The sequence below is a fragment of the Thunnus albacares genome, chromosome 5 (assembly GCF_914725855.1).
Source record: "Thunnus albacares chromosome 5, fThuAlb1.1, whole genome shotgun sequence".
Classification (NCBI taxonomy): domain Eukaryota; kingdom Metazoa; phylum Chordata; class Actinopteri; order Scombriformes; family Scombridae; genus Thunnus; species Thunnus albacares.
In genome coordinates, this window is record NC_058110.1 from 6,651,499 (window position 1) to 6,763,633 (window position 112,135).

Sequence of the window (112,135 nt, forward strand, 5' to 3'; positions counted from 1 at the left end):
TTTTTATTAGATTTTTATGAATGACTCTTCTTTTGTTTACTTTGGATTTAATTCATTTAAGTGGTCGGGGGACAGACACAGTCTCTGTGTGGTTTTGGGTGGGTAACTGCTCTAGCGCAGAGAAGCATGTAGGACTGCAGCTCTGCCTCCTGGTCTCAACTCTGGGTTGTCATGGTTTTGATCTACTAATAAACTCAGCCATATTTCTAGATATGAGAGCAGCTCCATCAAGAGTGGGATGTATGCCATCTCTCCTAATGTTGATGAAAATGATGAATGATGATGATAAAACATTAAAGGATTCCCTTAATATTTATATTATTACAATTCATCCTAAGGGGAACATGAATGTCTGAACCAAATGTCAATGGCAAACCATTCAATAGTTGTCAAGACATTTCACTAAAAAACTAAAATGTCAGCCTCATAGTGGCTCTACAGGAAAAGACTGATCATCTTGCAGCTAGCATGGCTAAAAACAATTGAATTTTTGTACAGGATATCTTTGTTTCAATTTAATTTTAACTGTCAATCACTTGATCAAGTGGGCAGCAGAGTGTTTGTTCTAAGCAAGGGAGATAGGCCTATTTTAGCACAGCTATGAGTGGGATGCCGGTAATTCTGCATTTTCCTGGACAGAAGGTAATAAAGGTAAGCTGACATCAGCTGTTGGCTTATTTCAACAATGTTCTCTGGAATTCAGAGAGGAAAGCCAACACTGATACCACAATAGGAAATTGGGAGTTGTGGTCTCAGTAGAGGATGTAAATGGCAAAGGTATACAATGAGAGCCAGGGGGGCACATGTTCCAGCCACTGACAGCGGTGCTTTTACTTCCAGCTATTCTTGTAAATAGGATGTGGTGGAAGTCAAAAGAACGAAGCATCGAGTGCTATGTGGCTAAAAACAACTGCCTAGCATGCTGCGTGTTTTCTTTGTGTCTCCCCATACAGAGACAGAGGATGAGTACACAAACACACATACACAGATATCCAAATCTTGCTGACGTCGTTGCTCCCTGCCTTCCTTTTTACAGAGCTGGAGCAGAAGAGGGCAGGGTGACTCTGACCCACTTCCATCCTGCCATGACCCACATCCTTACTCTTTTCCGTTGTCCTCTGCCCGTGCAACACACACTGTAATCCACACGCTCTCTACTCACACTGAAGAGAGAGAGGTCATTGGCTAGCTGGACCAGCGCTTGTGTAACTGGCTTATTACACCGCAAATGTTTTGTCTGGAGCTGGATTGTAAACGGTTCAAGCTGTAGCTGCTGTGTAGAAGTGTTCCCCTAACATGACCATGTGAAATTAATCAAATGTAAAAAGGAAAAAAAAATCAGCATAATTTAATCTATCAGCGGGCTGTTAGATTCTAATGCCATTGTTCTCATTTGATACTGACAGTTGATTTAAACGTACAGGGAATAACATGCAGAGGTATTTTTGTTTAGCGGCTCCGGCAGTAAAACAGCTGGAGTGTTTCCTGTGGGAGATGTTGTGGTGCTGATAGCCCTCGCTGGCAATGACCCTTGTTTCTGTTTGATGACTCCTGGACACATAATGGAATTTATCACACTCGCAAGTCAGCACAAAAGATTTCTAATCTCGAAGAATGAATAAAAACAGGAGGTGGACAAAATAACAGGAAGACTTTATTTTGAATCAATGGTAACGTTTTAGTCTGTGTTGTATTGCTTTCAACTTTATGTCATTTATACATAGTATTATTGTGGGTTTTTTATGGTTTGACATTTAAATAGAAATAAAATCATTCAATTCATATTGATACAGAATGAGTTGCTGCATATACAGTAGGTCATAGAAAATGTATGACTAATGACATTATTACAGGGTTTTGTTTGCCTTCACAGTTTACACAGTTCACATTTGAAATAAGAGTTGTATACTGTCTGTGGAAAATCTTATGATAATGTTAAAATCGAAGACACATTTAAAATCAGGTTCAAAATGTGTTTGCATTAATATGTAAATGGTGTATGTGTCCTTCTTGCCGTGTTGAATCTCAAAGTATTGGCATGTCGCATATCTCACATGAACCCTGTTACCTCCTTTGCCTGGCGTGAACTCTGTAGATCTGCTGATGGGTGTTTACTTCATGTGGAAGATGCCTTTGGCTTTACTGCCACCTAGTGTTAAGTCTGGCAAACTGCAAACTGCTACATTTTTATAAACATATTTTCTGTACATGAATGAAAAAAACACTAAACTAGTTCAAGCAACAAATAAGCATGTTATCAGTTAACAGTATGGGGGAAGACAGTGACAGAATGAAGATAACATAAAACTCATTTCTGTTCATTTGTTTCACTTTGTGTTCCTGCCTTTAGGTTGATGGTGCTCCACAGCTCGTGTTGTATCTGAAGCCTGGCAGATCACATGAGACAGGGAGTGTTCAGATGATGAGTGCATTGTCAAACACAGTCACTCCACCAATTACCCCCGCATCGTTGTATTCACTGTTCTTTGTCCTCAAAGTGTGACCGCAAACCTCGTTGAGAACCATTTCTCCTCCATGCCTGTATAGAGTTACAGATGCATCATGATTACATGCAAACAAGACACATTTGTTATGATTATCAAGCAGTCTGTATCTTTATATGATTCTTTTTTCATTTATGCCACAATCATGCTATATGTCTCTGTGTGTACTATACCTCACATAGGCTCCGAAAACTCCTATTTCATAACAAATAGAAGCAAGTGTGATTGGAAGGTCTTTCCTTAGCAGGATGTTTTGTTCTGTTCTGGGTCGGATCCTATCCATTAGAATATAGGCAGCTCTCCTTTTATCATTTTTAACCTCCTGTAGTAGTCTCACCATGTCCTCTTCAAAATAATTGTTCCCTGAAGTTAACAGAGATACAGTTTGTGAGGTCACGTGTAGTGTTTTTGCAACAATAACTAATACAGTGTTACATTGAGTGACTTGTAAAGATGAACTATAGAAAACTGTACCCCTGTTGCATACAGTATAAGTCATTTTGTGGGAATACCATCAAATGGACATCTTAAAGAACACCTACGAGAATACCAACACACATCACGTGAGGGCATGCTGATGTCACCTTACCTCCTCCTTCTCTCTGAGGCTTCAGTACAAACTTATCCGGGTTGGCCAAAGCCATGGCCACTGTTCGGTCACCTTCTGGACCCTGGAGCCCAAAGAAGGGAAAACTTATTCATTCTAATTTTGTGACAAACCAGAAACAGGAACAGCACCAGCATTTCTCTCTCTCATTTCTCTGCTGCATAATTATTTGAGTGCAAATTAGAATTTTAAGATTTGAGCAAAGACAACATTTCAGAGAGCATTTTTGATTGAGATTCTATTTTTAAGAGTCTATATAAATACCCCAAACTTAACATTGTAGCATTGTATCTCTTACACAAGGACACAGGGGACACAGTACACATTCCTGCTGAAACATTCATCCTATTCCACAAATTGACAGTTGGTGGCAGTAACATGCCATCAAATGTAGCAATGCCCTATCAAAGGCAGCAAAGAAGAAGACTACTAGCTGACGTACTCTGGACTACAACCATGGATGTATCATAAGAGGTGGATATGGTGCCACCGCTCAGCTTTGAAGCCAGTTTTTCACAGTGGTTACTTGCAGTATTGCAGTGAAAAATCCCCATGCGCCCCAAAAAGCATTTTGTGCGCCACACACCCCTGCCCTTATAATATATCCATGACTACAACCAGCAACCAGCACCATCAGTCCAAATCAGTAAAAGGAAAGACATACTGTTCCTGCAGCATTTCACAACTGAAATATAGATTTTATTTAGAGTACTTATATCTTATTTTATTGCCCGCTTACATCCATTTTGTTCTTTTAGTAATAAACACATTTTACTTTCCTATTGGTGTTATTTCTATTAGAGATATTCCATGATGACCAGATGTAGCAATAGATCTACAATCGGAGCAGCAGTTATCAGATGTTTTTTCATTATAACTGTTATTTCCACAAATTACAGGACAGTTGGGATGCTGGGCATCATTAGTAATTGCCGTCACCTAATATATGATGCTGGATTGAGTGGGGATGTCTCATTCGGTATGTACAATTCCTCCATTCTCACATCTCTTTGCAGTTTTTTTTTATGATGAAGAAAGTGTTTCAATCACATTTGTCAGTCCTCAAGGATACATACAGTGCATTTTGGTGAGAAACAACTATGACCTGTCCATCTCTGCAAGATAACAGGATTGAAAGAACTGTGTAGTATGTGTCATTCTCTCACCATGTCTAGAGTGTAAAGGCCAGCGAATGTTGCTCTGATCTGCTCCACTACTTGGGGCTTGTCAGGGAAGAACTTCTCCAGAACTCCAGGTCTGGTGAGCACCTGCTGGACCTTCTTGGTTCCAGCCAGCTGAGTGCCGACATCTGGACATTTCACAGCCATAGAGCGCTCCATCAGAAGACGAGCCTCCCAATTCTACACATACATGAATTCTGTTAGAAATTACTCACATCTGGAAATTAAACTTCTCCAGCCCCACTTCTGGATGAGCCTCTGTTCCACTAGTGCTCATTGCTCAGTATATTTTCTGATAGATAGTTTCTTGTATCATTCCTTCTAAAAAGATGAAATATGATCCTGGAGATCCATACTGGACAGAACATCTAATCATTTGAAAACTAAAACAATAATTTTGTTAGCATTCAAACTGTGCTTTTATAAGCACAGTTTGGAGACCTTCTGACCCCATTTTGTTCAATTCAGCTTTAAAGCTGCTCTAATCGACATATATATTTGTATTAATTATGAATTAAAATAAGCAACTGTTTGCCCTATCAGCTGTATAAGGTGATAATATGTGAATGTATATGGCTTGTTTCGGCTTCCCCCGAGATGCCAAAAAATTTGTTAGTGCAGCTTTAAAGTAATACAAATATTAGAGAATATCATATTTTACCTGTTCAGTGTAGTTGTCTGGTATGTAGCCATAGCGGTAGTACACAACAGCTACCTCAAGCCCATCTCTGCAGAGTTACAGTTCGACAGTGTTAAGACCTGCCAGAAATGTCTTCAATACAATTAAAGGAACATACATATCATGGCTTGATCAGAATAACAGACTAAAACATGTCAAAACATGTGACCATTGATAATAAAATGTTTGTAACAAGTGAAAGTTAAAGAAACTGTTGCACATTTTGGAAATGCACTAAATGAGAAGAGCTCAATTTCAGTCTCATATCAGTGCATTAACTAGCGAGCCAGAGCCAAGAGGTGGTTAGCAGTAAAAAAAAAAAAAAAAACTGTGATTATTTTTACATTTTGGTTGAGCTAAGTCAACCGCCTGCTACTTTTAATTTCATATTCAGCAAGTTTGGAATATAATCAAATGCACAACATACAACAATTCAACTATACAGCATGTAGTTGAATTGTTTACATGTTTCACAACTATAAAACATAAATGCATACCCACATAAACAATTTTTTGTCACCATCAAGAGATCCTCCTCTATACACCTCCTCAAATCTTCTGCGGATAACAGGAATATTTCTGCACAGACAGAGACAAAATTGTCTGCTTAGTGTTAAAAATGTTAATTATACAGTTTCTGCTTAAAGATCCCCTCCAGACATGTATTAAGATGTATTTAAAATGCACGACTTTGAAAAATATATAGTAATATATTTGTGTCTGATATTTGTGTCTGATATTGTTTTTCAAAAAAAGTTCAATTAATTTGTTAAAATCCTTAAAATTACATCCCCCCCTTCTCCCTCATTAAAAAATCCAGAATCAATATATAAATATTTTTCACTTCACAAGTTTAACTGTTGGACACAAGATGCCTCCTACTTCACTGTAAAGTCCATTGTCGGTGTTTGTACAATGGAGGCTTCAAGTTTCCATATCACACTTATATACTTTGGATATTGGACCAGGATTGGCTTCCAAACTATTTGTGATGTCATGAATCATGCTCGTAGGCCCACCCCTTAAAATCGGATTTTCAGTGAGCACAGAGAAACTTTCCACTTTCAACAGATGACTGTGAAAACAGCCTTCTAGTGTCACATACATCGTTCTGCACAGTGAAGCTCAAACATTCAACTGTAGGAACTGTTAGAGGAGAACAGGGGTCAAGAGTGCATTCTGCACTCCCTGCAGAGAAAGAGAGACGAACCGAGAAGGAGCTTGCTCTGCTTCACAGACTGAAAAACCACTTGAGATCTGAAACTGTGATATAAGCATATGTGTGACGCGCTGTGGTTAAGGTTGTTGAGAACTTATGCTTAGGCGCTGCTGTGTGAATATTTTTTACTTTGTCTGTTAGAGCTGTTGCTTAACAAGGACGCACCTGCATAAATTCTCAGAAAACAGGATTTTTGCTCATGTAGGTCACATGCTTTGTGCATGCATGCTTCATGCATTTTTAGAATAGCCTTTTTTGGTGCTATCCTTTGTTATTATTCATGTATTTTATTTATATCCTTTTTGGTATTATCCACTTACATATAACCAATGAAATGTTTGAATTTAATATATATATCGTGTAGATTTCAGATAGGACAAAATAGTGAAGACATCTCTCAGCTGCAACTGTATTGAAGGAGATGTAACCCTGAGGAGAGTTTCAGTTTTTTGTGAGATTTTTTACTTTTCTGGATTTTTACTCTTTTGCTTTTTTGTGCTGAATAAAACTAAGTAGATCACTCTGATTTATTTAAAAACAAACTTCCCATCTTTTTTGGTCCCGTTTCTTCACTCATCCAAGGCTCCTCAACTACATTTTCGGTAAAGCCCCTTGCTGTCTAATAATTCTCTAATATGTTAGAGATGCTAATCTGTGCTTCTCAAGAGAGGGACCAGCGGTAAAATTGTTAGGACAGGAGCCATTGTATCGGGGGAAAGCCAAGAGCAAGGGGCATACCTCGCTTGGTGCTGGGGCTCTCTGTCAGATACTAACAAATTTCTAGGAAGAGAAGAGACCTCTTTAACACATACTGATTCCACCAATAGTAATAAGTTACTGTATTACTATTATTATTATTATTATTATTATTATTATTATTATTATTATTATTATTATTATTATTATATTATTGTGATTAGAGACACTGGAATAAGGTATTCAGTCTTGCTCACCCCGTTGTGTTACTACATGGTGTAAATCCTTGACAAACTTGACAACCTAGCTGATAGGCAGGAGGTAACGTTGTAGTCCCAGTAACTTGAGCCACATGGCACTACTTGCAAACAGTTAAATAGCACCAAACCAATAGGAATGGGACTTCATTGGATCATGGCCTAGGCTCCTAAGCAGTGCCCTGATTGACACTTTAAGAAATATAAAACCCTTGATGCTTTCATTATGTCGTCATGTCCTTTCTCCTTACCTGTTCCAAAGCTCTTTCTCAATGCAACGATGACTGAGTTTGCTAATCTGGACTTCCTCAACCAGAAACATAATTACTGCCCTGCAGAAAGAGAATCAAGTTTACTAGTGATTTGTTATTATACAGTGAGTGACAAAGGTAAAAACGTTAAACAAAAGATCTCTTGACAATGTTCTTCTTGGGCAAAATAATATAATGACAGCCCTAAAGGATATAAGTTTACAATTTTTCAAGTCTGTCTAAAAACAATAGTAAGGTGCCCATATGAACATTGAAAAAATATTTTGCTTGCTTTAATCATTCCTCCTGTTCATATGAGTAACAAAATCCACAGTCCTCGTTCTGTGCAAAAATGTATGTAATAGCTTATCTGAAGATAAAATGAGGTTTCAGTAGTCTAGGTTAGCCAAATCAATTGGATATCTCCCAAAGTTCCTGTGCTTTTAGTACAAAGTCCCTCTTTGTGTTACTATCCCTCCCCTGCAGCTCAGCAGAAAAGCACTGGTCAAGCTTCCATTCAAATGTAGCACAAATTTTAAAAGAAAATTCCAGAAAATCAGCAGAAAAAAATGCAAATTAATGTTTCCATCCATTACTGTCAAGTGAATATTAGGATTTGGGCTCATTGAGATAAACATTTGGTGATGCTAATTCTTCGGTCAGTGCCATTAAACTGTTGCAGAAGAAGAGGGCACTATGAGATGCTGTAATTAAGAAGGGCCAGTCAAACCTCAAACAATAGAAATATGGAAAATATGATGAAAATAGGGCATTTATGTTTGTTTCATGTATTATCTTGAGAAACGTCTCAATCTCCTCATCTGTCCACTGATGTTTTCATATGCTGCCATTTTTTGTCTCTTCAGTAGTAGCTGGAGTGACATTTAAGTCACACATTTCATGTACATCATAATTTATTCACTAAGTTTGTTTCCATTGCACTTTGTTACATTGCACAAAGAGTTTCTATGTTCATATGGGTACCTGTTTTAAGATAAATGAAAAATTGTGAACCTATCCTTTATATATCTTTAGTTTCAATATAGAATAAACACTGCACCAAATGAAATCAATATGTATTGAAAAAACATGGGATTAAATGAAAGAAATGCTAATTTGCATATTTTTATAAACTTGTTTATTATTAATTACAAGAAATTGTGCAAAATTGTAGTATTATGTGTTTCTAATAATGTATGTAATCAACCAAAACCTGCAAGTCTTAATGGCTATAAGATCTTCTTCCCTGAATTTTTTTTTGACACACACACTTTTTTTTGTCACATACAGCGCGTTGATCTCCACCATCACCACACTTACTTCTGTTGGCCGTAGAGCTCCCAGGCCTTGGCAAGAGCAGCACTCATTGCAGAAGTCCTGTTGGTGTCCTGGATACACTTGCTCTCTTCAAAAAGCCCGACAGACTGCATTACATGTCTGACAAATCAGGGGGAACAACAGAACTCTTATTAACATACCACCTCCTTGGTTAAACTGATAACCAGTTAATTCACTGGTTCACTTCTACATATGCAAATGTCCTCAGATACCTGTGCACCATAGACAGACGGTCAGTTACGCCAAAACCACCTGCAGCAATAGTGTTGACCTCTATTTGCTTCAGAGAAGGTGTTCCATCTTCCCTCTGGTCCACCATGTAGTCAGACCGGTTCAAACCCAACACAATGGACTAGGAAGAAGATGGTAGAAGTTAATTTCCCGCCTGCTCATATTCCATTGCGATGATCCTCTCACCACTTACCAAGCCCCATTCATTTCATGTTAACATTTTGGTTTTGTTTTTAAGCTGACAACACGGACCTCACATCACTGATGCTGAATTTCACACCGCATTGCATTTATTGTTGTTGCTTACTTTAATAAATTTCAGTTTATTATTATTAAGTTTGGTGTGCGTCTCTCTCCACTTCAAATTCCTCACATTTTATGATTCTATGGCACAGATAGTTTTTAATTGAATTGAATTGGATTTTGTTAAACGTTAAACATGAATTTTGTTAAATGTTATATTGATTTCAGCTATCTGTCTCAAGTTTCACCAGAAAGTTAATGTGAAACTCTGGCTTGCTTTCATCTTAAGGAATAGTGTAACATTTTGGAAAATGTGCTTATTCGTGTTCTTGTCTAGAGTTAGATTAGAAGATCGATGAAGTCCGCCACACATCAGAGAAACTCTCCTAGATATTAAGGACCAGTGCATCCCTAACTGTACTGTCATCTAGTATGAAGTTCATCTAGCGCAAGAAAGAGTGTTTGGGAATACTGTGTGCCTTCTATACTTGCTGGGTAACAGCTTGTGTGTGTTAGATAGTCTAATTGGGCTCATGTTCATGTTCTGCTCACGGTGTGGCCACATATTAGCAGCTAACTTTGTTAGTGTTTCTAGTTTGTAAAACCGTAATATGATTTCTATGTAACTTCATAATATCATAGTTCATTCTGCTGTTAGTTAGCAGTGTTACTGATATACCTACTGAACAGCCACATGGTAGGTGCACTGGTCAATTAACGACGTGTGCACAACACATGTAGCCACTAGTAGAAATGTCATAACATAATTTATCGGCCAGTAGATGGCAGTGCTGCATGGCTAACAGACATTAATCTACTGTTAATCAGTCTCTCCAGGATTTTGCAGTTTTTATGTTATTTTATTGTGGCCAAAAATGCTTGATTTTGTAGCAGCTTTTCTCAAAAATTGTAATAAAATTTGCAATGTATTATGTGTAAAATTGCGGTAATTGGGAAAAATTGCAAGCACAGGAGAATATTGCGATTTTTTAAAAACTACTACCAATGAAGACTCATATGTAATCACTTCCTTTGATAAAAAGCATACTGCATATCACAGAAACAACTATATTTCATTGCTAATTTTAAAACGTATTTTCTTGGCAAGTGCATGCATTTGTTTTGGGGGCGAGCGAAAGAAAGATACTACTTAATTTTAATACTGTTTTTCTTTTTTAACACAGCTGTTTGCAGGATGCATTGTGATGAGGTAATGTATTTGTTTGTGGCTGTGTAAGATTAATAATTGTAATGGAGGATGTTGAAGCAAAGTTAAGTTTGTTTTAGCACCGTTCATACAGCGAGGTTAAGACTGCATTCACACCAAATCTGGCAATGCAGCACCTTCCCACAGGGTTGTGTGGGGGTGTGGGCGTATTTATTTGTTCAATAGAACGTAACCACAGTGAAACAATTAGAAAAATAACGTTTTATTGATCTGATTCAATCTTTTGTTCTTGCTACACCGTCACTCGCTCTCTTCATTCACTCTCAAGCTCGCTCAACCACTGCTGCTGTCTCTCTCTCTCGCTCTCTCGCTCATGCTCTCAGCTCGCTGCGCTCTCTCTCTTTTTCTTGTCTTTTTTAAAATGAGCCAGGAAGCCAACAACAAGTCTAACTTGAGAAGAGAAATGTTCTCCCCTCGTCCTAGCAACGTCTTTGTACTCCCTCATGCTACAATGCGACATGTAATGTAAACATGGGCTCTTCCAGTCTGCGTGTCATAAATTATGTTTCATAATTATGATTCTGATCTGCAGGGAATCTGACCCGGTGGCTGGCATTTAGAATAACTATATAGAAATAGCCATTCTTCTCACTGATGGTCTTGTTTACTTATGTAAGTCATATAGAAGCATCAGAGGCATCATAAGACTGTTTCATAACAAATAAAATCAGTAAATAATGCCATCTCTCTTTATAATGCAAGGAATCTCTGTCTGTCTCTCTGTCTGTATGTTTGTCCTTCACATATCTTTTGAACCATTCATCCGATCTACTTCACACTTGGTGGGTGCATTGCTGAGGACCCAAGGAAGAGCAGTGTCGAATTTGGTGCAATTCTGATATGCGACATGTTTAATATGAATAAACAAGAGATCAGAGAGCCACTCCACTCTGCAGCAGCAGGGCAGGGCTTCTGGGCTCTGTGACTGCATGTCATGATCACAGCTGTAAAAACCTGCCATGAGAGAGAGGATAGGACCACATCTCTTCATTTGATTACAGAAGTTAGACTTTGTTGTGGGTTTCCCAACTTATTTTAAAATAGACAAGAGAAAAAGAGAGGGAGAGCTAAGAGCATGAGCGAGCAACAGAGAGACAGGCTAGAATGCTTTCTCTGAGAGAGAGACAGCTCGTGAATGAATACTTTTTTCATTTTCACAACACATTTTCTGATTGTTTCGCAGCCGTTATGTTCTAAAGCATCAACAACCATCAAACACTCGACAAATGATTTACTGTGGAGACAGATGTTTTTTAGGTGCAATTTGGGCATGTGACATGTTTAATATTAATAAACTGACTCGCTGAGTGGGACAAAGGCACACTCCCCGCTCGGTTAAACTGCCCAAGAGAGAAGAACGAGGGCACACTTGAGAAAAAAAAGAGGCAGAGTAAAACTAGCCAATAGGAACGCAGACACATTTGATTGGCAGCAGAATCAACCAATGGAAGGCCGTAAACTTCTATCGTTCATGGATTAAAACCATTTAATTTATGAAATCCTTATCATCTTTAGTGCGTTTGTCAATTGATGCATATATATGGGGTTCTCGAGAAATAACAAGCAATCGGCCCGCTCCCAACAGGCACATTGTAACCGGCACAGCACAAGTTAAAATAAATCCATTAACATAAAAATATTGTTTCATTTCCACAGCCCCCATTTTTATGTTTGAGATAGATTATGTCCATCCCTGCTGTCTGAATAAAGCATCAACTTGTATTCTTCTGACTAAATGAATGCAAACTTCATTTGGGAACATTTGGAAATGGTTTTGCATGGTCTATGTCAGTATTTTTTGTTGGCAGGTGAGATTTGTCCACCTTCCACCTGGATGTGGGCCTGAATCCTTGCTGAATGTGCGCTGCGATGACTTACATTACCTCGACATGAAATACGGCAATTGGCCCAAATCACAAGCGACCTGTTGATTTGGCCATTTCATGCAGAAAGGTTGCAGTAATTTAGCAAAATTGCAAGCTCTCACAAATATTGCTGAGATTTCTTGAATTTGAGTCAATTATTGCAATTGTAAAATTTTGCAATTTCCTGAAGGGACTAGCTAAAGAGGGAATAGGCTGTTTCAGCTTCAGAGATGACTGTTCATACACTGTCATGTTATTTCTCTGCTGTTGGCCAGTTTTGTATTACATTGCAGTGTGATTTCTACATTTGAAAGAAGCAGTGGAGTTTCTATATATGTCTGTTGTATTTTTTTTCTTATAAATTCACCTGTTTATCATACATGTTCATTCTTATTTTATTATGTTTATTTGCACAGAACCACTGAGTCATTGAGACAGTTGTGTGAAAGGCTTGTGGTTGTGATGGTGAAAATAAACACATTGGAATAGAAGATATCTGTGTGACTGACTGATCACCTGCAGCAGATTACCATCTATAGAAATAGCATGGAAGCTACACTTTCCTCACACTGTTGCACTGGGTGACATGTTCCTTGACATGTATGATGAAGACAGGCACTGTGTTTATTTTGAGTCAATCTCACACACACCGTCCTGCTGCTGAAAAGTCATTAGAGCACCAAGAATGTATTAATAAGGGCTGAAAATAGTCCTAAACAAATGCACTATTCACTACTGTCCAATACAGTGTCCGGATGTTTAAATAAACTGCTCAGCCTTTCTTAAAAATGAAACTATATTTTTGTGACCTGTTGTTCAAGATTTACATCTCCAGTAGGAACCAATGGGCTTGGGGCTGAGAACCACATACAGGGTAGGGAGGTCAGTAAGAACTGAGACATGGACTACCAGTTTTGGTCTTTTTATGGGATTTGTTGACAGTAAGAAAAATGTCACTAGCCTTATCCTGAGAGTGCAAATACAGTTTCAAAGCCAGGTTATCTACATTGTTAACACTGTAAATCAAGTTTCTTACCTGTGTCCGCCCTTCCTGCTGCACTTGTCTGTATATGTCATACAGCTTAGCTGCAAAGTCATCTGCCTGGATTGTACTGCAATGTGGAAGGAGACAAATCATTGAACAATATATATGAAGCGCTGCACTTTTGAATGTCACTCTCTGTTATACACCTAAGCCTGTAAAAAACAAACTAAAAAAGGGTTTTAATAGTGAATTCCATTTTTTCATCTCCATGCAAATCATGGCTGCTAAAAGTATAACAGCACAATTAGGGGAGAATGGGGTAAGTTTTGCCAGTGGGTAAAATGAGCAACCCCCTGTATCTAGGTAACCATAAACAAAAGTAATCATGTGACCAAAGCTCAACGAAGTATAGTTCCCCCCATCTTAATACATCTTGTACTGTAGCACATGGAGAGAGTGGTAAGTAAAACAGAGCAAAAATATATATATATTTTTGTCATGCCAAGTGAATTCATCATGTTACTAAAGTTATCAGTCTTGTATCCTAATTAAAATAGATACATTTTGGACATTATTACATGTTAATTTAAGTCAGTGTAAGCTACAAAACAAGGTCATAAACTTAGCATAATTATGGATCTGAGCCACTATGTGAAACTGTTTTGTCAAAATGGAGGTTGTGGGGTAACATGTGCCGGTGATGTTGGGGCAAGTTGAGTCAATGGTTCAATTTACCCCCAAAAGTTTAAATAGGCTACCTATGCACAGATTAACCTGTGTATTTAAGTATTATTTTCTGATAGTTTAGAGAAGAGAACAGAGACACTGTTCATGTTAATGTTTGATGTTACAAGTGTTAGAATGTTGATGAATAAATACCTAATTTTTGACTAATGTTAAGTTTAAGCCATACACAAACATGCTGTACATACAAAAGAGTGACAAATTAAAGGAAAAACCAACATGAAGTGTCTTAGTAAGGTGTTGGGCTACCATATGCCTCCAGAACAGTCATTGATTCTACAAGTATCTTAACTCTACTGGAGGGATGAACACCATTCTTCAATAAGATATTCCCTCATTTGGTGTTTTGATGATGGTGGAGATCGTGGAGAGCGCTGTCTAACACGTCAGTCCTAAATCTCCCATAGGTGTTCATTTGGGTTAAGATCTGGTGACTGTGAAGGTCATCGCATATAATTCATATGATTTTCATACTCATCAAATCATTCAGTGACCCCTCGTGCCCTGTGAATTGGGGCATTGTCATCATGGAGGAAACCACTCCCATCCGGATAGAAATGTTTCATCATGGGATAAAGGTGATGACTCAGAACAACTTTGATTTGCAGTGATCCTTCCCTCTAAGGGGACAAGTGGACCCAAACCATGCCAGTGAAATGCCCCCCAAAGCATAAGAGCCACCAGACCCCCTCACTGTAGGGATCAAGCATTCAGACCTGTACTGGTTTTTCCTTTAATTTGTCACCCATCTGTGTACACAAAAGTACATTTACACACACATTCTTTCTGTAGTTAACACACAAAGATCACAGTTTAATATTACTGAAAATGTTTAGGTTGTTTTACATGTTGTTCAACAGGACACAAACATATAGTTTTTTTATTTAAAAGTATGAATTTTGTATGAGTTTCATTAATGGCATTACTGAAGTTCAAAATTATCTCAAAATTGTTTGATTTTGGGTCATTTCTGTATCAGCATTCAACGGTGGCACTATTTACAGTGCTTACTTTACCCCTATCTTGGGGCAAGTTGTGTCATAGGACTCACTTTATTTGATGGATCATTGTTCTAAAACCATAATAATTAGATAACTTGTTTAAATTTCCATGGGCACACAACAACCCGAGGTATTTATAGTAACTATGATTTGAAACAAATACACTTTCATTTTGCAGTAAAATCATCAAATGTAAAAAGTGGCTCATGTTACCCCGTTCTCCACTGCTGTCACAACCACCCTCTACATCATCCAGAGACACAGAGTCATTTTATCTGTGCTTTCTTGCTTTGTGGCTGTAGGATTCAAAGGCCAGAATTTACATAGAATTTTATAGAAAAAAAACGTCGCCATTAACAACATATTCTAATCCATATCAACCTTGCAAGAGCCTCCTCCAGAAAGTCTGGGTCTTGGCCGATCTTGTCCATCAGGGTATTGAAGTGAATTTGCACTTCCAGAGCCTGGACGAGGGCAGCTTTGGGCACAGGAGTGGGGAAGAGTGTGAATGGAATGAAGGTCACAACCTGAAAAAAGATGACACAAATGTATTGGCTCATTGCTTTTAGAACGAACAAGGAAAAAAGAGCTTTCATTAGTACATTCTTCATTGTTCAAAATATGTCTTTCATGTGAACATGAAAGTTACAAATCAGTATATTGTTTGTTTTTTTTATCTGGGACCTATTGTTTTAAGTTGATTTAACAGATGTTTGGCTGGACTGGCCACTGACCAGCCCTATAACCACAGTTGTGAGTGAGTGAGTGAGTGAGTGAGTGAGTGATGAAGTTTCACCATTGGTCGGCCGGTCGAGTGTTGGAGTTTTGGCCATTGGCCGTTGCTCTTTCAAAATGAATTGGTGCGAGATGATGGAAGTGGCGGACAGCAGCGCGATGCAGAGTGACTGTGTTTCTGCTCTGAGCTCTGACGCTGTTAAATGCAGAGAAGTCAGCTAAACTCCTATTTAAACAGATGCGTACCAGCATCTCTACCATCTCCTCCTCTACCATCCAGTGTGATCGACTCTCTGGCTAGAAGCGCTGTCAGTAGCCGACAGGAGAGATGCTCTGTGTTGCATTTGGATTTTATAACTGAACTAATACCAGGATGCAAGTTTTTTATTACTCTGTCGTTTTCACATCACAAACAATGAACAACAGCATTAAAACATGAGTCTTGCTGGTAAAACGTGCGAGTCATGTAGCTGTCCTGTCAGTTTAGTGTGGGGAGGCTGCTCTGCAGGTGCACTAGATTTGACTGTAACTGCAGTAACTGGGCAGAGATAACCTGAATTTGCACCCAAAATGCTGTCAAAAATGTTATTCACAATTTCCACGCAGCACAGTACGTAGGCGTACTGTTGAATGACTTCATTCTGAATTGTGTCCGAGAGCCTGTTATCTCTCCAAAAAATCCATTTGCTCTCTTTTGGGAGGTGACAGGACGTTAAACCGGGGCAAGCGTGGAGTAGTGCGAGCTAGGCTAACTGCTAACCCAAACAAACCAGCAGTTCCAACAATCAAGCTGGCTAAGTTTGTTCTCTGGACAGCAAAATGGATACTATCAGACTTTTGAGAGCTTCCCAGTGCAGTGTGAGGGACTAATGTGTCTGTGTTTACAGAGATATGGCTAAATGAAAACATCATGGACACCGTGGATGGGCTAACACTCCACAGAGCAGACAGAATAGCCTCACAATCTGGTAAGCTCCAGGGAGGCCGCCTGGCTGTTTACATCAACAAATGGTGGTGCCATGATGCCGAGGTGGTCTCTACACTCTGTTCACCGTGCATAGAGTTCATGACAGTGAAGTGCTGACCCTTTTACTTGCCGCAGGAGCTGATGGCGATTGTCATTACAGCAGTCTATGCACCACTGAGTGCTAATGTGAAGCAGGCTATGAGTGCACTCTACAACACCATCAGCGAGCAACAGACGGCTCACCCAGATGCATTCAACCAGGCAAGTCACATGTCTGTTTTACCAAAGTTCTACCAGCACATGAACTTTGCAACAAGGGGCAATAACACATTAGACCATTAGTTTACACAAACATCAAGAACTCCTATGAAGCAGCTCCCCTCCCCCACATTGGTAACTCTGACTACCTAACTGTTATGCTAACACCTGCATACAGAACTTGGGTGAAACGAGAGAAACCAGTTTTCAGAAGACAAGGTGGCCACAGAAGGCAATTCCATCACTGGAGGACTGCTTTGAAAACAAACAATGGGACATCATTAAAGTGGCAGCAACATATGATAACTAGGGTAGACCAGGGACAGTTGTAACATGAGATGGTTGTAACACCTTGAATTCCTCCAATCAGAAACAAGCTACAGTGATTACACTCATTCTACACATGCTCAGTTAGATTGTCTTCTTGCTTACAAAAACGGAGCCATGTTTGAAACTCCCAGAGAAAGTTACCGGCAAGTACCGTGTTAGTGTTTTTCTGAGGTAAAAATGTAACTTTTCTATCAGATGTCTTTTTTTGGATACTGTCCTGAGATCAAATGTCTAGGAATCCAAACAAGTATTATTAGAATCACTGTTTTGTAAGCTAAAAATAGAAACGGCTAACATGTGTCAAACTAGCAGTCAAGCTAGTTAACATGAGGTGAAAGAATGGCTGGTGATACTGGGAGTGTTGTAACGCCTTGTTACAACCATCCCTGAACCAAGTTTCATTTATATAAGGCCTACATAAACTGGATGGATGGATGAATGGATGGATAGATGGATAGATAGATAGCAAATTAAATGTAAAATGTCATAAAATTACATGCTAAGTTAATAATAATCAGTTGCATGCTAATAGTCAGTGGAAACATGTGTTTGCTTACAGCATGCTAAATGTCAGACAGAGGAAGACAGACAGAGGAGTCCCACTTCCTTTGCTGAAGAAGGCTTCATATGGCATAAAACAGGGTAAATCAGTCAGGAAAGTGGCCAAATCATATGGCATTTGCCATGTGACCCTGTACTGAATGTTGTCCTCAAATTAATCCATTTTGATTTCATATTTAAACCTTTTTGAGGATGTGCGTACTACCCATTAAATAATTTTCTTGCATTATAATTTGATGGCTTCTCCTCTTTTTTTGTCATGTAGTGTGAAAAAAGTTATTCATTATTTTTTTTCAAAAAAGAAGAGAATAGTCACAATAACATGAATGTTAAATAATCTTTTTCATTCTGAGTATTTGATTGATTAATTATGTATATTTTTAACATGTTACAACCGTCCCTGGCATGTGTTACAACTGTCCCTGTACACTGGGACAGTTGTAACAGTGGAATGACTGTATTTAAATCAATTTTGCAACCTGTACATATTTCATAAAACCACTTAAATACATTGTTTCACTAGTTGACACACTGACGTTTATAATATAGCAAAAATTGCCACAACTGTCCCTGGTCTCCCTTACGGAAGAGGATTACGGCCAGATGTGAAAAATTTATTTAAGTTCTGAGTTTAAAGTCAGAATTCTGAGATTAATGTCAGAATTCTAATAAAGGGGAGGGCAGGGATACTACCACCACCACCCAGCAATTAGGTACTCCAGCTGTCCACAGCTGGAGCTGGAGCCCACCTAAGGCATGGGCCTTTGCCAGCAATGACCCACGCAAAGCCACAGGGCCAGACAACATACCTGGGGATGTTCTTAAGGACTGTGCAGAACAGCTGAAAGATTTGACATCTTCAACATCTCACTCAGTCAAGCAGTAATGCATACCTGATTTTATTTTCTTTCTTTTTTTTTTTTACTATATAAAATGGATAAAATCTTATTTCATAATAGAGCGCATAGCCCCTCCTCTCTGTGCGCACATTTTAGTTTAGAAAACATAATAAAATACTTTCTTGTTTGTTTTTTTCTCTTTGGGATTTACATGTTTTCATTGTTTTTAAGGGAACTTTTAGATATATATCTTTATCCTTTCTGTTGTACTGCTGTGGGCTAAGAAGAACAGCATTTCATTTTTTTGTGTATGCATGTACACCAGAAAATGACAATAAACTCAATCTTGAATCTTGAAGAGCACTGACCTGAACATTGGTTGGTTGGTTCCAGAACATGCCTTGCTGTACTCTGAGCTTGCCAGGCCATGTCAGATAAAAGGGCATTAATTGGGGTGTTTTTTAGAACAGACATTTTTTGAATGGCATCACTGTGAAGCTTAAACTTCTCATGCTTGTTAAATTTTTCTGTGGCCTTCCACCAGTTTGTGAAGCCTCCCTCAACAAAACGGCCTTCACAAAAACTGAAGCTGGTTGGTTGATGCAGTGCCTCTGAAACATTAGCATTTTGACTTGCAATGTTAGCTTGAATTGCGGGGGCACATCTCCTGTCAATGCGTCCATGCTCATCAAACTCTGGGGAGGGTGCGTTGGTCATTTCAGAGTTGCTCGGACTGGATTACGAGTCTGCCTCGACCAACTCACTGAATCTTTTTTTGTTTTGTTGAGGCTTCCCAAAAAATTAAAAATGTGTTTTTGTGTGTTTCGACAGGTGGTCAGTTAGCTACGTCAGTGACGATAAGGTCAATAGCTACGTGACTAGTCACTTGACATCACTATTAGGACTGGTAGGAGTGCATTTGGTTATTAGCAATAATTCATAATTATCATAAATAATTGTGAATTATGAAATCAAGAAATTATCAATATTAATGAATAATATGGACACCAACTGTTTAACAGCCTCACGGGGGGACACAACTGTCAGATCTGTGAGGAGCACGGTTGATTATTAGCAATAATTAATGTTTATCAGAGATTATTATTAATTACAAAAATTAACAAAATTATTCATATGAATTTATAATTATGGGGCACCACCCAGAAACCGGGACCAATAACCAAACAAGGTAGTCTCATAAAAAAGTTCACCTAGAATGTTAATATCTGAGGGATAGGCTATGAATATTCACAGGTAATGACAAAAGACTTCTCTTTGAAGATATAACAGTATTTACTAAACTTAGCAGAATTAACAAAGTTAACAAATGCTTCATTCAATAAACCACTGTCCTAAAATCTAATTCTACTTAAGCAAACATACAGCTATGTACAGTGAGAACACATACAAGTGGGAGCATGTATGTATGTGTGTGTGTGTGTGTGTGTGTGTGTGTGTGTGTGTGTGTGTGTGTGTGTGTGTGTGTGTGTGTGTGGGGGCGGCAAGATGGCGACGTAATCTGACATGATGATGTTGAGGGTTTAGATGCGGACGTGACTATGGGAGGAAGTCACATCATGCGAGAACCAAATAGTGGAAGTGACGGCAATGTCTTGGTTAGACAATAGCAAGATGGCACCACCTGGTGGTCGGCGTCTTGCACTCACCCAATTCCGTGTAAAACACACGTGTCTGATGGCAGATACGGACGGATAGAGCAGTGCTTTGTCCATTATCTGACCGTCAGATGTGTAAGAAGATGTGTGTGTGCATGTGCATTAGTAGCGAGAGGAAAGAGAGAGGAAGGAAAGCGACCATGGGGGGAGAGAAGTGGTTGCCTTGTCCACAGAGAGCATGCGTACAGACGGCAGTCTGTAACGCACGTTGTCTGGTTTTTGATCAACAAAGCAACTTACTTTCCCACTCACGGTGGCACAAACACAGCAGTAGTCCCGAGTGGGACAAACACAAAACAGTCTAGCGTGGTGAACACAACTAAACAGGCAGCAAACTTCAAATACTCCTCGGAGTACAGCAGCACAAAGGGACTCGGCGGTCTGGCTATTCGCACAACAAACAACAGCAATAAATATAACAGCAGCACTGAAGCTGAGAATAACTCACAATATACTAACTCTAACATTAACTCTGCCCAGACTTGAACCTCTTACTTGGTCGCTTCAGAAAGCAAGCAGAGTGTGTGTTTCAATCCGTCTTTCAGTCCAGCTCGGTTTCTCGGCTTGAAATGTTCCTGTCTATTTATGTTTCAAAAGATAGTTGCCAGTTCTTGAATTTCAAAGGATCTCCAGTGAATCATGCAGGCTCTGGTAATGGAAGATGATTGGCACTTACACCTTCTGTTAGCACGTTGACCAAATCAGAGCTGTTCTGCTCTTGAGGCATGGGCATTGCAGTTGATGGAGCTTGAGGTACCAGACTTTGGGGACTAGGAGCTTGACTTATAACTGTTAGGGAATGAGAAAGTAATAGGGGGCTTGAGGCATGGAGGAGTTGGGCTGTGACTGGCAGAGATTGAGGAATGAATTGAGAAATTGTGAGGTTAAGAGCCTGAAGTTCTCCTGCTGGTTCAAAGTCATGCAGCAAATCTGTTTATTCAAAATTTTCTTTGACTTCATCGTAGACTTTTACTCGAATCCTTGCGGTGTTCAATTTCTTCACTTCCTCTAGACATTTGTTTATTTTTAGCTTCTAGCCTGTGAAGTTCTGTCGCTTCCTTTTCTAGTTCATCCAACACTGCTGAAACTTCCTGTGATTCATCAGCTTCAGCCACAGCCTCATTTATTTTGACTGAGTCGATGCTAGACCTCCACTTCTCATAGATGATTCTGTACCGATGTTGTACACTCTTCAGCCTTTCTTCTTGAATTTCTCCTTCCTTTTCTGTTAGGGTTCGGGTTCTTTCACTTTTTCATAGTCTCTCCACTACTTCTGCAAACTTGGTGTCTGAAGCTTCAGGTTGAGCAGTTGATTTGGCATTTTTATGGCAGGTCTCAGTGTTTGCATCAGACATTTGAGATACTTGAATGGTTATGGAATGTGTGTAACTACTGAGTTTAAATTGGATTTCTGTTAGGCTATGTGTAAAAGTAAGCTACAGTAGGCCTACATATGAGAACCCAGGAAGGTTGTTGATTACTGTTTTCTAAATATAGACTTTAAAATGGCATCAAGACAACTTTATGAGCATTGAAACTTATCTAGTTTTCAAGTTGATTTCAATTTCAAAACAAAATAAGAAGACTGGAAATTACCTTGGCACAAATTAAAGTATAAACCATAATTACAGAAGGAATAGGCTAAGAAATGCATTAAATCAGTTATCCTTTACAAAAAAAAAGGTTTTCACATTAGTGGAGTTACCCTTTAAACTTTGCTCGCACTGCCCTATAAGCTCGGTTACTCTTCATAAAACACAAAATTTTATGAATCTTAGTTTCAACTTGTGATAGGACTTGTGTCCTTTTCTTTAACCTTTACTAAAACCTTGTTCACTTGCTTATGGGTTTAACTTCTACTTTAAACCTTGTGACATGTAACAACCACAAACATTGACAAAAGACAATGTTCTAACCTATTTACTCTTCATTTTATGTGATGTAAATTAATAGGCTAATAAATGTGAATCAAATTCCAAAAATCACCAACAGCATAAATCTTTGAGTTGACTGATTTTCATAAATAAATAAAAATAAACTTAGCTTCAGTTCCCTTTCTACTACTTTCTTTCTACTTTCTCATGTTTGTTGACTATTTGCATAAAACAGGAGCAAACAGGTGATGCCACTTCGTTCTCTCCTTGTTCCTCATGTCGAGTCTTAACAGTTTTCATTCTCCTCTCACCTTAAAACACACAGTTTTCTCCCGCAGTGATGGTGACGTACCACATGATCAGAGCTGATGGCTTATACTCGGGTCCATTCAGATACACTCAGATATTGGATATAGACATACAGAACCAAGGCCTGCAGCAGTAAAATGAGATCTGACATGACACAATTAGAGTGGAATTTGGACCCCACCCGACTCGGGTTCTGGGTCTGGTCTTGGTTCCTCAGAACCCACTGGACCTGCTAAGACCTCTGGGTGCACAGACAGTATGGGCATCTCCAAGTGCACCTGCTATTTTGGTTCATGTATGTACTGAAGCGCAAAGTGCCAAAGGACTAGGTGAAGGTGAATATAGATCAGCAGGTGTTGCTGGCTTTGCGCTGCTCAATCTGAATAAACCTCCCACCTGTTTGCGCCTCTCCCACCTGTGCACCGTGTGCTCTTAATTGGTCACCAAAATACCAAACTGACGAACAAAGCCAGTTTCAAGGTCAGAAAAATACCAAACAGTTGGAGCGCTGCTTGCACTCAAAAATAGGGCCCTTTATGTCAGTCTCTGATGGAAACCAGTTAGTGAGAATGAATTCAAAACATACACAGGTATAAACAACAAAGCAAAATCATTGTGGTTGCCCCTACCTCAGATGAATTGGGGGTCTCATGTGTCCTCATTAAGAGCCCATGTTGAAAAGCCATCTCTTTTGCATCATCCACTAAATTGTTTAATCTATCAGGGTTTGAGATCAGCTGCTGGAGAAACTCTTTTGTTGCCATCGCTGTGAGTCTGAGAGGCAAAACACAGCAACCTTTAAGAAAAAAAGATAATATATTTCACAAAGGAAATTAACAGAAGAACCAGTAATCCAGTTTACAAACCTAATGCAGTGAGGTCTCCCGTTGCCACTGATGTCTCCCACAACCAGCTACTTGTAGGTAGACCCACAGTATTGTCAGTCAAAATGTAGTCAAAAGGCCAGATTAACCTGTTAGTCTGCCCTGTAGTAAAAATTCTGGTGCATCTGTCCTAGGAATTTGTAAAACAGCAAAACAACTGATACTGGGGCAAAAAGTGCCAGCCTCCTAAAGCTTTCCAAATAATCTTACATCTCAAATGCTTATCCAAATGGTCCAAATGGAATTTGACACAGAAAGAGCCCCTTGGTTTAGCTATGTATCATTTTTGTTGTTTATTTTTGTTTTTTTCTTGGACACAGTTTTTTTGTTTTTTGTGTTATTTATCTATTATCTGTTATTTTTGTCTGTTTTTGTTAACCAAGCAGAATAAAATAATAAAAAAAAAAACATCTGGTAATAACCTCACAATGACCAGACTCTGCATCATTTATATCATTGATACATATAAATAAAGTAACATGACTCATACGAACACAGAGTAGCTCCCTTAAAGGGCTGGTATAGTGGAAAATAAGAAAAATTATCTTTGGGATGGATTAGGGTGATGGTGGGACCTCCTGTGCTGCAAAATTACTCAATTCTATCTCCTTTTTAAGTTATTTGAAATTTTGAAATTTGCAGCTTAAAAGTTAATTGTTACTATGTCACACCAGAAAGTCAAATCAAATATGCTAGGAAGCTTTGGCATGAGCCCACCGCTGCCAGGTACATAACTTCTGTAGTAGGAGTTTGCATCTCAGCTGGGTGATGAGCAAAGCAGGACGCTAGAAGTGTTGCTGTTGCTGGTTGTTCAGCAACTAAAAAGTCTTTACAGCCTTCCAGAGGATGAAAATTTACATTTGGAATGGCTGAAATTCAATTTTTGGAGACAGTCTTCCCTCCATTATTGGTAAGTGGTTATGTGTGTGTTCTGCAAATTTCACAGCTGACCGTCTACTTAACGAGACCCAGTATTCTGCAGGATTTTCAGCTTTTTCACCTTTAATCTTTTGATGACGTTTTAAGACAAGTGCACTCGTAAACATTGTTTCTTTCTGTTACTCAGCTAACGGCGTATGTATGTGTCATGAAGCTAAGCTAGCAACATACGGCTACATTCTCAGAGGCTGCAGATTTAAACATATCAGTCCTGCTGCCTTCAGATTCTGCTGGGATTTAATGAATTTGAGGAGAAGCTTTTCATACAGTATAAACAGCTGTGGACAGCAGATGGAATCTCTCACATTCATTTATCAATGCAGACTGATTTACTGATTTTCCTTAACAACATTAAACATTATTTTCTGTGCCAATTTTGGTTGGAGAGTGTTTAATTGACATACAGTATTTATATTTATATTTTAAGCATTAATCTGTTGTTGCAGCACGTCTGAAGCAAGTATGTAGTTTGGTCTGTTACAAAGTGAGTTGAGCAGGTGGACCCAAACGCAGAAGGCGGCAGACAGGCAGGATCAGATGCAGAAATATTTATTGAAACTCAAAAGACACAGGAGACACCAAGACTCAGCCACAAGGAACACTGACCAGAGGGGTGTTCCATCAAGCTGGCTAACGGGATATCCTGGCTTATTTTGATAAGCCTCGCTAATTTAAGTGAGAGTTCTGTTCCATCTCTGCGGCTTATATGAGTCCCAGCTCAGTAACCATGGTAACTTCGTCAGCAGAACTAGTCTGCACCGTGGCAGGCTAACAGTCAAGCTTAACTCAGCTGCATGTCAAAGAATGTCCGACAGACAGAAACAGACTCTCAAAAGACGCTTCCATCAAGTGTTTATTCGCACTCGCAACCCTTTTACTTAAAAGCTTAGCATTCATAATTTAAGAAATAAAAGTGTGCCAGCGTTATTTTCAAGTTATTTATTTATTCATTCACTCATTTTGTTCAAACTGTGAGGACAAAAAGAAAATTAAATAAAGTCCAAACCACCTGCTGTGTATTTTAGAAATCAAGTAGCCCGACTACAGTATTCATTTTGGGTCTTTTCATACATGACAACATATGGCAAAACATTTTAAACCATGTAAATCTTTTTTTGTACTTTACTCCTATGATAAGCGGCTGCTGCTGCGTGCACACTGAAATCATGACAGAGAAAGAAAGTCATCTTCTCTCAATGAAAAACAAAGTCTCCCTGAAACTTATGACAATGGGGGGAGGGGTTAAGTAAATTTCACCGCTATCTATCGCCTATAATAAAGGAACTTGTAATTGGCAAAAGTCAGAACCTGCTGCTTCAAAAATGTGCGCACAATGCGTTTGAAGCAGCTATATTGTATTATGAAACAGTCATTAAAATTCAGTAACTTTATATTCATGTAGGCTAATAAATATACAAATGTCAATTAGATGGTATTCTGCATGACAAATAAAGAAAAAGAAAAGGTTATAATAATCATCCGCTTATAGTGATATTTGACCCGGACAGACGTGATCACCTTAAGCTGTTTCCACTGTACTTATATCCTAATTTTAGATATACATCTGATATTATCTAGCCTAGTGATAATATAACCACAGTCACTGATCTGAATACTCATTTATTAACAAATAAAGATAAAACCATGAACGGGAACAAGCACTGCTCTTCACTTTCAGCATGCAGACTCATCAAGCTAGATGCGAGGATTGAACCGTCAACCTTCTAATAATAAGTAAATAACCTTTAGGCTATCACTACCCACCTAAAAGGTATACATTTAATCTGTCATCAATTTTGTGCCAAGTCATCTCCTTCACCTTGTTAATTGCAGCAGTATTGCCCTTTTTGGTGAACACTCCTTTATATTCTTCATATAGTTTCATCAGCAGGTTTGTTCTGCTGCTGAAAAGAACACTGCTCTAGTTTTCTCTTCTTTTTGCGACATAGTGTTGTCTTTTCGACAATGGACCGTTCTGGGTTGCTTATGTACTCCATGCACATGCACACTTCAAGCTTATTCCAGTCTGGCTAGATTTAGCATTGACTAGACACAGTTAAGCTGCGTTAGTGGAATGACTTGAGCCTAAAGTGAAAGTTGAAGTTAATTATAGCCAGGCTTTTTCAAGTAAATGCAGCTTTCTTTAGCTGTGTTGAAGGAACACCCCTCAGATACGTAAACGACTCGACAAAAACTGAACTGAGAACAGGACTTAACTACACAGGGTCTGATTACAAACTGAACACAGGTGAGGGAAACAAGACACAGGTGAAACACGAGGCAATCAACAAAGGTGGGAAAACACAGGAATTAAAGGTAACAAAACAGGAGAAAACATTTCAAAATAAAACAGGAACTAAAGTAATCAGACAAGGAACCGGTGACACAACACAAGGCTGATAGACTGATAGACTGGGGAAGACATTAGGATCAGGGCAGGGCTAACACCTGGGACATAAAGCCTGCATGAACATCAGCAGTGCATGTGCATCGCTGAAGTGCTGCATCTTGCATGCTTGCAGCGTCCACACAGACAGCGTTGCTGCTGTGGCACTTCTGCTGCCAGCTCTATCTTTCTACATAGAGTTTGGCTTTGATAACGGCCATCAATAATAGCATGTTTTATATCATTTAATTATAAATTTCATTTATATTTAGTTTAGTCAGAAAAAGATAAAGGAGCGGTGCTCAATTGTTAAAAATAAATAAATATGTGAGGTGAAAGCGGCTTTCTTTCTGATGAGCGTGGTGGGGTCTGGTTGTCAGCCACATGCACTCCTCACAAAGGACATTTTTTTTTATCCATTATATTAATCATTTCGCCAGTTGAACCCCGCTGCTGTCACCACTCCAAGTGAGGCTGACCCACAGTGGTGACACTTCATGTCTGTGACATATTCCACAGATATAGACATTGAAACTATAGTGAAAGGTGTGATGTTGCTGGTGTGATGTCAATATGATTGTCAACAGATCATTTCCTCTGTCTATTTTTGCTGAGAACCGCGCGTGTCATGCCAAAGAAATAGGCGAGACCCTGAATCTCTGAGTAATGCAGGGCAGGTGAGCACATGAACACAGGAGGAGTGAAGGAACACACAAGGGAAACACAGAGAAAACCAAATCCCAGAATACACAACACAGTCCAACCGAAAATGCAATAACGTCCCCCAAAGTAATATATAATATAACATAAACAAGCTCAACCAAATGACCAGAGGGGTGTACTACAAAGCGAGATTAGTGGGTTAGCGAGGTATGTTTAGCCTAAAGCCAGGGTTTTCAATGTCACGAAGGTGGCTCTCTTTTAACCTGGCTAGATCACCATGGTAACATATGCTGCAAACTTAACCTGGTCCAGAGCAGGTTATGTTCCGAGTTTCGACTTAAATCGGCAATAAAAAGCGCTGCCCTTTCACTAACCAGCTGATTTGCTTCCAAGTCCGTTTAACACTGCCCATACTGCAGCTATTAGAACACCAATTAGAATATTGGTATTTATCACAGATAATATTCAATCTATAATATTAATTTTACTTTGATTTGGCCAAAAGCTAAAGTGATTTCCACTTATCCTTCATTATGGGACAGAGTCGGACTTAAATGCACTTCTTGAGTATAATGTTTAAATCTGCAGCATCAAGTTTAAGAGCTTTGGGTGTGGGGGGCACGGAGAGTGCATTGAGTGGTAAAACAAGTATATGAACTAATTACAAAATTAATAAATTAATGAATTAGTGTTTTAATTAAAGCTGCAAGCAGCGTTGAACGGGCCCTCGTGCCTACGTGCACGTCAGGCTGCGGCGCTGTCGCAAGGCCTCTGTGACAGGCATGTAGATGTCTTTAGACCCAGGCTGTTTTCAGACAGTGCAAGAAGGAGATAAACATCATTTCCTTTGTCCACTATTTTGCCTGCTGCTGGTGCTGCTTCACTGTAATTTCGTAGGGGGCGCTATTCAGCCAGTTTGCATCACTGATGGAATATTGTCATGTAGACGTGTTCAGGCCGGGACTCTAATCAAACATGTAAAGTTTGGGACAGACTGGAGCATTTACAATAAAGTTATAGCAACTTCCTCTGTCATGGCGAAACATCAAATCTCAATGGTGTGAGGATGAGAATTTTCTGCAGGGTGAGACATGTCTGTCTTGCTCACACCTGTGTCATCAAAATCATGCAAGTTTTGGGCCCTTTCACTTGAATTTCAATTAGTAAATTGAAAACTCTTGATGAGTTTGTGTGTAAAACAAATTAATTTCCTAATTTTCCAATTAGAAATTAAAGTCTATTTTTAGAAAAGTATAGACTTTTAACCCACATGATCTGGTCAAAGTTTGATTGAAATGTGTACTGTCAGGTGTGTAGAGACAATAAGTAACTGCAGCTGGACACAGAAAAATACTCATATATTTGAATGGAGAGTGTGGGCGAACTGCTAGGTGCTCGGGCCCTAATGAAGGAAAAACTGCAGTACAGAGCTACAAATTTTAGTTTTGATGGTATTTTTCTACCAGTGGCGGCTAGTGACTCAAAAAATTGGGGAGGACAGGAGGAAAACCAGCATAGAATCTTACAACAAACTGCATCATACTATATCATTGTCCCCCAGCTGATGAAATCGGAGGGGTGGGGGCAATTTTATATGTCAATAAAACAATTTGCTTTTAAAAACAAAGACCCCTGAGCAGTGTAAAGGCTGCTTCTTTAAAGACATTTAACATATAGCCTACATATTGTTTCTAAACAAAGAAGAGCTCATTTTAGCCGTGGAGTGGTTCAGGATGTGTCATTTTACCAACAAAGTGAAGTTCAAATTTATAATACTGTTCTATTGTGACAACAGATTTCTGTTTTCATCAAAAACAGACAACATATCATATGATTTACACGTGTTTCCTATGTATTTTCTTAGTATACAGAAATATATAAAGTACCACAAAGCTTATAATGTGATACAGACACAGATCAGTGCTGAATACTAGAAAGACTGAACACTAAAAACATTCACAGATCTAAAAGTGTAGGTTCACATCAGAAAGTATTAATGCATGTATCAAATACATGACTTACACACTCTGATCTATGTGCACGACATACAAAATATAGTCTACAAAGCTGACATGTTAACACTAGGAGTGCAACGGATCACAAACTCACTGATCATATCACGGATTTGAGTCATAAAACATTATTTTCCATTTATTCTATAACACACTCACAGCAAGAAACAGCAATGAACTTTTGCCCATGGTCTTAAATGAAAACAACATTTAATATGTCCAATGTTTAAATAAAATAAAATAAAATATATGAAATATTCAATGCTCAATTATTGCAATATGAGGCACGATACCTTCCTCTTTTAAACACGGCAGTGAATGAATCAGCCTCTGTCCACATCATCAAAACTTGATGATAACTTGGAAACATGAACACACGTCCTGTCCTGCAGCTTGTTGAATGGGCCACCAAACAAACATTCATCGCTAACATCAGTTAGCAGCTAGATGCTAATTAGCTGCTCAGCTGCAGCACATCAAACAGCATGTAAACATACCTACAGATGTCACTTCGGACCCGTTAGATGCTGGTTTGATCGTTACCCTTCAAAATCCCTATTAGCAACACGATGTCTGCCCATGACTTGTACTTACAGCAGTTTGTTTACTTTGTCTTAAATGAGACATTACATTTTTGCAATTAATCCGCAGTTCATATGCCTGCCGAACCGTGGGGGGCGATCCATACGGATCAACTACACCACTAGTTAACACTTGTTATTCTAGTTACTTTAAGCTTATTACTCAATATACGGCTCAGCTTAAAAACAAACTAAAGAAACTGCCAGAAGCAAGCAGCCAGACCTCCTGCACACTGGTAATACAACATCAACAGGTGACTGAACAACCACTCAATTAAAAACGGGATCAATTCCACATGAATGAGTGAGTCCAGATATCTCACTGTAACTTCAACAAGCAAACTACCCACAGCACATTATATATATATATATCTGCTGCACTCATGTTAAGGAGATAAATTCACACAACAGCTACACAGAGACATTTAACCATCAGAGATGAAACTAGCGACCAAAGAGACAGAGAGAGAGAAGCTGTATCTGACTCACATTATCTGATGTCTTCTTCTTTCTATCATGGAGATGAAGTATTCATGTCATAACATCCATTCGTGGCTATAGGTCATCTTGTTTGTTAGTTAACAGAACTTTATGGCTGCTGCTTAACCAGTCTGATATCATTAACAACAATGACAAACAAGCTAACTCTCCTGGTTGTTTCTCCGGTTGCTTCTCTCTCAAGCCTCTCTGACAGTGTCCTGTTGATAAAATCACAAAATCAGCACCGATTGATGTTGCGCCACAACTAGATGTGGTTCTGAGACATCTGTTTTAGCATTACATCTATGACCAAATTTCAACCAAAATACAACTGGCTTTGCGCTGCTCCATTTGAATGAACCTCCCACCTGTCTCTGCCTCTCCTCCCACCTGTGCACTGTGGGCTCTGCACTGGTCACCAAAGTACCACAAAGACACGCAAAGCGAGTTTCAAGATCAGGAAAATACTAAGCAGTCTACCACCAGTAACTGTGGCTAGACAAAACCATAAGAAAAGTGTTTTGACAATTTAATTTTTAAGTTTTAATTTAATACAACTAATAATCCAAATATACACAAATGGGGGAATTGCTCAAGTGTGTTCCTAACAAGATACAATCTCTTTTCACACATTTTGGCTTTTTCACAAAAAAAATAACAGATGCATTAGTCCCCACCTCTTTACCACATCTCCAGCATGTATCATTGCCCTTTAGTTTTACTTTTACCAATTTACAGGGAGTCCAGTAACTTCTATTGATTATTTTATAAAGTATTAGCTGAGACTGAGACTCATGTGAATAAGTATGGCAAGAAGCTATAAGGTTCTTCCAAGAGCCATCTGGGATTCCTTGGCCAGTATCTTTTTCCCAACTCATTTTTAACCCTGCCAATCATAGCAACTGAGTGCCTCTAATATATTCATAAAATTTTGATGCCCCTAACTGTATATGTTTTCTTTTTATGAAGAGCTCCTACATTTCAATGATACCACCAAGTTTAATTTTTTTATACAAAAGCATACAATGTCTAATTTGTAAGAATCTCTAGAAGTCTGAGGTAGGAGGGTTTATGCTTATTTTTAAGATCCATTAAGAATCTGTATGCCTGAGTTGACCTATCTTTCCCAAAATAGAGATTTTCCATATATTATCACTTCCTTGTTGTACCATACAGAGGCACTTGTGGTGGAGACAGATGTCCCCAACAATCAGTTATGCTAGTAACTGTGCAACATGTTAGTAACTGTGCAAAGACAACATTTACATCAGTAAGAGACAGTTCCCAAGGGAATTTGGAAGGGGATGATCAGTAATGTCACATTTTGATTTTCTGTGTGCAATGAGTGAAGGCCGCTAGGCCATGTCTATTATGAGAAATGTGAAAACTGCCAGGTACAATTGATACATGCTAGAGAGGTTTGAGACACCATTTTTTCTGAGATGAATCATGTCTAGATTATGACCAAAGTGTCAAGGTCAAGCAAGGTGGAGTTTAGAAAATAAGCTCCACATTAGGAGGGGTTATGAGAGGTATATAATTTAATGTTTTATGATTTTGCATTGGGTTATTTGTCCCGGGTCAAAGCCTCAGTTTGCTCTGTATTTCACTTTAATGCACAGTAAACCTATTCACATTGAACTCTTTCAGCTTCCAGTGTATTCTTCTTCTGTATTTTTCAACAAATGGTAAATTAATTCCTAAGTTGTGGGTGACCTGAAGATCTCTGGCCCATCTGAAGATTTCCCATGACAGCTGGCAAGCCGAGCCAGGAGGGTAGTGATGTGGGGATCCTGGGGTCCGGATAGGGCATCTGTTGACCAGAACCAACGGTGGCCACCATTAAGAGGTAAGCAGAACCTTTTACCAAATCCGCTAAAATTGTTGTTTCTGGCATCGGATTGTGTCTGCCCGGACTGCAGGTAACTAACACTCCTCCTCTAGAGAATCTAGTTTCCAATAAGGTGATTAAAAAAAAAGAAAATTATACCAATAAGTGAATAAATTAATAAAGACAGTTGAATCAGAATCGCACAGTATCTCCATCCTGAACCATTCATTAAGTTGAATCTGGTAGATTGGAATACTGTGGGATTTAACTGATTTAACAGTGTAACTGATAATTGCACAGTGTCTTCATCCTGGACCATTCATTAAGTTGAATCTGTAAGACTGAAACATTGCGTGATTTTTCACATAATAGTTGGAAAGAGTTCAATGTGATGTATGTATGTGTGAATGGAGCTATACTAACATTTTGGTACATGCAGAGTGAGGCAATTTTATGATTTGGTAATAATAGTGAGTTATACAGTTTTTTCTTGAGGTTGTTATAAGAGGAGATGTGTTGTCTGTGTCGAATTGTGTTGTGTTACAATGTAAGCAAAGTACACTATGAGTATTTAACTGCAGCACCATTTGGCTTAAGTCGAAGACCAGTTGGACACAGCTACATTAAAGTGGAGAAATTGCCAGGGAGCCCAAGGGGACAGCAATTTTAGTGTACATATAGACAATAGAGGAGTGGAGTGTCACTAAGGTGATTTATTTGAAATAAAATACATTTAAAATTGTAATAAATTAAGTGGACTAATTTGAGACAGGTTAGGGCTTATTTTCCTAACATTTTGTGGAACAATTTTTGCAAAGATTGTGAACAGCTTAGACATTAGAGCTGATATTGAGGAAATTCTGCCATGATCCAGAAGGAATAGCAACTGTACCATTTAATCTATTTTTCAGGGTGCCTGATGATCATGCAATATAGGGGGAACACAGATCACTAGTTAACCCTAGATTGGATATTACTATAGCTCCTAGAAAGGTTAGATGGGAATTAGGTAAGTAGGGAGATAGTATTGGATATCCCGATTTTAAAGGAGGCTCGGTGTGATTGTAGTTGAAGTTTGATTCTCCAAGGAAGTATAAGCGATGGCCAGTCAAGGGTACATTTGACATTGCCTGCTGTGATGAGGTAGAGGCTAATATTAAACACCATAAAGCTTCTGACACTAGTAATACAAGAGTGGGGAAGAGGCAAAAAGAGAGAGAGGTTTTGGGATGGTTTGTTCAAGAAGGAAAAACATACCAGACAGTCAATTAAAAAATTAAGGGAGATAGTGAAAACTGAGATGGCTGAGAAAGCTACAAATGGTGAAATGATGGGAGTAATGCAAGCAGAGGGAAGTGGCCCACCAATAATTGATCCACCCCCATACCAAAATGATATCTACCCTCACAAGCTAGATCAAGCAGGGCCGTATGTAATGGGTGAAGTAGCAGACAGTGTAGAGGGATTATTAGATATCCAAGGGGAACTATCAGGAAAGATAAAGATAAGAGTGACTAACAGTGAAGAGTCTCCCACAAGCAGCCAACAGGCACCACAAACAACGCATGCAACTACAAGCAAGAAGATGGTGTGATTCAGGGGAACGGGAAGAAAGAGAAAAAGAAAAAGAGAGAGCAGTCAATACAGGGCCAACACACACATCTACACCCAAGGTAAAAGAGATGAAAGGAAAAAAGAAGGATAAGAAAGGGAAACTGATAGGTAAAAATTACCAAATAGACTGAGGTTGGTTGAAGTCAAGCGTCTCTTTAATCCAAACCAAACATATATTGTAGACACGGAGAGTCCGCAGAGTCTCCGTGGAGAATTCTGACAAGACAAAGGAAAGTCATTAGTATATATTGACGGCCTTGATGCCCTGGGGAGGCACCTCTAGTTGTTTACAGATTCCTTCTAACAGACCTAGACAAAGCTTTACAGAGCTCTCACTTTCACATGATGACCATGATGTCCATATGTCTATTATAGTGTTCCCCTCAAGGCCCTGCCGCCAAATATATACATACATATGACCATACCTACTTAACTAATACATGGATTTTTCTATCAGAAACATCTCATAGAGTTGGAGGATAGTAATAGTGAAGACAGTGAAACAAGCAGTGCATTAGTCCAGCAGTGCATTAGTCCCCACCTCTTTACCACATCTCCAGCATGTATCATTGCCCTTTAGTTTTACTTTTACCAATTTACAGGGAGTCCAGTAACTTCTATTGATTATTTTATAAAGTATTAGCTGAGACTGAGACTCATGTGAATAAGTATGGCAAGAAGCTATAAGGTTCTTCCAAGAGCCATCTGGGATTCCTTGGCCAGTATCTTTTTCCCAACTCATTTTTAACCCTGCCAATCATAGCAACTGAGTGCCTCTAATATATTCATAAAATTTTGATGCCCCTAACTGTATATGTTTTCTTTTTATGAAGAGCTCCTACATTTCAATGATACCACCAAGTTTAATTTTTTTATACAAAAGCATACAATGTCTAATTTGTAAGAATCTCTAGAAGTCTGAGGTAGGAGGTTTATGCTTATTTTTAAGATCCATTAAGAATCTGTATGCCTGAGTTGACCTATCTTTCCCAAAATAGAGATTTTCCATATATTATCACTTCCTTGTTGTACCATACAGAGGCACTTGTGGTGGAGACAGATGTCCCCAACAATCAGTTATGCTAGTAACTGTGCAACATGTTAGTAACTGTGCAAAGACAACATTTACATCAGTAAGAGACAGTTCCCAAGGGAATTTGGAAGGGGATGATCAGTAATGTCACATTTTGATTTTCTGTGTGCAATGAGTGAAGGCCGCTAGGCCATGTCTATTATGAGAAATGTGAAAACTGCCAGGTACAATTGATACATGCTAGAGAGGTTTGAGACACCATTTTTTCTGAGATGAATCATGTCTAGATTATGACCAAAGTGTCAAGGTCAAGCAAGGTGGAGTTTAGAAAATAAGCTCCGCATTAGGAGGGGTTATGAGAGGTATATAATTTAATGTTTTATGATTTTGCATTGGGTTATTTGTCCCGGGTCAAAGCCTCAGTTTGCTCTGTATTTCACTTTAATGCACAGTAAACCTATTCACATTGAACTCTTTCAGCTTCCAGTGTATTCTTCTTCTGTATTTTTCAACAAATGGTAAATTAATTCCTAAGTTGTGGGTGACCTGAAGATCTCTGGCCCATCTGAAGATTTCCCATGACAGCTGGCAAGCCGAGCCAGGAGGGTAGTGATGTGGGGATCCTGGGGTCCGGATAGGGCATCTGTTGACCAGAACCAACGGTGGCCACCATTAAGAGGTAAGCAGAACCTTTTACCAAATCCGCTAAAATTGTTGTTTCTGGCATCGGATTGTGTCTGCCCGGACTGCAGGTAACTAACACTCCTCCTCTAGAGAATCTAGTTTCCAATAAGGTGATTAAAAAACAAGAAAATTATACCAATAAGTGAATAAATTAATAAAGACAGTTGAATCAGAATCGCACAGTATCTCCATCCTGAACCATTCATTAAGTTGAATCTGGTAGATTGGAATACTGTGGGATTTAACTGATTTAACAGTCTAAGTGATAATTGCACAGTGTCTTCATCCTGGACCATTCATTAAGTTGAATCTGTAAGACTGAAACATTGCGTGATTTTTCACATAATAGTTGGAAAGAGTTCAATGTGGTGTATGTATGTGTGAATGGAGCTATACTAACATTTTGGTACATGCAGAGTGAGGCAATTTTATGATTTGGTAATAATAGTGAGTTATACAGTTTTTTCTTGAGGTTGTTATAAGAGGAGATGTGTTGTCTGTGTCGAATTGTGTTGTGTTACAATGTAAGCAAAGTACACTATGAGTATTTAACTGCAACACCATTTGGCTTAAGTCGAAGACCAGTTGGACACAGCTACATTAAAGTGGAGAAATTGCCAGGGAGCCCAAGGGGACAGCAATTTTAGTGTACATATAGACAATAGAGGAGTGGAGTGTCACTAAGGTGATTTATTTGAAATAAAATACATTTAAAATTGTAATAAATTAAGTGGACTAATTTGAGACAGGTTAGGGCTTATTTTCCTAACATTTTGTGGAACAATTTTTGCAAAGATTGTGAACAGCTTAGACATTAGAGCTGATATTGAGGAAATTCTGCCATGATCCAGAAGGAATAGCAACTGTACCATTTAATCTATTTTTCAGGGTGCCTGATGATCATGCAATACAGGGGGAACACAGATCACTAGTTAACCCTAGATTGGATATTACTATAGCTCCCAGAAAGGTTAGATGGGAATTAGGTAAGTAGGGAGATAGTATTGGATATCCCGATTTTAAAGGAGGCTCGGTGTGATTGTAGTTGAAGTTTGATTCTCCAAGAAAGTATAAGCGATGGCCAGTCAAGGGTACATTTGACATTGCCTGCTGTGATGAGGTAGAGGCTAATATTAAACACCATAAAGCTTCTGACACTAGTAATACAAGAGTGGGGAAGAGGCAAAAAGAGAGAGAGGTTTTGGGATGGTTTGTTCAAGAAGGAAAAACATACCAGACAGTCAATTAAAAAATTAAGGGAGATAGTGAAAACTGAGATGGCTGAGAAAGCTAAAAATGGTGAAATGATGGGAGTAATGCAAGCAGAGGGAAGTGGCCCACCAATAATTGATCCACACCCATACCAAAATGATATCTACCCTCACAAGCTAGATCAAGCAGGACCGTATGTAATGGGTGAAGTAGCAGACAGTGTAGAGGGAGTATTAGATATCCAAGGGGAACTATCAGGAAAGATAAAGATAAGAGTGACTAACAGTGAAGAGTCTCCCACAAGCAGCCAACAGGCACCACAAACAACGCATGCAACTACAAGCAAGAAGATGGTGTGATTCAAGGGAACGGGAAGAAAGAGAAAAAGAAAAAGAGAGAGCAGTCAATACAGGGCCAACACACACATCTACACCCAAGGTAAAAGAGATGAAAGGAAAAAAGAAGGATAAGAAAGAGAAACGGATAGGTAAAAATTACCAAATAGACTGAGGTTGGTTGAAGTCAAGCGTCTCTTTAATCCAAACCAAACATATATTGTAGACACGGAGAGTCCGCAGAGTCTCCGTGGAGAATTCTGACAAGACAAAGGAAAGTCACTAGTATATATTGACGGCCTTGATGATGCCCTGGGGAGGCACCTCTAGTTGTTTACAGATTCCTTCTAACAGACCTAGACAAAGCTTTACAGAGCTCTCACTTTCACATGATGACCATGATGTCCATATGTCTATTATAGTGTTCCCCTCAAGGCCCTGCCGCCAAATATATACATACATATGACCATACCTACTTAACTAATACATGGATTTTTCTATCAGAAACATCTCATAGAGTTGGAGGATAGTAATAGTGAAGACAGTGAAACAAGCAGTGGTAATGATACTGAAAACATTGATGATACAGAAGATCAAATGCTGACTTTGATAAGAGATTGGTGACAGTCATGAAAATAGAAACCAAGAAAAGAGACAAGGAAAGAGAGAAATAAATAAAAAGGAATTGGCTGAAGCTCAGAGAATGTTAAATGAAACAGAGGAACGACTGAGAGAGTCTGAAAGAAAAACTGAAAGAGTGTTGCAGGACTGAAGAATGTTTGAAGAATTGGACAAATCAATAAGGGAAGCCGCTGGAACAAAACAAACAACACTACATGCACAACAACAAAGAGCAGTATTGCAAAAGGAGGTTGACAAAATGGAAAAAGGAAGGCAGGAAGCACACAAGCGACTGCAAGAGTTGCAGAGGTGTGAAGACTTGATGCCAGAGGGTTGTAGTGTGTGGGAGAACAAGAAGTCAAACCACAAGTGAACAGAGATTGAGTGAATTAGAAGCGGACCAAGACATGGAAGAATTAACCAGACATCAGTGTGGGGAACAGTGTAGATCAATACATGCCACAGACTTTTATGGATATGGTGGGACTAGTAGACAGACTGTCAGAACTTACTGATGGTGCTAATAAGTGGATCTTGGCACTGGAAAGCACAGCAGGGTATAAGCTAGCCCTTGGGGATATTAAGGTTCTGTTAATGCAGGTGGTGGGAAAGCATGTTACAGAGGACATTTTCAGAGCAGCAAAAATGCAGGCAGTGGCCAACGGTAGTACAGGAGATAGCTTGCCTTTTGGACACTGGAGGAATGATGTGTGGAAAGAAGTTAGGAAGCAGTTCCCAGAAAAGATGGATGCCTCAAAACTGGAAGGAGAAAAGCTGGAGGACAAAGAATGCCCAGCTAAGTTCCTGTGCAATTTCCAGTGTAAATGGAGAGAAGAAACAGGAAGTGCTTGGGATGCAAACACTACAACCAAAAACTTCTTTAAAATAATGGTAAAAAAAGGCCATGCCTCTAGAGGTGCAAAAGCGTTTAGACTCTGTAGTGGGTTTGATGAAAATGGATTGAGAGTTGTTTTCAGAGTACACAGTACACTATGTAGAGCAGTACAGAAAAGAGAATAAACAGCATGAAGAACAGAGCAAACAAGTGTTACAGAAGTTAGCACAGCTGCAATTGGGAGAGCTGACTGACAAGAAAAAGAATAAAAGCAAAATCCAAGCTCCTGTAATTGCGGCAACACTCCCACAAGAGGAAGAACCAACTTACAACTAAACAATGCCTTTGCAGGCAGCTGCACCACAAGTAACAGCACCTAACTATGGTGGTCAGCTGCAACTTACAGTCCACAGCCTGCTAGCCCAGCAACACAAATACCACCTATAAATATGTATCTCAATCATCCAGGTGCAGCTAATCCGATGCCCCAGGGGGATTATTACAGACAACAACAGCAACCACAAGGGCGTGGAGGACAAGCACTGAGAGGAGGTCAAGGCTCCATGAGGTGAGGAAGAGGTAGAGCACGAAATGCCCCATACAATGGACCACCTTGGGCACCACCAGAACAACAGAGATGCTATTCCTGTATAGGAAAAGAAGGCTCTAATCTCCCCCTTTCACAGTCTTCAATTAAGACTGTTGGCTTCTCTGGGAAAAGACAAGTAATACCCCTAATAGAGCCTGTACCTATGCTAATTGGTGGTAAAAGAGTAATTGCATCATTATTGTTTTCAGCAGACACACTTTGTTCATTGGGAGCTAGTATCATGTGTACCGCTGACAGTGTTCATCTTGCATTCCTGGTCAATCAGGTGACCAACCTGAACTGACATCCTCAAACCAAAGACTGATGATGTCATTGTTTGATGAATGTCATCACTGTGGATATGCAGACATGTCTGGCTATCTACAACCAGTAGTTTACTGGATAACTTTGAACCCTCAACACTTGATGCTACAGCAGCAGTGGGAGCAATGGAAACCATGGATTCAAGCACAGTTCAAACAACCATCACAATCACCATTGCCATTACACTGCATGATGAAGTTTGACACCCATGGATTGGATTAAGACTATGAGGAATGTTGGAATGAGCGGTTTAGCAGAAGACAAGTGTTGCTCACCGCAGGGGACGTTTATGTCAGACCAGAAGGAGCTGCAGCCGCAGTAACACTTCCACAATATCTCACTGAATGGTTTCAGGTGAAAAACTCAACTCCACATGTGACATTGATGATAGAAGAAGGATATGAGTCACAGGACTTAGGTCCCATGGTCAAAAGAGCACTACAAGTGCAGCAATGGTTTCCACTTGGCAACCCAAACATTCACATATCAGCAGATAAACAGTTCTTCAGAACACCCCTCTGCTCTATGTGAAAAGTGCCCTGAGATGACTTTTTGTTGTGATTTGGTGCTATATAAATAAAAATTGATTGGTTGATTGATTGATTGATTGATTGATTGATTGATTGATTGATTGATGAGCTGTCTTTAAATAGTGACACCGCAACCACCATTTTGTTTTTCCTCGTGTAATAACGAGGAAGGATTCTTACATTAAGTGAGGAGCTGGTTTTACTGTGGCTAGTTTTCACAGAGGATAAACAGTTGAATGTAAGATGTAAGTGTATTTAAGTTCATATTGGACTGTAAGAGCTGTTTTTTTTCTGTGTGCTGTTTAAATACAGTTGATTAACTAATTGAGTTAAGCCATTTATACAGAGAAAGAGTAAGAGAAATATGGTTATTTAAAGTAATGAAATTATTCAACAATAGTGATGAGAGATATTTTCCCTGCCGTGTGCAGGTTGTTTTTTTTTTGAGTCTGAGGTTGTTTCCGAGGAGGTGGTCTTTTTTTGCAAGTCAGGATCCATACCAGGGGCGCAGAGAGAATATTCGGCCTGCCTTTCTCAAAATACCTGGAATGACAACAACCTTACTCCTGGACTGATAAGCATATGAAATCTCAACATACACATTACCTGGGTAGCAACAACAATATTCGCACAGACACCGGAACTGAGGAGAACTGAAAAGAACTGTGAATTGTGGATGACTGAACTCTTTCTACAGACTGATAAACAAAAAAGACTAAAACAACAGCATTTTGCTGTAAGAGACAATTTGAGTTAAAAGTTTATTTTCTTGCTTTTTTGGTTGTGTTGTAATAAAGTTAGTTATTTTCTTTAACCTCTCTTAGTTGTGTCACTCACTCCTGAGTCGAAATATAAATGGCCTAAGTGTCATAAAGGATCATAGTTGACTATAAATTCATGAGTAGTTGAGTACACCATGTTACACATGCATTTATCTTCAGTCGACTCGACTATTGTAACGATGTCTTTATAGGTCTCTCTAAAAGTCAATTAGACAGCTGCAGTTGATTCAGAACACTGCTGCTTGACTCCTCACTAAGACCAAGAAAGTAGATCATATCACTCTAGCTCTCAGATCTTCACACTGGCTTTCTTTCTGTCAAATAATTGATTTTAAAATACTATTGTTGTTTACAAAGCACTGAATGATCTAGGGCCAAAATACATGTCTGATCTACTGCTATGTTATGAACCATCCAGACCTTTTTGTTTGCCGCGGCCTTTGTTTAAATCAAATTTGAGGCTTTTGATTCATATCTTGCACTGCATTGTAACTGCACTGTAACTTTTATTCTCCTATTTCATCTGTCTTATTTTAGCTTTTCCTATTTTCCATTTAACCCTTTTTAATTGTATTTAAATGTGCCTTTTTATAATGTATTGGTCTATAGCAGAATGGATGACGTACTATGTTGATTAGGTCTTGATGTTTTATCCATACATAAATCCCTAACTTGATTGAAGTGTCATCTGATAATTACATTATTACTTCCAACATTACATTACATCACAGACTTCATGGAAAAATTCTGGAGACGCACAGTTTGGTGCATGAATATTTGCAATAGTATAGACATCTACCCTCCACAGTGGCATCTAATATGACCCATCTACCTTCCATGTGTGAGAGGCAGGTATGTACAAAAAACATTTTGTTAAACCAGAGTTATAACCCCTCATTTCCTTGAAGTAAACACACTGTAGTAAACATGAGCTACCCAGTCCCTCTACAGTTTGGCTGATTCTTCATTATTTAAATGTCTTTCCTGCATAAGAACAATATCAGTTTTTTTTCTGTTGGAGATATGTCAGAATCTTTTTCCTTTTCACCACATTATGGCAACGATTTTAAGCACCTCCATAGCTTTTTTTTTTGCAGTGTTAATTGCCACGTCCTAAAAAATGCAGGCATCTGACAAAGATGACTAGGTCTTCTCAGCAATTAATACATTGGAACAACAAAAATGTGACAGTAATGTTAGGCTTTTTCCTATTAACTTCTGAGCTTTTAGGACGCAGCATCTACATTAGCCATTAGAACTGTAACTTAAAAGACACTTCTACATTCAACCACGGTATGTATATTGCTGGTTGAGCATTAAACCATTTAGAAATCTAAATGATATAATACATAAAGTAGTCACATCACACAAATTTCCAGAGAGCTGCACTGAAGGCTGTTAGTTATAATAAAAGTGCGCACCTACTGTATAATTAGGCTCAGGCCCTAATTATACAGTAGGTGCGCACTTTTATTATTAATTAGAACAACGGTTGGCTGGTTAGCAACTGACTAAATGCATCCATGTGATAAATATCTTACATTACCTTTTCTGAGTCCTTGATTATTTTACTGTATGCTGTCAACTTTATAGTCAGTGGTGAATGTATTCCTGTAAAGTCAAAAACTACATGTATACATACAGTATATACCCACTTCCTTTCCATGAAAGGTTACTTTAATCTTCTTGATTATCAATCTTTGGCATTCTATTTTTATCACTTGTATTTTTCCATTTCTTTATATCGTGCTTCCCTCTAATTTTGAAATCATTTGAAATCACTTCTGTGTCTTTTATGTGACGCACTTTCACATTGTCTCTTGTCTCAATTCAGCTTTCACTTTGTAATTGGTTGTAAAGTTATATGTGTTAAAACTCTCTCAGTATATGAATTGCATCATATAAATAGACTTACCTTGTATTGTGAGGAAGGTCTTCCAGGGTAATTGAACTTCTGAGAAAATAGTGCTGCAGAGGCACAGTATCACACAGAACCACAACAATGTGCAAAGAACTTGCACATTTAAACTACGCCTTCCTGTAATGGTAGTGTCTGCCAAAACTCATTTCTACAGTACTTAGTGAAGGCTGTGGTGTAGTCTCAGTCTACATTTTCTAAGCCACTCCCCATGAGCTTCAGTGGAAAGGGAACATTACAGCCAGCTCCTTCTTATACAAATTAGCTATATGCATCTATATTACAAATGCTATGTACTGTATTTTCACCATAAGTTTACTACATACTTAATAAAATACAACATTGGCAACAAAACAGTGCACTATTACATTCATTCAAGCTGTTTCATTATATTGTAGAAATTTATTATAATTTATTATTTGGGTTAAAACTCCGGAGGGGTAGAATCCTACTGGGTTTATGCTGGTTTATTATTTTTAGGGCCCAAGCAACAGGTGGTGCGAAAGTCCTATTGTATTTGAAGGAATTATTATTATGATTTTTATTTTACGGATTCAAAATGCATTTTTGAGGTGCTAGGGGTGCTCGTAAACTCACGAAACTTTGCACATGCATCAGAAGTGGCGAAAATTGATATCTTATATGGGTCTTGGGCTTGGGTATGGCAAGTTGGCTCCCCTAACAATTCTCAGTCATTGCTCCTACCTTTGAATTTGATGTAGATGAATGAAATTTGGTAGGCAGATGTTACATCTCCAGACTTATAAAAAAGCCTCTTGGAGCCATACCTTTAGTCCAACATGAAGTCGGCCATTTTGAATTTACTGGGCAATTTTTTTTGCAGTTTTTGCCATTTACAGGTGTTGTATTTTTAACAAACTCCTCCAAGAGAATTAACCTGAGCAACTTCAAATTCAGTCAGTGTCATCTAAAAACTTTTGCATTGCTAAATTGTGAAGCTTTTGAGTTTTCATGGAACGCTTTTCCGTGGCAACAGCGAATTTCAGTGTTTCACCATGAAACAGGAAATTGTTGTAACTCAAATGTACATTGTCCAGTCTGCCCCAAATTTTTCATGCTTGATAAGAGTCCTGGCCTGAACACATCTACATGTCAATATTGAGTCATAGTCATAGCGCCACCTACTGAGAACAGGAAGTCAGACTTATGTGACGAACATCATCCGATTTACATGAAATTTATGTGGTGGGATCTACACATGATGTACAGCAACATGACGTATAATTAGTGGGTTTTCTCTAGCACCACAAAGTGGACACAGGAAATGAGAGTTAACTCCTTTGTGCAATATCCAATGAAAGTCCAGGCCTGAAGACATCTACATGCCTGTGAAGAAGAATACCTTTTGGGAGCAGACTTAATCATCAATAGAGAACACACATTTGGTTTGGAGACTTGATAATCAAGTGACGTCTGAGACAACTCTTTGATCAAACATATGCCAATTGTCCTTTCCACCTCATGACCCCTGCTGATTTGACCCCTCCTGTCTTGCCCCTGGATTTGCCTTGATCTTGTATGTAAATACCCTCCCCTCCTATCTTTTGTTTACCATTTGTTGGTCACTACTTTGATCCTTACTGTATAAAGTCTTTCCATTTCTTCTGTTCTGGGTCAGTCTGCTGTATCAGACCAGCTCTGTGTCAGTATGCTCACCGCATTTCCGGAATGCTATTAAACCACTTTCACCACAGCAAACTTTGAACAAGGACTTGAGTGAATTTTCTTCAACACCTGCAATAAAAGCCCTTCAACTGCAGCACGCCCCAACGTGCACAAAGGTGCGAGGGCCTGATCATCATTGCTTGCAGCTCTAATTCTTTTTATTTCTTCTTCCTCTTCTTCTTCTTCTTGTACTAGGTTGTGAAATGCTCTGTGTTCCTTCCTTTTCCTGTTGATGGGATGTGCCCATATGTGGTGTCTCCTTTGCTGCTCCTGCACCGAGCATGCTGGTATCTTGCTTCTGCTAAAGGACATGAGCATAGTGAAAGGAAGGAAGTGGCAATTTGTCAATTGCGATTAAGAATTTGAGAGATATCCAGGAAAGCATTGTTGCAGTTAATAGGAATGCACGAATGGAAATGGGTTACAGAGGAAACAAGATATGGGAAAACATCGCAAGATATTTTGGGGGAAATTCTGTTTTAGCTTGGCTGGTAGGATTATGTGCCCCCATCATAGGCATTGTGTTGATAGTAGCCATAATAATGGGTTGTTGTTTCCCAATTTTCCGTGCCTTAATCATGAAATCCGTTTCTTCTGTTTCCAAGACTATACTGGTCCAGAATCCAATCAGAAACACCTACATCTACGCTCCACCTGAGATGAATGAAGACGACGACTCAACGTCTGTTTCATCCGAATCGTCTGAAGATCCAATGAACAACGTGGACTAAGGACTAAGAGACATTTTGTAATAGTCAGAAATGTGGAGAAGATGGGGATAATGAGATACATGGAAACTCTGTGTATGAAGAGACGCACATGGGAGCATTCTCACTTGCTTGCTAGTGATTTGGTGAAGTCTGGTTAAAGGGGGGTCGGAGAACCAATAGGGGCCTCGTCCCTGATGCCAGTGAAGAGTTGTAGCGAGGACACAATGGTAGCCAGGTCACTATTAGAAGTGAGGGAGAGTGAAGCAGGTGTAGTCTAACATAACAGAGGATAATAAAGACTGATGTATTCTGCAAACAGCATGGTAACGTGAAGAGTTGAGGACAAGATGGAAGGGAAGATTTTACATGTACTATGTGTATTTTTAACATGTGTATGTAAGATGCTACATTTATGGTCATATATGTTGATTTTATAATATCCTTATGCAAAAAAAAAAGGGAAAAGAAAAAAGGAAAAGAAAAAAAAGGGGGAATTGTTAGTATGATTTTATCTGACCCTATGTATTTTACTGATTTTGGATGTTGGACGTGTGACAGAAACATTCCCTAGTCTGCATGACACCTTGGGTAATATGGCATAGCCCTTCTGGGGGGCCTTTTAGATACAAACAATGGATCCATGGTCAAGTTTGGAACTGTTCCAGATGTGGGTATGTTGTGACACATAATATGTTGTGAGATAGCTGTCAATCACTTGATGGACGGCTCCCAACTGAGGTAGTGCCCCTGGAAAACATGTTATTCATATGATAAGATACAGATGTGTAACCCTATATAAGCTGTGCATTGACAGTGGTACATTGCCCAGACCATCTTTGTATATGGAATGGACCCGATGGCCATCGTCTAATAAACGTCTACAAAACAAGAACTTCGCCAGCTCTTCCTTTGAACGATATCATCACACATCCTTCCTTTCACACAGAGAAAGTAAAGACAATTAATATATGTCCAAGTGCCCACACTGTATCCAATCCATATTGTATCAAAATTGCTTAGATACATGCCTCCACTACCAAAGGGCATTTTGTGCCTAGCAAGAGAAAGGTAAGTGAATTGGAGTGTTTCACAAAGCAGGATTGGGTTCATTGAATATGTGAATTTAAACCTGATTAGTAGCTAGTTGCTAGCTAGATTGTAAGACTACTCACTTATTCTGACAGTAACTGACAGTTATTCAATATCACTCTTTATTACAAATCACAGTATATATAGATACTATCACAGGGTACAAATCACTAAAATTTGTCATTCTTGCTAAGGAAATGATTAAACTTAAAAAAAATTATGTTAGTTATGAATAAATAACTTAGACACTTACTCATTTGCAGAGGGAGAACAAGCAGTGCCAGAAAAAAAAAATCTCATCCCCTCCTTGTGCTGTGACATCAGCCAAAGTTCACAGTATGTTAGGAACAGGTGATACACAACTGCTGTCGCAGTCCTCATACATGAATCTCAGACAGTTTTTACCAAATGATTACATTTTCATTCGGTTTACATTTTCATTCACTTCACCTTCACTAAATGAATAGCCATAAACTTGTATCAGAAGATTTTCAGCATCAGGGTTACTAATGAGCAGGTCAGGATAGCCCTTAGATGCATAAGTGGGTCAAAAATGACCCGCATGCATTTTCTATGGAATCCAATGGGAACCTTTGATTCTTATCAACTGTGGCTGTCAGGAATAAATTAACTGTGGACCACACAGACTATATCAGAAGTGTCACCCCTCAGGAAGATTATTTTACACAGCAAGAGCTGATACGTGTAAGTATTATCTTCATATAATATTGTGTGTGTGTCTTTCATGACTGTTGTTATTATTATTTATCAACAAATTAGCCTACTTTATAACTAGCTAATACTAGCTAGCTAACTAAGTTAGCTAACATTACTATATGTAGTGTGTGTGTGTCCTAAATATAATACTAAATATTGTACAAGTGATTATTCTTAACCAAAATGACAAAAATGGTATAAAAACAAATTGATTCCAATATGGGTCATTTTTGACCCAGTTATGGAAGAGTGTAGGGTCCAGTCACTCATGCATCTAAGGGATAGAGTAGTTCTCTTGACTAATAGAGGAGCAGGAGTGATTGCTCTAATCTGTACAAATCAACCGATGCAACCGCTTGTCAGCTAGACAGGTTGTGTGTGAGGACTGAGAAGGAAACAATGTATTCATTTATTTAGGGAAATATTTTTGGAACATACTCAGCAAAGACATGTGGATCCTAGGAGGAACACTGAGTTTAACATTTTTAAAACCTGATTTTTCTGATGACAATAAAATGCAGACTTGTAGTTTTGGGAAGCACGAAAATAGTAAAATGGACCATTTTTTTGGTTTCTGGCAATGTGTATGGAGGTAATTAAACAAATTTTTTATTTTTGGTAATAACACTGAGCCCCGGCACTAAGCGGGTGGTGTTCTGGATTCACAAGGTAACCTAGATGAAGGAGGAGCAATATATTTCCTTCTACCTGTGTGTAACCTGCCCATTGACACATACAGTAAGTTAAGCTATCCTTTGATAATTTTTTTCATCTTTCTACAGCTCTGAATAAGAGACACAAAGAGCTCCGGAAACACATCAGATGTCTATGTATCTATCTAGTATATGGACGGCTGGAGAAAAATCAAGGAGGACATTCACATCTAACGTCAGACCATCTTTGAACAGAGATGGGGTATTTATTCAGAAAAATGCCATAATCTCTTTTTCCAAGGAGTCTCATTTGATCACATTTAAGCTTTACCACTGAGTTATTTAGAGTTTATTTTTGTGTATATGGTATAGGGATAGTAGTATTGCAAGTTATGCACAGCAAGTTGCATACATATAACCAAAACTCAAACAATGCATTGAAAACATTTGAAAAGTAAATCACTGATTCAGTCAGTATTGTAATGGTGATCCAACTGCAAACTAGGTTATAATATAATTGAATGCACAATGTACACAGTGTAGAATTGTAATTCAAAGTTGTAATTTCAATGCTGATTTGCTTTTGTTGGGACGGGTAGGAGTGCATTTGGTTAATAGTAATAATTCATAATTACCATAGATAATTATGAATTATGAAATCAAGAGATTATTAATATCAATCAATAATTCGGGCACCAACTGTTGGATCTGGTCCGTCGGGATCAGATCACTTTGCTTTTTAAAAATGAGGGATATTTCTTATTCCTGTAAGTACATGGTAACAACAGGGAGCGGGCTGTATTATTAAGTTCACACTGTTCCCCAGTCCTTACTCTGTAGGTACGGACTAGTTACCCTGTAAGTACATGGTAACAACAGGGAGCGGGCTGTATTATTAAGTTCACACTATTCCCCAGTCCTTACTCTGTAGGTACGGACTAGTTACCCTGTAAGTACATGGTAACAACAGGGAACAGGCTGTATTATTAAGTTCACACTATTCCCCAGTCCTTACTCTGTAGGTACAGGCTAGTTACCCTATAAGTACATGGTAACAACAGGGAGTGGGCTGGATTATGTTTTCCCATCCTTACTTAGCTGTTTGGTTCTGTTACCTTTCATGTCACAATCTAACAACATGCAACGTGTCATTAACAACACACCAGACCAACATTTTGAACAGACCAAACATTATTGAACATGATTAAATAGAATATATTTCATTTATAACTTCTTAACTATATAAACTACTATTTTACAATATAAATATTCTATATAAATTGTACTATATAAAACTTAACAAAAACTATATATAAAACTATATATAAAACTTAAACAACAAAATAACTCTTAACTAATCTATCAAAATGTAGTTATAAAATGATTAATTTTAGTAAAAAAAAAACAACAAAACAAGAACAAAACAGGAAACTATGTTTAAATTGTAAATGTAACAGACCAACAACAACAACAAAATTTTCAGGTACTTTGTTCCTATGTTCTACATCGCCACTTTAGTGGGAGGAGTTCATCATTTCTTTGCAGTCTTTTTTATTTTGTTCTTCAGCTCAGGGCAGGAATCCTTTAAACTGCAATGTGAAATCTTTTAGGGTTGTCCCTTCAGTGTGGGTGGAGACACTTAAGTTTTCCCCTCCTGAAGCTATATCCACCTGTAATCACAATTACTGAAGTGTATTACAGTATAGTGAAGTCTAAAACACACATGCACACAATTGTTACATAACAGCATTCATTATATTAACCCTCCCCCATCCACAATTAAAAATGATATTTACAAGTTATTCTGATATTATGTAATTTGTAGTAGTGAATAACAGTTTAAAAAACAAGCACGATGGCACCACAAATACAGGTATGACATTTTCACATGCAGTGCACATACTGTACCTAAGCAATGATGCTTGTCAGAGCCATCGTTGTTCTGTCCACATGATCCATGGTTTCAAGGCCTGGGAAACACAGAGATTGATTTTGTTTTTAGATTTTATTCTGTATGTTTTTCAGGACATACTCATACCTGTGTATGGCCTGCTCAGGTGTAGTCAAGTGTTATATTTCTTTCCCGTACTTGTTAGGTGTTAGGTAATCAACAGTACTGTGCTCTAGGTTTAATATACAGTACAAACTATAACTCACTATATATTAAATAAAAACAGATATTACTCCCTAAAGTAGAGTAAAATATGCTATCTAAGGTAACATAGTCCTTCAGCATTTAATTTAAAACAGCATGGACCATGTGAGTTTACATTCTGGACACAGAAGTAACTTGTACAACCTTCTTGCCAAAGTCCGCCTAGCATGGTGGCTAATTAGCGATTAGCATAACTCGCGATTAGCATGCTAATACACATGACTTTGGTTGTTAAGACTTTACCATAACGCAGGCAACATATTACGATAAGACACACAATGTTGCACATCATTAATATGACTGCTGACCTAACAGGAGAATATGACAGAAGAAAAAAAACGCAAAAAAGAAAAAAACGCAATCCACGATGTTGATTCACACGTGAATAAACTCTGAAATGCCGACTGGTATTCTGTCTGTTTGGGGCGAATGAACACACATGATCCTGCGGTCAACCTTGCGCAAGTAGCGAGGCGAAATTTCGCTTCGTGTTTGGTATGAAATTGACAGGTACCAAGCTAAACGCTGCAGTGTGATGCAGAGATATGTCTCAGAAACATTTACAGGTACATAAATGTCTGAATCAACTCATTGATAGAAATACTATAAATTCATCTTACTTTTTTGTAAACTGTAACCGCTGAACTGGACTGAATCACCTTCTCAAGGCACTACAAATGAATGGGCGATGTCTTTTGAGGAGGATATGTCTGAGGATGTGAATGATGTTGAGTATGATGTTGTGGGAAATCTTCAGATGGGCCAATAAATCTTCAGGTCACCCACAACTTTGTATTAAACTCAAAACTTATACGAGAAAGACTCAAAGAAATGCACTGGAAGCTGGTAGAGTTCAATGTGAATAGGTTTACTCTGCATAAAGAGAAATACAAAGCAAACCAAGGCCTTGATCCCGGGATAAAGAACGTAATGAAAAATCATAAAACATGAAATTATATACCTCTCATAACCCCTCCTAATGTGGTGCTTATTTGCTAAACCCCACCTTGCTTGATCTTAACACTTTGGTAATAATCCAGACATGACTCAGCTACAGAAAACAATGGTGCGTCAGACTTCTCTAACGTGTATCAGTTGTACTTGGCATCTTCCTCATTTCTCACAATACACAGGGCCTACTAGATATGCAGTGTCACATGTCTGAGACATCAAGACAGCATTTGAGCTGTTCATACCACAGTCTATTGAGATGATCCTACTTGAGATGACGAACATGGAAGGGAGAAGGGTGTTCGGCAACAGTCCGTTGGAGATAGACAAAACACACCTGGATGCTTACATGGGGCTGTTGCTTCTTGCTGGGGTGTACAGCTCGCTGTGTGAATGACAAACTTGCTCCCATTAAGGATGTTTGGGACAAATGGGTGGAGAACTTGCCATACATCTACAATCTAGGTCACCGTGGATGAACGGCTAGTCCCTTCAGGCAGTGTATCCCAAGCAAACCTGGGGAATACAGCATCAAAATCTGGGCGACGTGTGACACATGAAACAGTTATGCATGGAACATGCATGAACACACAGGGAAACCTGCCAGTGGAGTGCCAGAGAAGATCAAGGCATGCAGGTGGTGCTTGATATGACAAAGGGTCTTCAGGGACACAACATACCATGTGACAACTTTTTAACGTCTTATGCCCTCGGCCAAGAACTGCTTCGGAAAAAGCTAACCATGGTGGAAATGTTCAAGAGGAAAAAAACCTGAGCTTCCTCCTGCACTGCTCGGAACAAAGGACAGGGCCCCTCTCTCCTCAAAGTTTGCGTTTACTGAGATCACCACAACTGTGTCATACTGTCCCAAGAAAAACAAAAATGTCATTGTGATATCCACTCTCCACAAGAACGCTGCTGTGAGCAGTGGGGAGGATCCTGGATTATAACAAACACAAAGGAGGAGTCCACAATCTAGACATGGTCACTGGCACATACACATGCAAACGGATGACCAAAAGGTGGACAATGGCTTTCTTTTATAATATATTGGATGTCTCTCCATACAATGCATTTGTAGTGAAATAAATCCCAGATGGAACACTGGAAAACCCAGCAAGAGGAGGCTTTATCTGGACGAGCTGGGGAGGTCTCTGATGAATCCCCACATTGAACGACAACAGCGGCTTCCCCGGACTCCTGCCTCTGCGAGTTTGGTGAGAGAGCTTCTGGCTACACCAGGGGTGTCAAACTCAAATTCCTGGGGGCCGCTGGAGGCAGAGTCTGGGTGAGACTGGGCCGCATCAGGTAATCCATAAAAAAAAGCTTAGCAGGCGCAGGCTAGGATACCCGCCGTGCTTTTGTTGTTGTAAACGTCGTCATAGAAACAAGTGAAACAAATGGCATCATAAAGAAATATCTTTATAATGTTTATTGTGCAAGGCATTTACTATGGAGTAAAATGTTTTGAGGAATAAATCTCTTCACCCAAAAGATTTTTTCGAATAATTTGTCCGTGAATGTCACATATTTGCAGAGCAAACGTGGAGAACATGAAGCTGCGACAGTGGGACACCATTATTTCATTGTTTGCACCTCCATGGCTGCAAACCATGGGATGCAGCCATGGAGGCGTTATTTATTGGCTTTTATTTTCTATAATAACTCCGTGGATGCAGCGGGCGCAGCGAAGCTAGCGGCGTTGTCAAATCAAATATGACGTGTGGCACAGCAGCATCAGCTGTATGGTGTTTTGTTACACTCTGTATTTATGATCTCTGTCGGATTAACATAAGTGTGTTCATGAAAACGTATATATTAACTTTTAATTCACTTCACAACGTGGCATTATGTGACAGAAATATGCACATACATTATTATCTGCCAGACTTATAAAGACACAGATACAACTGGTTCTGTTTTTTTAATGTCACACATTGTGGAATCACATGCACGAGCCTCATTTGCTGTCACAGTGAGCCAAAAATGGATGTAAAGGTCTTTAAACCTCCGTTTGTACGTCAACAGTTGTGTCCGTTCCGCTCATCAGACCTCAGTGAGAATTACGCACAGGCTCTCCAACAGCTGATCATTACGCACGGCTGCTGTGGATATTTGAAACGACTTTACCCCCAATTCATCACATTTTCTGCAAACCGTCACCACTGTAAAGTGTCAGTCATCATTATTAAACATCAGAAGAATGATAAATGATTTATTGACAGAGCTCGTGTTGAAACGGACTTTACAAAGTGACTTTACGGACTTTACACATTGATGCTCCACATTGCTATGGCCCTGAACCCCTATGCTGCCATTATAATTCCCTTTTTTAAATGTCAGTATTAAAGTTCTTCTCTCTGTCCCCACAATTGCCCATTGTTCAAAAATCAAAAAAAAAAAAAAAAAAAAACTTGATCTATGCAGATGATGATGCAGAGATGTGTCTCAGAAACATTTACAGGTACATAAATGTCTGAATCAACTCATTGATGACAGAAATACTGTAAATTCATCTTACCTTTTTGTAAATACACTGTAACTGCTGGACTGGACTGGACTACCTAAGTTACTACAAATGAATGGGTAAAGTCTTTTGGAGTCAAACCAAAAAGTCTTCCTTATCACTTGTTTATCAGATACACAATGTGACTTCAGTTTAATTGTTACATTTTTTAATGACTCATTAAAGGGCGTTTCCCCACAAAGACACTGAATAGAAGCGGGAAAAACTATTTTTAGACTGCAGTAATACATTTTAAAACTTTAGACATGTTGTTGTCTGTTGTATAGTATTTATTGGGACAATTTACAGTTTTAAACATAAATGTTAACATTTGATGTACTGCACCAGAGTTAGCTTACAGCTAATTTTCATCTGCAGTCCCTTTCAATTAAAACATATAACAGCACAATAACAAACAGTGCAAAGCAAAAAACACACAGGACACACTATAAAAAATACAAAGCTACACACAACAGCACATCACGTACCCCCACAATATCAACTAGAAATTAATAATGCAGCTTGTCAAATTAAAAGCAAGATTATTTGCGTTCATGAGAGGATCATGAGATGAAATTTAGGTTCAGTAGTTGCAGAGCTGAGTAGTTTTTAGAAGATTTTTGAATTTTGAACATATTGATGGAACTTCAGCTCTTCATATCATCAGGTAGGATATTCCACTGAGTTATGGCTTTCACAGAGAAAGCTGACTGCCCAAATGCAGTGCAACGAAATAGTATGGTACAATCTTGTATAGAGGATATTCTGGAGGATCTAATAAAACTTATCGAGTGAGTGTACACAAAGTCACATACTGGAGGAGGGGCCAAACCATTTAAAATGTTATAAACTAGGCACAAATTCTCAAAGCTCAGTAAATTATATTTCTCCAGTACCCTGCATGATGGAAATGCATTGGCTTTTTGTCAAGAGTTTTTAGAGTTTGTTTGAATGAGGACTCAAGAGGTTTTATGGCTGTTTCTCCAGCCTGCCACCAACATGTGATGGAATAAGATATATGGGAAAAAATCATAGCATGCATAAATATCTTGGCTGCATCCAAAGAGAAACTCATTGAGAAGACACACAAACAGAACTTCCATATCAACTGTTTTTAATATTCGTTTACAGCGAGTTCCACTTCATCAATGCTCAATCATATATATACGTTTACATTAGCAAGGAAATACAGACAATGTCTCAATCATAACATACTGTAGTGAACAGCATTATGGTCAACTGTGACGTCGAGCAACAACGGTTGGAAATGATGATCGTGGTTAAAGGCAACATGAGCCGATGAATGAAGATTTCAGACAGTAATTGATCAGTTATACAAAATACAAATCTTCAGAAACCACACTTTTGTATGATAATTACAGATTACAGTGGTTCATCTGCACTATATACCAGTCACAGACACTACCAACTGCTATGAAGCCAGACAGAAGCTGTTGATTCTGCATATATCAACATGCGCTGTCCCACATGACCAACTTAAATAGTCTTGTCTGTTCGTTTAGGCTCAGTGTTGATGCTGATGTGAGAAAGTGACAGACAGGTGGATAGTTTCTGACTGAAGGTGGCTGCAAGCACAGAGCGATCCCTTTTTCTGTGTCCTATGAATGAGGGAAGGAACAGCTGAGATGATCAACACCATCCATTCAGATAGACACAGATGGGATAGAGCCAGCCTTGATTTTAAGGTAAGTGCCTACTTCAGAGATTTGTTTCCCCAGGTTCTAACTTTATCCATTTTACTTTGTGAAATTACCAAACTGACCCCAGTTTGACCTCCACAAGAGGCTCTATTCCATCAGTTTCTATCTGTGAGATTGGTGAAGCGACACTGTTGTATGCTGGAGTCTATGAGTCGTTGACGGACATGCTCTCCATGCAGTTGGGCAGGTTCTGATCTCCTCCTCCCTGCTTCTTCTTCTTCCCTCCGTCCTGCTGTTTCTTTGATTTCTTAGACATCTCCTGATCAATTGGAGCGGGCTTGACAAACTTAATGATCTCTGACAAATCTGGAGGATACACAGCAAGGACAAATGTATGAATTTAAATCAATAAATACAAAACACAAAGCTCCAAGATATGAATTGAAGAACAATTAATTTCTATATTGCAAACTTCCTGGAAAACCTACACCTAAATTTGTGGTTATAACAGTGAGCAGATGAAAACAATTCTACTGTGACGCCACTTTAAGAAATAGTTTGACATTTTTGGAAATATGCTTTTTGGCTTTCCAAGAGTTAGATGAGAAACTCAATACCTCTCATGTCTGTACACTAAATATGAAGCTAGAGCAGCTGGTTTGCTTTACTTAGCATGAAGACTGGAAACTAAGGAGTACAGCTGGCTCGGCTGTGTCAACAGTGCTATCAATCTCCTCATCTAACTCTTGGCAAGAAAGCATATTTTCCAAAATGTCTGAATGTTGCACAAACAACTGGCATAAGCACAGAGGTAACATATGGGCAATCATGAATGAACTATATAAAGGCCATGAAAAAAAATATTAATTTAGTATTATTCTACTTCTGATAATTATGAATTTATCATTTGTCAAAAATACCTCTCTCATAATGAAATGATGTCCGACTTGATTGCATCAGTTTTCACTACTACGCCAAGACGTTTGTTAGTCTGAAATCAAGTCTTTGCTGAATATGAAAATCAACATTATTCACGCTCTCATTAAGAGCATTCTGAGCATCTTTTGACATTCATGGCTGAATATTTTGCCCCTGTCATCAAACAAGTGTTTTTCCATTTTATCTTAGATTCACACTGTTCTGTCTTGTTAATGTGTGAGTTTGATAGATTGGTTTTCAGTATATCATGCAACATTCAAAACATTTAAATTTAGGCACTTTTTGAGCACCCATGACAACAACTCCTCTTTGTCCAAAACTGAAACATTAGCAGTAAAAAATTAAGCTAGCATTGCTTACCAGGAGGCATGAACTGCCTGAGCACCTCTGGAACAACAATGCCTTCTTCAGTCTGGTAATTCTCCAGGATGGCACACATCACACGTGTAGTGGCACACATGGTTGCGTTCAACATGTGCACAAACTCTGCCTACATAGCAAACAGAGAGAGAGGAAGTATATTTAGCAATAATTCCAAGCAATACTATTAAAAGGGTTCCGAATAATCTTATATTGTAAGCTGTTTGTAGACTGTTCAAATGATCTCATTGTGGCTGTAGTGGTGTGTTCCAGCTGCACTCACCTTGTCCATCATCTTTTTGGTCTGTCCGTAGCGGATGCGAAGGCGTCTGGCCTGGTAGTCGGTGCAGTTTGAGCAGGAGACCAGCTCTCTGAAAGCACTGGAGCCAGGGAACCAGGCCTCCAGGTCCAGCTTCTTACTGGCTGCGTGATTGAGGGCGCCTACGATGAATGACAGCAGTAACTGGTTAGCTGATATCACAGTCTGATATTCACACAAGCACTTACTGCTCTGACAACAGTGGGTGAAGCCGCAGGTGCCTGTTAAGAGGAGGGGCTGTTTCAGCCAGTAGCTAAGTTTACAGGAATTTCATAAATTTTAATACACGTTACAAATTAAGCTAAACACAAACACCTACAAGACAGACCTGTCAACCCTGGATGAATTTTTTGAGTACCACTTCGGCGACCCAGATGTGTCAGATGTGAATCACTGCTGTTCGCACAATGAATTATTGTACATAATTTGCATAGAGACGCATTACAGTACATTATTTGCATACATGCAGCAGTCAAACAGAAGAAATAGTGAGGGAAGCACTATGAAAATTACTGATTCCAATAGCAGATTGTTTACAAAAATATCTGCAGGTGCCAATACTGTTAGTCATTTGTGCCTGTTGGTACATTTGTCTTTCACCTGCCTAAACACAGCTTACCAAGGAACACAGTTTCACTCAGGCTACACACTAACCTACCACTACTATTGCATTTATATAGTTTCTATTGTTTACACCTCTACAATAATCAAACTTTAAGCCAATTAGATTTTTGAAAATATGATTTTCAGCTAATTTGAAAAGATGATGACAATGTAGCTGTAAAATCCAAACCAGCGTAGACAGACTATTTTGTGGCTATGGTGAAATAAATACTTTAGAGCTGGTTAATAAAACTGTTCTTATCATAGGACGGCTATTACTTAATGGTATGATGACTTAATAACAATACAGGCTGAACATATCTGTTGAAACCGTAGAAGTCATCACATTCCTCCTTACATATTGTACTTAATTTGCAATGGGGCTTTTTTTCCTTTCCTTGAAATTTTCCTAGAGTAGGCAAAGTTATAGACTACAGTGCCAACACAAGCTAACGTCACAAGCCAACGTCATGGTGGCTACGTCCATTATTTTTTACAGTCTGTAGTTGTATTCTACTGTAAATCACTATTGTACCATCACTGTTTTTCTAAAGCACCAGGAGACATCTAAACTTTCAAACAGTCCATAACCCAAACTCCTTAACTCAATTCACTATTATATAAGACAGGAAAGCAGCAAATCCTCACAATTGAAAAGCTGGAATTTTTAGCATTTTTGCTTGAAAGGGCTCAATAATTAATTAGTGTAACTAATTATTATTGTGTTTGTATTTTGACTGCAGGGACTTCTTCAGAAACATTTTCCTGCAATCAGTTACTTCTTCACAATTTCTGCCCCCTAAAATGTCCTGCTCCTCAGATAGTACTTTTGAATGACGAAGGAACATCTGAGGTTAATTTTGCAGTAATAAAAACTGCTTACATATCAAACACAAGCCTCTCTACTGCCACAGCTTGTGTATACCATTCATTCACCCTGCAAACAAGTACTAGTTACTAGTATTAGTATTAGTACTCTGGATGGGAATTTGGTTTTGTTATAGAGACTTTCTGATTTCTGAAAAAAAAAAAAAAAAAAAAAAAGCTCAAATTTTCTGGAATTATTCAGTTGAAAGACTCAAAGTGTGAATTAAAGTTTCTATTTATCTATTTATTATTTTCCAACAGCTTCAGATGTGACTCAGTATGAATGTGTGTCAGACCTACCGGAGACAATGTTGACGATGCGATAAGGAATTCCAAGAGACTGGTAGAACTCCTCTGCTGTGCCGATCATCTCATCAAACATCTCCCATGATTTGCCATCATGTGGAGAGGCATAGACAAACTGTTCAATCTGAAAGAAGAGGAGAAAGAGAAATTATTTATTTTATGGATGAAATGCAGCTTGTTCTGTCATGGTACACATCAAAAAATGACAAGTATACATTTAGTTATGTATTAATTATTCTCAGTCAAACTACTTTACTGTGTGGCTAGCATCTGGTTTTGAATAATTTAATCTAATAATTTCAAAAGTGATAACGAAAAGCATTTATTTATTTGAATCTGTATTTCACGGACGATGAAAAGTTATTTAAAACACCACTTTTGCTCCACAACTGACCTTCTCAAACTGGTGTACCCTGAAGATCCCGCGGGTGTCTCGGCCATGGGAGCCCACTTCCTGTCTGAAGCAGGTGGAAAAGCCGGCGTAGCGGATGGGCAGGTCCTCGGGTTTCAGCCACTCATCTCTCAGGAAGGCTGCGATCGGCTGTTCGGAGGTGGCGATGAGGTACTTCTCGTCCACGGAGTTGTCGTCTGACTTCTCGCTGCCCTTGCCAATGACCTGAGATAAAAACGCATACAGGAGTTGAGAGAGAGGAACCATGGACAGACAGCCAGTTACAGGGTTTGTATGCTCATGATTTTCCAGACCTAATCTGTATTAATCACGGAGTGGATAAGTAGCTCAAAAGTGTAGCATAGTAATGCTAATGCTAACCGTTTCATGTAAGTGAATGAAAGATGCTAAAACACTTAGCTTCGTAGTCTGGGAGGTATAGTTCAATAAAAACACAGTTTCAGTTGGTCATACCTAGTTTGTTAGTTAGTGGAGGATGCTAAAACGATTAGCGTCATACTCTGGGAGGTATAATTAAATAAAAACAAAGATTTGGCTAGTTTAACCTGTTTTGCTAGTTAATCGATTAGTCAAGCTTTCTAACCAAGTAGGGTCCATTTGATAGATTTGGTAGTTTATTCCATATCAGCGAAATGTTTTAGTGAATGAATAGAAAATAAAACGATACTTGAGCTGAAAATGAGCTGTCAATCAAACGTGATCTGGACATGCCCACACAGTCCTGAGAAATGGTTTGAGCAGCCAAATGAGCTGTTTTTGAGCTAAGTTTTCTAATAGTTATGAATGTTTATTTTCATTCAGATTTTTGTGGATGCTTAATGAGACACTCAACTTTGATATCATATATGCATTTTTATGATTTCAAGCCATGTTTCCAGAGGCTTTAAGATCCAGACGTCCAATGACTAAAATCCTTCATCCAGTTAAAAGATACAATTAAAAACGACTAAGATCTAAAAAGTTTATTGTAGAAATGTGGCTTAAAACTGAATAAAAGTCAATTTCTGGTGGACAACCACTACGCCAACGTATTATCTTGTGCATGTATGCTCTTTGGTAGAGGGGTATGATTCCATTGATGGGATCAAATGAAACAGACTGTTACTTTGATTAAAATTACTGATTTCTCTGGGTTTGAAAATTTATGGAAACATTTGGGATAATGTAAGTACACAACTCAACAAAATATATAACGTAGGTCTAACCATTTTTAGACATTTTAATGCAGAATAGTTACATATTATAACTTTAATTACAAAAGATAACATCAAATTATTTCAGTCCCACTATGTACTAATGTTCTTTGAAATGTTTGTGGTTAATTTTGACATCACATATTATGCTTTTCAAGTTTACACAGAATTCACTGAATGTTCAGTCATGACCATTGGTCTAAAAGTCATGGAAAAGTATGTGGACACCAGAATATCTCATTAACTCGGGTTTTGTTTAATTTTCAAACAACGTCAGACTTATTTCATTCATATACAGCTCAACTTTGAAACAATACGCGTTGGGACTCCTTGAATTTAATGAAGTGTCCTTCCTGAACAGATTATTCACAGTTGTAGTTTAACTGCAGTCAGATCCATGACTGCACCATGTTTAGGTTAAACACATCTTAAACACAAAAGTTGAGGAGTTGATTACCTTGTACAGCTCTTCGTCAAATTGGCTGAGCTGGGCGACTTCCTGCATGACCTCTTTCCTCATGAAGAAAGGTGTGTAGAGCATGGTGTAATTTTTGCTATGTAGGATCCTTAAGGCGTAATTTATCAAAGCCTGCTCCAGGAACACCAGCGGCCCCTGAAGACAACAGAAGAGAGGAAAACAACTTAACAGCTGGTTTCTTCTATTTGCAGGTCAGGTTCCTTTTTGGGTTGGTCTGTGCAAAATTATTACAAGGAGAAAGAATTTTGGCCTGTTTGTGCCTCTATGTACTCTGTGTCCCTATGTGTGTTGCAAATTATGTTTACACTCACCTTCAAAAAGTAACCTCTGCTCCCGGCCACAACAGCTCCCTTCTCCCCTTCAAACCCATCAATCATGACCACCAGGTCAACATGGGAGTACTTCTTCTGGACAGTGCAGTCGCCCCAGGTACGCTCCACCTTGTTGTCTACATCCTATTTCATATGATGATATAAATCATATAGTTATTTAGCAAGAAAAAAATGCCAGACATTATCTGCTTCCAGTTTCTAAAATGTGAGGTTTGCTTATCTTTCTCCGAATTGTATCATTGTAATTTTGTTGGACAAAACCATTTCAAGTTCATTTTTGTCACCAAGCTATAAAAATACAGTTAAAATGAGGCATGATCATCTAAATCTAAATCTATTTCTCCAACATTTTAATCTGAAAAAATAACTCATAATGAAAATAATCATTAGTTGCATTCCTTCAACAAAGTAACCACAGACATAAGTACAGTTATTGCTTTATGTAAGATTTAATTTTCTGCATTAAAATAAGGTCCCCAGCCATGTAGATGGGTAATGGAACGGTATTTCATTGAATTAATGCAAAATTAGGGGGCACACAGGAAACGCACAATTGAATTTCAGTTGGACTTCCAACATTAGCTTCACACACAGGGCAAGATGCTTCACAGCTCTGAATCCTCGAGGTCCAGATTCACAACTTCACAGTGAGAAGCTCAAAATGATGATATGTAGCTTTCAGGTTCAACTCTGTTCACCAGCTGTCTGACATTTACACTGCACAACTGCCAAACTACCCACTAGCTACCGGTCTGAAAAGGATGTGAGGCAATCACCTTGTTTGTTTATATAGAAAAAGGCTTTTGTTGTTGGTCTTTAATGAACTGCAAACAGACAACCCACTTTTTTGATTTTTTTTGAAAAAAGAAATCTAAATGGTACTGAGTGATGTTTCTTCTCTGACAAAATCTTTGGCCAAGCATAATGAGCGACAGCTTCTTTTTTTTTTTAACAAATAAAAAATGTTTTGGATTAATGTTTCTTAGATCATATCGGCTAAGTCAATCACTGCTCAAAAGGTGTTGTCCTGTACTTGTATTTTTACAACTTTAAGACAGCTACACAGTTTAGACAGCTGCCCACAGAAACCACCTTCAACCATTAACTATCTGGACACAGCACTTTCAGCTGCTGGATGCTGGAGTATTTCTGTTTTGAAACCCAGAAAACTGAATGAAATACATTAGAAACAGCAGCAGCCTGGATAATTATACAAAGGCAGAAAATCACAGGTTTAACTCCTCCAACTGGCCTGAATTCATGTGTGAAAAACCAGTAAATACACTGCAGATTCACAGCAGCTGACAGAAAGAGGAGGTCATATTACACAAAGAAATATTAGCTTTTTCTGGGTGAAAAAATCTTAATGTGACTTATAAAAAGGGAAACTAAAGGGCAAAGAGAATGCTGAGCATTCAAGTATCATCAAGAGTCATTAATAAAAACCGTCAAGCACATAGGTTAATCTTTGTGCAGTGTGAAGGACATCAGTAATTTTAAGGGTCAGGCACTAACATTTTAGCATGACATGTCCTGATAATAGCTGGTTGTAATCTGATCCATATCACTATATGGATGAAGATCATGTCAGTCGATAAGACAATATGTAGAACAACAACAGCTACTTCAAATGTCTTTTTAAATCATATTAATGTAATTAATTTTTACTGTTAAAAAAAAAAACACCCACCTCATCATTGCTGATGGGTACAGATGGGTGCAGAAGGTTGCCAATCTCCCTCAGGTACTCGAAGCGCTCTGCCTCCAGCTTTATCCTCTCACTGTCAGTTTTCTCCATCGCCTCATCCACCAACAAACGCACCTTCTTGATCTGGGTAACTGTCAGGGCCTGATACAGTGGAGGAGACATAGAAAAAGGTGAAATCAAACAAAGCAAAGCAAGAAATTAAGACATTTTTTTGGCTTTAAGTTCTGCCTGTCTTTTTACTGATTTGTTTAATGACATGAAAAAATGCTGCCATACAGGTGGGATAGCACTTGGAGCAGACACACGCAGTCATACCGATAGTGTTTCAGCTGTTAGGGACTCCAGGCTCTGTGCTTTTTCAGGTACAGATTCATCCTCCCCAACTGGTTCCTTCCTCTGTATTCACAACATAAGGGGTTTAAAGAAAGAAAATACGGTTTAAAAATTTTACACTCCCTCTCAGGTATCTCCATTTTTAACAGTGTCTAATGGAAACATACTGACACCTCCTTCTTTTCATTGTACAAGGCTCAACAGCATCTTCAGTCATTTTGTGTGCTTCATACCTTCATTTTTTCCCCAATGCTCTTGCTGCAGAGGTTCTTTGCTTTGTTGAGGTTGTCTGCAGTGAAGCGGCCTGTTGGGAAGTAAATGACAGAAGGTCAGTGCATCATGGGACTGTGTGTATGAGCTACAGTAGCAGGACTGGTAACCTGATGACAGGTGTTGCTGTCAGGAGCAATTCAGCCTCGCACAGTCAAAAACCGTTATCAAGATATAAACAAACTATTTTTTTTCACTTAAACAACAATGAACTGACAAAAGCACTGACGTTATCATGCTAGATCAGAATGATACAGTCAGTAGCTATACTGCAGGGCGAGGCTGATTTGACATGGTGCTGGCTGGGATTGCATCAGATTGCACGCTATTAACCGGCAACGCTAAGCTAACCCAGCATTAGCCGGCATTTCGTATTATACGTGTCAACAAAATGACAGGAATGTGTAGCAAACAAGAGCATGGTATGCTCTAGTAGAAATTTAGTGTTAATTAACTACGGTTAACTATATGGAGGATAACCATATGGCTCATTTTTGGTATCGTTGAATGGTGCTGATTTTGCTAACATTAGCCCCATTGCGTGCTGCGTGCTATACTGCTTCTCTTGTGAGAACGTCAAACCAAATTCCATCCAAATCTGGCGATACAATTTTTTTCAAACTTAATGACAATCATTCACAACTGTTTTACGCCCTGTTAAAATAGGGTCCACTTGTATATTCGGAATGGATGAATCGCTAACTTTCTGAAATGAATTATAGTCCACTGCAGTGTGGCGGAAATTAACATCACTGTGGGGGCAGAGCGCGGTGAGTAAGAAGTTAATTCATGATAAATGTGCATTTTTACGTGCTGTTTATTGCATTTGAAGAAGCCGAATAGAAGACCAAGTGCTAAAAATGTGTCTGGTATTTCAATCTCGTAGTAAGGTCTTAACAGTTGGTTGTATTTGCAAACTAACATTGCAAATGGCCAAATTGGTAACGGACTTTGGCATTAGCTGATCTCCAGCGGTGAATACATGCTGACGTGACGCTACGATTAGCTAGTGACTGAAACAACATGAATCAAAGGGTGCTTACATTTTCTCCACTCTGAATCTGCGGCGACCAGTTTATCAACGAGTGTGACATCTTTAAACCTCTTCTTTTGAGTCTCACGGACGATTTCTGGATCTCCGCCTTTGTCGGTCCGAAACAGGTCCAAGTCGAGCACCATCTTTCCACGCTGTCTATCGGAGAAAACCTGACTGAGCTCACAGCGATGACTCCTCTCACCGGGATGCCAGATCGTGTTAAAGCAACTAAAACGCACAACTACTTGATTAGAAAGTTAATCTTTTTTTAAGTTTATGATTAACAAACCCATCCCGGTCTTAACAACAATTTAAAACTCCATCTATTATATTTTATTCATATAAGGCTGATATTACACTAAAATATTTTAAACACAAAAAGATCGGGGGTTGTCTTCCAGCCTGGCAACCCCCAGCGTCAGCAATACGTCTTTTTCGGCAATGTCATGACGTAATATATTTGACAGTGGTGGAAGAAGTCTCCAGATCCTTTACTCAAGTAAAAGTCATCAATGCATCAAAGTAAAAATACTCCATTATAAGTTAAACTCCTGCATGAAAAATACTATTTCAGTAAAAGTACATAAGTATTCTCAGCTTGATGTAGTTAAAGTATTGCAGTAAAAGTAGTGGTTTGATCCCTCTGACTGATATATTATTATATATGACGTCATTAGAAAATTAATACTGAAACATCAGTATGTGAGCAGCGTGTTACTGTTGTAGCTACTGGAGGAGTTAGCTAGTTTAGTCCAGTGGTTCCCCTATGGATCGGGCCCCTCCACAGGGTAACCAGATAAATCTGAGGGGTTATGAGATGATTAATGGAAGAGGAAAGAAGAAAAAACAAAGTTCTGATGTTCTCTAATCTTTGATTTTCTTCAACCAGCATTTGTTGGTTTGTGGGGTTTATCAGAGACTACCTCCAGAATTTGGGAGTGGAGAGGATGGAATGGCCAGCCAGCAGTCCTGACCTCAACCTCATTGAACACTTGTGGGATCAGCTTGGGCGTGCTGTTTGTGCCAGAGTGACCAACACAACCACGGCTGACTTGCGACAAATGCTGGTTGAAGAATGATCCCACAGCAGTGTATGACCAGGCTGGTGACCAGCATGAAGAGGAGGTGCCAGGCTGTTGTGGCTGTGTATGGTTCTTCCACACGCTACTGAGGCTCCTGTTTGTTAAATTAATAAATTGTTAAATTGCCAATATGTCTTGTTTCTTCAAACTTCAACCATCCAATCCACCAAACACCAAACAAGAGTCAATAGCAGAATAAGCTGTTGGACAGAGAAGATTTGGCATATTTTTCATGGCCGCAACCCAGATACTCAGCTCTGCTGCTCATCCCACAAATGCATGTTCCTTACAAATGTGGTACAATTTAAAAGGGAAATAAACAGGCTTTCCAACTTTCCAACTTTCCAACAGTATAAGTTTTATTGCCAAGAAGCATTGTTACAACAAAGAAATAATCTACCAAACACAAATTTCCTTACTTTTTATGCTAAGTTTATTTCATTTCTTTTAGCACATACACACACACACCAACTCTCAACTTTCACTTCCTTCTACAATTCCTAAAAATCAAAAACCTTACAGTATGCAGAGAAGTTTTAATTAATTTATGCCTTTTTAGCATTTAGATAAGTTTGAACTGTTTTATACATGTTTAGTATGTGAATAAGTTTCAACTCTTCATTCCTTTTCAGCATGTACATAAGTTTTGTAACTCTGTTTAACTCTTTGACTGATACAGTCTAACACAGTAAGTGATGTTAGATTTACACACAGACATATTCAACCTCTTCAAACATTCACTTACTTCTAAAGTTTAAAAAAAACAACAGCTCCAGTACACGTTCATTCATACTTAGTATGTAGAGAGTAAATTTGTTTACATACATTTCTTTTTAGTATATAGATGATTTTTTATGATTTCATTTGTTTTTAATATACATATATATACATTTCATTTATTTTTAGCATGTAGATAAGTATTAAATCTTTTAAGTCTTTGATAGCTTCTACACAGTCTTTGAAAAACAAAAGAAGTAATGGTACAGACATGCTCCAACTCTTTCCTTCCAACTCACTTCCTTCACTTTGGTGCTTCTTTTTCTAAGTTTTGTCCATATTTTTTCTGTCTTGTCTTGTGGTGAAAAGAAGGAAAGCATTTTCATTGTCTGTAGACAATGTTCCATTCAAGTCTTTTGTTGCTGTTGTGCACAGGTCAGTATTTAATGACTTTAGAAGTAAAAAACATTATATGATAATGTTGCTGACTACTATCAGAGTTATTTGGTTATGTTTAAAGTTACTGAATTATCAACAGTTGAAAAAATGCCTGAAAACAGGTCAGAGTTTAACAGTTTGTTAATCTGGTGTCTTGTTCTATCATGACATCACTATATGAAGAAGAGGAAACATATATTTGGATGGAATATCGTCAAAGGGTTAGGGAGGGTTAGACCCTCCTAAAGATCTTTACTTATGTTTCTGTCAAACATAGTAATATTAGCAGTAATTAGTATGACAGATATTTCAGCTGTAGCACTTAAAGTGTGCATTAACTATTATAGTTTTATTGTTTAAATTTCATTCAAAATTCTTTCTGGACAGTAAAAAGTATCTTAAGGTTAAGATGTGATCAATTAAGTTGATCTTATCTTATAATGACTTTCTAAAAAAAAAAGGAAAGGGTTTGAAGAGGGTCTGAAGGCAATGTTTCAATTCACATCCTTTTTACTGTTGTACATATGTCAGTATTTAATGAGGAAGACAAACTTTCATCATTAATATTTCTTATTTTAATCAATTTAACTAAGTCTACATATAAGTTTTGAAGTATACGTTTTGGATGGTACATCGCGTTCGGGTTAGGGAGGGTTAGATAATTTTACCACGAATTAAAGTTGAAAAAGGAAATAGAAATTTACACATCAAGTATCTTTACAGGTATTGGGGAGTACTACTGCATATGTTTAAAAAAGTTGAATAAAGCCTTTTGTGGCTGCAGAGGGAGCTGTGCAAAGTCTGACGAATTCCCAAAATCTGATCATTCCCAATTGAATTTAAGTTGATGCAGCTTAAAAATAAAAACATTTCACTGAGTAGCATTTCTACAATTTTAAAAAGTGATTTCAAAAAGTCATGAAAAGTATGAGAGTGGTGATGTTATCAGTAGCAGCAATTGTATCAGTAGTATTAGAGACATTTCAGCTGTTTTCTCTGTAGTAGTAAGAGACTGTAAACAGTATTAGTAGCTGTGATGGACGTCTTGTTGGCTCCTCAGAATCAGAAGTGATAACATTACTGACAACTAATAGATGGACTAGTGCAGTAGTAACACTTAAAGTGTTTGTAATAACTAAGTTTTGTCCATATTGTTTTCTCTGTTGTGGTGAACTGGTCATAATAACTTTGTAAAAGAAGGAAAGATCTTTAAGAGGGTCTGTAGACGGTGTTCCATTCAAATCTTTTTACTGTGCACAGCTCAGCATTTAATGGCAAAAGAAGTGAAAAATGTTCCTCCATACTAATTCTAAATAATAACTACTTCATTTGTTTATGACTCATATATTGAATGATGTGCAATTTAACATTTTGTCAGAAAATAGGCCAGTGTTTGATAGCTTATTTAACAAGTGTCTTGTTAGGTCATGACATTGCAATATAAGAGGAAACATATATTTGGATGGAACATTGTCAGAGGGTTAGGGTTAGGGAGGGTTAGACCCTCTTAAAGATCTTTCCTTCTGTAACAAAGGGTTCAACACAGGTGAAATCGTTATAACGCAACAAGTTTAGATGGAACATTTAATTCATTAATGAACAGCAGTAGTTGTAATATTTGTAGCAGCTCTAATAATAAAGTAATAGCATCAGCAACAGCAGTACTGATACAGCTTTTAAAAGAAAACCTTTAAAATGTGTAAACGTCCAACGTCCACAGAATCTGGCTGCGTCGCATTCTGGTTGAGTTCTGACTCAGTCACGGCTCCGTCATGGTTTTCAGTGTGTAAATTATTTTGGTGATATTTTTGGTGTTAAAAAACATAAATATACATTTTCAGCTGATGTAGATGTGTTAACAGATGCTTTGTGGCTGTACTTTACTCGGTTTAATTGCTTAATTACTGGACCACACCACACCATCTTATGTCCTGTATTGAATATAAAGTAGCCTATATCCAGATCATGCAAGTCAAATATATAATCACATAGTTTTCTCTTTGTCCTCACCAGGCCGGAGATTTTCTCCCCCCAAAACTGAGCTTTTTAAACCCTGATAGACTTAACAGATAATGTTGTGATCATTAAGTCATTAATTATCTGGCTGAGCCTGTCTCCCTCACTCCCTTCATCACTTCTTTCTAATAAACATGAAGTTCAGTTATCAACAGTGGTACCACTGGAAGAAACAATCGCAGTAATGATAATTTCAGCTCTACAACAAGTTTAATCACTTCATAACCATGAGAAAGAGCTTTAGGAGGGTGTACTGGCAATATTTCAGTCTGTTTCTTCTTACAGTTCATATGTCAGTATGAGTGAAAATTATCAGAAATATTTTCTACTCTGATTCATTCATAAAGTATGACCCTATCGTTTTAATGTATTGACGCAGACAAGTGAAAATTCTCTCAGACTTTAGCCACTAGAGGTCAGGAGTGCACAGTTTGAAAGTGGTGTGATGACGTTCATTTATGAATCTGACAGTCTGAACTCATGTTGTCAAAGTCCAGCCAAGCTTTCATATCCAGCTGTTTCTAGTAGTGAAGGATGTGAATGTTATCAGGATACAAAGGCTGAACTATGGGCATAAATATGTGTCACTAGAAACTCAAAAAATGTTTTGAAAAAAGTTTGGAACTGAATTCCAGTAAACTTGAAACTGAATGTAATATTATGAAATTGAATTCATTTGCTCTGAAACTGCTCTGAAACTGTATTTGATCCTCATTCAAAATTCACCTCTATACTTCCACATGCAATTCTCCTACCAGTCCCAAACCTTGTTAACCCCACTCAGCACAGTCAGTCATGCGAATGGTCATTTTGATACTATGTTGCCCATGTTGATGTATTTTAGATATAATTTAACTAACAAGCATTAAGTTATTAAGACATTGTAATGAGCTTAATGGAGCTTGTGTAATATTTGTGTGTTTCATTCTTTCTTTACAGTTTCAGGGTTTCTATATCATTCGGATATATATTTTTTTTTTTTTAAAAAACCTAATTCATCTCGTCCTTTGTACCATTTGGACCTAGCAAAGGTATTAGAAGTAGTAGTAGCAGAAGCAGCAGCAGTAACAGTAGAACACACAGGTAAAGGCAAACAGGCATTTTGTATCCATCATAAAGTTGTAGTGTAAGTCCAATAACTGTTATTTAAATTGTATGCTTCTGCATTTTTGTGTTTTGTTACACTAACATACAGTGGTATGGTACTTTGGGGAATTTGCTGTTGTCCTCAATTCATAGAGGAAAGTGTGTAAACTCACACATTTTCAATAGAAAACAGGATCAAAATATATTCAAGAACAAACATTAAAATCATCTATGAGCTGTATCATCTTATGTTGCTGTGTGGTTCACTTGTCTCAGTTCACTCTGCAGATGGATATTTAGTGTAACCTGGAACACCTGAGGGCCCCGCAGGTTGTTTAGGCCTGGCTGCAGTGCATCTCTCTCTCTCTCTCTGTCTGCCTCGCTGCTGCTGTAGCAGCTGCCCTCTCTCCCTCTCTCTTCCTTTCCCCTTCAGACAGCTGTTCATTTGGTTTATTATGTTGCTTTAAGTTTATTCTTATGCCTGGTTTTGCACCTTACAACAATCACACACACACACACACACACACACACACACACACACACACACACACACACACATCCATCACTTAGGCATACTAACACCACTGACACCCACAATTTATTAATCCTTAATGGGCATTTTAATTCACTCAATTTGGTTTAATTTGGATTAATAAAATATTTTTATTTTTAAAACTTAGCACTGATGTGACTCCCTTTTGTTGTGGCCACTTAAACCAGGTCATAACAGAGCTGAACTGAATTGAACAGAATGCAGTCAAAGTGGGTATAACTAAATTAAAATAAATAAATCAGTTCCTCTTATGAAATATTGAAATGGAAATTGTCTGAACTTATAAATACTTGGGAATTTGGCTTGATAGCAGTCTGACTTTTAAACAGCATGTGGAGCAACTGACACAGAAGATAAATATAAAAACAAGGCTCCTGTATGGAAATAAAGCATGTTAATAAAGCATGTTACTGTCTGGAGGACAAGAAAATGATCAGTCAACTATCATACCTGTGTTTGAGGAGTTATGTTTTATTCTCATGCTGCTCGCTCTGCCTTAAAGCAACTTGATACAGTTTATCATTGTGCCTCTCGTTTCATTACAGGAGCTAAATATCGTACACATCACTGTGTAATATATGAAAACATAGGCTGATCCCCATTAGCAACAAGAAGAGCTACATTGTATTATTTTTATTTATAAATGTCTTCTACAAAAGCTGCCTCAGTATATCACTGCACTTCGCAAATCCAAAACCACAGCTGACTAGAGAGGATCTAAGGTCTGTTTAACTCTAGTTACCCCTCGGGTAAACACTGAACTTGGAAAGACGCCTTCGATCACTGTGCACCATATAAATGGAATAAATTACAGAGGATTTAAAAATGTAAATGTCTTATCCCACTGGACCATTTAAAACTTTTAACCTGTTGTCTATTGTGTGCTGTATGTCTTTGTCCTTTTTGTTATGCCTGGCTAAGCTTGTTTTCTTTCCCTCTGTACTCAGGTGTCTTTATAAGACAAAAAAACAAAACATACACATAAATGAACAAAAAAGGTAAATTACTTAAATCACCTAATCATATAACTGTAGTCAGTAATCAGTGTAATCAGTCAGGGTAGAATGTCAAGCAAAGACGATAAAACAACAGACACCATCCCAGATGGATAGATGGACTGGCTCCTCCAGAAATATTGATTTTATAAAGTAAGTTTTATACCAAAGCCTGTGTACACGACTGTAGACTCTATATAAAACATTGTTGTACATTTCTAGCCTCCTGCGACCCTGCGTCCTCATACAGGGACATTACATTTTGGGCTTGCTGTACCTTATACTTCATTCAGCTTCACTAAGACCTGTTGTCCTTGTTAGTAGACACTTTTTGTGCCATCTAGTGGTATCAAAACCACAGTACACTAATCCATGTAAAAACAAGATGGCGGCCGTCATGGCCAAGTCACTCAACTGCCGATCCTAAGACAAAAGTGGTCCAGGTACAAAACCTCATCAAATTTCATGGTTGAAACTTGTTTGATTATGCTTAATAACGTTTGTAGTTTGATATTACATACAAGTTTGACAATTTTTAGCAATAGCAACAAGCTACGATGTTGCTGATTAGTCGTTTGAGGACATTGGGACTTTATTATCATTCATTCAAAGTGAAGTTGTAAAAGTAAGGAAACATAGCTTGGCAAGATTTGAGAAGAAACCAACAGTTTACAAGTGTATAAATAGGTCTTGCATATGGTACAAATTAATCTACACTGATTATTATTATTCTATTTTTTTATTAATTATTTTTTTTAATTAACAATATAATTTATTATCATTATCATTCTGATGTGATACATTTCCAGGGCATATTTCTCTGTCAAAAACAGAAAGACTGCTGAATGCAATAGTAGGAGACAACTCTGAGGTGTAAGACTTGTCTTATCGTGATGCTGAAGATCCTGGTTTGAAACGAATAAGTGATGAAGTGATTATATTCCACCTGATTCACCAGAATCTGATCAGCAGAGCAGTGATAATAGTGACAATGAGCCACAACTCCATCCATGTGCATCTAAACATGTGCAGAGATCCAGAGGACATTTGCTTAAACATCAGTGTGGTAAAAGTGTTGACACTGATGATGAGCCAGGACCTAGGAAGATGGACGTCCAGAGCTCTGGAAGTTTGCTGCATTTACTCCAGACTTAGTTCAGTTTGAGACTGAAGGCTGCTTGCTTCAGGTTCAACCAGAATGTGTGTCAATTGATGAGCAGATGATCCCATTTATAGGAGCCTGTCTGTTTTGACAGTATGTGCCACTAATGAAGAACTTTGTGCTAGCTTCAGCAGATGGCATTGTGCTGGACTTTGAAGTGTATCAAGGTGCAAATGCAATGAGTTCACGTGTTCAGGAAGTGGAGGGACTGTGTTTGGGAGCCTTGGTCATCAAACATTTGGCTAAAACTCTGTCAACAACTCTATCTGACAATGAACAGTTTTATACTTTGTTACACACTGGTGACTTTGACATGTAATGTGTTACTATGCTTGCAAACTGAACGCAACTGTTTTTCAGCATTTCACACAGGCCAATAGGTGTGACAGACTGTTCCTATAGATAAAAAGGACATTCCTAGTTTGGAGTATGGAGCAAAGAAAATTCATACAGAGTTACAAAATGAACAAATGTTGCATTGTTTGCAACTCAAATCATGAAAGGTTATAGCCTAATTAACGTCCTCTCATTATGTTGAGAGAAACGTAATTCAGCCAGCATTACTTTTCTGGCTAAACGCTTTTGCTGTGGCAATTTAGTTGAATATAAACGTAATTTCTAGGAGACACAAGGTTGCACAGACACAGACAATTAATTAAGAAGTGTAGAAATGCAGAAAAAAAAGTATGTTGATATGAATTGACGTTTATTTATTTAGTCCTCCATGTGTAACGATAAATCGGGCAAAATGTGTTGTTGTTGTGCTCACAAGTTGTAATATAATGAGCATCAATAGAAAAAACATCTTTCAGGACATCAGGGGCTACTACAATCATTCAGTAAGGTAACTGTCAGTTGTTCATTGTTTAACTCTAAACATTCAATTGTCAGTTTAGCCATTTAACAGTTTTGCTCAAGTAGGCTACATCAATGATAGATGCATGTGCAGGTAAATTGCGACGTTTCTTCCAGCCACTGAATGGTGAAATATCCAAATTTCAGAAAAAACAAACTGATATCTAAATCCTAAATTTATTGGGATTTAAGTTTACGGCTTAAATGAATAAATGTGAATAAATAAATGTGTGTGTATTGCAAATACTATATGTGGTTAAGTTTTCATACTTTTTGCATTTTTAATTTAATTTCCTATTTCGATTTTTTCCAGATTTTGAAGTTCACTGACATTTTAATATTTTGTCACTAAGAGTTGCTCGACTTTTTCATGTTTTCTCCCCTTGTAGCCTATGTCCTTACACTTTTTAAGGTTTTTCTGCTTTTATTTTTGACACAACAGTTGGAGTTTTGGATGTTAATTGCAGGCTATTGATTGTTAATCTTCCATTGTCACATTTATGGTTTTATTTTCACAACGGTTGACGTTTTGGATGTTATTTTATTTTTATTTTTGTTATTTTATTTATTTATTTTTATTTATTTATTTATTTATTTTATTAGTTTATTTGTCATGGACATTGTAACAGGTTAAAATAACATGAAACAGATGTATTGCATATAGGATTTATAGCTGAGGCTAATTTGTGACCCCTTTCCCTGGTTAGGCTTTTCTACTTAAAATAGTCATAACATATCACTACTAGCAATACATTAATTAAATAAAGCTCATAATAAATAGTGACATTCTCAATAACAACAGTATTTACATCACATAACAGTCAATTTACATGTGTTGCATATGTGTGCACATGTGTATGTTCCCTAATTCATGGCAATGATGTATTTATGTGCATAATATTTATCGGTGTATGTGTCCGTGTACATACATGCAAAGTCCGTATCAGTGCATGTATGTTTATCTGTATGTATCTGTTCATGTACATGTACATGCACATGGACACAGATCACAGATCAGTGATCGCAGGTTTGGTTTTGTTTCAGCCAATGTTTCACCTTTTCATGAAATGTTTTCAGATCAGTTTGTATTTTTATTTCAGTTGGTAGGGCATTCAAAAGATGTATCCCTTTTGCTGAAAAAGATGACTGACCAAAAGTCATTTTGCGCTGGAATTTGTGATTTTTAGCTATAATATCATAAAATTGACTTGATTGACTTTAAAGTTATAATTAAATCTTGTGGACATACAGTGCTTGCTGGTAATAAGTGTAGTGTATTTTATTTTATTTGTGATCAATAAATTTCATCCTAATGTAATTCCTCAGACTGTTTTTTTACCTTCTGTTTTACTTCCTTTCCATATGACAAAATACACATGGTACACACAAAAACATCTAGTTGATGTAACTATTTGATTTTTTTTTAAATTAACTTAAAAAACACAAAAACTACAACAACTGTATTGACATTTGATGAAGTCAAATTGTTCAGAAACGCAAGAAAATATGAAATGTTCAAATGCAAGTTTAAAAATACAACAAAAATGTATACAATGCATTGTAAAGCAGTATAATACATTGGAATCTAAAAAATTATGTTTTGTAGATATAAAGTGCTCACCGGTAATAAGTGAAAGTGTATTTTTCTTTAATTTAATGTATGATCAAGCCAATAAATTTCATCTTAATGTAATCATTCAGTCTGCTATTTTACCTCATCTTTTACTTTCTTTGACAAAACACACCTTTATATCCCATGGTGCACACAAAAACATACACACAATGCTCAATCTCATCCCAATTAAGTGGAGTCTTAAAGCAAGAGATCAGATCCTATCTGGACATTATTTTGTGTGTTTTCCAGTTCCCCTTGTAATGCGTTGAATAAGCACTGCACAGTCAGACCTTCCAGTGTCATGAAACAAGGTGGCTACTACTTCACACCTATCATGGGATGGCAAAGATGCTGGGCTGTGAGGGCATACAATATTTGAGACAAGACTTTGTACCTCATATATGCACACAACATTCAGAGCTTGACTTTATAATACATCTTCTTGGCTGTTTTTCTTAAGAGAATCCAGTTTATAAATGCTGTGCAATGTATCAAAGTACCAAACAGAACCAAACAGAAGATGAGACCAAAGTTGGTCTCATCTTAAAGAAAATAATGAAAATGTCCTTTAATTATCTAATCATTAACACTGTTGATGATATACTGTACACTATACTAACATGAAACCCCTAATGGCTGTAATGTTGAACCTCATTACAGCCAAAAACATATTTCAGATAGATATTATACATTTAGGACATACAAATTATTACCAGCATTTGGCTTTTGTTTCGCCGTGCTTTTATTATTGATAAATGTGGGTATTTCCAGCATCTAGAATTAAGTCTGGTAACTTCTGCATAAGCCTATTTGTGGACTTGAAGGATTGTAGGATTGGGCAGCCCTCACCACTCCAGACTCAGATGGACCTAATTAGGGCCCGAGCCCAAAGGGCGAAGGCCCAATTGTATTTTGTGTGTTTGTTTCTTTCTTCTTCTTTCTTTATCAGGGCCCGAGCCCATGGATGTGTAAAGAGAACTGGATACAGGAACAGCACCAGGCTTTGAAGCAAATTTGACTTGGCTCCAAGTCTAGGATCACCAGGTACAGTCTGACACTTCTCCCCTCATTTGTTTTGCTGCTAATAATGTCTTTTTTTTACTAAATACCAAGATTCCTACATAAAGAATACACAGCCGGCCTAGCACTTGCACCAATAGCTCCGCTTTCCTCTTCTGTGGTTGCTGTGTGACATGTTGAGCCCCAGTCTGCCTCTTCATTTCCCCCTTCAGTAGGGGCCAAAGGTCACATCATCACAGAGCTGAGAATGTGAACACTTTTTCTCTTCTGCACTTTTTTTGTTGTTGTTGTCTCGCCTGGATCACACACATGCATGCACATCCCACACATGCAGATATCTTACACACAATGGCACAAACACCCACCTTCACATTCCTTTCTCTTTTCTAATTTAGTCATAGCATGGGAGTCACCTCAGCCTTTTGAATAGACTTGACCTCCACGGCCCCGGTTCAAAGTCTCAACCCAGTGTAATCAAACTTATTCTGACTCATACACAAGCAAAGTGATCTTTCTGTTCATACAAAAGTTACTGACACAAACAAACAAATATAGTTGTGTGTTATTCCTTGTATTAAAAGATCTGTCTGATTTTGTGTTCTGAATCCAGATTAAGTATTCTCCTTAAAAAATATGAGTTAGGAACATAACAATCGTGCCTTTTTAGTATTTGTACATGTGTCTCAATCACCTCACTCCTGGGCTGATCTCACCTTTATTTTTTTTTTCTTTCAATCTTCTTTCTTTCAATCAGTTTTATTTTCTTTTATTTTCTCTGTTTCTGCTTGTACATCCTGCATTTTTCCTCACTTATGTTTACTTACTCCTCAGAACTTCCTTCACTCTCTAGAAATAAGAAGCTTCAATTTTAAAAATCTGGCAGTTCATTCAGCAGCACTTAACAACTTAATATAATGACAAAAACTTATAAACTAATAAAACAAAAACAAATCAGAAGCAAAAGGAATTCCATGTTGTTGGTTGGGGTTCATGTCTATTCAGACAGTTGTAAGTGCATATGGTATTTGCCTCTAATACATGTAAAGCTATTGAGCTGAATGTTGAGATGTTGTGGGGTCCCTCTGTGCTTCTGCCTTTGACAGTGTGAGTGTGGGGCCATGTGGGCCTCTTATTACCAAGCTGAGTGTGAAAAATGCTTTCCAACAGAGAACTGCCTTAGATCACAAACTTGGATTAGGGAGTAATGTTACGTTTTCCTGTTTTTTCTTCAAGGAATTCTTTAAAATGGAAGAAATTCACTTTGTCATTTGTCAGACAACAAAGCAGTTCTCCCTCTGACCTAGAGGACTTTTTTAGGCTGCCAAAGCAATCGTTGCTGTGAAATGCTTTCTAAAGTCTAGAGTCAGTCTTTTCATTTATTCTGTTCCTTTGCCTTCCTGTAACCACTTTTATTTGTCTCAGAGATTGGTTTAGTGTATGACATGAACGATGCATGTTCTCGCCCCTCAGTGTGTGCGCCCACACACACATACACACACGTACACACGAGTCCTGTCCTATTCAGTGAGCAGTTCTCTATGTTTGCAGAGAAGTATACAAGAGGCCTTTTTGCTCCTGTGTCACAACACAATCAAGACCCTTCTACTGTACTGTACCTCTGAGAAAACCAACTACACTGTGGCAGCAATGGTAGTTTTTATCAGTTAAAGGTGTTGTTTTTTAAAGGTGTGTTTTAATACCAGCCATTACCACTTGGGAGGCATAATCATTTTAATATTTACTGTAAACAAAGAAGACAACTGAGGCTTTAACTATCTGCTTTGACTATCTGATAATGGCAGATGGAAAGGTTAATCGAAATAATCACTTCCAACAAGTAAAAAGTGTAAATTTGAAGAAAAAAATCATCATCTTAATTAGCAATGGAGATTGTAGGGAAATTGCTCTTTATTTTGAGAAATGCTCAAACAAACATTACCTCTGATGTGAACTGCCAGATGCCAGGTGTTTTGCTAATGTTTTATTGATTGATTGACTGATTGATATTCTCTCTACTTTGCAGTGACCATTGCTCAGCAACCGTTGCTAGCACCTTTTGGCAGGTTGTGTTGTAGCCTTTAGTGTATTTCTAAAGTCTGAAATGATTGTCAAAGTTGAAATCAGTTTGGTTTGACTGTTTTACTCCTTTACTTTACAGTTGCAGACATTTTGGGAAGTAAATATTTTTCCTCTTTAATCTTCATATTGCAGCATAAATGTGACTGGTAATGATCCACAAATAAATGAGGGTTTTTTGTTTAATCACACAGTGGTGGAGGAAGTATTCAGATCTCTTACTTAAGTAAAAGTACCAATACAACTCCATCACAAGTAAAAGCCCTGTGTGAAAATCCTAAGTACTCAGTATTTTATTCATTAGGAAGTATTATCGGCTTGATGTAGTTAAAGTATAGAGGTGGAGCTAGTTTGAACTACTTTATATACAGTTAGCTAGTTAAGTCCAGTGGTTCCCAACCTAGGGGTTGGGCCCCTCGGAAGGGTCTTGAAATGATTAATGGGAGAGGAAAGAAGAAAAAACACTTCTGATACACATCTGTTTTCAGTTTTTGGACTTTTTCTCTAATCTTTGATTTTTGGTGAAATATTGGATCATTTATTGAAATGAAACAATGTGAGAAGTTTAGATTTAAAAATCACTATTTGTTGGAGCTGTTAACAACTCATAGACATCTGAAATGTGACCCCAACTACACACTGCTTTTTGTAAGATGTTAAAAGCCAAAAAGCAACGTGTTGTATTTTAAAAGCTTGTTATATTATCCAGTGTGTCAAATCTTCATGTGAAAAGTTGTCAAATAAATATAGTGAATTAAAGGTCGTTTTAATTTTGCTTTATTAGATGATTAGATATGAAGAAAAATCCATATTTTCACACAAATGGGTAACATCAGATCAGCATAAAATAAAAAATGATAGGACCTGTCACTCCAGTCTTATGGATATGAGATACATACATGTATAAATAGACTATAAACATATCTGTAAATATGCATGGATACACTGTTCAATGTGTACTGTAAGGCAAACATTCTCACAGAATAACTTCAATTACTAATTTATGAGATTAATGGTTTATTTATGTACAGTGCATATATGACAAATGTTTAATTTCATAATAGCTTTTTACATAAAATGACCAGAAAATGTCATGCTACATTTAATACTTGAAAATTTGTAAGATTAAATTGCTTTATTGACCATGACATACATTACTGGACGTTATTTGAACAAATCCTTCCTGTAGACACACTCGGCATGTTAAAACATTTTAGAGGTCAAAGTGCTCAGTTGCTGCCACAGCAGCATAACTGAAGCAGAGGTGGTTAGTTGGTCGATTACATAAGGGCACATCAGCAGTGATTGTATGGATTGTGTATGTACTGTCACCCTCCAGTTGTGAGCTCCCAAACATCTTCCTGTATGACCAGATATGGAACCAGCTGGTTTGTGGCCATCATGAACTTCTATCTTCAAGGCAGTCTCACCTTTACTGAGCTGAGGACCACCAGTATGTGGATTCCTTTTTTAGTGTTTAGTCTCCTCCCTCCACAGGGTGATGACTTTTTTTCATGGCCATCCCAGCCTTGTAGATAGCCAACTGCAGAGCAGCTCCAGCTGGTAACTTAATAAAACCATCCTCTGAGATGTGATTTATTCTCAGGTAACCCCCTGGCTGGTGGAGAGCCACTCCATGGAGGTGGGAGAAGAGCAGCGGTAAGTCGCTGGTTAGTGTGTAATGAGATACCAGCCTCAGCTCAGTGGGGATGTCCATCTCCTCAGAGTACTCAAAAATGGCTACCATGTATTTGGAAAGGTCCTGCCCTCTGCCTTTGGCTCGGCCCACCTCCTCTCCAATAAGGTGGATGGCTGCATCAGAGCTGAAGTTGTTGGACCCAAAGCACAACCTTCTATTTTCCTCCTCATCTTCATCATGACCCTCTGACTGTGAAAGCTCAGGTCTGTGGTTGAGGCCCCGAGAACAGATCACCAAGACAAAGTCGCTCTCCTGGATCTGCCGGCAGTGCCAGGCCATGCTGCCCTCCTCAGCCACACTCAGAGAATCCCACAGGTCCAGGCACACCTTGGAAGAAAAAATACAATTTGACAACAAACTGATCTAATGACACATTTAACCTCCACCCTTATCTCATATCAAAGAACTGAAAAGAATATAATCATTAGCATCTTGGAAAGATGTCACAAAAGTAATATCTAGGTATGTCTGAATGTTTCTGTCTGTCTGATTCAATCACCAAAATATGATCCTTTTAAGACTAAAAGTTTGATATAAACATTTGCAAACCTTTTGCAAATTAGAGCTATGAAATGTCATGTCCTAGCATCTCTCGCCTGTCACCATCTAATAAAAGCATAAAATGTCCCAAAAACATACTTTCAAAAAGTCCACTACCTGAGTGGCCATGTGCTGCTGTATGAAGGCCCCCAACTGCATGACTGCTTTGACATGGGCAGGGCCGTCATAGCCACTGTAGCAAATCAGGAGACGAGGAGGGGTCAGCCTGTCTCTGGGCAATGATACCACCTCCTCCGGAGTCCCGCTCTCTTGATGCTCCTTGATAATATCTGAACAGATGACGATGGCAAAGACAAACGGGAGGTATAGGATGATTTATTAACTTTGCTTTCATGATATGCAAAAAGTGATTTTACACGAGGTGGTTTAATCTGTCTGTGCACCTGGTTTTATGTGGAGTTTATTCATCCACAGCTTTGGCTTCCTCGTGGTAAGAACACACAATAAGACTGCAAATATGGCTGCCACAGCCAGGCCCAGTGGAAGCAACAGGGCCAAGGAGGGAGTGACAGAGAGTGGCGTGACCACGTCTGAGGAGAGAGGAGTTACAGGACAATTAAGTAAAAACCTTAGCTTTTCTGCAAAAAGTTAGATGAGGACATTGATATGCTAATTATGGAGATTATTTTAGTTTAGCATTAAGACTGGAAGGGAAAACAGCCAGCCTGGCTCTCTTTGAAGTTCAGAAATACACCTAGCCCGCACCTCTAAAACCAACCAACCAGGGAGACTGCAGGAAGTCACTAATCCCAACTCCCCTTAAAACCACAAGCTGTGATTTTTTAAATGTACATATTAAACAAATTAATTAGCTGTGTGCCAGGCTAGCTGTTACCCGTACTTTCAGTCTTTATGCTAAGCTAAGCTATCACCTCCTAGCTCTAGCTCCATAATTAGCATACAGATATGAGAATGGTGTCGATTGTCTCATTTAACTCTCGGCAGAAAAGCAAATAATTGTATTTCCCAAAATATCAAACTATTACTTAAATGATGAGCTGAGAGGATTAATCGCATCTTAATATGTAGCATGTATTAAATATTGTCTTTGTCCAACAGACACTTTAAGTCTCCACATCTCCATCATCAAGTAAGATTTTCTGAATATAAAGGTTTTGCATAACACTTATACTATGATAAATTGTTTGTGTGAATTAGCAGTAACAAACCTCCCCGACCTTTTTGATTGTGCATGACCTGAACATTGAATATTTTCCTCACTGCATCCATTTCGTTAGCTGCAATCTGTGACACAAGAAATGTTGGGTGTGAAGTTCATTCTTGACCTTGGAAATAGTAGTTTGACAAAATAATCTTGAACCTGCATGAATCCATTTTTTTGTCACTCGGTGCAACACAACACTGACATAGGCTATTGTCACCATCTAATTTGATATGGTAAACGTGTTACCAAACAGCAGATACAGAGTAACATTGGCATTAATTTGGAGTTTTTTGGCCATCTGACAAATGTAAGTCCAATATTCACAATGAGCTCAAAGACACTTAAGTGCTCCATAAGGCTGAATGGAAGTGCAGAGTTGGGTGAAAATTCTCTGTGGGGTTGTCACTACGAGCGTCCTGCTTTCACATCACACATAGTCATTTGATCCATTGTTAATCTAAAAATATTGATGAGTGCAGCTAACTCAAGGTCCACTTACTTGCTTTTTCCTGAATTTTCAACTACATCTCGCTAAGTTCCATATAACTGAGCCATCTCTGTGACTGTGACTCTGTGACAATCTTCATCTGCTGATTAAGTCCATGAGATGTTGTGGAAAGCTTATAAGTGGACCTTGAGATTATCTTTTGAAACTACAAGAAATGTTTAAAAACAAATAACTTAGCATAGCACATATAACCCTTTTTAAAAACTGTTATTTCAGTATTATTTATCATTGAATACAAAGCCAACTGAGGTTTTTATTCACAAAACAATGTTGTATGCACTTCCAAAATCCACTTTTATTTTACCTCGCAAGTGTAATTGGTTCCTTCGTGGAGGTCATTCAGCTGATAACTGTAGTGAGATTTGTTTCTGTTGGAATTCTAAGGAAATTAAATTAGTGGTTAATAGTACAATTATTAAGTTCAGATAAAGTCAGATATACATACCGTAATATAAATCACAGAGACAAGGTATTAATCCACTGAATAAAAACAAAACAGCAAAACAGCTGCAGAAGATGAAGCCACTCACTGGAGTTATCTCTGTGTATTTCTTTATGCCATTTGCGTAGCACATTGAGAAGTAGCTTCTGATGCCCAGGTTTGGAGGAGCCAGGTTGAAGGTCACAGTGATGACAGTTCCTTTCTGCTGGACCTCAATATGTTTGGGGTACCAGTCTGCAACCAGAGCAGAACATATTGACAAATGTAGAGCTGATCACAGCTGACTGAAGCAGACCAATGCCTGATTCTTGTGCTTGTGTGGATTACCGAGGATCATACGGAAATGAGAACATTTCAGAAGGCACTGGAGGTGAGAGAGTCAAAGTGTCAAATGTTTTCGCTCACCTTTTTTGCATTGCTCAAGACTGTTCTTCTCTGCACACGCTGAAAAACCATAATGTGCATATTAAAATGACTTCATCACAGATTTGACAATAGTGTTACTGGAAGATAAATGAAGAAAAGTGAAATGGTTATAGAGTAGACAAGCATGAGATGTTATTATTACTACATGCACTGTAAATAAGCCAACAGTAGTGGATTTTAAAGGTTACACTGAGGAAACCACAAACTGTGCATGCTTGTCTGTGTATCTTATGTCTTATGAGATCATATCTAGCCTGGAGCTCAGGAGTCTTACAGCGTGTGGTGAAGATCTTGCTGTGGTAGAACTTCTCCCACTCCTCAGGCACTGGCAGAGCCATGACTGTAACAGCATACTGAGATCCCAGGGGAAGGTGGGGAAAAGGGTCTGATTTGTACACCTGCAGAACACAGCAGCAGTCATGACCTTATTTTTCTTTAAACATACTCCGCACACATAGGTTCTGGTGATAAAAAATTTTAACATATGCTTTGTTAATTTCTGAGAAAGAACTTATTACTTACATATTATCTTATGTTGGTTTAAACTGCTTTATAGCCTGTCTTGTTTTTTTTCTTATTCCTGTTTTTTTATCTTATTACTTTTTTCTCACTATTGGTTTTCATACTGTAAAAGAAAAAGTTGAAACAACATATGTCAAGATCTATCCAATACAAAAGAATGCATATAGAAAAAAATATCCAAAAACAGCTTTGTTCAATCAACTTGGTTGTTATGTTTCTCTTTTTATAAGGTTCTCTATGAATAGTTTTCATTGTCATTGAATGTTTACTTATTTGATATTGTGTTGATAATCGATATTTCATTATAACATGATGTGATATGTGATGTGATATAATTGTGTAACATTAGACTATTTATGTGAAAATTGTTACTTGAAATATTTTGATATTCAGATATTTTGTGTAATATTAGACTGTTTGCATCATATTTCCTCAATAATAAATTATTCTATTTTTCTTTTAAATATTATTTTAAAATAAAAAAAATCATAAAAAATAGAAATTTAAAATTCTGTAAAATATTAGTAATATTAAGGTCATAAAGATATTTCCAGTTTCAGCTCTGGAATGTAACCTTTCTTTTTGCACAATTTCATTTTCTGACACAACTGTCTACCAGATGTCAAGTCCTTTGTAATTTTTGATCAGAAAAATGCTGTATACGTACAGTAAAGTCATGTAAAAACATAACTTTAATTACGTAGATATTTAAAAAATATTTTCAAAAATAAATCAATCTTAGACAACCTTTAATTGTGATTGCCAGTCCTGAAGATACACATCTTTTAGTCTTAGGTTAACCTGAAATGTAAATGTATTCTGGATGGATATCAGGAGATCCAGTGATATTTAACAATTATAACCTTTCTTGAACAGTAGTCTAAAAGCTTCTAAGGAACTAAAGTTGGATACATGATGTTGAGAGCTTTGGGTTTTATGTTTTGATGTCACCAAATATGTGATTATGTGTTGTTCTACCTTACAAGCTGCACAGGACTGTCTGTGACATCATTTGCCTAATTGATGCAATCAGCTGGCACGATCTATTTCATTTGGGGTCGTTTCCTGACCCCATCCTGCTCCTGATGATGGTTTTAAAGTAAAACCGAACGCTTCAGACCGGAACAATGCCTCTGCTCTTTGTTCGTATCTGCACAATCTTACAATAAATATAAAAACCCATATTCATCAAGTATATTTCTAAACATATAAATCCATTTTGACTGATAATTAGCATGTTCTTACAGTTTCTGTAGCAAGTAAACACACCACACTGTATCCACTACAGTGATGTTCTCATTGGATATTTTGTTAATGTGGCTCTAATCTCCTCCCTCACCATCAGTTCATATAGAGTTTACATGTCTACTTATGCAGTGTAGTGTGGTGTATGATGTCATACATGGTGTGCAAAGTCCTTCAGTACACTCTCGTAATAAAAGGCTTCATGGAAAATGGGCTTCTCTTTAAAGGCTGACCTGCGAGTCTACACATAACCCTGTTTCAGGTAAAAACAGATCAATTCCGGCTGTAGACCTTTGTTACAGGTCACACCCCTCTCTCTCTACCCATGTTTCCTGTCTCTGTAGACTTTCAATTGTGAACCAAAGGCAAAAAAATTAAATAGGGATGCACCGATCTGACTTTCTCAGTCCTGATACTGATACCTGGGCTGTGGGTATTGGCTGATACCAGTGGAGGATGGTCCATAGAGGCAGAGGAGGTTGATCCTCCTCTATTTTTTGAGAGGCAAAAGGGAGATCAAAATATAAACATTTTTTTACAGTCTATGAGGAGGACGGGTGCCTGCTGTCCTCCGCAGGGCAGGATCTCTTACATTGGACTTAATGTCAGTTAATATTCAGTTTTTTTCATGCTAATCTGTGATTGGCCATGACACGTAAAATGACGCTCCAAGGGAGGCTGTCCTCCCTTACCAATCAACAACCAGAATGCAATATTGACATCGAGTTGGTCCAATGATAGTTTCCAGAACTCATCTTCAATTCTCTCCACTGTAAAGCAGAGTACCAGCAGTAGATAGCTCCTTGCTTAGCCATTGCAACAGCTGGCTTGTTGTAGCAACCTGAAGGACTCTTTATACATCCATGGAAGGACTGTTAAGGACTGTTGTTAAGCTAACGGGATAAATTATCTGGACTGGGCAGCGCAGCAGCAGCAGGACGCTGCCGGAGAGGCTGGAGAGAGAAGCAACCGGAGAAACAACCAGGAGAGTTAGCTTGTTTGTCATTGTTGCTAATGCTATCAGACTGGTTAAGCAGCAGCCATAAAGTAACTAACATACAAGATGACCAACAGCTACAGATGGACGTTATGACATGAATACTTCATCTCCATGAAAGAAAGAAGAAGATGTCAGATAACATGAGTCAGATACAGCTTCTCTCTGTCTCTTTGGTTGCTAATTTAATCTCTGATGGTTAAATGTCTCTGTGTGGCTTTTTTGTGTTTTTTTATCTCCTTAACAAGAATGCAGCAGAGATTATATAATTTGTTGTGGGTAAGATTAGTTTGATTGTTGAAGTTACAGTGAGCTGTCTGGACTCATTCATTCGTTTTTAATTGAGTGGTTGTTCAGTCACCTGATGTGTGATTAGTGAATGAGTGCAGGAGGTCTGGCTGCTTGCTTCTGACAGTTTCTTTAGTTCGTTTTGAGCTGAGACGTATATTGAGTAATAAGCTTAAAGTAACTAGAATAACAAGTGTTAACTAGTGGTGTAACTGATTGTAGTTGATCCGTGTTCCATAATGATCACCCCCCCACGGTTCGGCAGGCATATGAACTGCGTATTAATTGCAAAATTCAATGTCTCATTTAGGACAAAGTAAACAAACTGCTCTAAGTACAAGTCACGGGCAGACAGCGTGTTGCTAACAGGGATTTTGAAGAGCAACAATCAAACCAGCATCTAACGGGTCTGATGTGACATTTGAGTTATGTTTACCTGCTTTTTAATGTGCTGCAGCTGAGCAGCTAATTAGCTATCTAGCTGCTAACTGGCGTTAGCGGTGAATGTTTGTTATCATCAAGTTTTGATGATGTGGACAGAGGCTGTTTCGTTCACTGTTTAAAAGAGGAAGGTTTCATGCCTCATATTGCAATAAGTGAGCATTGAATATTTTATATATTTTATTTTATTTTATTTAAACATTGGACATCTTCAATGTTGTTTTCATTTAAGACCATGGGCAAAAGTCCCTTGCTGTTTCTGGCTGTAAGTGTGTTACAGAATAAATGGAAAACAATGTTTTATTTTTCTCCCCCTTTTTTTCGCTGATCCTAATAATGATCTGATTTGTGACTCAAATCCGTGATACGATCCGTACCGTGAGTTTTGTGTTCATGTTAACACCCCTAGTGTTAACATATCAGCTTTGTAGATTATATTTTGTATGTTGTGCACATATTTCAGAGTGTGTAAGTCACGTATTTGATACATGCATTAATATTTTCTGATGTGAACCTACACTTTTAGATCTGTGAATGTTTTTAGTGTTCAATCTTTCTTGTATTCAGCACTGATCTGAACCTGTATCACATTGCCACAAGCTTTGTGCTACTTTATATATTTCTGTATACCAAGAAAATATATAGGAAACACGTGTAAATCATGTGATATGTTGTCTGATATGTTGTTTTTGGTGAGAACATAAATTTGTTGTCACAATAGAACAGTACTATAAATTTGAATTTCACTTTGTTGATAAAATGACACACTTGAACCACTCCATGGCTAAAATGAGCACTTCTTGTCTCTTTAGAGACAGTATGTATATGCTAAATGTATTTAAAGAAGCAGCCTTTTCACCACTCAAGCAAATTGTTTCATTGGCATATAAAATTGCCCCCCACCCCTCCGATTTCATCAGGTGGGACAATGATATAGTTTGATGCGGTTTGTTGTAAGATTCCATGTTGGTTTTCCTCCTGTCCTCGCCAATTTTTTGAGTCACCAGCCGCCACTGGCTGACACCAAGTACTGATTTGATACAGTCTTTAATTAATAAGCTGTATGTCTCACTGTGTGGAAGACACTGGGATCATTCTTTTATGTGTAAGACAACATCAGGCTTGACTTAAACATTGCTTTTCTAATTTTGTAAAACAAATAAATACATAGATATAAATGTACTGAGTTGTTATTTATTAAAATAACGGTATCCAATACCAGATCGGCCCATTGTCACCAATACCTGATCAAGCTATTTGAGTCAGTATCAGACTGATATCAGTATTGGTATTGGTGCATCTCTAGAAAAAAAATGCAGAAAAACAATCTTTAAAAAAATTTTTGTTGAAGAACATTCAACATATGAACATTCCTTTGAGTAAAAACTGTGAGAACTACTGATGTCAAAAACAGCATACCATAACAGAGAAAGAAGCCAGAGGGGTCCTTCCTACCTTTTGAGCATGTGAAGCCGGGAGGGAGAGGTTACGGTGAAAGAGGAAGAGCTGACAGGCAACACTGGGCCCTCCCAAAGCCTGAAGGGACACCTGAAAGCCTCGCAGGAAGGTGATCCCTGCAGCAAACATAAAAGAGACAATGTGAAATCACTGTCACAGCATAACCCGTCATCTATGCTGCACATACTCTGATGTCGAATACATGTTTGTGCTGTATGTGCTACACCACTACCGTGCATGGTCAATTAAGCTTTTAACACAAAAGTCTGTTACTCCATTGTTACCTGTCAAAGCTTCAATTATACATTGAAAAAATCTGAAGAGCTGTCTCTCACACTATAAAGAATTCTTGTCGTGCAAGCCATAGTTTCCATAGTTTTCACCTTTCAATAATTCACTGAACGTCACCTGAAATAAATCTTATTACTGTCAGACCCTGATGTGAGAAATTAGTTTGGGAAGGTTACTCATGTCTGACATGAGTCATAGTCTTAAAAACCAACCACTGTATGAGCCCCACCCAATTTAAAGCCATGCTTTTGTTTTATGTCCTTAAAGCAACTGCAAAATATGCACATTCTCACTTTAATTGGCTTTAAAATATAGAAGAGAGTGTATTAACTTCTGCATCCATGTCAAATCACAGTCCTCTAATGCTTGATTGTATTGTAAGTTGCTTTAGATAAAAGCAAAGCCAAATGACAAAATGTAGTGTAAATGTAATATACCATAGTAACTGGGCTTCCAGGAGACAACAATAGTGTCAGATTCAGGGGCTGGATCATACACAAGCTCAACCTTCACATCATTTGGTGCATGAACGTAGTGCTGACAGATTTTAGGGTCATTTTCTCCCAGCAGCTCAAAACATGGCCATGGAATACAACCTGAGAACAGTTGACATAAACATAAAATCACAATGGTGTCCTTGGAAAGATATTCTCAGTACATTATTAATGATTTCTATACAATGCAAAGTTAACATTCAATACATTTCAGTGCATCTACAAATGTGAAAGAAAACTTGATATTTAAACAAGATTATGCTAACAGCTCTCTGAGGGTGTACTTAGGCAACATGTTGCTTTGAGCAATGTCAGCATGCTAACATATCCATAATGACAATGCTAACATGCTGATGTTTAGCAGGTAATATTTACCCAGTCCAACATCTTAGTTTACTATGAGCATGCTAGCTTTCCAAATGAACACAAAGCACAAAGTATAGCAGAGGCTGCGAAGATTGTGAAAATTCTGCAGTATTATACAGTAATAGATATAGTATATACCAAAGTATTGGACAAATTCAAATTTTGACTTGATAGTGGCACTAGAGAAAAAGTCAGGGGCTCATCGAAGTGATTACCGTGAATCATTCTGGACTCAAGTCACAGTTAATAACATCGTTAAAAGAAATGCACTGTAGCTGTCTTACAGACATGTTGATTCAACTTTATGGTCATGGAGGTTTCAGTTTGTGATGCTATTGAAGTGTATTGCTTTACGAGGTGTTTCTAACATTTGATGTTGTGGTGGTGAGTGGTGAGTCAACCAACAGATGAGCATTGCTATTCTCAGAGCCACATTGCTAGCTTGGCTAAAAATAAACGAGGATATGTTAACTGTCAAAACCAAATAGGCCAAGTGTTGTTGATCTTGTTGCCAGCAGTAACACTAAACATTCATGTTAGACAGCAAATATTTGGCTTGGGATTGTTTTGTTTTTTTTCATGTGTCATTAGATGTAATAAGGCATAGGTGTAATACATTTGGCATTTATTTTGTTTGACCTCAGCAATGACAACAGGTCATGTATAGGTCTTGTATTTGCTCTTTAGGTTTGCCTGTGTTCTAATCCTAATATGAAGTGCAAACAATGTGACATCTGCTCATTATGATGCTAATGCTGTGTTAAGAGTTAAGTTTAAGACCAGTGAGATACGCTGTGAGAACAAGGTGAACCACATCTCTTCTCATCTTAAGTCACTCCTGCCGAAATATGTTTTAGCAATTAGGTTATAAGTGCATTCTGTGCTTTAACGCAGTTTATTATTGTAATTAGTCAACAGTAGTGACTGATGCACTGATGAGTGCAGACTCCAGACAGTTGTAGGTGAGCTGAGAAGCCAGTGCAGCCTGTCTGAACCAGACTTACTTCCAAACGCCTCAATGGAGTTGAAGCCCAGAGTGCTCTTCACATCATCTCTGGTTATTCTGCAGTATTCACATCCAGGCCCTCCCTGCAGTAGAGATAGCAAAAACAGATTTAAATTGTAGCACTTGTAGTTGCATTTTTACTATTGTATATTGAAGAGAATTCCATGTCAGCTAAACAATTTAGATACATAAAGATCAAGTAATTGCATGAGGCAGGAACATGGGACGAACATTTTAAAAATGTATGAACACGCAGAAAGAAAAACAGATATATTTTTGTGAACCTGCATTTAAACATCACATTAGATTTGTTCATGGTAAAAACAGGTCCAGGACTATGTACATTCCTTGTTCAACTGCCAAGAGTATGGGGACTGGGTCAGAGACAAGAACGTGGAAGAACACACTCTGATTGTCCATGAGAAAGATAAGGACTTAATAGCAGAAAAAAGCCATACACATCACAGTTAATAAGAAATGCACTGCAGCTGTCTTAAAGACGTGTTCAACTTTATGGTCATGGAGGTTTCAGTTTGTGGTGCTATTGAAGTGTATTGCTTTACGAGGTGTTTCTAACATTTGATGTGCTCTTGATATAAATGTAGCTAGGGGATCATCGAAGTGATTACCATGAATCATTCTGGACTCAAGTCACAGTTAATAACATCGTTAAAAGAAATGCACTGCAGCTGTCTTAAAGACATGTTGATTCAACTTTATGGTGATGGAGGTTTCAGTTTGTGGTGCTATTGAAGTGTATTGCTTTACAAGGTGTTTCTAACATTTAATCTGCTCTTGATATAAATGTAGCTAGGGGATCATCGAAGTGATTACCATGAATCATTCTGGACTCAAGTGGTGGGTCAACCAACAGACGAGCATTGCAATCAGGTAATCAATTTTCAATTAACTCCACATTGTCTCCAAACTCAGAACAATTCTCTGTATCTCTGACCTGACCTGGGGTCCTGGCCAATGGTCTTAACAAGCTCAAAAACTAACTGTTCCTTATCTAAAGGCATTAGTATGCTTCAAATGAAGTACTTGTAGAATTGTCAAACATCTGAAACCCCACCACCCCACAACTTTCCGACATCAGAACTGGGTAGGCTGCGTCTGACAAAAGAAGCATACTGATGTCTGTAACAATGCTCCTGTATTTCATCTGAAGCCTCTGTAGGTGTTTGCAGTTTCCATATGCATTCATGACATTTAGATTATTTTTAATGTAATTTTACCTTATTGTATTTTTTTTCTCTAATGTCATATCCTTAACTCTGTCTTTTTCTCTTCATGCTGTAAAGCACTTTGGATCAACTGTGCTGTGTGTTCACTGTACTTTTCAAATATCTGCCGTCGTGACAAATTGCTGTCACTATGCTGCAATCTTTGTGAAATTACTAGCACACTGGGAAACATTTCAAAAATTCACTCATTTCAAAAACAAAATGTAAAAAAAGCAGCTGCAGTCACGTCCTAACTGCCATATACTAAAAGAGGTGTGTGTGTGTATTTTAAGTATTCATCCACAAAAATGAACTATATAATCATCCAAGTGTAGACCACATAAGGGTCTTTGATTTCCAAACATCTGCATTTACTTTAAATCAAGGGATCAAACCAGATATCAGCACTAACAGCGCTGTCAGAGTGAGTTAATGGGGGATCATAAACCACAGTAATGATAAAACAATATGGGTCTGTTTCTGAATGTTCTTAAGACAAACACATTAAAGCATCCTGTTACAGTTGAGCAATATCAGAACATGTGAGCCAAAAATGTTATTACATACCTCTACGTAAGATACACACATACAGATAGCCGACTTGTTCTGCAGGTTTAGAGACCATAACTAGAGTAACAGGTGGGGAAAATGAGAGAGTAAGAAAAAGTGCATCTGCTTCAGGCAGAGAGAGAGAGAGAGATAGAGAGAGATAGAGAGAGAGAGAGAGTGTGTGTGTGTGTGTGTGTGTGTGTGTGTGTGTGTGTGTGTGTGTGTGTGTGTGTGTGTGTGTGTGGTAGTTAAACTGTCAGGCTAGGTAATAACTGCCAGGAGGTCTTTGTAGTCTGAATATTTTCTTGCATGCAAGCTGATGACAGAACGTCAACAACAACATCCACATTTTTAATGTGCACTTCAGAAAGGAATTCTTCCACACTTTGACAACGTGACAATGTGGGTGACTTTTCAATACAGCCAAAATGAATCTAGTCACATATTACATACACTGTCTATAAAAGGTAGTCTGTGGTAGCCCTGGGATTTTGAAATAGTGAAAATGACAAAAAGGGTCACAAATATCAACATCTGCAAAAATGTTTTCAGTGTAAAACTCAGTTTACAGTCAGTATACACAGGAGAGATTATAGAAACTCAATACAGAACAAGAGAAACTACCCACTGGCAAAATGACGGTGTGTGTCAATCAAAGCAGTTTGCTGTGAAACACACACTAACCATAGAATTCAGCTCAAGCTGACAGCTGTGCATTCCTCATTTGTCCATTTACTTCATATGGACGCAAACAAGTCTCTGCCAGAGGCTGAAAACAGTGCACTAAGACTCAAATCTATGATGTGTGTAATTCTATTGCCTGGAGCTATTTATATTTAGAAATATGTGCACTATATTTCTGACATTACACACAAAACTGAACTGAAAAATGTACCACAAGAAAGTCCTTTTTGTCCGATTTTGGGTGTTTTCAGCAAAGGTGGAGGTTTTGTCTTTACATAGCAGTGAAACAAATATGGTGCAAAAGTTGCGTTGATCCTGAGTAGCTGTGAGACACAGCAAGTAATTTTTCTCAGTAAAAAGACATAAAAAATAATCTCTTTAACATTCAGGAATTTTCAGAAACACTGGACAAAACCAACTATGTACTGTATGCGCAGTGTGTGTGAAATAAATAACATCAGTTTTGAACAAACTTGTCCTCATAAACTCAATGTTTTCTGCTGGGAAATTTTTACAGTTCTTCCTAAACTTACACTTGCTGAGAATTATAGTATATATGTCATCTAGTAACACTGGTTCCTAGCCTTTTTCAATCAATTTTTTTTTTTCTTTTTTTCAATTTTTTGGGATCTTTAAGACATAAAAGTATCCAGAAACTCACAAGCAAAAGTTGAGAAAAAGACATCATTTTATGTAGCTGAAAAATATTTCTTGTTTTCTAAACTTTTAACTCACAACCCCTCAGATTTATCTGCGATCCTTCTCCCCTTTTTACTTACTGTTTTTTTTGGATGTTAATTCCAGTAATTCACATTAGAAAAGAAAAGATTAGAATAAAATCTGAAAAAAGATGTTAATCCCTCATATTTATGTTGTTACCACTAATGGTGGAGCCATTAGTAGTTCCCAAAATTTTGGTCACAAAAGCAAACATGACAGTAATGCAGAATGACATTTTTAGGTTTCTGGAAACAATTGATTGCTTATTTGCCAAAGACTGTGGTGCCTAGAGAGAGTAAAAAATCCGCAATTAAATACTTCAAGTACTCAAGAACTTGTTGGAATAACAAAGTGCATTCCAAAATTTATCCAAGGCTGTTTTAAAACAACTGAGTATGATCCAAAGCCAGAGTCTGATTTGGAAAAAATGTGAACCAGTCCTTTAAGTACAGGTTTGTTCTCTGAGCAGAAGTGCTTGGTTTAAAGCTGGTATATTTCCTAGCAAAATGAAAACAGCTAAAGTCATATCTACAGTATATATAAGGCTGGTGATAGACATGTATTCTCTAATTACAGACCTGCTTCTTTTTTCCTCATAGTTCTCTAAAATGCTGGGGGAAAAAAGAATTCTATAAAGAAGGAAGGTTACATGGGTTATGTTCACCAAGGCTCAGTGTTAGGTCCACCATTGTTTTATTCTGTGCATAAATGATATGTGTGAGATTTCCAAAATATTAAAAATCATATTATTTGCAGGTGATAAAAATGTATTTTGTTTTGGGTAGAAACAACTTTTGGATACAGTGGAAAAGGAATTGGAAATTGGAATTGATTCTAATAAACTAACACAGTATTTAAGTAAAATCAAATTATAGTAAAATTATAATCTTTGGAAATTGTTTAACCAAAAAAAAAAAACTCAAAAATCAAACTCATAATAAATTCTGTTGAAATTGAAAGAAAAGTCAGTTGCAATACTGTATAAAGTTAAAGATCTTGTATTGTTCACTTGTGGTCCCATATATAACTTCCTGTGAGCAAGTGTGGGGAAATGCATATAAAATGAATAGGCTACTAATCCAATCTGCATACTTCAAAAGAGAGCCATAAGAATTGTAAACAAAATTACTTATAGAGAACCAACAAACTCACTCTTTATTGAATTATAGGCTCTAAAATTTAAAAATCTGATCAACTTTAAAATGATTCAAATTATGTATAGAGAAAAAAAACAAGTATCACCTGAAAGTTTAAAAAAGTTGTTTAAAAAGAGAGAAAGACAATATGATTTGAGAGAAATTTGCATATTCAAAAACAATTAGTAAGGAATAATGTAACAAACCATTGTATTTCAGTCAAAGGAACAGCTGTAGTGAGGAACTGAAAACACGTAGAACACTCAGTAAGTTAGAAAAAATGTTTAAAAATAAATATTAAAATGGATGATCAGAAAGCAACACTGACATAGAAGGACAGGGTACAGGATATTTAAGTTGTTGGGTGTTGTCTTGTTTTGCTTTTGTTTTGTTTTGCCTTTATTGTTTGATGAATGATGTTACCTTTTGAGGTTAAGTATGACGTGTTGTTAAAGGCATGGGCATTATAAACTGTAGCTTCAGTTTTCCTTTTTTGGACTGCAGAAATCTTTTAGGTTGTGTTGTTGTGTTGTTTTCAACTGTGGTGTTTGAGTATCTGCCTCCTTTTTATGTATTTATGTATGTGTGTGTATATGAATTTGTATATTTATACATATGACCTAAATATTTCTGTTACTGATAGCAGACCTAATTATTTATTTTTTTTAATTTTTTTGGCATCTCCTCTACTGTAAAGCCAACAGAAACAGTGTAAACAGATGCAGCTGAGGGGGGAGAAGCAGCAGAGCTGACCTCACCATAAGTATATTCCAGGTGTGCTTCAGTACTTTGAGTCTGAAGACATAAAATCCTCCCGGATTAGACCCCAAAATGAAGAGAGGAGATTAATGTAAATAAATATGTGCTGCAGAAGGAGCCTGCTTTTATGTCAGTAGCCTACCAGTGTTGGGCAAGTTACTCAGGAAGTGTAATATGTTATTACTCCTTTAAAAAGTAATAATATTACTTTACTTATTAGGCTACTTGGTATCAAAAGTAATTAGTTACGTCACTTGTTATGTTAGGCTACTATAAAAAATAAAATAACGCAACAGTATCTCCACATTCAAGCTGATATCGTGTGCAGCTTCTTGTTTTGTTACCTCTGTCCTGACATATTAAGCAATATGTTCAGAAGTAAAACAACGACTGTATCTCATGAGCAGAGGCTTCTCAAACCTCTCATCAGACTGTCTGTTCCCTGTAGAGGTGAGAACCAAACCTCCCAGACTAAAAAGCACTCCACAGGCGCGCTAGATGGAGTCAGTGTTGTACTTCATGTAAATGTTTTTGACGTTTGAGAACTGGTTCAGAGTCTCAACTTCATGCCCCCCCTGAGCTCAAATAGTCCATTACTTCTTTTTTTGTCGAGTAGCTGTCCTCGGGCTCTGTTTTAAAAGGAAAAAGATCCATTTCATCATGGCGGGCTGATCGTGGACATACAGGCAGGAGCAGCTGTGACACTGTGCTGTCAGAAGATCCCTACCCTCTTCTGACAACTGGCAGCTGCAATGAGTGTCTTTGCTGTCCAGTACACCAGCAAGACGAGTCTGGATGGTCTGAAAATCTTCTTTTGCTGTGATGATGAATATCATTATTTTGACTGCAATTGTTTTGATAATTGTACTGACTGCTTTAAAGACAAATAGCCTATTACAGTGCAGTCTGTTCCCATTATTTATGAATGATGCAATACAACAAATCTACCCAAATAAATTCGCAAAAAGAGGTTTGGAAATATAGGAACACCTTCACAATGACATCTGGAAGGCCAGTTGTCATTCTTGAGTGAGAGGGTGTCTTTCAAGGCAACTGTCCTTATCATCAGAACTTCGAGGGTTGGTCCCATAACAGCAGTTACCCTCTTGTAACATGTCCAGTGCTGTTGTAAGTGGCTTCTTGACGGTGCAGCACTCTGTCAGGAATTAGTAGCCTACTCCTTGACGAGGCACTTAATTCCCGGTGATTCTGGAAACGGCCTCGTTAAAGGAATTCTACCTTGACGGTGTTGGGACGTAAAATGCACCCCTACCGTAAGGTGAGGGGGATTTCACGGCAGGGGTGCATATTACTACTCAACACCTGTGTGTTTTCGACAAGTTTCTCATTCCTGCGCTGCCGTATCAGATGTTTCAATAAATCTGAATCGTATTTTTCACGGTTGAATGCATTGTACTGCTCACACAAAGTTTACAACTGACGACAATGTTCTGTACATCTTTGACTGAGAAATAGTGACAATACTTGCAGCTGTTTAAGTAAGCTTATCTCCCTCACTCGTCCTCCATCCTTCGCTTATCTTCTCGGCTGGTAGCTGACGTGCGCTGACCTGCCGTGCGCACGCGTCATCAAAAGATAACCTAATTTACATGGGACAAAAAAACGCAGTAACGCTGCGTTACTGGGATACACGGTAACGTCCAATACTAGTCAGCACAGTGTCACAAAAACATATTTACACAGTAGGCGGGAAACCTTACCTCTTGGATACACTCCAGAGTGCAGTCCTGAGGAGTGATGGCTGCAGCTCCGACACCATCCTGAGCCCAGAGTGACCGACCAAGTACCAAGAGCTGATACAACACAAGTACTGCCTTCCACATGCTGCTAAAGCCAACATGACACTGTCCCACTGTGAGCACCAGACCTCACACACTCACAGTGGACTGAACGGCCATGGGCCGCTGTTACCACTCAGTGTGAACAAGTGAAGTCTAGATGTAGAAGTGTCCTCGATGGTGCGTGAGAGAGAGTGACAAGAACCAGGGAGGAGGCAGAGGAGAAAGACGATGAGGGGAGTGGTGTCTTCAGGCTACGGGTGGAGGTGCAGCCAGCATGTTTTAACAGTTACGCTGCCCAACTAGTTCATTTTGTGCTGGAAAAGCAGAAGGCACATGGCAGGTTTATTCCAAAATACACTGGGTCAACAGCCAGATCCAAGAAAACCAGGTTTACATTCCACATCATCACACGCAGGAACATGTATTCAACAAGAAGCAAAAACATCCAAGTGTTGATTCCAAAAGAATATAAAGTTTTCTCTTCAGTCCAGCGAGGTTCATTTTATTCAGCGCAGATACTACAACATGTTTATGAGCTATATAGATATGAATGTGGAGTTGTTTTCACAGGAAACATCGCATTGGCATTTCAAATACATTTGGGGAAACTAGTATTTCAATAACCAAGTTAAGTAAATCATGAATCAATAGTTTATTAAATTGTGATAATGCACCGATAAAATGTGTTGTAACAAAAGTAAAACAGGATGGAAAAGGAAACATTTGCATTAAGGATTCCAGAGACAGAAGAAGACAGCTGCTTCACCGGATCTGAAAAACAAAACACAGCAAATTAAATATTAAGTTATTCCAGGAAATAATCAGGTCCATTCTGCCACATGATACTCAATCATTGCAGATCTGAGGTTATTATTGAGATATAGAAGGAGTGTGTTTTTGTCAGGCATTTGGATGGACTGGGGGTATGTTGTAAAACAGAGCGTGCCTCTGCAGGAAAAAGCTGGCAGCTCCACCACACTGGGCAGGGTTCTCTTGACAGAACAATCGTACAGGCAACGTGCCGAAGGCAGAGCTGTTGATCCAGCTCAGTTTGCCCAAAGGAATCATTATGTTCAAGATATGTTTATAACTAATACATGAAGTTTCATGAAGTTTCATGAAAGTTTCATGAAAGTTTCAAGTGTACAAGTTATTTCTCGTAAAACTTACATTTTTATTTATTTATATTTGTTTATTTATCAGGGACAATGTAAAAAACAACAACATTGTAACAGGTTACAATATCATGATACAGATGTGTTATAATACATAATAGGATTATAATAGGATTTCTATTTTGTGAACCCTGTCCCAGGTTGGGCTTTTCTAATGCTTTTTCTAAACTGACTTGCTGCATTAAAGGAAGTGGAACATATGTAAGAAAATGTAATATGTATGAAACAAACACTGCAAAGATTTTCTGTAAACATCCAGCTGGATATTCTTGGTTTGTATCAGTATACACATTTATTATGGTGGAATGTGAAGAGACTAATGTGTGTAATGCATTTAAACTTTTGAGAAATGAAAATTTGTTGTAATTTAATAGTAATGAGTGAAGACAACACAGTGAGTGGGTAACAAATGGCAGTTTCCTGTTCATGGATGGTAGTTCCAGCTTGACAAAGATGTCCGTCCTTATTTTTCTATTGAACCACCTGTTTTCTCTTTACAAAACTTGAAAATCACTCGCCTCGAAGGAGTATTAGTGGAGTACCTGAAGAGTTATCCATCCTCCTCTATTTGGCAATGTCCATATTTATCGCCTACACGTCCCTTTGCATTCCTTTTTTCTCCAGCTTGTGCAAACTACACTGTAACACGAGCTGAGCTATTAATGTGCAGTGCTTGTATAGGCCAGTTTTGTACTGAACTGAACTGAGCATGACAGCTTGGACCAGCAACAGACTGAACGTAATACTGAACTGAAGACAACTAGCATCAGTGCTGAATGTCCATTTGAACAGTGATGTGACCACTAAATTTAGGAGTGAATGAATTACATTGTGACTACAAATCTTTGACCTGAGCTTTTCAAAGACTTGAATCAGCAAAGTGATTTGTGATTTCCACCCTTGGTTGGCTAAGTTTTTAGTGTGCTGCTTGATTTGAACATCACACACACATTGTGATCATCACAATGTTAAACCTCCATTCTTTTTTTTAACCACTTGGGGGAAATGAAATAAGCTCTAAAAGTTTGTTCATATTCATTCTACTTTCAGCTCTGATTTGGTCTCTGCCAATGAGTATTGTCATGATACAATGGCATGAACAAAAGATAAATTATAATAATAATAAAGGTTAAATTCCACTGATGAAGCTTGTTGGAAGAGCAGCTACACATACTACACAGCAAGCCTTTGACTCACTGTTACTAAATATGCACACAACATTGTCAGTCTCTGAAAAACTGATCATCAATAGTCATGTTTCCATTAGATTCACAAGAGAATTTTAAGAAAACTTTTGACATGTCAACAGAAGGAAAATGCTAATTAGATGCGTTTTCATCAACTGCTTTGTAAAGCAAATAATCTAGGCTATGCAACACATAGTTTTGTCAGAAGATGGCGGTATAGGCTTAAATAATCAGCCAGTAAACAGAGTAGAAGAAGTAGGGGTAGCCAACCAGACACAAAACAAACAGTGATAATGCCAACTGGTAATTGTCCTTTCAATTTGTCAAATGTCAGCTAGTATTGGCCATGCTCCATGTTATATGGAGACACCAGAAGACGCGAGAACGGAAACAGCTGGTCAGTCATGTGAGTTAAATGTTCGCTATGTCATTATTTATTCGACAAATGCGTTTCCATTACCCACTTTGCACATAAACTCTTTTTCAACATTTCCAAAATCCACCTCAAGCAAGTGTAAAAACTTTTTTTTGCAAAATTGAAAATACGTTTTTTCTGATTTTGGTGTTTCCATTAAGCTTTTTTAATGTGATACTTAAAAATGCGCAGAAAAATAGGTTTATGGAAACACAGTTAATAAAATGTCGCATTAAGTGTTTTACTTGTGCTAAAGATCAGATTTAAGATTAGGTGAAACTTCAATGATCCCTGAGGCAAAACTTCTCACCGTATATTTGTCCCATTTCTTCTCAGGGTCGTATGGCTCCCAGCGACTAGCAGGAAAGATGTGCTTGTTCTTTTCATACCAGCTCCTTAGCACCACTTTACCTGCATGAGACTTTAAGCAAGAGAGCACAACCAGGTTAACTTTGATATGGCTTTTAAATTTATCTTACTTATCTTAGTATTTCCTCTAACAATAATATAAAGGATAAGTCTGGTCATCTTCTATTTTTTTCTTCGTGTCAACAAGAAAAGATGAGAACAAACAATGAATTGATTCCATTAACAAGTATTGCCTGTGTATTCAAAGCCTTGTATAACTTATTCCTCAGTGCCATAAAGCTCTGCTGTTGTCCAAAGCTATTAAAAACACATCAGTGAGCCACATGTTGCACTGGGTGACATGTTCTTTCATTACCATGAACACGCACACTGTAGTTTACTTTGACTCAATCCCACAAACACCGTCCTGCTGCCAGAAATACTCACTAGAGCAACAAATGTGTATTAATCCGCAGCTTAAAATAGTCCCCAACCATTGTACTTTTATCTCCTGTTTAAGCGACATTGATTAAAAAGTGTCCAGCTGCTTTAGGGAATTACTGAGACTTTAAAAAAGTTAAAACTATATATTTTTGACCCATTTATAAATATTTACATCAGCAGTAACAAATGGGCTCGGGATGAATGCCACAGACAGACAGGGTAGAGAAGTCCTAAAGTTGTGAGGGATAGAGGACGCATTTATATTTTTCATCTTTTCATGGGATTTATTGACAAGAAAAATGTAGAATAATGCCAGACTTATCCTCATTTCATTTAGATTTTTGTAATGAAATGATTAAATTCAAGTGCTTTTTACTGAAATTATGATTATGATTTTATCCAACAAAAGTAACATCAGAAATTACTTTTTTTTTCTTGATTGATTTGTAGACAATTTCAGATCTTTTTAGCAAGTTTTAGAGGTTCACATTTTTTCAAGTCTATCTTAAAACAATATTCATATGCCCATATGTACACTGGAGCAGTTTTTGGTTGCTGCTAATTGTTCCTTCTGTCCATACCGGCTGTGAAAAGGTCCCTTCTTGCTGTGATTCCAATGTACCATATGTAAACCAGTCAGCAGCTCAACAGCAGCAGCTTCTGACCAATTACTGTTTCAATGTACATATGGGGATGTGAGTGTTGGGGAATAATCCTAACCTCGTCTTTCTCTACTGTGGCGTCATTCACCAGTCGAATATCATCGTGGACGTCAAAGCTGAAAAGAGGACCTGTGGGGGAGAACTAAACTGAGTGAAAATGCAGGAAAATCAACCTCACATTGTTCCATGTGTTGTACAGAAACAACTACTTCAGAATGTAATATCTAAAAACAAATAAAGGAGATCAAAGCTGTTGGTGTTCACTTACCAGATTTGCCTCTGGCTTTGGTCACAATGAAGTCATAAAAACTGTGGTGCTGATTGGAACAAAGAGATAAAACATGAATTAATTCAAAAACTGCCACAGCTGCTGGACAAATGAAAAAGAAACCATAAAACATAATCACAGTAAACATCATCATAAAAAAAAACATTGACAGCAAATTTTTCGAACAACAAGATTACATGCAAAGTCGATGCAAAGACACAAATAGACGCAAATTCACGTCTACTCGTGTTGGGTGAAGCGAATGATGTGAATTACGCGACGTGAATGACGCAAATATGTGAAATTCGCAACACAAATACACAAAATTTGCGTAATTTGCATATTCACGCAAGTTGAAAACATTCAACTTGAGCAAAAAGTTTGCGCTACCACAGGGTTGGACCAGGGGATTCAGCTGCAACTTGCCAACAGACAGCTGTTGAGACCCAGCCAGCTCTGGAGGAAAGAGCCAGGGAGCACGATGGTGGTGTTACTGATTTCTGGGGGAATAAACACCACCACCACCAGATTCTGTTCTAATCCAGAGCCATTTACTGGCAGGAAGAGTTTATTTTTTAAACTTTTGGGATTAAGAAATTGATTTATCTTCACTTTTGCTTCTCAACCTAACTTAGCCGGAGCTAACACCAGAGTCACATACCCCCCTCAGCTGCTGTCATCGATAATAAACATCTTAAATGCCAGTGAGTTTATATGATCTTAAAGTTGCACAATATGTAGATATCTACGTGTATAAACATGTTGCTGCTGTATTTATGCCTTTAGATGACGTTATATTGAGTGTGGATGAAGCAGCTAATGTTTGCAAAGCATAGCTCTGATCGATTTGAACTCCAGACTTCAGAAAACAAGCATTTCAAAAGTTTTTTGCTTGTCATCTTGCAGACAGACCTGACAAGGCATGAATTAAGACTTTTTACAAATCAGCATCATGATGTAATTATTTCAGCATCCTTTTGATTTGTTTATCCGCTGTTCATACTGCTTTAAGGCCTGTAGTTGTCATCTGGGAAGTGCAGTAAATCAACAGATTTTGGGGGGGAGTTTTGTGTGATGGGTTAATGCAGTTTATCACAGCAGAACAAACAGAGACGAGTTGATAATGTATCTCTCAGTGTTTACAGATAAGTGTCGGTATGACTGTTGTTAGCAGGAGGACTGAGCTGTCATGATGGCAGGCAGGCTGAGCTTCATTAACATCACCGCAGTGGTTCTCACTGTCCAGGTGGGGACTAGTCGGTGCCTGCTGTTGCTCACTGGCTGTGTGGGGCGAATAAACACAAATGATCCTGTGGTCAAACTCACGCAAGTAACGAGAGTTGAAAATTCACATTTGGTGTGAACACAACATTAGAACTGGAAGCTGATGGCAATTTAATGTCTTGGTCTTATGCCTGAATAATCGCCCAAGCCACTTTTACTTGCCTCTGTCACACCATAAGAGGAATATAAACTTAGCACAAAAAGTAAGGAAATTTGTGTTTAGTAGATTATTTCTTTGTTGTAACAATGCTTCTTAGCAATAAATCTTATACCGTTGGAAAGCCTGTTTATTTCCCTTTTAAATGGTGCCACATTTGTAAGGAACATGCATTTGTTGGATGAGTATCTGGGTTGCGCTGATGAAAAATTTGCCAAATCTTCTCTGCCAATGCCAAACAGCTTATTCTGCCATTGACTCTTGTTTGGTGTTTGGTGGATTGGATGATTGAAGTTTGAAGAAACAATACATATTGGCAAATTAACGATTAATTAATTTAACAAACAGGAGCCTTAGTAGCATGTGGAAGAACCATACACAACCACAACAGCCTGGCACCTCCTCCTCATGCTGGTCACCAGCCTGGTCACACACTGCTGTGGGATGGCATCCCATTCTTCAACCAGCATTTGTCGCAAGTCAGGCAACTTGGTTGTGTTGGTCACTCTGGCACGAACAGCACACCTAAGCTGATCCCACAAGTGTTCAATGGGGTAAACCCCGCTCCGTGGGGGCGAGTGTCTGGACTCATCGCTGAACATGACCTTCCTCCATATGTTCAGGTTCCAGTGCACGTGTTGCCGACACCAGTGCAAACGGGCTTGACGGTGAGGGGCAGTCATGGCAGGCCTCCTGGCAGCCCTATGAGACCAGAGATTGGCTGCATGCAGTCTGTTCCGGATCGTCTGGGCTGAGAGCCGTCGGCCATATCGTCCTGCAAACCTTGCAAATCTGTAGAAGACAGACTACGGTACCTAAGTGCTGACAGGGTGAGGAAACAGTCTTCTTGGGGTGTCGTCTTCTTGGGACGCCCACTTCGCGACCTGTCTCTGACATCCCCTCTTATAGGGAATTAGAATTATGCCGCAATTTGGTTTTGCGGAACACCAGCTTGAAGTTGCCCTATGGCACGGGCCCTATCCAGATCAGCCAAACGTGGCATACCGATTCTTGGAGCGGACACCTACTGACCACTGTAGCAGGGCCCATGCTCACAGGTGCTGCCAATCAGGTGCCTGATTGGCACCTGATTGGCATCACCTGGGGGTACCAGAAGCTCAAAACAAGAGTCAATAGCAACAGCAAAATAAGTTGTTTGGCATTGGCAGAGAAGATTTGGCAAATTTTTCATGGGCGCAACCCACATACTCAGCTCTGCTGCTCATCCCACAAATGCATGTTCCTTACAAATGTGGCACCATTTAAAAAGGGAAATAAACAGGCTTTCCAAAGGTATAAGATTTATTGCCAAGAAGCATTGTTAGAACAAAGAAATAATCCACCAAATACAAATTTCCTTACTTTTTGTGCTAAGTTTAGTGTTTCATAGTTTATTAAGCTAACTTTCTTTTCCCTGTGTATAAGAGATGAAGATAGCGAAGATATATTTATTACAGTGATGTGAGAAGGTGAAACAAGACACATATTTTTCAGTCTGTACATGCAAGTAAAAGTGGATCAGGCAATTATTCAGAGATGAGCCTGACATGTAAATCCATCAAATTAATGTAAAGGGATGTGTGTCTTAAAGGGCCATTGTATTGTGAACACAGACGCACATCAGAGGTGTTGAATCTACTCAAACACTTAAACAGTAAATGAGTTGAATTGAAATGAAGCAAATGAAGCAACAGTTCAGTTGTGGTTTTTGAGGGTGTCAGTCATGCACTCACTACTCACATGTGGGATTATCAGATCCTCTTTGATGTACATCAGCTGTTCTACTCCAGCAGACCTGCACAGAGAATGAGAATTTCAGTCTGATAAAAATGAATTTTAACATTATTAAGAAGGAAAAATTACCAATATTTTTCCTGTGTGTGTGTGTGTGTGTGATTTGAATATGTCTGACTTAAGCAACTCTAAGTGATAGTATCAAAGAACACACAGTGGCAGACATCAAGGCTTATTGTCATCGGTGCAATTTTTAAAATCAGAGGGACTGAGAGGGAGACATAAAGAGATTCTTTGGAGAAACTATGTTTCCTTATTTTCTGTAATGGTGCCTTCAAGGACTGTAAAACGTGGGTCTCCCAAAGCACTACCTGCCTACCATGCTACGCCATACAAAAGGGAAAAGCAGACACTAAAATATCATAATACTAAATACTTAAAAATAAATTCAGTAATCAGTAAATTTGGAAAAAACTTGTTTCATGATACAAGGTCGAATATCGTGCTGTGGAATCAGAGTGTGGGCTGAGGAGAAAGCGGCGACCACAGCAACGCTACAGCCATAGTCTGACACACAAACTTCATCTGCTGAGTTTCGCCGTGATAACACTAACACAAACAAACAACTAGCTTTACAATATAATGTCAGAGCACAGATGTGGTGCCACTATTACAGCTTCTACCATAAATGACAGCAAAACGCACAAGAGATTCTCACACTGAGCTGAAATGAAACGAGTGCACATAAATTAGGTAAACAACATAAATAAACAGTCTCTACTGCATTTTGCTGTCATTTATGGTCATGCTCCTCTCCTCTGCAGAATCAGAGTAAAGCATGATTCTCTTACCTTAGCTCACTAAAGTCCTTCCTCAGGACTTCCAGGGCCCTCTGCAGGAAGTTCTGGATGGTATTGCCCTTCTTCATCTGCAGGGGAAATAAACAGAAAGACATGAGGTGAAAATATGAAGAGAGTATCTGCTGTGTTGAATGTTTATACACGGAACAAGGGGAATCTATAGTCATACTTTACCTTGACCGTCTTACGATGTCCAGATCCATCCCAGTAGCTGAATGTAATTTCTATCTCCTCACCTGAAAACAAACATATAAACCATTATTTGGATTGAGAGTAAGTGTGAGTGTGCATGTGAGTCAGTTACAGCAATAACAAGGGGTGTGTGTGTGTGTGTGTGAAAGTAATTGTGACACTCACTCTTAATCTTCTCCTGTTTGAGCTCCCACTCCTGCCTGAGTTCCTCTCTGAGACGATTCTCCTCCTCCTGAACACACGAAGCCGACAAAATGAAATGATTGAAAATGTCAGTTTATATTAGAGGACCATGCTGCATTAACATGACAATAGAGATCGGACTCATAGACTAAATTACAAACGAACATGGCAACTCTACCATGGTATCAACAATACAGTATATGTGGTAGTTTTTATGGTGTGAAATGGCCGATGTCTTCTCTTTAGTATTTGAGTTACAAGTGCTCAGAGGTCCGTTTGGTCGGTTTTTCGGAAATACAACCGACATGAAGAATCGTTAAAAGTCTAGCTGGTTTAGCTTCATAATCAATAGTTACTTCTTGCTCTAATCATTGGCTTAAATGTTCTTCTACAGCTTGCCATGTAAAACAGGAATTAAAGTCCACCCGATTTTTTAGTTTGATTTACAATTTGATGACACACAGTGTTGGTTTCCAAAGCTCAAATAGAATCCAAACCTGTAAAATCTAGAATCTCTGAATAAATTGAAATTATGAGCACATTGCATGCACACGACTCCAAACCACAAATTAATTTAAGCAGAAATTGTTTCAATCCCAGGAAGATCTTTGTCTGGCAAAAATTAAATGAAAACATTCTAAAACTAAATTTGTGGTTTAAAGTCCATGTGTAGGCGTTCACAAAGAAAATACCAGAGTCCAATTAATCTTTTGCCAGCACAAAGCAGAGAAATGATAAGGAAATACTTTCCCAGAGTCATACTCTGAATGTGACGGTGTCTAACCTCACCTCTCTGTCTCGATCAGGAAGGAAACTTGTGTCCACATCTGGATTTTTCCCCAGTTTCTTCTTCCTTACTGGAGAATCTGTGAGACAAAGTCACACACTTTTTATTCATGAGCTATAAAATACCTGCTGACCAAAACAGTGTCTTAAAACACTCATATGGAGCAGCAACAAACAAACAGTATGACAAGCTCAACATCACTGCTTAGAACATCACTCATGACTACAACAAATAAGCAACAAAATAGGTGAATGTGAAAAAAAAGAAATTTTAAAAAGCAACTAATTCTAAAACTTAAGTAACTTTTTCCATGAAAGAAAACACCAAACATCTATATCTAAATATATTAAATTGTAGAAGTGGCTTTGATGCTGCAACAACTCATATTCTCTGACAACTCCCCATTTTTAATCCCTGCAAGATCCTGTTTCAAGATTTCATTTTTTAATCCATTCATTTAATTACTGATGAAGCTCCAGTTTAGACCAAATCAGACTGATTTAAGAGAGAATTATCTAGTTGATCTGAACTGAAGAATGACAGAGGCCGTATACAGCTGAAAATGCTTCACAGGACTGTGTTACTCTTTTAGTCTCTGCTTTAACATAATACTCACAATCCTGCTCTTCTTCTTCATCTTCCTCTTCATCTTCTTCATCTTCGGGATTAAACGATAAACTGGCTATTTTCCTCTTCTGTTCTTCCTTTCTCTTCTTCTCTTTCTGCTTCTCAAGCTTGCTGCAAAGAGTAAAACATTCATAATTATCAACCAAAATCAAATGGAAGAACAGCTACACATACACACCATCATTGCATAATGTATTCATGCTTTCTCTATGTTTTCAGCACACATTTTCTTTGCAGGACTACAAGGAAAACAGTTGTCGCTCTTGAACTTGTGCCCAGAAAAAACTGATTCATGTTTTACTGTTGGAGCCTTGTGATAATAATAACAACAATGATAATAATAATGGGTTACATTTGTATAGCACTTTATCTTGATATCCAAAGCGCTTTACAGTGTAGGGGGTAAACTCACCTCAACCACCACCAATGTGTAGCACCCACATGGGGATGATGTATGGCAGCCACTTTGTGCCAGAACACTCACCACACATCAGATTGAGTTGGAGAGGGAGGGAATCATTGAGCCAAATACACTGGGGGATGATTAGGTGACCAGATGGAGAAAGCTAGGTTGGGAATTTGTTTGGGACACCAGGGAACCCCCTACTCTTTGCAATAAGTGCCATAGGATCTTTAATGAACAAAGTGAGTCAGGACATTGGTTTAATGTCTCATCCGAAGGACGGCGTCTCCTACAGCACAGTGTCCCAGTCACTGCACTGTGGCATTGGGATTTTTTTTTTTTAACCAACACTACTTCCAGTGGCACCTTAATTTTTTCCTGGAATGTCTCCCTTCCAAGTACTAAATAAGCCCATGCCTGCTCAACTTTCAATCATTCAGCAGAAACAGGGTACATGTTTTATGGCTTCTGCTAAGATGCCTTAGTCATCTTGGCAATGTTATGCACCTTTTGACAGGTGAGGTTGGACACCATCCAGAGTTTTCATTCATTTTTCATTTTCTTTTGAGCCCCCTGGCGACAGTTGGAGAGATTCATTAGTGTCATAGCCATCCATTTGATTTCTGCTTTGAATTTTTCATGCCACTGCTAGTTACATTTCTATCAAAATTAAAAACTGTAAGTGCAACTTGTATTTTGGAATCTGGAAGCCACCTGTCATGAATCAAGAGTTCATCACACTGTCTGGCCTGTGAGGGTACAATTATTAAGTCTAAAGCAAGAGGGGAACCATGAGAGGAAGATGCAAAGTAAGGCTACATTTACTGATCATTTTCAAAATCAGAAAGAAGTGATAGACCCTCATCACAACATCCCAGAGCCCAAATAGATGTACTTAAGTTGCTTGTTTTCTTCAACCAACAGTCCAAAACCAAATAACATTTAATTTACTATCATACATGCAGCAAATCCTCATGTCTGAGAAGCTGGAATCAGCAAATATTTGGCATTTTTGTTTGAAAAATGATGATAACCGATGGAGCTCTAATGCAAAATCCTTTGAACACATCAAATTTCCTTCTCATTCACATAATTAGCAGAGCTATTTGTATCTGGGAGTCAATTGTTTGTCTCTGCTCCCAGAAATGTAGCATGAATTCATTTGTGTGCACCAGAACTGGAAATGTAAATGTTTTTTTCACATACTGGCTGTAGGCTGAATGCAAATGATAGGAAACATGATGAGAAAAGACCATTAGCAAGATTAGAGGTCTGAAAGCTCTACTAGCGCCCCCTAAAAGCCCTGCTGGTCCTTACACCTCACCGGGCTGAAGTGGTTTAAACCAAATGGTTGAGAAACTGAAACTACAGTGTGAATGTGAGCCAGTAAGCACACAAACTCACAGCTGTAGTTCCTTGGACTGCTCCTTCTTGGCCAGCTGCTTCTCTCTCTCCTTCACCAGCGCCTCCTGCTTGGCCTTCATGTCATTCAGTGTCACCAGACCTGATCAAAACATGAAAGACATGAATCAGGTCTCACTGCAAGACTCAGATGGATATATTATCTCAAAAATGTTATCAAATACAGTATACTATATACTAATTCACATGCAGTGATGTTAAAATACTTTTTTCATCTACATTTTCATAATAACACTGCATGTTGCTTTCCTGTGCAGATCTGTGAAGTGTCTTCACTCTTTCTGAGACAGCCATTTCATATATTGAACTTTGTGGGTCACACTCTAAGCCAGTCCGGGCATTTCCACCTTAAGATGACAGCTTGTAGACTTACAGGAGGGCCACGAAAACAAAGATACTTACCAACTGTGCTGGACTTCAGCTCTGCCTCCACCGCATCATAGTGAGCTGAGAATTTCTTATCAATGTTGGACTTGACCATGTTGTCCTGCAAGAGACCAGAGATAATGTTACATCACAGAAGCAGTTTTGGAAGAAGTATTCAGACCCTTTACTTAAGTAAAACTATACATACAGCAATGTAAAATACTTCAAAACAAGTAAAAATCCTGCATGAAAAATCCTACTTATGGTATTGCAGTAAAAGTAGTGGTTTGGTCCCTCTGACTGATATATTATTATATATGACATCATTAGATTATTAATACTGAAGAATCAGTGTTAGAGCAGCATGATACTGTTGTAGCTGCTGGAGGTGGAGCCAATTTCAACTACTTTATATACAGTTAGCTAGTTTAGTCCGGTGGTTCCCAATCTAGGGGGCAGGCCCCTCCAAATGGTCACCAGATAAATCTGAGGGGTTGTGAGATGATTAATGGGAGAGGAAAGAAGAAGAAAAAGTTCTGATACACAAATCTGTTTACAGTTTTTGGACTTTTTCTCTAATCTTTGATTTTTGGTGAAATATTGGATCATTTGAACATTTATTGAAATTAAACCTTGTGAGAAGTTTAGAGGGAAAATCACTATTTGGTGGAGCTGTTAACAACTCAGATATCTGAAATGTGACCCCGACTACACACTGCTTTTTGTAAGACGTCAATGCCAAAAGGATTGGTTTCATCTTTAAATGGACTGCACTTATATAGCACCTTTATAGTATTTCAACCACTCAAAGCACTTTTTAGACTACAAGCCACATTCACCCATTCACACACACACACACACGGCGGAAAGCTACCACACAGGGTGCTGGCACAGCCATCGGGAGCAAAGGAACCGAACTGCCAATCTTCCAATTAGTGGACAACTCATTCTACTTCCTGAGCCACAGGCACCCAAATGTGTTGAAAATCCTTGTTATATTATCCATTGTGTCAAATCTTTATCTGAAAAGTAACTAAAGCTGTCAAATAAATGTAGTGAAGTAAAAAGTATAATATTTCCCCCTGAAATGAAATGGAGTGGAAGTATAAAGTAGCATAAAATGCAAAAAACTCAAGTAAAGTACAAGTACCTCAAAAATGTACTTAAGTACAGTACTTGATTAAATGTATTTAGTTGCTTTCCACCACTGCACAGAAGAAACCACACAGACGCATGAGTAAGGTTACTTTTAAGCATTCTGAGTGAAAGATCCCTTTAAAATACTCTCCTATAATATTAATGTTATAAGCTTTATAAGACAAACAGGTTAACAGTTTGTCATTATCCTCGACTTGCCTAGAATGTTATGTAAATTGATTTTTATTTAACTAATTGTAACAGCGACCACTTCACTGACCCTGGCCTCTAGATACAACAGACTATAATACAAGTTAGGAAGGTAACTATGGTTCTGATTTTGACACTCAAACCTACCATTCAATTAAACTGGAAGCCAAGGATGTAATACTGTACAATGAAAACAAAAAACAAAAAGTTCGAAAGACAGACTGTCAATTAATTAGTAATTTTACTGGGAAAATTTCACGTACCATAAATCCAAGTTGAACTTTTCATGACTCAATTTAGGGAGTATTTTGAGTCTATCCAACTTTTAACTATAAGAAATGTGCACATACAATTAGTATGCTCCAAGATTTTTTTTAAATAAATCTGATTATTTTTATTATTTTTCTAACCATTTATTTATTATTAGTACTTTTACCCTTTACCCTGTTACCATGTTGACTGTATCAACAAACTGAAAGAGAAGTCATGTTGTTTATGATCTTTATTTCATTATGATGCCTAATTGTTTTCTGATATTGTATTACTGTCACACATGTTGTAAGGGACGCTTTCTGTAAATAAAGTTATGGAAAAAAGGTAACTTTAGTTCTGTGAACTCTGGCTGACTGACTTATCTGGTGACATTAACACTGAGGACACGTCTCCTTACGTTATGTTTACCGACACTGAACTGAGTCATTTTGGGGGGAAAATAGAGGGCTAAATGAACTCTTGGTAATATCACGTACTTAATAAGCATCATAATTTCGGGTAAGAGGTTACAAACCTCTGCAATCTTCTGCTTCAGTTGTTCCAACTGCTCTCTTTCTTTCTCTCGTTTTTTCATCAGCTGCATGGCTCTCCCGGCCTCGCTGGCAGCTCCTTTGTACTGCGCCATGTTGCTTTCTTTGTGTTTCAAGTTCACTTATAAGAACTCTAAAGACACAAAAGACAGAAAAAGAAGATAAACACTTAAAATAAAACGCTGATTTTTCCAGATCTGTGAAGGTAGGGCTCCCAGCACACCACAACAACAAAAATGGCGGTGGTGAAGTGCATGTTGGGTATTGAGGGAATATATAATGCTGCCTTCAAATGCTATCAGGAAACCTCGTAATTATGAACTCACATAGCAACGATCAAAAAGTGGTATTAAATAAAGGACTACAGCTTGAACATAGCCTACCTAAACTAAAACCTAAATATATGAATGTAAAACATATATTCACAAATCAATCGCAAATACCACAGTGTTTTGATGAAGAAGTGAGTGACAGGATGCCGGTAAAATACTCTTCTGTAATATTAATGTTATAAGCTTCATAACACAAACAGGAACTACATAATGCTGCCTTCAGGTGCTTCAGGAAACCTCGTAATTATGAACTCACACTGCAACGATCAAAAAGTGTTATTAAAGAAAGGATTACAGCTTGAATACAGCGTACCTAAACTAAAATCTGAATATATGGATGTAAAATATATTCATAAACCAATCACAAATACCACAGTGTTTTGATATAGCAACGAGTGACAGGTTGAATGTCATTTAAATTGCCAATTTGTAATATCTAATGGACAAAAAGCCATAGCATTTAGGTATTAGGGTTGCATTGATTGTTATGTCATTGTTGTGATTGTTATGACTGTTTAATCAGTTGACAAAAAAATCTGTTTTCCAGAGATCAAGTTAATGTTTTCAAAGGAGCAAATCCTGACACTTCATAAGCTGGAACCAGCAAATGTTTTACTTTTTTTT

General features: G+C 38.2%; 4 protein-coding genes and 1 long non-coding RNA gene across 10 annotated transcripts; all 5 read right to left on the bottom strand.

Annotated features, from left to right (window-relative positions):
- Positions 1-1,636: 1,636 nt before the first annotated feature.
- Positions 1,637-42,962, bottom strand: LOC122983067 (glutathione synthetase-like). Of its 4 annotated transcripts, none has more exons than XM_044352784.1 (13): positions 42,829-42,962; positions 23,208-23,374; positions 15,411-15,556; positions 13,336-13,411; positions 8,945-9,084; positions 8,715-8,831; positions 7,395-7,475; positions 5,473-5,550; positions 4,954-5,020; positions 4,278-4,472; positions 3,094-3,175; positions 2,678-2,867; positions 1,637-2,539 (listed from the first exon to the last, which is right to left on the bottom strand). In XM_044352784.1, the coding sequence occupies exons 2-13, from the start codon at positions 23,340-23,342 to the stop codon at positions 2,416-2,418; spliced, it is 1,431 nt and encodes a 476-aa protein (XP_044208719.1). In that variant the 5' UTR covers positions 23,343-23,374; positions 42,829-42,962; the 3' UTR covers positions 1,637-2,415. The 4 variants fall into 4 exon arrangements, with proteins under 4 accessions (XP_044208719.1, XP_044208720.1, XP_044208721.1 ...); XM_044352785.1 differs by lacking the exon at positions 42,829-42,962 and adding an exon at positions 30,533-30,572; XM_044352786.1 differs by lacking the exon at positions 42,829-42,962 and adding an exon at positions 23,445-23,724 and having other exon boundaries at positions 23,208-23,352.
- Positions 42,963-49,051: 6,089 nt separating this feature from the next.
- LOC122982833 lies at positions 49,052-50,354 on the bottom strand. The gene is made up of 3 exons (XR_006403543.1): positions 50,150-50,354; positions 49,595-49,656; positions 49,052-49,356 (listed from the first exon to the last, which is right to left on the bottom strand). It is a non-coding gene; the product is annotated as an uncharacterized LOC122982833 (long non-coding RNA).
- Positions 50,355-54,395: 4,041 nt separating this feature from the next.
- sars1 (seryl-tRNA synthetase 1) lies at positions 54,396-64,315 on the bottom strand. Its single transcript, XM_044352338.1, has 11 exons — positions 64,123-64,315; positions 63,043-63,113; positions 62,792-62,872; positions 62,459-62,617; positions 60,748-60,891; positions 60,416-60,571; positions 58,748-58,969; positions 58,348-58,477; positions 56,542-56,699; positions 56,259-56,388; positions 54,396-55,325 (listed from the first exon to the last, which is right to left on the bottom strand). The coding sequence occupies exons 1-11, from the start codon at positions 64,256-64,258 to the stop codon at positions 55,165-55,167; spliced, it is 1,548 nt and encodes a 515-aa protein (XP_044208273.1). The 5' UTR covers positions 64,259-64,315; the 3' UTR covers positions 54,396-55,164.
- Positions 64,316-78,491: 14,176 nt separating this feature from the next.
- On the bottom strand, positions 78,492-97,057 carry si:ch211-207e14.4 (interleukin-17 receptor D). Of its 2 annotated transcripts, XM_044352110.1 has the most exons (12): positions 96,435-97,057; positions 89,638-89,722; positions 88,211-88,369; positions 87,480-87,598; positions 82,806-82,929; positions 82,511-82,549; positions 82,194-82,339; positions 81,968-82,042; positions 81,169-81,235; positions 80,374-80,520; positions 80,087-80,259; positions 78,492-79,756 (listed from the first exon to the last, which is right to left on the bottom strand). In XM_044352110.1, exons 1-12 carry the CDS (start codon positions 96,555-96,557, stop codon positions 79,208-79,210), a joined length of 1,806 nt encoding a protein of 601 aa, XP_044208045.1. In that variant the 5' UTR covers positions 96,558-97,057; the 3' UTR covers positions 78,492-79,207. The 2 variants fall into 2 exon arrangements, with proteins under 2 accessions (XP_044208045.1, XP_044208046.1); XM_044352111.1 differs by lacking the exon at positions 88,211-88,369.
- A 91-nt stretch (positions 97,058-97,148) lies between these two features.
- fam50a (family with sequence similarity 50 member A) lies at positions 97,149-111,434 on the bottom strand. Of its 2 annotated transcripts, XM_044352112.1 has the most exons (13): positions 111,164-111,434; positions 109,066-109,150; positions 108,646-108,745; positions 106,828-106,949; positions 106,214-106,290; positions 105,407-105,473; positions 105,224-105,285; positions 105,041-105,117; positions 104,196-104,250; positions 101,015-101,063; positions 100,805-100,875; positions 99,603-99,713; positions 97,149-97,286 (listed from the first exon to the last, which is right to left on the bottom strand). In XM_044352112.1, exons 1-13 carry the CDS (start codon positions 111,272-111,274, stop codon positions 97,278-97,280), a joined length of 996 nt encoding a protein of 331 aa, XP_044208047.1. In that variant the 5' UTR covers positions 111,275-111,434; the 3' UTR covers positions 97,149-97,277. The 2 variants fall into 2 exon arrangements, with proteins under 2 accessions (XP_044208047.1, XP_044208048.1); XM_044352113.1 differs by lacking the exons at positions 97,149-97,286; positions 99,603-99,713; positions 100,805-100,875 and adding an exon at positions 102,158-102,295.
- Positions 111,435-112,135: the final 701 nt, after the last annotated feature.

What these genes read in the sequence shown, in the direction of transcription:
- LOC122983067 (XM_044352784.1), bottom strand. Translation starts at nt 23,342, where the DNA reads ATGGCAACAAAAGAGTTTCTCCAGCAGCTGATCTCAAACCCTGATAGA. An exon ending in CTGGAGGAGGCTCTTGCAAG is followed by an intron (nt 13,412 to 15,410) that starts GTTGATATGGAT and finishes TCCACATTGCAG; the next exon opens with TACAATCCAGGCAGATGACT. An exon ending in GAGCTCTACGGCCAACAGAA is followed by an intron (nt 7,476 to 8,714) that starts GTAAGTGTGGTG and finishes CTCTTTCTGCAG; the next exon opens with GGCAGTAATTATGTTTCTGG.
- sars1 (XM_044352338.1), bottom strand. Translation starts at nt 64,258, where the DNA reads ATGGTGCTCGACTTGGACCTGTTTCGGACCGACAAAGGCGGAGATCCA. An exon ending in GCATTGGGGAAAAAATGAAG is followed by an intron (nt 62,873 to 63,042) that starts GTATGAAGCACA and finishes TTGTGAATACAG; the next exon opens with AGGAAGGAACCAGTTGGGGA. An exon ending in CATCGTCAACATTGTCTCCG is followed by an intron (nt 56,700 to 58,347) that starts GTAGGTCTGACA and finishes CATTCATCGTAG; the next exon opens with GCGCCCTCAATCACGCAGCC.
- si:ch211-207e14.4 (XM_044352110.1), bottom strand. Translation starts at nt 96,557, where the DNA reads ATGTGGAAGGCAGTACTTGTGTTGTATCAGCTCTTGGTACTTGGTCGG. An exon ending in TCTTGAGCAATGCAAAAAAG is followed by an intron (nt 82,340 to 82,510) that starts GTGAGCGAAAAC and finishes CTCTGGTTGCAG; the next exon opens with ACTGGTACCCCAAACATATT. An exon ending in TAAACTCCACATAAAACCAG is followed by an intron (nt 80,260 to 80,373) that starts GTGCACAGACAG and finishes TCATCTGTTCAG; the next exon opens with ATATTATCAAGGAGCATCAA.
- fam50a (XM_044352112.1), bottom strand. Translation starts at nt 111,274, where the DNA reads ATGGCGCAGTACAAAGGAGCTGCCAGCGAGGCCGGGAGAGCCATGCAG. An exon ending in AAGGACTTTAGTGAGCTAAG is followed by an intron (nt 104,251 to 105,040) that starts GTAAGAGAATCA and finishes TTCTCTGTGCAG; the next exon opens with GTCTGCTGGAGTAGAACAGC. An exon ending in CAAAGCCAGAGGCAAATCTG is followed by an intron (nt 100,876 to 101,014) that starts GTAAGTGAACAC and finishes TCTCCCCCACAG; the next exon opens with GTCCTCTTTTCAGCTTTGAC.